This window comes from Cervus elaphus, chromosome 12 (assembly GCF_910594005.1).
Source record: "Cervus elaphus chromosome 12, mCerEla1.1, whole genome shotgun sequence".
Classification (NCBI taxonomy): domain Eukaryota; kingdom Metazoa; phylum Chordata; class Mammalia; order Artiodactyla; family Cervidae; genus Cervus; species Cervus elaphus.
In genome coordinates, this window is record NC_057826.1 from 34,342,911 (window position 1) to 34,487,089 (window position 144,179).

The 144,179-nt window shown below is 37.9% G+C and overlaps 3 protein-coding genes, 1 long non-coding RNA gene and 1 other non-coding gene across 5 annotated transcripts; 1 reads left to right on the forward strand and 4 right to left on the reverse strand.

The window, feature by feature from the left end:
- Positions 1–20,366: 20,366 nt before the first annotated feature.
- Positions 20,367–23,328, reverse strand: LOC122705539. Its single transcript, XR_006344127.1, has 2 exons — positions 21,516–23,328; positions 20,367–20,948 (listed from the first exon to the last, which is right to left on the reverse strand). It is a non-coding gene; the product is annotated as an uncharacterized LOC122705539 (long non-coding RNA).
- A 10,058-nt stretch (positions 23,329–33,386) lies between these two features.
- On the reverse strand, positions 33,387–43,335 carry MAPK1IP1L (mitogen-activated protein kinase 1 interacting protein 1 like). The gene is made up of 4 exons (XM_043919648.1): positions 43,178–43,335; positions 37,027–37,048; positions 35,668–36,360; positions 33,387–34,682 (listed from the first exon to the last, which is right to left on the reverse strand). Exons 2-4 carry the CDS (start codon positions 37,042–37,044, stop codon positions 34,671–34,673), a joined length of 723 nt encoding a protein of 240 aa, XP_043775583.1. The 5' UTR covers positions 37,045–37,048; positions 43,178–43,335; the 3' UTR covers positions 33,387–34,670.
- A 1,971-nt stretch (positions 43,336–45,306) lies between these two features.
- Positions 45,307–62,405, reverse strand: SOCS4 (suppressor of cytokine signaling 4). The gene is made up of 2 exons (XM_043919496.1): positions 62,124–62,405; positions 45,307–51,516 (listed from the first exon to the last, which is right to left on the reverse strand). Exon 2 carries the CDS (start codon positions 51,422–51,424, stop codon positions 50,102–50,104), a length of 1,323 nt encoding a protein of 440 aa, XP_043775431.1. The 5' UTR covers positions 51,425–51,516; positions 62,124–62,405; the 3' UTR covers positions 45,307–50,101.
- Positions 62,406–62,455: 50 nt separating this feature from the next.
- Positions 62,456–115,228, forward strand: WDHD1 (WD repeat and HMG-box DNA binding protein 1). Its single transcript, XM_043919495.1, has 26 exons — positions 62,456–62,579; positions 62,810–62,902; positions 70,478–70,589; positions 75,276–75,427; positions 76,435–76,546; positions 76,720–76,770; positions 77,786–77,881; positions 80,994–81,086; positions 81,889–81,995; positions 82,213–82,354; positions 85,261–85,471; positions 90,654–90,838; positions 92,171–92,355; positions 95,195–95,436; positions 96,976–97,113; positions 98,701–98,857; positions 102,611–102,725; positions 103,621–103,752; positions 105,833–106,056; positions 106,150–106,268; positions 106,452–106,508; positions 108,459–108,502; positions 108,936–109,106; positions 109,947–110,077; positions 112,392–112,530; positions 114,436–115,228. Exons 2-26 carry the CDS (start codon positions 62,826–62,828, stop codon positions 114,631–114,633), a joined length of 3,390 nt encoding a protein of 1,129 aa, XP_043775430.1. The 5' UTR covers positions 62,456–62,579; positions 62,810–62,825; the 3' UTR covers positions 114,634–115,228.
- Positions 101,386–101,492, reverse strand: LOC122705932. The gene has a single exon (XR_006344203.1). It is a non-coding gene; the product is annotated as a U6 spliceosomal RNA (small nuclear RNA).
- Positions 115,229–144,179: the final 28,951 nt, after the last annotated feature.

Consider the following 144,179-nt stretch of genomic DNA (forward strand, 5'->3'; position numbering starts at 1 on the left):
TTAATATTATTTATTCTAATGTGAGATTATATCAGATTGGGCCAATGGGAGCCCCATTCAGTTGCCTTCTGAGTCCTTTCAACATGATTCTTTGAGTATTTCTTTACTTTTTGGCTCAGTTCCAGGTTCATCCTTTACTTTTCCTGTCCTCAACCCTGGAGTAAGTCATTCTCAAGGATCCCTGGTTCCTTCATTGGGGAATGGTATTTAGAAATCAAAATCTGGGGGTTAAATTACTTGTTCCTACTGTATCATTTCTTTTAGTCCCTTTTAGCAGACAGAAATAGATTTTATTACCTATATATACACACATAGAGGCATAGATATATATTAGAAATATAGTGTGTGTATATATATGTATATACAGAGAGATATTAGACATAGATATATAGTTATACTGATATCTCCAATTCCAATGCAAAAAATGCCTTTTCTGTATCTGTAATTTCTTTCCCCAAAAGCTGGAAGTCTGTCTCCCATTTACCTCATGCCCAAGAATATACAGGTTGTAGTTTTAGAATTGCTAATTCCTAGCACTGCTAGAAGTAAACCTAATTAGGGTTTGATTTGTTTACAATTTTTTAGGTAAAAGTTACATACACTGAAATGAACAAATCCTAAGTATGCAGTTCAACAGCTTTTGACAAATAAGTATGCCCATGGAACCCACACTTCTTTCAATAATGGTACATTCATCTCTGTATGTTCTCAGAAAGTTCCGTCGAATTTCTTCCCAATTAGTCCTCCCACCACCTGAGGCAACAAGTGTTCCTGTATTTTGCTTAGTCTGAAGACATCAGCTTCTTGGTTTTGAGCCCCTGTCTTCATCTTGTGCTCTTCTCCCCTCTGAGTCTCATGCCACCTCAGTGCCTGGACTGAGAGTTTCTCATATCTGCTCTTCCTTAGCAATCCCAGATTTGATTTCCGGTTCCTCCTCTAGTCTTTTTCAATTTCTTGGTGCCAGTGAATATGCCCCTTCTGTGGAGTAGATGCTGATTTGGTTCCTGCACTAATTTATATTCCTCATTCCTTCTGGGTTTTTGACCTAGCTCCAAGGGATGTCTGGCCTGGAATGTGTTTCCAGGACAATACAATTAATGAATGACAGTTTCAGTAAAAGGCTCCACACCTCACACTTGGCAACATCTCCCTGTCTGATCCTGCTCAATGCTTGGATTCTGAGGCACACCTATTCCTCTGTTCCTAAATCTTGCTTCCTTATTCCGGTTGGGTGACAGTCACAGTTCTCCCTTCACAGTGACAGCCAGAGCCAACAGCTGGTGAGGCTTTTCTCACAAGGGTACCTTGTGAGCATGACTGTGATAGACAGAAACCATGTATCTTGTGGGTGTTTAGTAAATGTGAAACCACTCAGCCCACCACTAAGACATGGCAACTGGCCAGAGTCAGGGGCATAGTCAGAGAAGGTGGATGGACCCTGTGCACCCTGTAAATGTGTAATGAATAACTCCCTTTCAGTAGTATTCAGCCTAGCCAGATCTATAGTGTGTAGGGCGGAAACTAAGGTGAGGCCCCAGAACCAGAAAGTCACACTCGTATTAATATTAAGGAAACAGTGAGGCTATAATAGTTCATTTTCCAGGCTCCCTAATGAAAGGAGTTAGTGTGATACAATCATGAGGGCTTCTGAAAAGGCTCTTTCACATGAAGGTACTTAGCTCCACCCTTCATGTTGGCCCTTGATTATATTAGCAGTTTAATAAGCAGTTGCTTGTTTGCACTTTTGTGTGCTTGGATTTCCCCAAGCAAGGCTAGAAACTTCTTGAGGGAGATGACAGTGTTGTGCAGTTTTCTGTTTCCTCTTGCCTCAGCACCAGCTCCTGGTCAGGTGACAGGACGTGTTCAGTAGATACTTCTGTACTGAACTGAGTCTTCTTAGTGTTCTGTCGAAAGTTTTACTTTCATTTTAGGTTTGAAGGATTTGTTAACAAAAGAAACCACTTGTTACACACACAATAAGCAATTTCAATATTTAACAGGGGATTGTTTGACTTAATTTCAGTATACAGTCATTAAAAGAAAATAAATAGAAACAATAGAGAGGCAATAGTGTATACATCACCAGATTGAGCTGACACCTACATCCAGACTTGAGTAGCACTGAGTAACAGCAGTCTGGAGTCCCAGTTGGGAAAGGGTCCCAGGGAGTGTGTCTACCCCATGGGTGAAACTACAGATTGCCACTTTGGGGGCTGCACTTATAATCTCAGGCTGCAAACTGATATCATCATCAGTTTGTGTGCAAAAATGTTAACTGTTACAATGCTATTTATTTAACCTTGTGAATTATAAGACTTCTTAGACCCCAGGGGGCTGGCCAGGCTTCCAGGGGCTTAAGAATTCCAAGACCTACTCCCTTTCTTATCTAAAGTGTCACCTGACTTGTTGGTAACAATTGGTGTGCTTGCAGACAGGCATGTAGTCCAGGCAAGGTCCAGGCAAGGTCAGAAGTTGTTCAGAGGCCTGCTCCTCTACTTCTGAAACCTGAACAAGACTACCTCCATTTTAATTTCCCTAACTCACTTAGTGAGGTCTTCTTTACAATGTATCCCAGTTCCCAGTGTAGTACGAAGCACAGAATAGGAATTCAGATTGGCTGAATAAATCATGAGCTAATTCCATTAAAGTTGTTGCTAAATCAAAGTATCATTCCTTTTAGGAGTCTGCATTTTTTGGAGAGGACAACAGTGAAGGGGCAAATGCTTAATAACTCAAGTGGAAGTAATCTTATAGTGGAATTATAGGCAACAAAGAGCCTGGATAGCATAAAGGGGTCATTATATTCTGCTGATCGACCCCTTTTGCTGCTTATCTTTCTTGAATTTTCTCTCCTATTCAATTTTTATTTGATTCTTTTGGCCCATCAGCAAATTGTCTGTTACAGCTTCTTCTAAGTGGCCCTGTAGACACCAGAATCTCCTAGTGGTAAAACTTCTAAAGCTTTCTGCTTTTATCCCTGCTAGCAGTACGTGGAGGTTGACACCAACAGGCAGGCAGCCAGTGGCTCTGTAGGGCTGTATCCCCTTCTCGTCAGGCGACATACATTCTGGGACTTGGTTCCAACTCTTTTGCTCAGGTGCCTAGCTGTGTAGGGTCTACATCTGCTATGCCTACCAGTGCTGACCTGACCTCATTCAAGTTCTCATGTGTCTTACTGAGATGATCTTAATTCTCTGCTTCCTAATGAGTCTACCTGCTGCTGGTTCTGGTAAGATGGAAAGTGATTTGGCCCTCATCTCAAATTTATGATTAGCCTCTTATTGGGGCCACTACCCAACCTTCTAGTCATTATATGCAGGACAAGGCCAGGGAAACATAGGCCATTCAGAACCCCATGTAGAACTCTAACCAGATGAGCTGGACTGGGCCACAACTGAAGTGGGCAGTTTCATTTTGATCCAAAGTCAATGGTTCTCTGTCAGCCTTGGCTTCAAGTAGAGTCATCTGGGAAAACTTAAAATTCTTATGTCCAGGCCCCATCTCCTGAGCTTCTGATTTAGTTAAATTGGGATATAGCTCAGTTGGTAGAGAATTCCCCTGCAATGCTGGAGACCCCGGTTCAATTCCTGGGTCAAGAAGATCCTCTGGAGAAGGGATAGGCTACCCTCTCCAGTACTCTTGGGCTTCCCTTGTGGCTCAGCTGGTAAAGAATCTGCTTGCAATGTGGGAAACCTGGGTTTGATCCCTGGGTTGGGAAGACCCCCTGGAGAAGGGAAAGGCTACCCACTCCAGTATTCTGGCCTAGGGAATTCCATGGACCTTATAGGCCATGGGGTCACAAAGAGTCCAGAACGACTGAGTGAGTTTCACTCACTCACTCAAAGGCCTGAACATGTTTATTCTTTCTTATGATGAGCTTTTATTTAAGTGCTAAAGTACTTTTGTACCAAAAAAAGCTACAAGGCCATCACTAGTACATTTGAATTTATTATTACAAATTTTTGTTATAAATTTTGATTGTTGTGCAGTGTTCCATGGAGCACACATGTTTTACCAATCACTTGCCATTGTTGACCATTTAGTTTGTTTCCAAGTTTTAACTATTATATAAAGGAAACATGATGAAAGCAATCTTCCTATGCATTTTTCTATTTGAGGCATTTTGTATTTCATTAGAAGAAATCCCAGAAGTTTTATTACTGGAAAAAATAGTGTGAAAATATTTTAGACTCTTGATATTGCCCAATTGCTCTTTGAAAGGCTCTTAACCAATTTGCACTCATTCCAAAATGGATGAAAATTTCCATTTTACCCAGCATGGTCCACTTGCTAATGTAACAAAGCATTTATTCTTTATTTCAATTTGTGTGTCTACATTTGAGGCTTATATTTTAAGAAAACCTCCCCAAGAGAACAGCAGTAGTCTTGACTAAAAGTTGGCCAAGTGCTGAGTCCCTTTTCTTTGGCCCCTGGAGAGCTAGTGCTCTGATGGCAAAGGCCCAGTAAAAGAACCCCGAGGAAATATGCACTAAATAAAAGAGGCCTCTCTGCTAAGGCCTCAGGCCAAATGGGCACTTCCTAGGGAGGGGCCCTTCTCCTCTGGCTGCCTTCGGCTGGAAGTGACCCAAAGAGAACCAAAAGCACATGACTCCAAAGAGAAAAAACAGGAGAAAAATCTGTATGCATATCCAGGAGCTTGGAGTCTCTGCCAAAATTCTGGGTGAATCTACTCCCCAGTCCTTGATCCTGACTCATAGAAGCTGCTGACTGTGCTGACCACGCCCAGCAGATGTGCCTCCTTCATACCCCACCCCTATAGCCTTGGCTTTAGTATTTTTTTAAAATTGATGCTATGTATTTATTTTTTATTTGGCTGCATGGGATCTTAGTTGCAACACACGGAATCTTCGTTGTCATGCAGGATCTTTCTCTTCGGGGCACAGAATCTCTAGATGTGGCACACAGGCTTAGCTGCTCTGTGGCATGTAGGATCTTAGTTTTCTGACCAGGGATCGAACCCATGTGGCCTGCATTGCAAGGCAGATTCTTCACCACTGGACCACCAAGGAAGTCCCCGCCCTGACTTTCTAGATTATTATTATTTTTAATCGCTAAAGAGCTATTGAGTAAGTGAGTGAATGAAGTCGCTCAGTCGTGTCCAACTCTTTGCGACCCCGTGGACTGTAGCCTACCAGGCTCCTCCGTCCATGGGATTCTCCAGGTAAGAATACTGGAGTGGGTTGCCATTTCCTTCTCCAGGGGATCTTCCTGACCCAGGGATTGAACCGGGGTCTCCCACGTTGCAGGCAGATGCTTTGACCTCTGAGCCACCAGGGAAGCACCTAAAGAGCTACTGGTAAGCATAAATAATAAAAACAGAAATGCCAAATTTGGAAAGCTCCCCCTCACCTACTTCAATTCCCTTTCCTAGATGTAACCTGGTAAATGTGCATTCTTCTAGATCATTTACCAATACTAGCATGTGGGAGACTGTGTGGGTGAGCATACAGGATTTTTTAAATATATAAATGGAATCATGCTTTATGTAGTTGTCTCCAGCTTGCCTTTATCATTTAACATTAGAGTGTAGACCATTTTCTGTGTTAGTTAACATAGAGCTGCCTCGTTCTTTTTCATGGCTGCATGATAACCCATTGTATGTAACGATAGCATAATTTAACACATTGTGCCATTGGATGCTTTGCTTGCTTCTCATTTTTCTCTGTGACGACAATGCTGCAGTGAATTCCTTTGGGTCCATGTTGTTGTGCCATGTACTGACTTTGAGTGTTGCCACTGCCAGAAAACTCCTGGCTCCAACTATTCATACCCTAGGGTATCTCTGCTCCTCTGGGACTCATTTAGACCCTGGAGGAGCACCACCAGGCTCAGTCCTGACCTCTGCTCTCACCCTATTGCTTTGCTGTTGTAGTCGCAGGACACCTTCTGACCCAACTTCCAGAGTCCTGACAACCCCACTGCATCAAAGTGAAAGTGTTGGTCGGTCAGTTGTGTCCAACTCTTTGCGACCCCATGAACTATAGCCCACCAGGCTCCTCTGTTCATAGAAGTTGCCAGATAAGAATACTGGAGTGGGTTGCCATTCCCTTCTCCAGGGGATCTCCCCGACCCGGGGATCGAACCTGGGTCTGCCGCATTGCAGGTGGATTCTTTACCATCTTAGCCACCAGGGAAGCCCACCAGGGAAAGGTGCAAAATGTACAGCTAGTGTCCCTCTGACCATTGGGAGGGGAAAAGAAGGCCAGCTTCTCCAAAGGCAATCAAGCTGGAGGAGGTATCAAAGTGGTTTTTAAGATTTCCACTCTTATATCCCGGGATGGAGTGAGAGTCCAGAACAGCAGTAAATCACTGATGTAGGAGACAGAAGCAGCTGAAGTGATATGAGAAGCTCTCCAAAGCAGCAGAGGGAGCCAGGGTGTGTGTGTGTGTGTGTGTGTGTGTTCCTAGACCCAGGGTGTGTGTGTAGCCCTAGACCAAATGTCCTTGGCCCATGGATGAAGGTAGCCAATCCTTGATCTAACATGTTGTTGTACTTTTGTCCTTTAAGATTTTCAAGCCCCCTCATCCTGTTAGAAGCAATAAGGGCTGATGAGAAGCAGGCTATACTCTGGGAAACAGGAAATCTGGTTCCATTTATGACTTCATCAGGCCCTGCCATGGAATTTTGAACAGCTTCAGTTTGCTGCCCTGTGTTTTGTGTTTTGAGACTCTCTTGTCTAGAGGTGCCATCTGCATCTTTGGGATGCAGGGGTTAGATTTCTTGTTTTGTTTTTCCTGCAAGGTAGTGCTAGTGTTAGAAGTAAGACAGGCAGGGAAGCTTTGCCATTTGGAGACGTTTGCTGTGTTTGACTTACTCTGCTTGCGTGTCTCCTTCTTTTTTTACTTTCTGGACACCCAGAATGAACATATGTTTGTAGTAGTGGAGGCTGGGGATGAACTTCCTGTGTGGCAGCCCTCCTGAAATGTATTTTTGCACGCACAAACGCAAAGGCAGATGTTGACCTGCTCTCTCAACTCTTCAAGAACTCTCTGGGGAATGGTGATGTGGTCACTGTTGGAATAGAGCAACAAGCAAGTCTGCTTTAATCAGGGATAAGCCACATTTGAGCAGTAGTAAAGTTGCTCATGGAAAAGTTATTTAACTTTTTATATATAGCTTGGTGAGTTTGTGCAAATTGACACACCTGTCCCACTCAGATAACTACTACCTGGGCCCAGAAGTAGAACATTATCGGCACCCCAGTAGACCCCTGTGTCCCCATCCCAGTTACTAGTAGCGGTATAACCACTAATGTGTCCGACTCTTTGCAACCCCGTGGACTGTAGCCCACCAGGCTCCTCTGTCCATGGAATCAAACCCAGGTCTCCTGCATTGCAGGAAGATTCTTTACCATCTGAGCTAACAGGGAAGCCCCAACCTTTCAATATTTACATCAATTTTGCTGTTTTGAACTTTATATAATTTGTGAAGTTTTTTACATTTTGCATAAATCTCGTTCATATATTCTCATTACCACATGGAATTCACGATAGAAATATACCACAGTCTACTTACCCATTCTGTGTTGGTTGGACTTGGGGTCAGTTTCTCTTGGGGCCAGTTGACGTTATTCTGCGATGAACAGCATTGCACATACTTTCAGTGCCTGTGTGCATGCGTTTCTGCTGTATGCATTCCTACAAGTGGAATTGCTGGGTCATGGGGTTTGCATACATTCAGCTTTTAATAGACCTTGGAAACAGCAGTGCTGAGGGTTAGGAATGTATTTTTGATAGGGGACAGAGCACAGGACCAAGATCAGGCCCCAGGCAGGGGGCCCCTCCCAGGCTTAAATTATAGGGGAGCCAGAGCAAACCATTCACCCTCTGTGTTTCCTCAGCTGTAAAGTGGGAATAATCAGTACCTGCTCTGTTCCTTGCTGTGGGTGGGAAAGCCCTCTCTGCAAAGTCTCAAGTTGCATGGATGGAAGCTGTCATTAACATGGAAGCAGGGGAAGGAGGCTTTTAATTATTAACAAGAAGTAAAGAACAACTATACTTATGTGAATTTCCATTTCCAATTAAAAATCCAGAGATTAGATTAACTGCTCTGCTAGGCCGAGTGGTTTTGCCAGAGGGGCCTGTAGTATTATTCTCTCAAACCCAGACACAGAGAGTAACCTCCCAAGGCTGCCTCCTCTGTATCTTACCAGAAGATTCCTTACCTGCTTGGAGGCCCAATGGTTTAGTTGCTAAGTCGTGTCTAACTCTTTGTGACCCCATGGACTGTAGCCCACCAGGCTCCTCTGTTCATTGAATTCTCCAGGCAAGAATACTGGAGTGGGTTGCTATTTCCTTCTCCAGGGGGTCTTCCCCACCAGGGGATCAAATCGAATCTGGGTCTCCTGCAGGGCAGGTGGATTCTTTACCAACTAAGTCATGGGGTCTTCCCAGTTCTTCCTTTCAGTCCCCAAATGCCTCAGCTTCCTCCTTTTCTCTGCATCAGCCTGGGTTTTCTTGATCTGAAAAAACCGTTTAGTGTGGCTCTGCCTAACTGGACCAGTTCTAAGGCACCAGGGAAGCCAAAGGACATGTGCATTCTACATCCTCTTGCATTATTGAACCTCAAGTTTGAGTGATGACATTGGTCTCACAGTGAAACTTAAAGTTTACAGGCATTTATTCTATCAAGGTTGTCCTACGCTAACTCAGGGACTGTAAAAAATAATAATTAATTGAAAGTCATGTCAAAACCTCTTCCATCCTATTGGTTCCCAAGCAGATAGTCACACAAGTAGGTGGCAGTGCCCTCTTCTGGCCAAAGCCAGACTTGCACGGCTGTGGCTGAGGGGAGACGCTTGTGACTGGGGTGCGGGGGCTGGTCGTCCACTTGGGAGCAGGCACACCTCAGGGTTAGTCTTGTAATAGTGGATCACATTTGGGAATCCACCCTCCCTTTCCTCTTCAAAAAGGAAAGATCACAACTATGAAAGTTGATTTTATGTGTGGTTAACATTGAAATCGGTACTTTTCTACCTTCATAATGCGGGTGGGCCTTTATCCTGAAGAGCAAATACTGAGGTTTCCCAAAGAAATTCTGCTTCATGGCCACAACAGAGAAACTCTGTGTTTCTGGTCTACAGATTTTAAATTCAATACTACAACATCAAAACTTCCCTGAATTTTCAGCCTGCCCTACAAATTCCAGACTTGTCAGAGCCCACAGTCACGTGAGCCAAATCCTTAAAATAAAACTATGTGTGTATATGTGTGTACAGTTGACCCTTGAATAATGTGGAGTTTGCAAAGCGAAAGTGTTAGTTGCTTAGTCGTGTCTGATTCTTTGCAACCTCATGCCTGTACCCTCTAGGCTCCTCCATCCTTGGAATTCTCCAAGCAAAAGTACTGGAGTGGGTTGCCATTTTCTTCTCCAAGGGATCTTCTCCAAGGGTCTCCTACACTGTAGTCAGACTGTTTACTGTCTGAGCCACCAGTGAAGATGAAACCATTATTATGTCACAAAAGTAAGTTCAATAAATCTTGGTAATTATTTGAAACAGCAAAGCTATTCTTTTAAATCTTAACATGAGGCTTCCATAAAGTTTAATCTTCATAATACAACTTATCATCAATTAACAGTTGTGCCTTCTGACAATTTAGAAAAACTTTCACAAGATTATTTAATTGGTCAAAATCTGTTATTTTTTTTTAATAGTGAAAACTTTTATACTTGGAATTAGCCAGCTGGACTCAGTTTAGATGATCCCAGTTTTGCAGGCTACATCCAAAGCATCATAGGAGCCAAACATATGCCTTCTTCTCTCCATTAGGCCTGACCAAGGTGTTAACCTTAGCCATGTCAGTTTCGTAGAGCAACTTCACATCCTGTTTCATGTGGTGCTTGTTGACCTTGACATCCACAGTGAACACCAGTGAGTTGCTGTCTCCTATTTTCTTCACAGTTGATTTGGTGGTGAGGGGGAACTTGATGATGACATAGTGGTCAAGCTTGTTTCTCCTAGGGGTGCTCTTCCAAGGACATTTGGACTCTCTCCTGAGCTTCAGTGTTTTGGGCCTTAGGAAGGTAGATTATGTCCAGATCTTTTTTTTGTGGCTGTGGGCACCTTTCAACACTGCTTTCTTAGCCTTCAAAGTCCTTGCTTTGGCTTAGGCTTTGGAGAAACAGGGGCTTGCTTCCTTGCCCTCAGCGTCATCTTCGAGCAGTCAAAATCTGTTTGGTTTTGTTTTTTAATTGGAGGATAATTGCTTTACAATGTTGTGTTGATTTCTGATATACATCAACATGAATCACCATAGGTATACATATGTCCCTTACCTCTTGAACCTCTCTCCCACCTCCCACCCCCTAAGTTGTCACAGAGCACCAAGTTTGAGCTCACTGCATCATATAGCAAATTCCCACTGGCTACTCTCTCAATTCATCCCACCCTCTACTTCACCCACTGTGTCCACAAGTCTGTTCTCTATGTCTGCGTCTCTATTCAGTTCAGTCAGTCACTCAGTCGTGTCCGACTCTTTGCAACCCCATGGACTGCAGCACGCCAGGCTTCCCTGTCCATCACCAACTCCCAGAGCTTACTCACACTCATGTCCATCGGAGTTGGTGATGCCATCCAACCATCTCATCCTCTGTTGTCCCATTCTCCTGCCTTCAATCTTTCCCAGCATCAGGGTCTTTTCAAATGGGTCAGTTCTGCACATCCAATGGCCAAAGTATTGGAGTTTCAGCTTCAACATCAGTTCTTCCTATGAACACCCAGGACTGATTTCCTTTAGGATGGACCGTTTGGATCTCCTTGCAGTCCAAGGCACTCTCAAGAGTCTTCTCCAATACCACAGTTCAAAAGCATCAATTCTTTGGTGCTCAGCTTTCTTTATAGTCCAACTCTCATATCCATACACGACTACTGGAGAAACCATAGCTTTGACTAGACAGACCTTTGTCGGCAAAGTCATGTCTCTGCTTTTTAATATGCTGTCTAAGTTGGTCATAGCTTTTCTCCCAAGGAGTAGGCATCTTTTAATTTCATGGCTGCAGTCACCATCTGCAGCATCTCTATTGCTGCCCTGCAAAGAGGTTCATCAGTACCATTTTTATAGATTCCATATATATTCATTAATGTATGATACTTGTTTTTCTCTTTCTGATTTACTTCACTCTGTATAACAGGCTGTAATTCATCCACCTCATTAAAACTGACTCAAGGGGAAGATGGCTGAGAGGTGACCAAGTCGGTGCTGTTCGTGTGTCTGGGTAACATCTGTCGATCACCCATCGCAGAAGCGGTTTTCAGGAAACTTGTAACTGATCAAAACATTTCAGATAATTGGAGGATAGACAGTGCAGCGACATCCACGTATAAACTAGGAAACCCTCCTGATTATCGGGGGCAAGCTTGCATGAAGAAGCATGGTATCCGCATGAGTCATGTTGCCCGGCAGGTTACCAAAGAAGACTTTGCCACTTTTGATTATATACTATGTATGGATGAGAGCAATCTGAGAGATTTGAATAGAAAAAGTAATCAAGTTAAAAACTGCAGAGCGAATATAGAACTACTCGGGAGCTATGATCCACAAAAACAACTTATCATTGAAGATCCCTATTATGGCAACGACGCGGACTTTGAGACCGTCTACCAGCAGTGCGTGCGGTGCTGCAGGGCCTTCCTGGAGAAGGTCCGCTGACCAGGCCGTCCCGCTGTGGCCCAGGCTCGTCCCCCCAGGCCATGTGTCAACTGTCAACAGTGTCCCTTCCGAGCCAAGGCCGCAGCCCTCCCTTCAGCTTACTCGCTGTTTCTCACCTGACAAAGTAATTGTAGATGGAAATCAGTCTTTGTGTTTAGCAAAAGAGTAAATAAAAAATCTCTGATTCAGATAGTTTATGGGGTAAGAGTTCCTTAGACTAGCTAAACCTCCCACTTTGCCCCAGTTACAAAATCAGTGGAACAGTGGAAATAGTGGAGCAGCACAGTAGAACATGATGAAGTGAATAAGACGTCCCTCCAGCAACCCGCACTACCTCTCCCTCCGGACGGGCCCCTGCCTGCACTACCTCTCGATGCCAGGGCCTGGCATCCAGCGACGTTGGTCGAGTGTCACGCGCTCACAGTGCCCACGCGTGCATTTTCAAGACAGGAAGGAGGGAGATTTGTGGGATTCACCTTTAGCACGTTCAATCCTTCTTAGTTTGTGTCTGTGTAGCTTATTTCATAAGGAAGTCAGCTTATTTGTTCCCATTTGAACCCCTTTGCCTCTGGAAATGTAATTATATCCAGGAGAAGGACATGTGTGCTGGTTTATCTTATGGTCAGTTTGGGGACTGTGTCTGCTTCTACATGCATATAATTGCCTGAATATCAATTATAGATCACCTTATGTGGGAAAAAGTATTAAGCTGGAAAAAGTCCTTTTATGTTGGAATACTTAAATATTGATATATTAAGTATTCTTTTGTCAGTGCCTGGTTATAGGGAAATACACATAATTTGTGCGCACTTTGAAATAACTGATCTAAAATTCATATGAATGTATGTTCTCATTCATATGAGACAAAATTGTTCTCAAATAAACTGGGGAAATTAGAAAAAATAAATAAATAAATAAAAATAAAATTGACTCAAATGTGTTCCTTTTTATGGCTGAGTAATGTTCCATTGTATATATGTACACAGCTTCTTTATCCATTCATCTGTCGATGGACATCTAAGTTGCCTCCATGTCCTAGCTATTGTAAGTAGTGCTGCCATGAACACTGAGGTACAAGTGTCTTTTCCAGTTATGGTGTTCTCAGGGTTTATGCCCAGTTAGTGGGATTGCTGAGTCATATGGTAGTTTTAACTCTAGTTTTTAAGGAATCACCATACTGTTCTCCACAGTGGCTGTATCAGTTTACATTCCCACAACAGTGCAAGAGGATTCCCTTTTCCCCACACCCTCTCCAAAATTTGTAGATTTTTTGATGATGGCCATTCTGACTGGTAAGACCTGTTTTTTTTTTTTTTATTATTATTTTTTTTTTCCAGTGGGTTTTGTCATACATTGATATGAATCAGCCATGGATTTACATGTATTCCCAATCCCGATCCCCCCTCCCACCTCCCTCCCCACCCGATTCCTCTGGGTCTTCCCAGTGCACCAGGCCCGAGCACTTGTCTCATGCATCCCACCTGGGCTGGTGATCTGTTTCACCATAGATAGTATACATGCTGTTCTTCTGCAATATCCCACCCTCACATTCTCCCACAGAGTTCAAAAGTCTGTTCTGCATTTCTGTGTCTCTTTTTCTGTTTTGCATATAGGGTTATCATTATCACCTTTCTAAATTCCGTATATATGTGTTAGTATGCTGTAATGTTCTTTATCTTTCTGGCTTACTTCACTCTGTATAATGGGCTCCAGCTTCATCCATCTCATTAGGACTGGTTCAAATGAATTCTTTTTAATGGCTGAGTAATATTCCATGGTGTATATGTACCACAGCTTCCTTATCCATTCATCTGCTGATGGGCATCTAGGTTGCTTCCATGTCCTGGCTATTATAAACAGTGCTGCGATGAACATTGGGGTGCACGTGTCTCTTTCAGATCTGGTTTCCTCAGTGTGTATGCCCAGAAGTGGGATTGCTGGGTCATATGGCAGTAAGACCTGTTTTTAAAGTTAGCCCAATGGTTATATTTAGGTGGAGAGATTTTGATTTATATATATATATTGTGTTTCCTTCAGTGATTCATCAGAAGGACCCATGAGACCTAGTAGCAGGTTATACTCACTGAGATTTATGATAGCAAAGGTTCAGAGCAAAAGCAGCAGGAGGAAGATATGCATTAATGGGATCAGGGGAGAGTTAACCCAGGCTTCCAATGTCCTTCCTTGTCTGAGGTCACACAGGAGTGCTCTTTCTCTCACTGTTGACTATGGACTCATCTGTGAACTGTCTTTGACCCTAGAAACCTTGTGAGTCTCAGAGTCCAAAGTTTTTATGGGGAACTGGTCACATATGTATATCCTGTTATGCAACCAACCATGACAAGGCAAACTCAGGACCCTAACAATGAAACCAGGTGCAGACCGTCGATTTTTATGTTTGTGCAAAGCAACCTGACAAGCAGGTAATGATATGGTCCATTGCTCCAGGTGTATATAACACACCCATCAATCACTAACAGAAGGAACACTCTAAGGCTACATTCCCAGTGGTTGGGTAAGGGTTAATCATGGGTCCCTTGAAGACAGGTAGTGAGTAGACAACCAGACCTGCTGAGTTAACTCTTTCCTCGCAGTCTGTATTTGCTTAAATATCTATGATTAACCTCTATTATTTAATCAGAAAAGTGACTATTACTATAAAGGCATCCATAGTTAATGATTTTCCTTTTTAGTCATTTATGGTGCTGCTTTGTGATCTCTGTACGTTTCCCTGTAGTCAGCAGAGCTGCCGAGAGAAGTAAAGTCACCCTACTAGACGCTTCCTGGATGGCCAGCAGAGCCTTCATACTCTGGGAAAACCATAATTACAGGCTGGGGCAGCGCTCGGGAGACCTAGAAGAAACCACAACAATACCTAGTTCAACTTCCCCACTTTAGAGATGAGGCAGTGGGAATACTAAGCAGTGAAAGGATTCGCCCAAGGTTCTAATCTTGGGTCTTTTAATTAAAAACCTATCTTAATAGTCCTGAAATGGGAAAAGGCAATGTTTGATCAGTTGCTTCTGATTAACTTTAACTTGGGCAGAACTGAAGGAGCCCTGCCTGAACTAAGTATGTATGGTCCAATCTCCTTTGGTCTACACAGAGGCTCCCCATCCCTTCCCACCAGCCCCTCCCTTCTCCCGTGGCCCTACAGAAGCACCAGGACTCTGTATCTGGAGCCTTGCCCATGTTATTGGGCCAGTGGTCTGGCTTGGAACCTTGGAAGAGCTTAGTTTCAGCTTTACTAAAATTTCTCTTTCTTTCCCCGTCGGTGACTCTGTTGTAGTTGGGAGATGGTATCTGTGGTGGCATCTTTCTCTCCGTGAGTGCGTGCTTAGTCACTCAGTCGTGTCCAACTCTGACCTCATGGACTGTAGCCTGCCAGGCTCCTCTATCCATGGAATACTCCAGGTAGGAATCTCCTGGAGAAGTTATAAAGTTACTGGGAACTAGTAACTCTTAATTAGTATAATGTTTACCATTCTGAAATGTTCAATGAAAAGTGAAAGTGAAGTCGCTCAGTCATGTCCGACTCTTAGTGACCCCATGGACTATAGCCTACCAGGTTCCTCCATCCATGGGATTTTCCAGGCAAGAATACTGGAGTGGGTTGCCATTTCCTCCTCCAGGGGAATCTTTCCAACCCAGGGATTGAACCTGCGTCTCCTGCATTGGCAGGTGGATTCTTTACCACTGAGCCACCTGGGAAGCCCATCTGCCTCCCACTGGGCTGCAAATTCCTTGAAGGCCTCTTGGAATCATGGTATCCAGAGGGTATGATTATAGGTAAAGTCAAGGGTTTGAGTTCTGGCTTAGCATCTCACTGGTTTATGTAATTTGAGTGAGTTACTTAATGGAAATAATACTGCCTCCCTTATAAAGTTACTGGGAACTGGTAACTCTTAATTAGCATAATGTTTACCATTCTGAAATGTTCAATGAAAAGTGAAAGTGAAGTCGCTCAGTCGTGTCTGACTCTTTGTGACCCCATGGACTATAGCCTACCAGATTCCTCCGTCCATGGGATTTTCCAGGCAAGAATACTGGAGTGGATTGCATTTCCTTCTCCAGGAGATCTTCCCAACCCAAGGATTGAACCCGGATCTCCCACATTGTAGGCAGATGCTTTACCATCTGAGCCACCAGGGAAGTCCAAAATGTTCAATAAATGTTGGCTATTATTTTTTTACTAGGTATTACATTTATTTTGGCAAACTCTATTCCCTGATCTTTTTAAACAGTTTTATTGAAGTAATTGAGAGGTAACATACACTGTATATATTTAAAGTATATAATGTTATAAGTTTTAACCTATGAAACCATAATCAAGTTAATGAATAATACATCCATAATCTCCCAAAGTTTCCTTTTATCTTTTTATAATTTAAAATACTTTATTACTAAGAAATGCTAACTTTCATCTGAGCCTTCAACAAATTGTCATCTTCTTGCTGGTGGAAGGCCTTTCCTTATATCTTTTTGTAATCCATTTATTTGTCCTCAGGCAATCACTGCTCTCTTTCTCTATGGATTAGCTTCCATTCCTTAGAATTGTATATAACTGGAATCATATAGTGTGCACTATTCTTTTGGCTTCTTTCATTCAGCATTATTTTGAGTTTCATCCAGGCTCTTGAGTGTATCAATTGCTCAGTAATTCTCCTCTGTTGAATTTATCAAAGGCTAAGTAGATATACCACAATTTGTTTATGTATTCACCTCCTGATGGACATTTGGGTTGTTTCTGGTTTTGAAATATTAGAAATAAAGCTTCTGTGAACATTTGTTTATCAGTCTTTGTATGGGCACATACTTACATTTCTCCTGGGAGTAGAATGGATAGATCATAAGGTAGGTAAAGATTAATTTTTTTAAAGAAGTTGCCAAATTATTTTCCAAGTGTTTGTATCATTTTGCATTCTCCTCAGTAGCACATATGCTACCTCTCATAAGAGGTCCAGTTGCTCTGCATCATTGACAACAGTTGGTATGATCAGTCTTTTTGATTTTGGATATTCTAATAGTTGTGTAGGGGTATCTCTTTGTGATTTTAATTTTGATTTCCCTAATGACTAATGATATTGTTTTAAAATATGCTCTTTTTTTTTGGCCATCCATGTATGTTTTTGGTGAATTATCTGTTCAAATTATTTGCTCAATTTTAAGAATTTTTTATTTTTTAATTCTCTTTCTTTTTTCTTTTTTAAATCATGAAAGTATGAGAACACATTTACAGGAGACTTGGTATTTGCATGGTTTCAATAGGGTTTTTGTTTTCTTATTTTTGAGTTTTGAGACTTTAAAATTCTTAGTTTAAAGAAATATAATTTATTAGTTTTTTTTTATTTTAGGGATCATGTTTTTGGTATTCTAATCCAAGGTCACAAAGATTTTCTCCTATACTTTCTTCTAGAAGTTTTATAGTTTTAAGTTTTATGTTTAAGCCTGTAAATGTTAAGCTAACTTTTGTATATGGTGTGAGACATAAATCAGAGTAGTTTTTATCCCCCTTGGGTAGCCAATATTTCAGCACTCTTAAGATAGTCCTTTCTCTACTAAATCACTTTACGTGTTTGTTGAAAAATCAATTTACCATATATGTGTAGTCTATTTCCACACTCTATTTTTTCCCCCAGTGATCTATCTTCATGCCAACACTATACTGTCTTGATTACTGTGTCTTTTCCAAAGTCCTTTAGCTATTCTAGGTCTTCTTCATTTTCAAATAAAATTTACAATAAGTTTGTCAATTTTTACACAAAAACCTGCTGGGATTTTGAGTAGACTAGCTTTATATGTAAATTCAAGAAGAACTGGCATCTTAGCAATGCTGTCCTCTGGACTGTAGAGTATCTATGCATTTGCTGAGGTCTCCTTTAATTTTTCTTAGCTATGTTTTGTATTGATCATTTTCTGTGTGCAGGACTTGTACTTCTTCTGTCAGTTTCATTGCTATATATTTGACATTTTTGGAACTAGAGTAAATGGTATGTTTTTTTTTTTTTTTTTTTGCCATGCTGCAGGATCTTAGTTCCCTGACCAGGGATTCAATTCAGGCATATGGCAATGAAAGTGCTGGGTCGTAGCATTGGACTGCCAGAAAAGTTCCAAAATGGTATGTTTTTTATTTCAATTTTCAATTGTTTGCTAATATAATGAAATTGGGTTGATTTTTTTTTTTTCTTTTACAGGGTTGTTGCTGTTGTTTATTTGCTAATTCATGTCCAGTTCTCTTTGAGACCCCATGGATTGGGCCTTCCAGATTCCTTCTGACCAAGGGGTTTCCAAGGCAAGAATACTGGAGTGGGTTGCCATTTCCTTCTCCATGGGTTGATTTTTTTATATATGTAACTTGTATCCAGCAGTCATGCTAACTCAATTATTACTTTAGAAGCTATTTTTGTAGACTCCATAGGATTTTCTTCATTGACAACCACGTCCTCTCTGAACAGACAATTTTACTACTTCCTTTTCAATCTGATTGTGTTTTGTTTCTCTTTCTTGCCTTATTATACTGGGTTGAACCAGAACAGTGTTAAATAGAAGTGATGAAAGCAGACATCCTTCCCTTATTCCTGATTTTAGAGGGAAAACCTTCAGTCTCTTATCATTTAGTTTGATGTTATCTGTAGATGCCCTAAAACAGATTGAGGAAGTTCCCTTCTATTCCTACTCTGCTAGGAGGTTTTTTTTCCTTCTTTTAACCAAGAATTGATGTTGGGTTTTGCCAGGTGATTTTCTGCATCTATTGATACAATTTAGACTTTTTCTTTTATAGTCCTTAATATGGTGAATTATATAGATTGATATATATATATATAATAGCTTTACTAAGATATAATTCATAGAGCATAAAGTTCACCCTTTTAGAAGGTACAATTCTGTGGATTTTACTGTATTTATAGAGTTGTGCATCCATTACCACAATCAAAATTCCACAACATTTTCATTCCCCCAGAGAGAAACTCTGTACCTACTAGGAATCACCCTAATTTTCCCCACTGTCCCCAGGCCCTGGCAATCCCCTGTCTACTTCTATGGTTTTGCTAATTCTGGACATTTTGTATAAATGGAATCATACTCATTGTGGTCTTTTGTGACTTGCTTCTTGATTTAGCATGTTTTCAAGGTTTATCTATGTTATAGCGTATGTCAATATTTCATTCCTTTTTAGGTCTGAATATTTTATGGTATGCATATACCACATTCTGTTTATTTATCAGTTGATGAATTTGGATTGTTTCCACATTTTGGCTATCATGAATAATGCTGCTATGAACATTCGTGTATGAGTGTTTGTATGAACATGTTTTCATTTTTCTTGAGTATATACCTAAGGAATAGGATTACTGGATCATATAGCGACTCTGTGTTTAACCTTTGAAGAAATTGCCAGGCTGTTTTCCAAAGCAGCTGTACCATAATGGAAAGGTTTTACTGTTGTTGTTTTTATATTTCTGGCTGTGCGGGGTCTTTGCTGTGTGCAGGCTTTCTCTAGCCGCTGTGGGTGGGGGGCCACTCTCTAGTTGTGGTGCGTGGGCTCCTCATTGCCGTAGCCTCTGTTGTTCAGCACAGGCCCTAGGTGCATGGGCTTCAGTAGTTGTGACACCATGGGCCTGGTTGCCCCTCGGCATGTGGGATCCTCCCAGACCAGGGATCAAACCCATGTCCCCTGCATTGGCAGGTGGATTCTTAACCCCTGGACCACCAGGGAAATCGCATAATGAGAAGGTTTTAAATTACAACTTCAATTTCCTTAAAAGTTAGTGCTATTTAGATTATTTCTTCTTGAGTGAGGATTGATAGTTTTAAGTTTTCCAAGGAATTTGTCACTTTCATCTAAGTTGTTGAATTTATTGGCATGTGAAAGTGAAAGTCACTCAGTCATGTGTGACTCTTTGTGACCCCAGACTGTGCAATCCATGGAACTCTCCAGGCTAGAATAATGGAGTGGGTGGCCTTTCCCTTCTCTAGGGGTTCCCAACCCAGGGATTGAACCCAGGTCTCCCGCATTGCGAGCGGATTCTTTACCAGCTGAGCCACAAGGGAAGCCCAAGAGTACTGGAGTGGGTAACCTATCCCTTCTCCAGTGGATCTTCCCGACCCAGGAATTGAACCAGGGTCTCCTGCATTGCAGGCAGATTCTTTACCAACTGAGCTATGAGGGAAGTGCTTACTGGCATAAAGTTGTTAATATTTCCTTATTCTTCTTTTAGAATCTGCAGAGTGTGTAGAAATGTCATCTCTCATTCCTGATACTGGTAATTTGTATTTCCTTTCTTCCCCCCTGATCAATCCAGCCTGAAAGTGAAAGTGTTAGTCACTCAGTCGTGTCCAACTTTTTGTGATTTCATGGACGGTAGCCCTCCAGGCTCCTCTGTCCACAGGATTCTCTAGGCAAGAATACTGGAGTGGGTTGCCATTCCCTTCTCCAGGGGATCTTCTCAACCCAGGGATCGAACCTGGGTCTTCTGCATCACAGGTCTTTACTGTCTGAGTCACCAAGGAAGCCCAATCTAGCCTAGGTTTATCAATGTCATTGATTAGATCAGCTAATTTAAAAAATCTGTGTGTGTATGTCACTCTGTTATGTGGAAAATTATCTTCATCTAATAACAGCCTCTAAATACACTACCAGACAAGCTGTCCCAGAATTAATGGAATGTAAAAGATCACACACCAAACTGAAATGCTTGGATTACAAAGTTTATTAAATAGTCAATGTAAAGCATAGTATGAGAAATGGGTTAGAAAGAAATCTATGGCAAGATAGGAAAATTGGGGTTGCTCCCAAGTGAGCTGACCAAATTATGTAATCAAGGATTTCTCTAATTTTTCCTCTGGAATAAACCCAGGGATGGACAGCCCATTCCCCAGTCAGCACAGTGCCGGCAATGATTCTTCCACTAAATGGCTTATCGAGTGTGGCAAAGTCAGGCGCTTTGAAGTATATTAAGATTATAAAAAGAAGACTGCCTCTTACACCAGGCTGGGGAAATATTAGTTTAATGGGACCTCAGAAAACCCAGATCTCTATGAAAAGGATCTCCCTGATATGGTTACCCTGAATGGTCAAGAGAGTCTAAAGAATTGAAACTGAGTTTATTGGAGTCTCTGCATTTGTCAGTGGGAACACAGCTGACTTAATCTAGTAGACAAAACAGGGGGAAGGAAGTAGAGGCAATCACAAGTCTTCCACCATGTTGTGTGTGCTCTGTTTCACATCCTCTACCACATGGGGGCTTGTCTCATAGCTCAGGTGGTAAAGAATCCACCTGCAATGCAGGAAACCCTGGTTCAATTCCTGGGTTCGGAAGATCCCCTGGAGAAGGGAAAGGCTACCCACTCCAGTATTCTGGCCTGGAGAATTCCATGGACTGTATAGTCCATGGGGTCGCAAACAGTTGGACACGACTCAGCAACTTTCACTTTCACCATCCACATGGAGGCAAGTACCCCCACTCCTGGCCCTCCCTTCTGCACACAAGGGTTCCCTACTTGGTCCTCTTACATTGTCTTCCTGTCACCCTTCTCCCAATTTGTCTCGTGCCAAAGTCCTGCTTATCCTTCAGATGGCAGTTCAAATGTTTCCTCTGGCAAGCTTTACTTGACTCCTACATATTAAGTTATACTTTCCTCCCCATCATTTATCACAAGTGTGAAAGTGAAAGTCGCTCAGTTGTGTCTGACTCTTTGTGAACCCATGGACTATACAGTCCATGGAATTCTCCAGGCCAGAATACTGGGGTGGGTAGCCTTTCCCTTCTCCAGGGGGTATTCCCAGCCCAGGGATAGAACCCAGTCTCCCACATTGCAGGTGGATTCTTTACCAGCTGAGCCACAAGGGAAGCCCCTATCACAAGTGTAATTAATATTATTTAGTAGTTGTCTCTTCCACTAACTTGTGAGCTGTGTGAGAGCAGAAACCGACTAGTTCACTGTTGAATTACTAACACTTGGCAGAGTCAGGGGTTAATAAAAATACCAGTTGAATGAAAAAAAATACCAGTTGAATGAAAAACTCTTGGTGCTGATATATTTTTGCTCATTTAAGTTAGGGCTGTTCTGTCTTCCTCCGTCTTAGGTCAAAGTCTTTTCAATTCCCTTTATCCAAGGCTCAGATCCTCTCACACACATTCCAAGAAATGACCCTATTATCTATTCCCTGATCCAAGTAGTAATTGACATCACTGTATATGGGCTAAAATCTCTCATGTAATTTGGTGCAAAGGAGCCTTGGAAAAGCAGGGTTCTCCGTTTAAAAATGAGGTGTTCAGAGTTCCGAGTGGCCCAAGACTCTGTAATGAATAGGTCTTGTGTGCTCTCAAAGCCCAGCGAGAAGGAACGGTGTGGCTGTGGGCAGCCGTGAAGTGAGCTGTGTTCCTGGGTATGCTGCTGCCGTCACTGGGAGTAACGCTGGGAAAGCTGTTCCAGGGTGGGGCTGGCCATTCTCTGGAATGTAGGGAACACAGGCTCCTCAGTGGGAGAATAGCTACACTCAATCTGTTTCAGTCACTTCCTCTCAGAGTACTTGCCTGCCTCTCATCCCACCGGAAACTCACTCGTACACTCCTTAGCCCACCCCAAAGTCAGCTGCTTTAAAACTGAGTGAAGACAGTAAAGAATCTGCTTGCAATGCGGGAGACCTGGGTTCAACCCCTGGGTAGGGAAGATCCCCTGGAGAATGAAATAGCAACTCACTCCAGTATTCTTGCCTGGGAAATCCCATGGACAGAGGAGCCTGGCGGGCTACAGTTCATGGGATTTCAAAGAGTCGGACACAACTGAGCAACGACCACATATTTACAAGGGTGTGATTAGGAAAATGTGGCTGGAACAAAGGAGCTGGAGGTAAGGACTGTCTCCCTCTTGTATTTTTTTTTTTTTTCGCTGCATTGGGTCTTCACTGTGGTGTGTAGGATTTCTCTTGTTGTAGAGAACAGGCTCAGTCAGGTTGCAGGGCGTCGGCCTCTCCAGTTGCCTTGAGATGGCTTATTGCCCCGTGGCATGTGGGATCTAGTTCCCCACCAGGGATGGAACCTGCATCCCCTGCATGGGAAGGCACATTCTCAACTAGCAAGGAATGTGCCGGGCCTTTTCCTGAAGTGCCAGATGCCTCAAACCACTAATGGAGACCTGCATCACAGAGGGTAAAGAATGCAGCCGAGGGCACTCACAGAGCTGAATTTTACCCTGGGACTCAATGGGATAATGCAATTCAAGCCCTTAGGAGACTGTAGGGCTCAAAACGTGGTAGCTGTTTAACTCTTAGGTGCTCCCTGGGTCTTCTCAGAGTCATCTGCACCTCCTGCATCTGGAACATTACACTGGATGAAAATGGCCTGTATACTTTTCTCTTTCCTCTGCTAGACTGTAACACGTAGAAAAAGTGCCTTCCAGGTTCCATGATACGTTCGTATTTGTTGAGTGCCTATGACATCAAGCAGTAACTGTTCTTTACCTAAATTACTTCATTTAATTCTTAAAACCCTGTGGAGGCAGGAATTATTGTTATCATCCAATGTGATATATCTTGTTCTAGTCACTAAATTGTGTCCAACTGTTTTGCAACCCTGTGGACTGTAGCCCCCCAGGCTCCTCTAGACAGCATATTAAAAAGCAGAGACATTATTTTGCCGACAAAGGTCTGTCTGGTCAAAGCTATGGTTTTTCCAGTGGTCATGTATGGATGTGAGAATTGGACTATAAAGCTTGAGTGCTAAAGAATTGATGTTTTTGAACTGTGGTGCTGGAGTAGACTCTAGAGAGTCCCTTGGACTGCAAGGAGAGCAAACTAGTCAATCCTAAAGGAAATCAGTCCTGAATGTTCATTGGAAGGACTGATGCTGAAGCTGAAACTCCAATACTTTGGCCACCTCATGCAAAGAACTGACTCCTTGGAAAAGATCCTGATGCTGGGAAAGATTGAAGGCAGGAGGAGAAGGGGACGACAGGGGGTAAGATGCTTGGATGGCATCACTGACTCGATGGACATGAGTTTGAGTGAGTTCTGGGAGTTGGTGATGGACAAGCCTGGCATGATGCAGTCCAGGGGGCTGCAAAGAGTCAGACACGACTGAACAACTGAACTGAACTGACTGAGGCTTCTCTGTCCGTGGGATTTCCCAGGTAAGAACACTGGAGTGGGTTGCCATTTCCTTCCTCAGGGGATCTTCCTGACCCAAGAATTGAACCTGGGTCTCCTGCATCTCCTGCACTGGCAGGCAGATTCTTTACCACTTTACCACTGAGCCACCAGTAAGTGGTATATATTACTGGTCAGGTTCCAGAACCTGTGCTCTTTACACTGTACGAATACCACCTCATCCTCACTCTAATTATGTTTTCCTCACTTTTCTCCATTTATCCTACCACCACCATGGAACATATCCTCCCAATCATCTCCTCCTGTGTTTGGGGACTGTCTTTATTCTAGGATTCTCTTTGTACTATCCTAACCCAATGCCTTATATAATCAGATGCTTTACAATCACTTCTCCACTTGCCTCACGCTGGGTTTAAGTACCTGTTATACTTTCACTGGACTGGACCACTGGACAGACTCTTTATGCTTTTGCAGGGTTTTTTGCCATACTACAGCATGCAGGATCTTAGTTCTTCGACCAGGGATCGAACCTGTGCCCTCTGCAGTGGAAAAGTATCGACCAACGCCCTGGACCACCAGGGAATTCCTGTGCTTTTGTGTTCTTAATGACAACCATCCGTTTCCTAAAGCAACTGAGATTTTGTTATTAGGAAAAAATAAAACATTGACACTAGGTATGACTGTATGCTACTGTTACATTATCTGAATTCTGGCCTTTCTACCTTTCTCAAAGACAGTCTGTGTGAAACTGGGGTTTCCTTTCAGTATCAGGTGCTCAGGCTCCATATGCTTTAGCATATAAATTGTACATCCCAAAGAGTATTACATATCTTTGGAGCCAAATAAAATAGAATGAATGCTCATGTATAGCCATCACCCCTATCAATAGAACAGTATCAGACTCTATCAAGTCCTTCATGTACACATCTCAATTGCCTCTCCTTCCAACCCTCCCCCTGGTAAATGCTAATATGCTTTTCATTATACAGAGTATGAGTTGCTTGAGAGCAGTAATTTTCTAACCAATAAGTCAGATGTGACCCCCAAGTACTTTTTTTTTTTTTACCCCCAAGTACTTTGTTATGAAAGGTACTAGCAGCAAATGGATATTCAAACTTGAAGTATTTTGAGGTTTCACTTTCTATTCAAACAGATGTTTTCAGTGAGCTGTTTCCAGTTCTAACTTCGCCACCACTGCGGCATAATAATGCACCAAGCACAGATGTGTCAACTAAACTGTGGTCAATGTGAAAAATTTATTTTTGCCTCAGCGGGGGACATGTGCTTTTATGACAATGCTGTCAGAATGCTAAGCGAGGGAGATGCTGCAGGTGGTGAAGATCAGTATTCATACCGCTGGTGTACCAGTACATCACCACCAAGGAGAAATGGTTTCCTCAACTCCAAGAACTTTGCCATGTAACCATGTGAGAAGACTTGAGAACTTGGTTGTGGCAGCAGACATTCTACTAACAGCTTGATGAAGAGAAGCACTGAATCCTTACAGGAGAGCCACCAGTTTTGGTATTCAATGTGCCTCAAATAGCAAAAAATGGAAAACTATTAATCCTGCCAACTGTTACTATTACTTCAGATATTTCTAAAGTGGTCTAACAAGTTTTCATCATTTATTTCCTGCCATTAATGTATCCTATGATAATAATTTCACTGTCCCCTCCCCTCCACTATCATTGTGAATTAGAAGCACTCATATCAGCCCAGGCCTGGAGATGAAATGCAATTCTGCCAGAGATTTGGTGATGTTTGTATGCGGCAAAGAGTCCCCGAAACTGGACATAGTTTTCAGCGTCACCCAGTTTGTGACAGGATTAAGTTAGGAAAGAACTTGGAGCTTTAAGGGAAATTGCTTCCAGAACGGGGCGGCGGGGCGGTGGGGGGAAGACATTTGAGGCTATGAGGCAGAAATCTTTGGACAGATGCCCAGAAAAGTAGGAAGCCTATTCCCATCTCTCCTTCTTAATATCTAGCATCTCTATTTTAAAAAGGCACAGCTTCCTGGTCTAGGATCAGAATGTGCTCTTTTTGTTGGGAATTTTTTGAAGACGATCGTGGCTGCAATTAAGTGACTGAGATATTGTTCCTGATTTTAATAAGATGCAGTGTAAGTGGCACTGTAGATAATATATGTGAAGGAAAGGTTAATTCTATGCTGAAACATGTTTTTTTAAGGATGATTTTTTATCTTAGGAAACAAATATGGAAAATCTCCATTTGCATTCCATTAGTCAAGATAACTATATAATTTATCCTTAAATCCAGACCCTTTTGAGAATGCAAGGAGTGTGCTATTAATAATTACACCTGGGCAACATAAACCAGAGTTGTCTCAGGCAAACTGGCATATATGATCACTTATAATGCATCCTTTGTGTTTAATAAACATACCATCACACTGTGTATATTTTAGCCTTCAAGCTTGACTGATTCTGATTTTACCAAGGTCTTTTAATTTCCCTGACTTCCCTGGTGGCTCAGACGGTAAAGCATCTGCCTACAATGCAGGAGACCTGGGTTCAATCCCTGGGTCGGAAACATCCCCTCAAGAAGGAAATGGCAACCCACTCCAGCATTCTTGCCTCGAAAATCCCATGGACGGAGGAGCCTAGTAGGCTATAGTCTATGGGGTCGCAAAGAGTCAGACATGACTGAGCGACTTTTAATTCTATTTTTTCTTAGTTATGGCATGTGAGACCTAATTCCCTGACCAGGGATCGAACCCAAGCCCTCTGCATGGGAGCAGAGTCTTAGCCATTGAACTACCAGAGAAGTCCTGACAATCTGACCTTTTAAAAAAAGCATTTATACAGATACTATATATTATTAGATGTGTAATCTTTTAGTTATGCTAATACACTAAATAGAATCATTTGGCTAGAGGGAAGAATGTTCCATTTTTCCCTCGTGGTACTTTGGGTACTTTGAGCATTATCATCTGTATTACAGATAAGGTAAATCAGCACAGGAAGCTAATCAATTGCACCAAATCACACTGCCAGGCTGAGCTCAAGGCTAAAAGCTCTGTGCATGAATCCCCAGCAATTGTGCTGCTCACTGAATCATGAACAGCTGCATTCTAGAATTTGATCAGATTTCTATTAGACTCACCAGAGGTGAAGACTTACTACCACCTTTCAGATGAGAAGTTTTGTGAAGTTTGTAAACAGGCTTTTCTTAGTTCAGGTCAATCGTCTTCATTCCCCTTCTATCAACAGCCCAAGATTCAGTCCTGATCGTTAGTCCTGTAGTTTGGTCTTTTTTTGTAAAGATTTCTTTGGGCATTCAAGAAGGGATCCAGGTATCCATTAAGTTTAGCACTTGGGATCTTTCTGTGTTGCAGTAACTAAGCAACAGTTAAGATGTTTTAACTTAGCATGTCCTGTATTGGCAAGTTTAAAAAAAGAACTGTCAGGCCATACTTGGCAGAACCTCCCTTGGACTCTCCCACCCTCCGTACAGTTCCTGTACATCTTGGCTGCTCATCTACTAACAGAGACCTCTTTTGTCTCAGCCGCTCTGACAGCCTTGTCCAAGCCTTTGCTGCGTGGGGGCAGCCGGATAACCAGTGTCTTCAGTAATCGGTAGGGCTGACACTAGTGATTCCATCATCCAAAACCTTTTGTAACAATTCTCACATCCATGTTTAACCTACTTTTAAATGCTACACCTCTAAAGATTGTTTGTTTATGAAAATACAACTCAGTAAGTTAGCAGTTTAAGAACTGTGCTTATTTACCAAACTGCAAGGATATACATTTCAAACACTAGCTTTTTCAAGTGTCTGATGAAACTCAGTGACATAAACTGTGTGAAAGATATGAAAGTGAAAGTTAGTCGCAGTCGTGTCTGACTCTTTGTGACCCCATGGACTGTAGCCTTCCTGGCTTCTCTGGCCATGGAATTCTCCAGACAAGAATACTGGATTGGGTTGCCATTTCCTTCTCCAGGGGATCTTCCCGACCTGGGGATCAAACCCGGGTCTCCTGAATTGCAGGCAGATTCTTTACCAGCTGAGCCCCTTGGGAAGCCTATGTGAAAGGTCTGCTGTGTAACATTCAATGTTATATGGATCTGACTTCCCAGGTATACAATTTTGGAAGCAGTGCTTTAGTAAGGCAACCATGGCAGGCACATGTAAAATGGAGAAGCTGTTCTTAGGAAAGCAGCATTCTGCAGCAAAGTGGAACAGAGTAAAACCTTGCAATCAGTCACACCTAAGATTGTACTCAGCTCCATGACATACCAGGTTAGTTGATCTCTACCTCTTAGCTGTAGTTTCATCATCTATAAAATAGAACTAAAAACTGTAGTTTCATCATCTATAAAATAGAACTAAAAACTGACTTTTAGGTTTGTTGTAACTTAAATTCCAGGTGTTAAGAATTCAGTGGGCCGAAGTATATAAAATGTACATTAGAGCTATCGTTATCAGCTCCCAGGAAATGAAAGTAGGACAATACATGAAGCTTAACTTGGCCTCTTTATCTAAAAAGTTAACCAGTTGAATGTCTTCCTAACCTCCCCATAGCTTTGGAATCTACTCAGTGGTGTCTTAAGGGGACAAGAACAGGTCAGGATGTCCACTGAAAAAGGCAGAGGTCTAGACTGATAATCAAGGAACTGCATATATAAAGGTATCTGGTACTGGGTATCTGAGCAAGGTATAATCTAGTGGACACTCAGTAAGTCTTGATGCCATTCTTATTAATTAGACCTTGGGTTTACTTAACCTCTTGTACAGATATCCTTACCCCTAAAAAAGGCTCTTTTAATCTGTTTTACAAAGCAAAAACTTTTCTTGTGTGACACGACACTTTAAGCATAGCTTAGAAATCTAGATGGATTGAGATTCTACTGTAATCTGATCTCAGGTAATCTCAACTAGGAGATGCGAAGAGTTGACTCACTGGAAAAGACCCTGATGCTGGGAGGGACTGGGGGCAGGAGGAGAAGGGGACGACAGAGATGGCTGGATGGCATCACCGACTCGATGGACAGGAGTTTGAGTAAACTCCGGGAACTGGTGATGGACAGGGAGGCCTGGTGTGCTGCGATTCATGGGGTCGCAGAGTCAGACACGACTGAGCGACTAAACTGAACTGAAAATAGCTTTAAAAATTTAAAAGCAGCCAAACCTTCTGTCCCCTCAAACACCTTATCTGTGTTATGAACCAAATTGTGCCCCCTTCATCCCCCCAATCCGTGTTTAAGTCACAAGCTGCAATGTGATGGTATATGGAGATGGGACCTTTACAGTGGGATGAGTGTCCATTTAAGAGACAACTGAGAGCTTTCTTCTCTATGTGGGAGGAAACAGTGAGGAGCTGTTAGCCAGGAAGAGGCTCCCATCGAGGAACCGAATTAGCTGGCATCTTGATCACGGACTTCCTAATGTCCAGAACCGTAAGAATTTCTCTTGTTTGAGCCATCCAGTCGAGGATCCTTTGTTACAGCAGCCCCACTGGCCCATAGTGGAATTGTGGAACTGCTTCAGGGAAAGCAGAGAGGAACTAAGCTGAACCTGCTGTGTCCTCTTCATTCCTGGAATCCCAGAGAATTAACAGAAAAACCTGCCCCCATGAGAATAATGTTCAGATGCTGTGGGAACAAACTCTAGGAGGAGGACCAAATTCTCTTCCGGTATTAGAATTCTATTGCACTGTATTGTCTAAAGTGTGCTTATATTAATAGTTAGGATTCTACTTTGCTTTAGAGATCTGTTGCAAAGGCACTAGTGCTAAGTTTTAATATGGTGATAAAAAAAAAGAAACTGCTTGTCAGATATTCAGGCAAGAACGTGTTTGCCAAAGGAATGTCATTTCATGATGGGAGAACCTCCCAGCCCTGTTCCAGACTGGTCTTGTATTTCACTACCTATTTCACAGCTCCACTTTAAGTGGGTACTTTTAGGAGAGATACCAGTTAAGACATCAAATGCAAATTTTTTTTCTGGTCCAAAGCAAAAAGCAGAATTCCTTTTCAAAAATAGAATATACCACAAATTATTTTCACTCATTTATAGCCCCACTCATACTGGGTTTCAAGAAATGCTAGCAAACCCCCTGTGGACAGAGAACAGCAACTATAGGCCAAATTTAACAATGTGGCCCTTACTGCAGGCACAGCAGTGTCTTTTGTAGAGGAAAGCAGGGGTGTGTGGCAGCAGGGGCAGAGAGGGAGGGCTCCCTGATTTCACGCGCACAGATATCCCAGTTACAAAGAACAGGCCAGCCTTAAGGGAGGAGAGGAGATCCTCAGAGGGACACCGCGTTGCTGAAAGATGGGTTTGTGGAAGAGGCATTGTTCCCAGGCAGCCTTAGAGAATGCAGGTCACATGTGGGGCGGGGGGGGCGGTCTCTCAGGCTGTTTTTCTTTCTCTCTTTATGACAACAAATTTGCAGTTAATTAGGCTCTGGACTTTTTCTGGGAAGCCCCAGGATTGGGCCTAAAGATTAAAATAAGTGAAAAAACTGTGAAACCATGAAAATACATTAAAAAAAAAAAAGTTTTCAGGTATAATACACAAAAGCAAACAAGTTTATCTTAAAAAATATCAAGTATCACATCCATAGACTATCCCTAATTATAATTACGTCTTAAAGCAACATTTGTCTTTGTTTACAAATACAGCAGCAGGTGATAAAACCTAACATCTCCAACGGATTGCTTACAGTTTATAATACAAACAAATGTATATGTGGCAAATCACATTTTAGGCAGTTTAACTTAAAATGCATAGACAATTACATACATTAAATTTGTCATTATTAAATCAATGAAAAAAATTACAATATCAAGGAAAAAATACAAAACCTTTTTTATAGAGCACACATGAGAAAGTCAAGTTTACTTAATGGCAACAAATCAGGATCTGCTGACCAGTGGCAGGCAGTGAAAGTGCCTTTATCCAGGGGGAAACTGAAGAGGCAAAACATCCCGTTACTTTGTGAGCTTGAATAGTTGCATCAACAAACACTCCAGTCTTGAAAAGCATTTTTACTTGAAAAAAAAAAAGGGTATTCCATACTTTGTTCTTTAAATGCCCAAAGGCTAGTCCAAAACTTCCACCAACAGGAATACTAAAATGTTTATCCAGAGAAACTAATACTGGATGTACTCATCAAATCTGTAATGCCTCCCCCTACCTAGGCTGTAAGCCTCTGAAGGGCATCCTCTTCAACTCTGTATCTCTGGCATCTGACAAAAGCACCTGGATTATGGACATTTAAGTGTCTGCTGAATGAATGCAGTCTTCAGAGGCTTTCTCTTGCCAGAAGCTTGCATGGCCATTTCTTTAATACCAATTATTTTATTGGCAATTTTTGTTTTACTTGGCAGAATTGTGAAATTAAAAAGAACAGTGCCTGTCCTCAACACTAAATATTGCTCTATTAAGATAAAATTATAGTCTTCCCTGAAAGCCACCCACCCCTTTCTATGCATAGTACAGTGGATCAGTGTGATCCATCTGAATTAAGCCTTATGCTTTTCAAAAACTTGAACACTTGAAGGTCTGTGCTTAGGTTTAGTTTCTAAGGTTTTTAAACCAGGCATTTTATAAATCTAGCATTAGATTATTCAGGGTGAGAAAGGAAGACACTGGCATGAATCTCTTACAAGTGTAGGCAACTGACTGACTTGCAAGCTAGGCACAGTATTTTAACTGAAACTCTTTGAGTAGAGCTATGTTGATATACACAAAGTTCCAAAAGTTGTACATCTGAGTACAATAGGTAGCACTAATAACTGTGAGGTAAAAATACCAGGGGCAAAACCGACTTGTTTCCTAGAAAATATTCCAATATCCCATTGTAGCGGTGTGACAGACCACCCCGTGTTCTCTGCCCCTTTATTACCCTCTGTCCACGGAATTCTCCAGGCAGGAATAATGGAATGGGTAGCCATTCCCTTTTCCAGGGGATCTTCCTGACCCAGGGATCGAATCTGCACTGCAGGCAGGTTCTTCACTGTCTGGGCCACCCTTATTCTTCTCTACTGAAAACAGTAAGCAGTAAAACTGACAAAGGAAGGAGGCCCTTTAGTCCTGAATAATCAATATATTACTTTACAGAAAACAGGGCTATGCGGTCAGAGCTGTAAACAGCCATCTTCAAAAGCATTAGGCAGAGTCTAGTAAGACAAGCCAAGGCATTGTGAGCACTCCTTTAAGGAGCCTTGATTTTTGAGGACTGTGTGTATGAGTGAGGACCCAAGGTCTGTATTTGAATTTCTGTCACCTTTAGGCTCAACAATTTCAACACCTAAGATCCTAACTCCAGACATACTATTCCTCAACACATCTCAACTATCTCCATCCAATCTGTCTTAAAATTTCTGCTCTGAAAGTCCGAATGCCAGCGCATTTACTGCATACTCCCTTAAGGCCAGACATACTTTCTAACAAGCAGCCTGTTCCACAAACTCATCTTGGCCTAGCATAATTTGTTTTAAAAGTAACATTATTCCCTAGTAAAGACAAAAAACCTTCTTAGAGGCTTTCTTCCGTTTCGTCCTTGAAACAACTTCTGCTTTTCTTAACTCCACCCAAAACTGAACCCAAAAATACCTGCTGGCCCAGAGTACCCTTAAGAATTGAGATGTCCCTCCCCCAAGTGGAGAAATTCTATTTCCTTCAACTTTGATTCATTAAAAAAAATTTTGCCAAGTATCAGTTGGAAAACCCTTGAAAAACCAATTTTAAAATGGCAGTATCGTCTAGGGCACTCTGGGCAGTGTGGGTCGCAGCAGTTAATGTAAGGGGTAGTAGTTCCAAATCTTATATTCATGGCCCTTCAAATCCTTTAGCATAAGGTTTTCTCTCATAATAATAAACAGATTCCATGATTAGAGTCTCAAACTTGCTACCTCTTCTTCTTGTAGTCAAACATTATCCTCTCTAGTGTTAAATATTTTATCTACAGCCAGAGCTGTCAACTTATCCCAAGGTAGGACAACGAAAATAACCAAAGGAGAGATCTTTGTTGCCATTTCACTTTTCCTATCATCCTTCCAAAATTAGCTAATATTATGATATTAACTGATAATTTAAGCTATGATATCTTCTAAGGCTACTGCCTTACAAATGGAAGGCTAGAACAGACTTCAAGAGTACTGTAGATAGCTGCCACTTGTCCCTGCAAAGAAGTGAAAGAAAAAGATTGTGCCACTATGAAAAAGCTAACATTCCCCAGTCTGAAAATAACCTAAACAAATTAGTTTCAATTCTGAAAGCTTGTCTATCATTTACTTAAGGGAGGCCTAAATACTGACTGTTACTCTAGAAAGTTGACAATCTTGCTTTCTTAAAAGGAGGTAGCTAACAAACCATTAAACTGGCAGCATTTGGCATTCTTGACATTTTAACTGTAAGAGAGATAAAACCACCAAATACTTTCTTTCTAAGCAAAAGAGCTCCTGCATAAATCTCTCATATACTGGTCAAGAAAGTCACAAATACATTTTAGTAACCTAATGGATACATTCAAAATTTCAAAATGTTATTGACAAGTAACATCATCAGTTCTATCCCAAATCTAAAAATATGATTTAAAGATAAGGTGCCAAAAAGCTATTTTTGAAGGTTACAAACAACACTTATTTTTAAGTAACACAGTTACACTACTTCAAACTCAGTTGCAGAGATCTATACTTTATGATTATGCTCAGTGTTAGAGCTAGAGAATAATTTTTGGGTGGCACTCATTCTTCTACCTATTTACCTGTCTTACTGTCAACAAATACAGAACTGAACTGTTAACCATAAGCACTTTACAAACAGATCCAGGAAAACTATGCGAGACACAATGACATAGCTTAACCAGACTCTGAAAGACATTAACATATTTCGATCACACTTCTACAAAGAACAGTCATGTCTGTATGACTGAGGTTCTCTAAACATAACTTCTGTGTTTGTGATAGACCCCTAGAGCAGGCCAGTTTTCAGTATCAGGGAGGAATTATGGGGTGTGCCCCTTCTAAAAAATTGAGGGAAAAGGGACTACAGGAAGGGCCCTGTAGAAGAGTGTTTTGTGGGAATGCAAATTACTTGTTACTATGAAGTAGTCTGCAGGGTCTCCTCCAATTTAAGGTTCCAGATAAAGGAGGGAATTATTTCCTCCTTGAGCTCTTCCCAAAGCAATATGGACAGTTCCATCTATTCTAAAACAATACAAAGAGATCACCAATTTTCTAAGAATATAATTTACATTTACATGCCAGCCTGCATTAAAAAGAAACAAGTGTCCACAAAGGGCATATTTTAGAGCTGTATGACCCCTCTGGCTAAAAATAGTATCAGTGGAACTAAAAACGAAGGGGAAGTTTTTTCTAAAAGCTCAACGATAAAAATGAACTCAGCATCTGACAGTAATCACCAACAGTTTCAAAATGTATACCCAAAATATAACCTCAGAAGGACCAGGTTTATTTATCCTGTAGAGAGAACAGCTCAAGATGTTGAGAAGCATCATTTGTTTAAATTATGACAATGTGATTGTTTTCAAAGTGTGTTTATTTAGGGGAAAAAGTGATTATATAAGTGTTTAGTTTCATAATTTAAACAAATTGAAAAATTTGTTTTAAACAAATTGTAGCAAAGAGCTATTCAATATACGTAATTACTTTAACTTTCCATAAAAACCAAATAAAAATCACATTTGAATGATTTCCGTTTACATTTTTATCTGATTGTATCCATCAGATGTACTATACATCCAAGCACAAGAGGCAGACATCTTCTGAGAGGTGCAAGAGTTGTTCTTTCATGAATGCCCTCTAAGAATAGGGAAACAGCAATTTTTATATATGCATTCATGTGCATATATCTATGTACTTCAAAAAGCAAAGCGTCATCTCTTCATCCATTGTTAACTTAATGGTAAGACTGCAATAGAAAAAAGAAAAAGTAAACTTCTAGATTTTGTAAATGGAGTTTATTAACTCCTTGCTGTGACTTAAACTTATTGCTTAACAAATCCAAACAGCAAATCATCACTTATTCTGGCATTCACTTAACTAAAATATTTAAAACCATATATATGTATCTATATATGGCAAAAAGTTACACTCATGAAAAGAAGTTTCAGGGACACTTTATTAAGATTAATTGGTTGTGATTAATCTGGCTGGAGATCTGATTAGTCCTTTAAGAATAAATAGATTTTGTTTTCCCCTATGGAGACTCTGACTTGGCTCAGTTCATAGGGGAACAAGGTGCTTTCCTACTTGGCCATACGCCCAAGACAGGGTCCTCAACCAGGACGTCAACCCTACTCCAGCCTGGCTGACAGTAGAGCACACAGCATTACATGTAACTGGCAATGCACAAGAGTGGTATAAGCTTGGGCTCAGTACTGTGTAGGATCTAACAAAACCCTGGCTGAGAAACACAACAGCTGCATGAAAGACGGGCAACGTTACACATTCACTGCTCTGGATTCTCTAAAAATCTACCTCTTGTGTCTAGCCAGACTGGCAGAGATGACTTTCATTGAACTTTGTGCTTTGGTTTGATGCTATTAAAACATTACTGAGAGAAGTTAAAAAAAAAAGAAAAAAAAAAGTCCAATGAAACACATCTCTTGAGTTTACTTCAAGGATGCTGTTGAGGATACTGCTTACTACATTACAAATTCTTTGAGGGATATTTGAGGAATTTTTGTGTTTTTAATACAAGGAATACTTGTGCTTTCATCCTTTTAAATGCTTTATCTAAAATTTATCTGAAGCTTGAAATTTACTCTTATTTTATATACATACCCCTTAAAAAAAAAAGGTTTAAAAGCTTTCTAATTGTCCATTCAAAACTGGAGACAGTTTTTCAGCGTATGGGACTATTACTGCATGTTAATAACAAATTAAACACTCACATGGGGGCCACCAGGCATCGGTGGAGCACCAGAAGGTCCTGAAGGCACTTGAAAAGGATTATTGGGAGTGGGATAGAGTCCTGGTGTGGGATACGATCCTGCAGGGGCAGGATATGGCGCTGGTGGTCCCCAGGCTCCTGGTGGCACAGTGCCCCACGGAACAGGTGGGGCCGCCCCTGGTGCCTGGGGAGGAGGAGGAGCGGGGTATGGCCCTGGAGACGGATATGGCATATTGGGGGTGGGATACTGCCCCCCCATTCCTGGTGCCCAGGGTCCAGAAGACATGGATCCCCATGGACCTAAAGGACCAGCTGCAGCTGGATCTGTGGGTGCACCATATGGTCTTGGAAGCTCAGGAAAGGGCATATTTGGTGTAGGATATGGCCCAGTGGGGCCAGGGCCTGGATAAGGACCCCCAGGTGGGGGGCACGAGGGTCCAGAAGGAGGAAAGGGAGCCGGGGGTCCCGGAGGCGGTCCGGTGGGAGGCACGGAGGGGTACATCCCTGTTGGCGTTGGTCCAAAAGGCACGGGGGAGGGTGTTGCACTTGGCGGGAGTCCAGATGGCACAGCAGGTGGAGCACTTGGGTTATTCCAGGGGTTGGAACCTGGCCAGCCTTGAGGAGGTTGGCCGGGTTTTGTATTGCTCACAGCAGAGGTTTTGGCAGGGGAGTTTTCAGGTAGCGCATCTGCCAACTGGAATACAAAACAAGCATGTCTTATTGATCTTATTCAGGGACAAGCAATGCCAAACACGATTATCAACCCATGAAGGATGGTAAGCTATAAGGTCAGGAATTCTTCAAAAGCCAAGCTGTTCCATTTAAAAACCACCTCATTTAATAAAAAATTTAGGAGTTTCCTTGAATATCAGCTTTACAATTCCAATTCCTCAGAGAACCTCAAGTTTTCTAAATACAACTGATCAACACAGTGTGAACTGAATACTGGCTTCACCTCAAACAAGTGATACATCCTCTCTGAGCTTTGGTTTCCTCATTTTCAAAACAACAGTTTAGAGTTAACCTGAGGCCTCAACGAGATAACTCACTCAATGCACTTAACACAGTGCCTGGTATATAATTATCAATAAATGTTGGCTAAAATTAACACTATCAGGTTAAAACAAAACAGAAGCCTTTAAAAAATTATACTTAAAGATTCATAAAGAAAATGCATTTTAGAATATCATAGCTAAATAAAGACAAATCATCCATCAAAATCACATGCTTAAAAAAACACAAAAAATGAAGAATCACAAAAAGCATTTCTTTTAAATTGGAAGACTTAGGGCCCACAGTTAGGACCATGTCTTTTTTCTAAGAGCCGAAAAACTTATGAAGAATAAATGTATCAACTTACCGAAAATTCATCAGACATTTTCCTAAAAACAAAACCAAAACAAAACAAAAAGAAGAAGGAATATTTCAAAACCAGTTTATTATATTTTATATTCTTTAAGGAATTATGCATATATTATTTAAATGGAATCTTAATAATTTATAAAATGACTTTCTTCATGTAGGAAAAATCTCCATAATAGTTCATACACCTTGATAAACTTCATCCCTTTTTATTGGCTGTGCAGCATATAAAAATGATCCAAAACTTAGTTTGTACTCTCAAGTTGGTGGCTGCTCAGGCTGTTGCATTCTGAGTTTTTTAAAACGACAACACTGAACATCTCTAAACACCTATCTTTTTGAGTCTATTACCAGGAAAAAGCACTAGAAGTGAAATACACAGTCAACAGGTAAGGTCATCTAAAATCCATCTCAAACAGCCCGTTCCAATTGACACTACCTTTTTAAAGCTCCTCTTCACCACTGGATGTTATTAAATTTATACATCATTTTCAATGACAGGTTAAAGATTGGCATCTTGTTTTAACTTACATCTGATTATTAATTAAGTGGAAAGTAGAGCATTATTTAAATTTTATACCCCATTTAGACTTCTTTTTCTGTGAATATGCTTGGACCACTTTCCTCAATTTTTATAACTCAAGTATAATTAACTCTCAATGAAATGCACGGATTAGTGCTCAGGTCAACAAGCTCTGAGAGTTGTATATGCCCCTGTAACCATCCAAGATACAGAACATTTCCCTTACACCATAAAATTTACTCACGCTATTTCCCAATCAATTCCTCTGCCACTCAGCAATCACTTTTTTAGTTTTTGCTTGCTCCTTGATTTCATATAAACAGAATACTACAGCATGTACTTTTTTGCCTTTGATTATTTTACTAATTAGTGGTACATCTTTTTTCTTTTTTAATGCTTTATAAGACATTAAGGATATTAGATGAGACAAAATTCATCTACGCTTTCTAAGAGTATTTATACAGTTTAACTGGTTTAATCTGTTTTTCTTTCAAATAATAATTACTGAGTAATCTATCTTTTCTTAACTGACCCAACAAGCTACCTTTACCACATTCTGCGGCTGCTATTAATAACAAACACTGAGAATCCATCTACCATGCTAAGTGCTTTAGGTGCATAATCTCACAGATAGATGCAGATTCTATTAGCACTCCCAGTTTATAGCTGGAGAAAAGGAAGCTTAGCAAGTTAACTTGTTTCAAGTCACAGAGCTAGTGACAAACACCGAGATTCAAACCCAGGTATAGTCTGATTCCAAAACCACCAGGCCACAGAGCCTCCATCATTTCCCAAAGGTACTGTGAACTCTATTCTACTGATCCACAGTATAACATTCCATCTTATTAGGGCAGCTTTATACTTTTAAACAAATTTTATGACCTACTATTACTATTTTTTCAGGTTTTCCTGAATATTGTCATGCCTATTTTTTCTAAGTCACTTTATGAAAGAAACAAAAAATTCCAACAGCACAATGATAAAACCTAATTAAATTTACAGATTTAGAGGACATGTAATATATTTAAGATATAAAAATATTCTCATTTGAGAAACAAGGTATATCATCCTGGTTCCCGTCATTGTCATTTAGTATCACTCAATAGTTTTTAAAAATCAAGACTCCTATACATTTTTTGTGAGTTAGATTTCTAAATGGCAAACTTTTTTTTGTGGTTGTAAATTGGGTGTTCCATTATGTTTTCTAATTGACTGGTTGTTCATATACGGGAAGAGAGTGTATTACTTTTGTAAGCAGTGACATTACTGAATTATTTCTGAAAGTCTCTCAGTTGATTCTCTGGAGTCAGCAGATAAAGAATTATGCCATTAGTGAAAAATAATTTTACCTTCTCTTTGCAATGTTTATACCTTTTTTCTCTTTTGCATAAGCTAGAATTTAAACCACAATGAAATTTTAAATAAGATAGTGAGAGCACAGTAGTCTTCCCAACTCTCCTGGTAATGCTTATAATGTTTAAATATGATCCTTATTTTTAGTTTTGAGATTTTAAAAAATTACAGTAAGGAAGTTTCTATTTATGTTTATTTTTGCTAGATTTGGTCCCCCCCCCTTTTTTTTTGCTAGCTTGAAAAAAAAAACACCACTGTATTTCTTCAGATTTTTTTGACATCTAATGAGTTGATCTCAGTTTTTCTCTCTGCCCCACGAATACACAATATAGTTATATATATGTTGTTTAATACTGAGCCATTTACAGAGTTTTAGTTCATGTGGTATGGTTATTATGAGGAATGATAAAGAAAATGAACAGGAAGCGTGCTGTCACAACAGCTATAACCTTGCTCTTAAATTCATAAGATTAAAAAACACATCATGAATGTAGAGCAAATATATTTATTCATTTGTTTCCATGTTAAGGTTTTATACTAAAAAGTAACATTACACAATAGTAGATTCTTAGGACTAACACCTGAAAGAAAGTTTATCCATGCACAAGTTTAAAGTCTACCTAAAACTAACATTCTTTTCACACAGGGTGAGCTGTTTCGAAACAGAAAGTGGTTCTGTATCAAAGTTCACATTAATTCTGAAGCAAAAAAACCTAACTAAGCACAACCCATTCAATTTCACCTGGTCTTACAGTTCAGGTTTTTAGAATCACTCATTTCCTTCTTACTTTTTGAAAAACTATGGTTAATTAATCACAGCATTACATTAAAATCTAACTCTGGCTTTCAAAAGTTTAAATTCAACATCAAATCCTGGAAGACAGAGGAGATGATAAAGCCTTGACCAAAGGGATTAGAAAGAGGTCACTTCCTGTTTTACAGCATTGCACTGTAAAGCAACCTGTTCTCCATGCCCAAACAGTATTCATATTAATTGGAAATATTCCAATTTACTATTTGGGGAATACTTTCAACCACAAAGTAGTTAAAAAAATAGAGTTGGACATCAATCAGTACTCCAATCTAGAGTACAAATCCACTAGAATGGACATCGAGACTTAAAAAAAAAACAAAAACAAAACCAACAAACCACTGCACTGCCAAGAAATCCCCCCAAACCCTAGATTTTCTGGGGAGGAGGAAAAAAAAAAAACAAACCTCCAAAACATATGGATTATGCTAATTAAGATGAGTCCAATGTGACCTTGAACTACAAAAAAAAAAAAAAGTTTATAATCAAGGAAGACTTTAACTTTTCATTTTGGAAAAATCTAAAGCTATCACTTCCAAAAGTTTCCATTAACACTTTATGGCAACACACATCATGTGTAAAATAATCATTGTATTTTCTGAAGAGCAATTTTAAAACAAGAGTACATAATTTCTTTCAACTAGCATTAGAAACATAAAGCATTTCTGTAACACCTATGGCCTTTAGAATAAAAATAGTAATTCAATCATGGGGAAGTTTTAAAAAGTTGAACCCCATAAATTACTGGTGAGTACTGGACAAGGAATATTTCAAAGGTCATCAAACTGCAGTACGAGTCAAAAACAGTATGGGACTACACAGTTAGGAAACCTGGACACCAAATCTTTTGTCTGAATCTTTTGACAAAGACAGTTTTAAACCAGAGACCATTTTTCTCATTAGCAAAACAGTTACAATTCCTGACTACTTCAAAGATAAGTAAAATATCTAAAAATCTACAGTTATAAACAAGTAAGATATTTATTAATAGTCACTAAGGGAAATCAGGATTTTTCCATTGACTTGTTTAGTATGGGGAAGGGATACTGGTAATATATTGTACTGAAAATATAAATTTTGAATAAGCATTTTTATGTGATAGTTTCTAGTACTGGGGTTTATTAGATACACTCTATTTTACATTTGGACAACTCAAGAAATTGGGGATCTGCATGTTTTTGAACAATTAAAATTACTTAAAAATATGTAATTAAAAAAATAACTTTTCAACAAGCTCCTGTCAATCCTATTTTCTACACTCATACTTATGGGAACGTAAGTGCCAGGTACTGCGTTGGGCCTTGGAGAAATGGATAGTGTTACATGGAATAAACACTTAACTGCCATTCCCAGTCTGGTGGAGAACTACCATTTAAACAGCAGGCTACCTGGGGTAAGTGCAGGGCACTATGGGAGCACCTTGAAGAGCTCCTAAAGGTATCAAGGCAAGGATTATCAAGGGATGAATCCTGAGGAGTCCTGTCTTTGCAGTGTGGGAGAACAAAAAGGTAGGTCCTAGGGAAAGGAGCAGTTAGTGATCTGTGGAACGTATAAGCAGCTCAGATTGGCTGCAATGCAAAAAGTGGAGGAATATGGAAGCTTCAACCAGAGAGTCTCTAGACCAAAGTTTGACCGTCTCAGAGACAGCTCACCTCAATAAATCTGTTACTTCAACTATAATAATGGGCCCTTAAGGTCAGGACTAAATGGGACTGGTAAATCAAGTGCTTATAATAAAAGTGCCTAGAAAATAAATACATCATCTTCTCTCCCTCGGTGTACCGGCATATTGCAAGCCTGGGGAGAGGGGTCGGAGGAAGTTCAAGGAGGGGACATATGTATATACCTATGGTTAATACAGGCTGATGTACGGCAAAAACCAACACAATATTCTAAGGCAATTATCCTTCCATCTAAAAAGCATTTAAAAAATATAGGCGTGCACACCAAAAATATTTCAAACTAGGTAATGCTGCAGTTCACTGGTGGGCTCTGGACAAGCCAAGCTGTGCAAACCTCAGAGGTGAAAGCAGACAGTAGTATCCACCTCACAGATTTGCTGTGAGACTTCACAGTAAACGTCCTGGTCACTGTCTGGCAGGTAGCAAAAACTCCACAGATGTCAGCTTTTACAAATAGCTATGATAGGTTCGTAAATTTTTATCTGCAGTTCTCAATTCAGAAACCTTTAGAAATGAAAGAAGTGTTCCCAAGTTTGACATAAAACTTACTTGGTGGCAAAATCTGACCTGAGGCTATTTACAGTTTTTATTAATTCCTACCTATCGCTGCACAAATATTAATGCTGAATTGGGGACGCTGCCCCGACTCCAATGGTGTGATCTCTCATCTTTGCACCTTATCGTCTCTCTAAAATCTAAAGATAAAATTTCAAGATTTCTGACTTCCAAAACACACTGGTCCCAAGGATTTCAGTTAAGGGGCTGTCTCTGGGTCTCCGTTCCTCGTGGAGAGAGGAAAAGGGACATTCCAGTACACATAACTCAAGTTTCTGAAACAAACTAGCTTTGAATAGAAAGTTCAGACACTAGTATTGAGAAAAATTTCTATTCCTCCTGCCCAAAGAGCACTATTCCTAAACAAAGAACTTCTGAAAGACTTCTGAAGTGTACCTTCGCCTATAATGGAGGGTTCGTTTTCAAAACAAACTCACAGCCACCAAATGTACGAGCGTGTATTCCTTTAGTACCAACCCTACAAAATTTTTTCTTCTGTCAGGTGAGTGTGCTTCCATGCTTCAACATTACAATCCCCATTTATTAAAAACACTACTCTCGGTTTTCAGAAGAAAACGGTCCAAAGCCACCAGGCTCTCCTAAATCCTAAAATAAGGGAGCATTACAGAACTCAACACTCCTCAGTTTGCCATGGATATTCATCTGAGTATCTGCTAGGAACTCCTCTAGAAAATGATGACCAAAAAAAAAAAAGATGAGCAAAACCTCATACTGCGAATAATCTTAAACTAGCACCGAAGACTCCGGCAAGAATCTCTTTCAGCCTTCCTCTCCCTTTCATTAGCAATTAATGAGTGGGGGAGGGAGTCGGGGCCAAGGGGCGCGAGGCGAGCAGCCCTTCCGAGTCCAGCGAACAAAAGGAGTCCGGGATTAACCGGAGCGAACCGGCCTCCGAGCGGGTCGCGCCCGCCCGGGAAAGGGTGGGGGAGGGGCCAGGCTCGCTCCCGGCCCCGCCCCCCGAGCCAGGCCTGACGTCACCCGCCAAGAAACCCATCGGTACGACGTCACCCGCCCCCGACGCCTTCTCCTTGGGGGGCGAGCGGGCTGATTGCCCACAGCCAAAAGGAAAACGACGGGGAGAGACTCTTAGTCCCCGGCCTCCCCAAAGAGGCGTCTGAGGCACCTCCGTTACTGTCCCCGCGTCCCGCTTGGGCGGGCTCCCTCGCTCTCCTCCATGACCCCGCTAGCGCCGAGGCAGCCTCACCCGGCAAGATCCGAACTCGCAGCAAGATCTAGAAGCGGCGATGGGTCGGAGAGAACTGGGCGCTGGAGAACCAAGAGTAGCCCGACCAACGGCAGCGGAGACGGAGACGGGGGCGGCAGCAGCACCAGCAGCGCGCGGCTCCTCCTGGCGCCGGAACAGGAAGCGCCGTGCTCGGAACGCGCTGCCCCCACCCGGCTCCGCCTCCTCTCTGGTCGGCGGGGGCCCGGCCGCGCGCGCCCTCCACAGGGCCCGGGTGGCACTGCGGCCAAGCGGTCCACGGCTGCTCGGCTGTTTTTCTCTTGGTGGGCGGGAGGAAAGCTCCCTGGTTTCCCGGAGTTTTGAGCAGTCTAGAGGAAACGGCAGTGGCGGGTTGCGTTCTGGGCAGCCTGGCGGAAATTGTCTCCTGGAGAGGCTTGAAAGCAAGTTCTGGATTCTCTACACTTGCGGTATTTAGAGTTAGGCCTCGAAGCTGGGTAGGTGTGAATGCCTTTTAACCCGGGGCACGGATCCGTTGGCCAGAATTGTGGAGGGCGAGAAGGCAATGGCACCCCACTCCAGTACTCTTGTCTGGAAAATCCCATGGATGAAGGAGCCTGGTGGGCTGCAGTCCATGGGATCGCTGAGTCAGACACGACTGAGCGACTTCACTTTCACTTTTCACTTTCATGCATTGGAGAAGGAAATGGCAACCCACTCCAGTGTTCTTGCCTGGAGAATCCCAGGGATGGCGGAGCCTGGTGGGCTGCCGTCTATGGGGTCGCACAGAGTCGGACACGACTGAAGCGACTTAGCAGCAGTAGCAGCAAAGCAACAGTGCAGAAAAGTGAATACGTTTGCAAATGGCTAGACAAATTGATATTAACAAAAAGAATGGATATCTTTGCAGGTTTTTTCTGATCAGTATTTTTTTCTTCCCGTAGTTCAGTTTTAAATAAACCTTTACGTATGTCCTCTGTGACAGACCCAAAAGGTGATTGACACATGGCCCCAGCGGTCAGGAAATGTGCTAGCAATGAAGATGTCATAATTACGTGTTGTGCAAAATATACATATATGACACGTACATGTGTTTTAGTGTAAAAATTAAAACGTATGCAGTATTCTTAGATTTTATTTTCACTTGCTGTTAGTGGATTGGTGGGTGGACGTTTTACTATTAGCTTCTTAAAAGACCTGAGTTTATTCCACAGCACACGTAATTCCCATACTGAAAAATGAGCGATAGAGAAACTCCAAATATTAATACCTAAGCCTGTGGAAAGTGAAAGAGGAGAGTGAAAAAGTTGGCCTAAACTTTCTCAACATTCAGAAAACTTAATATCATGGCATCTGGTCCCATCAATTCATGGTGAATAGATGGGGAAACAGTGACAGCGACTTTTTTTTTTTGGCTCCAAAATAACTGCAGATGGTGACTGCAGCCATAAAATTAAAAGACGCTTACTCCTTGGGAGGAAATTATGACCAACCTAGACAGCATGTTAAAAAGCAGAGACATTACTTTGTCAACAAAACTCCCTCTAGTCAAGGCTACGATTTTTCCAGTAGTCATATATGGATGTGAGAGTTGGACTCTAAAGAAAGCTGAGTGCAGAATTGATGCTTTTGAACTGTGGTATTGGAGAAGGCTCTTGAGAGTCTCTTGGACTGTAAGGAGTTCCAACCAGTTCATCCTAAAGGAGATCAGTCCTGGGTGTTCACTGGAAGGACTGATGTTGAAGCTGAAACGTCAATACTTTGGCCACCTAATGTGAATAGCTGACTCATTTGAAAAGATCTGATGCTGGGAGGGATTGGGGGCAGGACGAGAAGGGGACAACAGAGGATGGGATGGTTGGATGTCATCACTGACTCAATGGCCATGAGTTTGGGTAAACTCCGGGAGTTGGTGATGGACAGGGAGGCCTGGCATGCTGCAGTCCATGGGGTCGTAGAGTCGGACACGACTGAGCGACTGAACTGAACTGAAGCCTGGGGAAGACGTGTCTTTGGATAGGGGCAGTGGTCTATGGAAAAGGATACTAGTGTGACCTACTTTATCTTCATAGGAGGCTGTGAATCAGCAGTGCCCTGTGGAGCCATAGGAAGTCAGAAGCAACAGTAGTGTTTTGAAAACAGACTACAAAGCCTTTGGATTTTATATATTAGGTTTTAATTAATAAGAAATGAAAATGTATTCAGATCAATTTATTTGAACTCACATCCAAGAAGAAACATTCAACTTCAGGATTAGAAATAAAAAGGGAAACACTCTACTTCTTTTTAGGTAAGGGATGGATCATACACGCCTGATTGATGAGTACTAATAGCTTTGTGAAGTTACTACTTAAACTCTGTATATTCAAGTATGTATCTAGTTCATACTTGGTTTATACAGAATTTACCCAATTCTAGCAAAGTCAGCATAATTTAAGTAAACCTCCTTGAGTTTTATACTCGTCTGAAAGCTTAAATTTGATTATAACTATGCCAAAAGTGATTATCTTTACTTCCTGCAAATGTAATCAACTTTTAAAATAACTTAGGCAAACATCAATTTTACATAAACCTTATTAAGTGTAGGAGGAAATTGCAACTGTTCATCTAACTGCAGAATCTAAACCATAAATTCAAATTGTACCATTATCTTTATTGTCAAATCAAGTCAAGGCCTTTATAGACTAAAAGAAATGAATGTGAATCTGCAGGGTTCTCTAAGGGGATACTTTGAAAACCTGTCATCACGTTAGTACTTAACAGCTGTACAGAAATATTTTCAAGTATGCTCCAAGGGTCACCTCTTTAACTAAAGAATTAACCTACAGGAAGTCAAGTGACATATATATTATCATCTATATTTTATGTGCTAGGAAATTAAAGATATATTGAGTAATGTATTCAAAATTAAAAAGTAAAAGACTGTCTTTATTTGAAATAGGAGTCATGTGCCTTAAATTCCTTGTCATTGGATTATATCCATTAGTCTACATTTTAATTTAGAAGCCATACAGTTACTTCCCTTTGTCTCCAGTATCTTCATGTGTTAATAGTACAGACTCTTGTAGTGTTGCTCGTTTCTAGTAGACCATTAAAAGAGAAAAACCCCTTGTGCTTTCTGTCCATTCTTTAGAAGTAAAAATTGATGTAAAACTGTTTATGTAAAATGAAGATTGTAAACAATTTTTTTCCAAAGTAGAAACAATAATCTGCTTGACTTAAAATCTTTTATTCATTTGGGCATTAAATTACCTAACACACAATCTTCTTTACATTTAAACACTGTTGCCCTTGTGTTGCCTCAAGGAATGTTATATAATTAAGTCTACTTCCTGTGAGATTTCCTCTGCCAAAATCAATGTATCATCTATCTGACTCTGATTATAGCTAAAAGTGACAAAAAAGATTTTTAATGAAAACTAAGAGTCTAAGAGTTAGGTCTGAAGATTTTCATTTCATAGGAAGGAAGCTCTCTATTACATGGATCTATAAAATGATCCAAATTTCAGAGAGACAGGAAGCTGATAACTTGATTTATCTTCTTAATGGCTTTGACTCATGAATAAATGATAATGGTTTTTCTTATACAAAGAAATGGAATTTGTATAATGAAGAATCCTATTTGCCACATTTGCTCTACTTTTTAAAAAGGATTTCTAATTACTTAGACATTCTTTATATTATTTACAATAAGAAGTCAAAACTTTAACTGAAAGCCATTTTTTGACCACAGTTTGCCATTAGCTGAAATTCAGGAAAGAACACAAGTCTGATCACCAAATCAATAAATCTAGCCACAGGCTGACTAAAAGCTTCCTTTAATCTTCTTCCTATTAGGTCTTCCTTTAAATTAAACCATTCCATGAATTATTTAAGTGAATGGCACGGTTATAGAAAGATCAGATATAATTCTTTGTACAAAAATGCTCAGGTAACCTAAAAAAATCCATTCAGCATGTTTCAGGAAGTACAATATGAATCAAGATGCTATAGCTTAAAAAAAGGGGAGGCGGGCTTGGGGGTACTCTTGAAAGCTTCAGAGAGAATTAGAAAAATCAAGTTTATTTCCTGGTTTAGTGCAGGATGACTCCCAAAGCGCATTTAAGTGTCTGGTCCAGACTAGCTATTAGCGATTAAGTAGTTCCCTTTCACTGTCAAGGCTTTCCCCTGAGGTGATGCCTAAATTCGTAATTTTAATATTTTATCTTGTTTCTTTTAGCCCCATCCTCTCACCAGTAAGCACTACATTTCCACCATGCTGAATGCTTTCTCGACTCTGAAATTTACACACACTTTTCAAATGCTCAGTGTTCAACTTAGCTACAAAATTTATATTTATACATCTCCCCACATTGTTCCTCTCAAAATTTATACTCATTTACTTACGCATAATTCCAGTAAGTATATTTTTAATGAGTTAAGTTTCTGAATGCTGAATACTCTTTCAAATGTGTCCTCAAAAGTCACTGAGAAAGACTTAACCTTTCTAAATTCCAGTCCCTTCATGCTCTAAACAATTCTTACTCTTCTTTTTCCTTCACGGTAATCAATTCCCTTCTCAAATCTTACATTTCTACTTTCCCGATTTCTTTTCACTGTAGCAAATACCAAAGGAAAAAATACAAACCGTTTCAGAGTAAATGAGTCTCTTTCCTGCTCTCATTTATTAGATCATCTACTTCAAGGCTATATAAATGGCAGTATTTTGAAAATGTTAATAGCTATCAATACCTTGAAGTTGAAAAAATAAGAAAGCCAGAGAAAATATATCACAAGCAACCAGTTTGAATATATGAAAGGCTACTTAGATCTTGATTTTCATATAAATACTAATTTTTACCATTATAAAAGACAGCATATTTTCTTCTTTATAAAATTACCTTTAACAGAATATTCATTAGCTAATCATTCCTTAGGTTTTCTGTATTGATAAAAAGTTATCTTTAAAAGAAAAATATTTAAAACAATATTGTTTCATAGAAACAGAAAGTCTCAATATCAAATTCTGATAAAAAACTATAATTATGGGTAGAGTCTAACCATACTGTTAATTTTCTTCACCAAAGATGGATGTTTAGGAAGCGTTATATTGGTAAATAAGATAAGCTTCTCAGTGATCTACAAAAGCGCCACAATAAAGATGAGGTAGTATGAGACTGTCCAACTTTTGTAAAAGGGAAATATCATCTTTAGAAGAGATATTTATCCTGACACTGATGTTGCTATCCTGAGCCTCATCACTGCTGAGAGGTGCTATTTTAGTAGCTAACCCTCACTGGAACCAAGACAATCTTGAGATCACTTGAGAAAAAAAGATGCTAGAAGATAATGGTAACAGAGATTTTCTTGTTCAATTTTGTGATAACTCCTAAAAACTTATTTTAAAACAATTAATTTTAAATGCCATCTTTATGTTAACAGCAGAACTGTAGGAAAGGGAAATGCTACTTCAACATAAAAGCAATACTTAAGAAACATCTATTCTAACTGGGAAATTTGAGTCAAATTTTTTTCAATCCAGGTAGAAACAGCTTCCTACTAGAGCTAAACTAGCATCAAGAGATCAATTTACTATATTAAAAATGCTAATTTGTACAAAGGGGTAGACAACTCACCAGAAAAAATAACTGTCTAGGAAATTTATTATTCATTGATTCTTTAAAAAAGAAAAGTTGAATAGGCTATCATTGCATTTATCTTATTATATTGGGATAATGTTTTCTAAAAAATGCTTCTCTGTTCTTGAGATGCTAAACTTAAAATATTATACCCAGTGCTCAGTATTGTTCAGTATGGCATAAGCAATATAGCTCTCAAAATGTTTTCCTTTTTCTGAAGCCATACTAAAGATATGTTAGTTCTGAAAATAGGAATAGTTACCTGAAATCTGAAGATCAAAACCAGTATTAAGTTCCCTGAATACTGAGCTGCATGTTTACTTCTTGAATCTTTATTCAAGCTCAATTCAAAATAATGGAAAACTACTTAGGTCTCTTTGGTTACCAATGGAAATTTGTGGCTGTTTATAAACTGTGGCATCTCTCCAAAGTAACAGGTTCAGTTTCTAAAAAAGAGCTAAGCAGAAGCAACAGTTCACAAGTAAATACAGAAAAAAACCCCAGTTGCTTTATTATTTAGTAATTACTAGTTACTAATAGTATTATCATTATTTTTAAAGCTTCCAGTGAGAAGGGAAGAATACTTATGTTCTGAAGATGGTAACGCTTCCAAGTCTGAGAGAAAGATCTATTCAAGGAATAATAAATGACCATGCCACATTACAGAAGAATAAATTCACCTCTAAGATATCATGTCCTCATTTGATTCTTACTGACCTGATTAATCAAATTAGTAATTCAGCTTTACAATTAGTATTTAAAATGAAAACACATCAAGTTTGATTTTAAGCCATTTTGTTAACTTTTAACATCCCTATTAGTAAATTACAACACACACAGCTTTACTGAAGGCTTTTAAAACAACGAAAGGATGATGTGGAAACTATATCTTATGTATAGGAATGCCAATGACATAGGTTAACAAAGAGTTTTATACGTTATGTGTAGGAAAAGAAACAATTATTTTTAAAGAAAAGTATGAAATACAGATTATTTAAATGTGTTTGCAATGCCTACAAACTTCAAATATCCCTGGATCATATTTAAGTTACAATTAAGAAAAGAAAAAAATTAAGTATACAATCTACATGGAAAAAAAAAAACCAAACCTGGTCAAAAATATCCATTAACCCCTAGTGTGTAACAATTATTACTGTTCAACAATTACTGTATCCTAAGAAAAATAAACTGATCTGGAAGTAAAATTTAGGGCAGACGTTTATTTTGGACTTCAACTGCCCTTGTAGAAAAATTCAAAGTGGTATAATAAGAAAAATAAAATATTAAATGAAAATACATATATAACCACTCCCTTGTTCCTACCCTTTTTCTAGCATTGCTGTTCTGGTGCATCAATCCTGAGTACTCTAACTTTTGACTTATAGTGATATTCCTTCAGATATAATTTCATGGAAGAAGGAATTGGAAGGGCATCAATGCCATCGTAAGTTGTACAGTTACAAATAACTGTTCTGCATATATGCTGCAGGGAAAAGGGGAAAGTCCGAATTAAAGGAGTGGATAAAAGTGGTTCGAAGAACATACAGGCACTCGGGTCCTTATAATGCTCTAGGAGCCCAGTAATGTCAGGCGAATGGAAGACACAAGGATCATGTGCATCAAAGCTAAAGTTGTGATTCCACTGTTCAATTCTAGCGTGAAGAGAACGACTATAGCGTCTAAAACTAACGGAGAATAAATAGTCTTCCTGTGCTGAATCTCGCAGTAAAAAGGTGCCCTCTGGTTTTCCTTCTAGTAGAGCTTCAGCTGCGTATTTATCCATAACGCCCCAGTAACATGGATTATTATTGATCTGAAGGAGGTCTGGTACAAGACAGTGGACATAATCAATCTGAGTATGGTACTTGGGAGGTGTTTCCAGTTGCAGGATTTCTTCATCAATTTCCCATTTGGGTTTGTTTCTTTTCCGGGAACTTGTGCAAAGTGTTATAATTTCATCATCTGAATCCATATCACTATCTTCTATGCTGTTATTTGAAGCCAGGTTCACTATAGAGTCAGTCCCAGGACCACCTCTACCTGAAGAATTGTTACTGGTTATGACACAGGGCTGAACACTGGTATGTGAGAAGCAGCTGACCTCTTCCATGTTTCTTCGTTGTTTTAGTTGACCATCCCTCAATTCGCTCTGAGACAAGTCTGTGCTTACCCATTCATCTGATTTGGGACTTATAGGAGCAGTGTGTCGTTTAATAAAATGCCACCTAAAGGCTAAATCTGATCGAGGTGGGAAAGGACACTTATCTAACATGAGTTCACTGATATGAATTTTTCTTTTAGATGGAAGCCCTGAAGAGTGCCGACTACTACAATTCTTTATTGGAAAACACTGCCCCACAGCATCTTGCAGTTTCTGTTTCAGAGATCGGCCTAAAAATCTATGCCCACAGGAATGATCTAAATCCAATTCGATAGATGAACAGCTGTGCTTCCTTTCTTGGCTCCTTAAAGGAACTTCACTTTTTTCTATAGCACTCACTGTTTCAGCATCTGAACAACTTTCACTCTTTTTTGACCAAGATAACTTCTTTCCACTCCACACATAACCATCCTTTCTGTCAGCACTTCGACTCCGGCTAGTTTTGGGCCTTACATCTACGTTTTTACTATTACTTTCACTATTTTCTGCCATTTTAACAAATTGTCCACAAATTCCAGTGTTATCAATGATGCTTTTTCTGTTTTTCCAGTAGAATGTTCCTTCTGGGTACTTTCTGGATGTATCTAAGGAAAAAAAAAAGATCATTAATTGTCTGTCATTAACATTGCATAGTTTATATATCAAGTCCCAATTATAGACAAGATGAAAAGATGAAAAGGGATAATACACTTTTTTTTTGTTTTTTTTTAAATTAATTTATTTATTTTAATTGGAGGCTAATTACAATATTGTAGTGGTTTTTGCTATAGGTAATTAATATACTTTTTTAAACAGTACTGAAATGTTGGAAGGCAGTTCCAAGATATTTTGTTCTCATTTAAATAAACTACTTTACCATATACTAATAATTCCATAGTGCCATTGACTCAAGAATCTGAGTTTCTTTCCCACAGCAAGTTGTCAATGTGAATCAAAAAAGCTAAGCATCCTGTCAGCCAAAATAAATGTCTGAAATGTGAACAATTTCTGGTTTATTTTTTAATTTCACAGCAGACCAGGGAATTCTTTGTCAGAGATGAGAAAACTATGAGCTGGTATTTAATGACCACTACCCTCCTTCTGGGTTCTATCCCTGGGTTGGGAAGATCCCTTGGGGAAGGGAAAGGCTACCCACTCCAGTATTCTGGCCTGGAGAATTCCAGGGACTCTACAGTCCATGGGACTGCAAAGAGTCGGACATGACTGAGCAACTTTCACTTTCATCCTCCTCCTTGCAGGCTTCCTCAGTGGCTCAGTGGTAAAGAATCTTTCTGCAATGCAGGAGACATGGGTTCGATCCCTGGGTCAGGAAGATCCCCTGGAGAAGGAAATGGCAACCTGCTTCACTATTCTTGCTGGGAAATCCCACAGACAGAGGAAGCTGGCGGGCTATAGCCCACAGAATCACAAGAGTCAGACATGACTGACCTAGTGACTAAACAACAACCACCTTCCTTCTCTCTCGTTTTTTTTTCTACTGATTGAAAATGTGAACAATTTTAAGTTATAAAAGCTGTTAAGAATTTATTAAATAAATAATCAGCACTGAACAGTAGAAACGTCATGCAAGAATTCCCAACGTAATTTTTGTTATTTTACACACACACACACAAACTTATATTCTTCCTGATAATTTCAAAAAAACAAGCAGATAAAGTAAATGTTGAGAGCTACCAAAATCCATTTTCATAGCAGTAGAGTTTGAAATAAGCATCTGAAGTGGCAAATATGATTGGAATGTGCTTAAAGGTATGAACTAATGATACAGGCTTGCCACATGAAGTTGTTGTTGTTTAGTCGCTAAGTTGTGTCTTACTCTTTGCAACCCCATGGACTGTAGCCTGGCATGGTATTTTCCAGGCGAGAATACTGGAGTGGGTTGCCATTTTCTTCATCAGGGGATCTTCCTGACCCAGGGATTGAACCCACACCTCCTGCATTGGCAGGCAGATTCTTTACCACTGAGTCACCAGGGAAGCCCCTGCCATATAAAATACCTGATTACTAAACAAAGAATAGCATCAGGTGATTATACTTATTATTTTGATTTAGTGAGCTCACTGGTACATAATTATTTAAAATTCACAGAGAAAAAATATTTTAAAATCTAAACTTGAAAGAAACATCATCACTTAGTATACCAAATTATATTTAACAGTATGCTTTGGTTGTTCATTGACTACATTCCACTGAACAAAAATAAAAAGGCAGAAGCTACAGAGTAGGCTGAAGAATATGAAGTCATTGATCAGAAGAGTCTCTTATTACTGGGAGCTTACACTTAACACTTTTCAAGGTTAAAAAAATTAAAATAGGAGCCCCAAGCACGTATTTTTTTGTTAATATTACATACTTTCAACTTTTTTACTTAGTGTGATAATGTGAAAAGTATATTATGTAAGATTTAAAATATCTAGTGTTTTTATTTACTTTAAAAATATCAAAAGAGCAGATTATTAATTCTAAGGTCAACTTTACTCCACTGCATATAAGCATGCTCATCTTCCTTTATTTGTTATCAGAGCTAATTCCACACCTCTGCTCTTGATGAGTCCCACCTTTACCAGGGTCTGCTTCCATCACTCTCTTCAAAAACAACCAAGTCTCCTATAAACTCTTCTAGTGATTCCAACACTTTCTTTAGTTATAATTGCTGCTATCCATATTAAATTTCTTAATGAATAGCTGATTTCCCCTCAAAAAGAAAATAGCTTTGGTTTTTTTCTAATTATAAAACAAATAATGATGCAGTTTAAAAATGGCTAAGTGAAAATCTTTCTGCTTCACCTTTCTCTCAGAAGTCAGTCCAAAACAAGGGAAAATGAGCAATAAAAACACAAATCTCATCTTCAATGAAACTATCACATATCTATAACCTGAGGGACAAAATATAAGGAGTGAAAACCAACAGAAGAGCAATGACTGACTCAGCAGTGCAGAGGTTGGTGACACCAGGCACTGAGGCAATGTTGATGAGAAGACAACAGAGCAGGCAAAGTCCAGGACACTCAGAGGCACCAGATTCTACAGAAAGTATGTATGGCGAACAGGTCAGAAAAATGGGGAAGCATTTTGAAAATCTGTGTTAGGGCAGATAGATCTCTCTGGTTCTTACTCTCATACTTAGAGGAGACAGGATTTTATTATTTGGAGAAATTGAACCAGAAAGGCTCAAAACTTTGGAAACCAGGCATTACTAGGATAGATGGGAGGCCTGGGACTAAAATCAGAAAGTTCCCTGCTCCGTTCTTTCATCCAGCTTCCAGAATTCCAGTGGTCAAACTTATACCTCCCTAACAGGAGATTGGACAATACTAAACTGGAGAAACAGAATAACCAAAGAGAAAAGATCTATAGATTCTGGTAACTGGAAATCCTCCAATAAAAAGCTGGAGGGCCACCCAGGCATTCTGTGAGGCTCATCCATCCATAAGCCATGACTACTTACACATACTTTCAGACAGCATTGTTGTGCTTCATTTACTCTAGATTATGACAGGTCACTAGACTTTTGAGGAAAGCCTTTAAAATAAACAAGTTACTAAAACACAAAGAACTTGGAGGAAAAAATTAACCATGAAAGTAATAAGAAATAAAATAGATTTTGTACTAGTCATATGACCTTAAAACCTCAGTTTATTCATCTGTAAAATGGAGACATTGATGATATATATTTCATTAGGTTGGTAGGAATTAAAAGAAATAAGGTATGTAAAATACATATGTAGCTCAGATTCCAAATGGAGCAAGTATACAATAAAGGTTAACATATTTCTTTAAAAAAAAAAAAAGAAACAGATATTACATATGTTGTTTTATTATAGCATCCAAGACAGTTTTATAGAAATAGTTCATAAGTAAAGAAATCACTGAAATACCTGTCTCTAGCCCAATGCTAACTATAAATTTTATGAGCATATATAACTTTCAGGATGATAGCTAATCTTTCAAAATAAAAAAGGATTAATAAGCTAGACATAGCTAAAACTCAACAGATTATGAAGCTTAGAACAATTTGACATTTTCCACCAGAGAACTGACTTCCAGCCTCACTCAAAACAAGTTTAAATGCTAACATAACAGATTTACTTTGGCAAGGCTTACCAACCTGTACATAATAGGAGTAATCAATCAAGTATCTCTGGATTTTAGGTTAATTGTCCTTACATATACTAATGCTACAGGCATCCAAAAAATAAAGTGAAAAATACCATTGTCCTAGATGAATTTTCCATACACTTACCCGTACTTAAAGAGTTAATGCACAGAAAATCTTCTGACTGGTTATCTTTTGGTATCTAAGCATTATAGTCTTATATAAATTTTACATAGCTATTCTTTTGACAGAAGACTCAGTTCGTGCTTCAGAAGTTCCACTTTTTATAAATTGTTATGGAAAAAGAAATATTTGGTAAAATATACCATATCAATGAGTTTCCCTTGTAGCTCAGCACGTAGAGAATCTGCCTGCAGTGCAGGAGACCCAGGTTCGGCCCTTGGGTGGGGAAGATCCCCTGCAGAAGGAAATGGCAACCTACTCCAGTATCCTTGCCTAGAAAATCTCATGGACACAGGAGCCTAGTGGGCTGCAGTCCATGGGGTCGCAAAGAGTTGGGAACAACTGAGCGACTAACACTTCCTTACTTACTTACTTACCATATCGATATATTGGCCAGAATGTCACTTAATGTTATAGTCTGCAAAGTAGAAAGAAAATTTAACTTCTATTTATACTTGTCTAAAAATTAGAAAACTATTAATATTGAATATATGATTGGCAATGTTCCCATTACTCATTGTGAGATGGTTACTTGTCTGATGAGGTGCCATTCCAGGGGGAGGAGTGGGAGCTCCAAAAAGCTAAGTACTTGATGACAACCCTCTCCATTTCTTTGTGCACTTTTAGTGGATCACAACTGCTTCCACATTATTGGAATACATTTGTGGATTATATCATCTTACATAAGAGACTCTGTACAATACTTTGTGAATAGACATGGCCATGGAAATTCTATAACACAAAGTTTGCTAGTTATCTCAGGGCAAAATTCCATCACTCAGTCGTTTCCAACTCTTTGTGACCCCATGGACTGCAGCATACCAGGCTTCCCTGTCCTTCACCATCTTCCGGAGCTTGCTCAAACGCATGTCCACCAAGTCAGTGATGCCATCCAACCATCGTGTCCTCTGTCGTCCCCTTCTCCTCCTGCCTTCAATCTTTCCCAGCATCAGGGTCTTTTCTAATGAGTTGGCTTTTTCTTGCATCAGGTGGCCAAGTAGTAGAGCTTTAGCTTCAGCATCAGTTCTTCCAATGAATATTCAGGACTGATTTCCTTTAGGAATGACTGGTTTGATCTCCTTGCAGTACAAGAGACTCCCAAGAGTCTTCTCCAACACCACAGTTCAAAAGCATCAATTCATCAGCGTTCAGCCTTCTTTGTGGTCCAACTCTCACATCCATACATGACTACTGGAAAAACCATAGCTTTGGCTATATGCACTTTTGCTGGCAGAGTGATGGCTCTTCTTTTTAATACTCTGTCTAGGTTTGTCATAGTTTTTCTTCCAAGGAGCCTGTCTTTAATTTCATGGCTGCAGTCACCATCCGCAGTGATTTTGGAGCCCAAGAAAATAAAGTCTGTCTCTGTTTGCACTGTTTCCCCATCTATATGCCAGAAGTGATGAGACTGGACGCCATGATATTATTTTTTTGAATACTGAGTTTTAAGCCAGCCTTTTCACTCTCTTCTTTCACCTTCATCAAGAGGCTCTTTAGTTCTAATTCTTTGCTTTCTGCCAGAAGGGTGGTATCATCTGAGTACATCAAATGAAGTAGAAAATGAGATACAAAATGAAGAAAAGAAGTGGCTTTACTACCATTTTTATGTAGTATAGAAATCAAAGATGATATCTTGAAAAATGTTGACAAATCAACAATCTTTGTTAGTTACTGCAAAGAAGCTTTTCTTTTTTTAAGAGAGTGAAAGAATCACTTGGGAGAAGGTTGCTTTGACTCTTGATTCAATAATTAATTTTTTATGAAGGCATCTAAGTTACAATACCTTGGGGACTACACAGTGACATTTTTTAAATTATTATTTCTTAATGAGGAAGTGGCAAGTGTCTAAAGTAAGTTTATATAAAAGCCTTTTTCAAGAAATCAAGTTCCCAGATTCACTAGCCATTTGATCCCAGGTTCCACAATCAACTGCACAGATAGCGATAAAAGACTGAATATCCAAAGTGACCATCCTAGACTAACAACAGATTTAAATGACATTTAGTTAGTTTTCTTGAATAAGGCTGGAAAGATTTTAACTCAAATTTCCATTGAAAACTGTTTTAAAAGTCAGTAAATAAAGGGTTAAACCTCATTTATCTAGAAACTTCATTTGTATTCTCTATGATGTTAGATAACAGAGCATTACTGTATATATTCATTATTCGTTGAACTACTATGTCCATAATGCTGATGTCTACTTAAGACCAGAATTCATGTAAGTATTAAATTTGACCTTATAAAGAATAATTTACTATACTATAAAGAATTCACAGCTAAATTATTATTCTGGTAGTAATTTCCTTATTAAATCTATTATTCCAAAGTTTACCTGCTATTATGTGTCCCAAAACTCCTTGAATGCATTCTGATCATAGTCCATGATATTTAAATTGGATTCTGTGGGTCAGAGTCCTTGATATTTGATCATAGGCTAATATTTGAGTTGGATTCTAAGGAAACACTTAAGAGTCCACAAATGGAATATACTGGATAGTACACAACAGTTAAATTCCTCAGAATGTTAATCAAAAAACATGAAAAATGTTTTTTTCAAATGTTTGTTTGAGAAACATCTCTGAACTATAAAGTGTTTTTTTCTCATTACAAAAGCAATATAGGTTCATTTTCCAGTAAATATTTTAAAGTATCTCTTTTTCAATGCTAACAAGCCATGGCTCAAGGGACTCAACTGATTTGGAAAAAAAAAGAAAACAAAACACAAATAAACACACACACTGACTGGCACCACTATACCCTTTCTTCCCTTCTCCAAATGTTCTTCACTTAATTTCCTACATTTTGCTTATACCAGTGTTCCCCAATCTGAACTTCTATGTACACGTGCTAAAAGGTATTAATAGATGTTCTATAGAATTGGAAGTTTCATTATCAAACAAGTTTGGAAATCACTTCCCCATTGAAAGATTACCAAGCACACTTAGCAAAAGGTTCCAAGAGGTCCTTCAGTTAAGAAACCTGATTAGGCCACAGTTTCCTATATTTAAGTCAAAGAAAACCCTTTTTGTGGAACAAACTGTGGGAGAAACATTAACTTTGGCTAACATTAAAATGAATGTACATTATGGGTATGCAAGTTAAAGAGAAATATCTAGGACCTGTCACTGAAGAGGGTTAATCTAGGGTGAAGAGGGAACAGAAAACTAAGGGCTGGCACTACAACCGTAACAGAATTTTAGAAATCAGAATGTTCAAGATATTTGATTGTGACTCTCAGAGAATAAATTGGATTGTAGACATGTATTTTTTTCCTTTCAATTTATAATTTTTTAATTATAAAAATAATATATGCATATTATAAAATACATGAAACATTCAGAAAAGTTCAAAAGGGAGGTGAAAAGACTGTAATTCAATTACCTAGAAGAAATCAATTTAGACATTTAGCCAATTTCCTTGCAGTCTTTCTTCCTATGAGTGTAATTTGGTCTAAAGAGAAAGTTTTTAAGTTTTAAAGGTCCCTAAAAAATTAACAATATAGTTTTTGACTATATCATATTTTAAAATGAAGCATGGTGCAGATGAAACAGCATGAGTTGCTAAATCATCAAACATGATCTAAAATTCAGACTTTGTCACTTATTAGCTGTCTCTCCTGATTTTTAAAATCTCATTCAGCTTCAGTGTTCACATTATTAAATCTGGATAATGCCAGCTGCCCCATGTTTTTACTGCCAGGGTTAAAATGTATGAAAATAGCATACATTGAGCTTAATGAGAATATGTATTACATTCTGCAATATGTTCTGTTTCCTCAGAACCTTCCATGTAGAATAAGCTAATTTCAAAAAATAAGAGCTAGGAAAGTGGCAATAAGGAAAAAGAATGAAAGGAAACACAGGCTACATAAAAGGCTAGACAATCCACACAAAAACATATCTCAAAAATCTGAGGCTGAGGATGCTTCACTATGTCTGAAACATCATAAAGCTCTATTACTCCTGATATTAAACATGCTCTTTTTAAAGAAGTTCTTAAGTTTCAAATTCTTGAAAAATATTATGGGTATAAATAATGAAACTTAATTATAAAAAATCTGTAGTTTCTTACAAGCTTAGGAAATAAATCAATTTCAACAGAAATAGTAGGCAAAGTTTTTTTTTTAACTGATCATAGATTCTTCTTTTCATGGCTTTATGATAATTATGTATGCTTACATTTAAGCCTAGGTAACAAGTTTTACATACAAACTAGTAAAATGTTATTCTAGACTTAAAATTGCCTTCATATTCTGATAAAACTAAATTCGAAGTTTTATGGCAACAGTTATGACTTGGAGAGGCAGTCTGGCAGACTACTTGGATCAGAAGTAAAAGACCTGGGATCTATTTCTAGTTCTGACACATGGTTAGGTGTGTGACTTTTGACAACTCATCACCTTACTGAGCCTTGATATTTTTTCATTGATAAAACAATGATTATACCTGTTTTGCTGTGGTAAGGATCCACTGTCATTGTAACAACAGAGTAGTCAAAATACTAGCTGTCCTTAGCCAGTGGAATTGGGTAGGTTGAAAGTAGGTCTTTCACTGTATTCCCCTTAGTACCTTGGAAAGTTTATACATATGCAAGTACTATTTACCCCCAAAATAAATTAAATAGGCTGACACTTTCAGAGATATAAACATCTTCAGATTTCTAAACTGCCTTTAATATTTTTTTACTCTGTTCTCAGTTTTGTTATTACTCCCTTCTTCTAACCATCTTTCATAAGATTAATAATGTTTATATTTAACACATATTTTATTAAAAAGAATTTTAAACATTCCTCCCATAAGGCAATATTGATATGCCTCCTGGATAAACTAAGATTATGTGACATTATTACTTATGTAGGTAATACTGCCACAGTAGAATGGTAATATACTCATGTTTTCTTACCCTATTGTCCTTGAGAACAACAGTATTTGTGAGCCTAAGGGTAGTATGAATGGTCACCACAGAGCAAAGTTAACTAACCTTCACTGCAGTTGAAGCTGCGACCTTGGCATCATTTTCAGTGAGTTCATTTAGCTATCCACTCCTATGAGACGTGCACTGCTATGATAAATTCATTTGGAAAACTCTGACAGCCACATCAGTGGCAGACAGCACATTGGTTTCTTTTTAAAAATCTATATTATCTTAAATAACCAGGCAATTTTTACTAAGATTCAAGTTATACACATTTCATTACCACACTATTGTCTTGTATGTATTATCTGAATGTTTGTTTCCCTCAACAAGATCATGAATTAATTGAAGACATTAACATTTTTGTTTTTAAAATTTGACTGAAAAATGGAAATGTGAAAACACTGGCAAAAGCAAGAATACACCTTTTAATGTTCAAAAAAATTTACTGGATAATGATTCAAACAACTCCATTTTGAATGAACCATTAAATGCCCACCCAAAGTACCCCATTAATAACACAAGACAAGTACTTTTATACATTCATGAGTATCTTCTATGTACTATAACAATTCTATGGAAATAGGTGTCATCTTCATTTTAGAGATGAGAAATCTGACATTCAGAAAAAGTAAAGAAGCATACTCAAGGTCACACAACGAGTAACTGTGAGAGTCAAAATTAAAATCTAGGTTTGTTCAGCTTTAAGGCCCAAGCTTATTCCATACATGTTAAATCTGTAAAAAAACAAAACAAAACATATACATATACACATTTTTCTTTAACCTATGAATCAAAGGGCTTGATTGCTAAGGCAGAGTTAAAGAGGAGAAGTGCGAACACCATTCATAGTTTTACAGTCACATGGTGTTACAGATTTTATAGTTAGGGCATTTTATAGCTACAAATCTTGTTCCAAATTTGCAGATTCTTCCGATGCTGAGCTCTGAAAAGTACTACACTGAAATCTCATGACGATATATTCGATATATTATCGGACTTCGTCTAGAACCCCACAGTTTATGCAATGATATTTACTTGGATTTAAAAAAAAAACTTAGAGATCGGTCTATCTAAGCAATGAAACATCTCCGGACAAAATTAAGTCACTCGGAAAGAATCATCTCAGGAATCTTTTGCTCTTGTGTAAAAACAATAGGTTGGTTATTTCCCCACAAATCCCAAGTTCTTTTCAGCCAATCACTCTTCATTCATGAACGAAACCTCAGTGTCTAGCAAGCCTATTTGGAGCCTTAGTACTTAAAGCAACACCTTACACAATGCCAAAACGGTAAGAACAATACCACGGTTTGTCTAAATGTGTTTGCAACTTTCCCCGATGAAACCAGACTGAAAAACAATGGGGAAAACTCTACAAGGGAAAAACGTTTCGCTTATGTCATAAACAAATTCCGACTGAGACTAGAAGGTGGGTACCACAAAAAAATATCAGTTGTGAAGGTTTTCATCAGAGATCGGTCTCCCAACATGGAGAACGTGAAGATCCAACCAAAGCATAAATTTAATGGCCAAGACCTTAGCAAAGATTGCAAGGATCCAATGAAGTATTCAACAATACACTTTAGCTCTTCTTTTAAAAGAAGATATAATATGAACTTCATTGAACTTCAGGTGGAGTCTGAATAGGGAAACACGAATTACTTCAAGGGATGTATGTACAATGTCCTATAGAACAAGCATTAATGTACAAGCCGCACCTCCAGGAATAGTGAACTGAGATTAGGTCTCCTCTCCTTTACCGCTATAGAAATGACAAGATGAAGGCGTCAAGGATGCCAAGATTAAAGGCTTGAGAAGGGTCACGTCTTCCTTTTCTTTAAAGAACAAGCCCAGACATTTCATTCTCTAGCCCGGTCCCAAGGAGGGGCTGGACCCTTCCAGGGACCCGGATATGGCTGCCAGTGAGGAGCGCCAGGAAAGCAGAAGCAGACCCCGCGAGGGCAAGGCCAAGCAGAAACCACCCTTCCTCCCACTCACCTCGCGGAACGCAGTTTAACAGGGGCTATCCTTGTAACTGCCGCCATCACCACCGCCATCACTCTGGGTATTCGCTGAGGTGGAGAAGGGAGGCCCAGCCACTCCGGCACCTCCTGTAAGTCCTACGAGGCGATCGCCGGTCTGCAAGTCCCCATCCTGCGGTGCCGGGTTCTCGTCGCAGACATCGCACTCACCGCCTCCACCTGCTCCGCCGGCGCTGCCACCACTTCCGTGTTCGGCTCCCTCCCTTTCTTCCTCACTCCCCCAGCAACCGGCTTTTTCCCGAGCGGCGGGCGCGCCGCTGACGCCACCGCCCGGCGTCCCAGGTCTGGACCGCGCTGGGAGTGGGCGGACCGGCGCAGGCGCAGTGTGGGACCACGCCGAGCGCGGGAAGCGTCCGGCGCCGGCGCTCGCTCCTCCTTGCCATTCCTCAGCTGTGGAGGTCCGGTCCTCTAGGTGAGTCGCCCCTCTCGCTGGCCTCGTCTGTACTGCCCATCGAAAACAAGCGTGTTGTCTTCCTGCCTGTGTCGGGCGGACCCTTCGTTATATCCTGTTTGCGCCCCTCGGGTGGGGGGAAAGGGGCTGCCGAGGGCGTGTCCCGCAGAAGACTGACCTCCCTTCTTTACGATCAGCCCCCGGCTTTCCTGTCCTTTAAAATAATACTAACGTTTGTAAAACATTTTCAGATAAGTAAAGGAAAAAATGCCTGCCACACAGAAGCCCATGAGATATGGACACACAGAGGGACACACAGATGTCTGTTTTGATGATTCTGGGAGGTAAGTTACTTTGAGAACCAAAAAGAAGGTTTCAGGTGTGAATATTAGTTATTCTTCCATGTCATGTAACTAGTGCTGCGTAAAATGGCTCATCCAGATAGAAATAAGGTTGAAATGCAAAATGGCACATGTGTTGTCCATAGATTTACTGTTTCATTCGGTCCAGCATGGTAGTTTTAGTATATCAAGAAAGCTAAGGAGTGTGAAATCTTACTTCCAGAGGAATTGGAAAGATACGAGCTTTCCTCCTCATTCCCCTTAATGCATCTCACATTATTAGGTATTTTGCCAGAATGCTAGCTGCCTGATTGTCAAATTTAGTGGTTAATTCAAAGTTTTTGGAGGGCCTTTTTTTGATGTTCTTTGCTTTTTAAAATTGTTCAAAACTTTTTGATAGGATTTTTTTCCCCCCTAACTTATTTCCTCTGCTTGATTCCTAAATTGTGATATTTTCTCAGGATTATTCTAGGCCCTTCGAGGGGTATAATCTATATTAACAGTCCACACTCCGAATAGAAGAGTTTTACTTGAGCGGAACTAAAGACTATATAGCCCAGGAGAGGCAGATTAAAGAAGCACTTGAATTGTGTTTTGTTGAGCTACAAAATGAGGGAGACTTACAACAGCACAAATTGCAAAATTGCATGAGAAGTTTGTCAGAATTATGATTGGTGTGGGCAAGAAGTAAGAGTGCTTGTTAAGTAAGGATTAGTTGGAGTCCAGTATGATTGTATATACTAGGTTGCAGTTGGCAGCTGCTAGCTGATGCTGTTTTGAGAACAGCTGGTGGTATCCTTGAATCTGATACAGTTCAGAAAATTCAAATTCTCAGCAATTCAGCAATGTATTTGAAACCATATCCACAATGGCCACCCAGCTCTAATTTGAATGCCTGAGTTACAATTAGTCCATTTTAACTTTTCAACATATTCTTTTCCTAATCGGTTAAAGCAGGTGTACAGTGTATGTTTGACAAGTCATAAGACAGGTTGATATAAGTAGCATAGAGTTTACGTTAAATCATGTATAACCACAGTGATTTCCCCATACCTCACTGTGAATATCTCTTCCAGCTTCCCTTTTAGCTTTCTGAATTCCTATGCGGTACTCTCCAGTTGTGTGGCTTCTGCTGTCACTCCTTTATTGACTGATTCACTGAGAAAATATTGCATGTCTACTCCACTGGGGGCTAGAGATAACAATAGTGCAAACGAAGCACAGTCTTTTCCCTCATTGACCTTAAAGTCTCTGTAGATTGACAGAAACAGAATACAAATTAATCGCAAAAAGTACATTTAGAATTACAGTTAGAGTTATTAAGTGATATGTGCAGTGATAAGCATATAGGAGGGGGAAGTTGGCCTAGTTTCAGAAGGGAGGGATCTCTGAGGAAGTGCTTCTTGGGATGAGATCTGAAGACTGAGTAGGCATTAAGAAGGATAAAGAGGTGAATGATGGTGGCAGTGGGGTGGTGATATTGGCATTCCAGGCAGAGAGAACACTGAAAAGTTCCAATGGGGTTAATTCCAAGGCTTTTTTGAAAGTCAAAGTGAAAGTTGCTCAGTCGTGTCTGACTCTTTGTGACCCCATGGACTATGCAGTCCATGGAATTCTCCAGGCCAGAATACTGTAGTGGGTAGCCTTTCCCTTCTCCAAGGGATCTTCCTAACCCAGGGATCGAACCCAGGTCTTCCGCATTGCAGGCAAATTCTTTATCAGCTGAGCCACAAGGGAAGCCCAAAAATACTAGAGTGGGTAGCCTTTCCCTTTTCCAGCATATCTTCCCAACCCAGGAATTGAACCGGGGTCTCTTGCTTTGCAGGTGGATTCAACTGAGCTAGCAGGGAAGCCCACCACATTTTTCTTAAAGGACTGAAAGAAAGCTAGCCATGCTAAAGTGTAGAGAGTGTTGCAGAGATTGATGAGAGTTGAATTTGTGAGGGTATTGAGTAGGCATCCTGTTCAAGGCCTTCTGGGCGTTATTAAGGAATCTAATTTTTATCCAAAAATCAGTAGGAAGATATTAAATATTTGAAGGAAAGAAATGTGATCTGTCTCATTTTTGAAAAGATATATACAGGATGAAATGGAAAAGGAGCAGGAGTGGATGCAGAGAGACTATTAGGAGATATCTGTATTAGTTCCATTGAGTGTGATGGAAGCTTGGACTAGAGTAGACATGGACATGGAAAAAAGAGAATGCATTCAGGAGATATTTAAAAGGTAAAATCATCAGAATGGATCAGATACTAAGGATGAAGGAGAGGGAAATGTTTGGGATAAACTGCGTTTCTGAATATTTGGGGAAGTAATTGGCTATTTAGAAATACGCAAAACATGTTTGAAATGGAGGTTGTGAAGTGGAGAGTGTGAGTTTGCATTTGAACCTAATTAGTGTAAGATTTCTTTGAGAAATCCAACTGGAGATTTAGTACTTTTGTGCTCAGTCCCTAAGTTGTGTCCAACTCTTTGAGACCCCATGGACTGTAACCTGCCAGGCTCCTCTATCCATGGAATTTTCCCGGTAAGAATATTGGAGTGGGTTGCAGTTTCCTTTTCCAGGGGATCTTCCCGACCCAGGGATCAAGTCTGTGTCTCCTGCATCTCCTGCATTGACAGCTAGATTCTTAACCCCATTGCACCTGGCAGTTAGATAAATGGGTCTAAAGCTCAGAGAAGAAACTTGAGGTTGAGATAGAAATCTGCATCTTTAGGTGATACCTCTTGGAATTCAGAATTGAGGTCCTGGCTAGAAATCTCAGTGTGGGGGTTGTCAATATGTAAATGATATTTAATGCTATGAACTTGGATGAGATCACCTTGGAAGGGAGTCTTTTTTTTTTAATTATGAAAGTATGATAATACGTTTACAGCAGACTTGGAAAATACAGAACAAAATAACATAGTTCCTCTATGTATTACAGTTATTATTTTAGGTTAGATAAATTAAGATTTTTAGTTGGATTTCCAATATCAAACTCTCAAAAATTAATAGGATGAATAGACAGAAAAGTAGAAGTATATAGTAGACCTGAAAAGCGCTTTGAACCAATTCAACATAATTAAGATTTATACAATTTTCACACAACAGCAGGATACAAATTCTATTCAAGTTCACATAGACTGTAAACTGGAGACACTGGAACATATCCAGGGACATAAAACAAGGTACAAAAATTACATGGTCTGAAGGTTTTGAAATCGTAGAGTCTGTTCTCTTATCACTGTGGGATTATGTTAGAAGTCAGTATCAAAAGATATTTGAAAATAACCCACATATTTTCAAGTGCAATGTGGCATTTACCAAGAGAGACCTTTGACTTAAGCCATTGAAAGCCTCAAAAAAGACTGAAAAAAACGCATGAGGGTGATTGCAGAGAAGAAAGCATTGAAATGAGAAATTAATATCAAAGATACTTAAAAAATCCCATGTATTTGGAAATTGTCCACTTTTAAATGATGGGTGTATCTAAGAAGCTATAACAAGGAATATTAGAAAATATTTGTAACAATACAAATGAAAAGAGGATTTATCAGAATTTGTTGCATGTAGCTGAAGCTGCTCAATGCAACTAAATACAATGTAGAATCTTGAATAAGGCATGAAAACAAATAATGGACACTAGCATAAAATTTTGTGAAATTTAAACAAAATTTGTACTTTCTAATACTGTGTCACATGTTATTTAATTTTTTTTACAACATAGTATGTCTTTATATTCTCAGAATTGGATTAGAAGTTTCAAGCCTCATTCAAATGTTTTTTTTTAATCACAGATAATAAGCTTTCTAGACTTTTAGCACTAATACTGGATGCTAGAGTAAATGGAACTATATCAAAGTTTTGAGTGAATATAAATTAGAAATCTACCATTCTATACATAGTCAAACAAATGGAATCAAAATATCATAAATTTTTTAGTTAGGCAAAAATTCATAAGTTTTCTAATATATATATTATACATATATATATACATTATAACATACATATATATAGGTATACAAATACTACATTTGATAAAGGTTTGAGAAAGAACAACAAAAAGAGAAATTAGAAATCATATATTAACTGAAATGGGAGTACTGAATATGAATTAGAAAAAGTGAAGGATTGAGGTCCTGGCTGGAAATCTCAATGTGGGAGTTGACAATATGTAAATGAGATTTAATGCTGTGAACTTGGATGAAATTATCTAGGGAGGGAGTGAATGTATTTTTTTTTTTTTTAAGAGGTTGTAGGTCTAAGGCCTGGGCACTCCAGAATATTAGGATATCAAGTAGGAGAAGGAGTTATAGCTAAAGAGAATAAGAAGGGATTGCAAGGAAAGTAGAAAATCAAGAGACAAGAATGGTATCAGTAAGCCAAATAAATATTTTAAGACGGAGGAAATACACTATGGCAAATTCTACTGGTGGGTCAAGTTGAGGGTATTTTTATTTGTTTTGTTTTTTAATGGAGTGGTAAGAATAAAAGCTTTGTTACAATGGATTTAGGAAAATAGAAAAGGATTGGAGTTTATGAGGATGACACTCAAAGAATGAGAGTAGTGGAATAGGAATGTGAAGTCAGGAAAGGTAATCTTTAAGGTGAGAAAGATTATAGCATATGTTTCAGTGGAGAGGAACCAAAAGAGGGTTAAGCCAATATTAGAATAAAAAGAGGGAGAATTGCTATAGTGATGTCTTTGAGTGGATGAGAGGAGCTGTGGTATAGTAAAAAGCAGGAGAGATTGGCCAAAGATAGGCGCATGGTCAGTTTTATAGAGGAAAGGAGCACCTAGAATCAATGTGGAGAATGTGTGGATAATTTCTGTAGACTGTTTCTGTTTTCTCAGTGAGATAGGAGATAAAGTCATCAGTTGAGAATGGACAGGAGGTAGAGCTTTGAAGAAAGAGGAGTAGATATGAGATAGATGGTTAGTAGAGAGGGTAGGTTGAATGAACTAGGGAAATGTAATTGGATTACAGGGCTGCACTAAAGGCCTAATTCAAATTAATAGTTACGAATTTAAATTGGGATGAAATAATCTGGTTCTGTGTTTTCTCCAGTTCTGTTTAGCTCTGTAAGTGCAAATTTGTTAATAAGCAGTGAGTTGGATGTTTAACCACGGTTGGGTTTTTTTGGGTAAATAGACAAAGTGAAAGTCAAAGGATTTATTTGAGTGTAACGCAAAGAATTCATTTTAGTGACAGTATGGATCTAAACCAGATTAGGAGGTATGTGAGAATTTGAGGGAATGAGAAACAGTGTAAAGGTACTTTCAGTAGATTGTAGATAGAATTGTAATAGAATTTTAAAATTATTGGAGTTAGGATATTAAGGGTATAAGGTGAAACAATAAGTGATTAAGATGCTTGAAACAGATTATGAACCAATTGCAGTGTTGATAAAGACAAGATCTAGACTGTGACCATTTGAGTCTGAGATAGGATGGAGGACAAGATCAAGTATCAGAAGGTTTCATCTACATGGATATTGAAAATACAGAATTGCAATAGGAATAGTGTTAGAGAATAACAAGGAGCCTTCTGCTAAAAATCGTTAGGGAACAAGGGATTTCTCTTGAAGAATTTGTAGGTGGTCTGATGACAGTTTCAGGCTTTTTTTTTTTTTTCTTGAGAGAGTAGGGTGTGGCAATAGAATGGACGGGGTAATAACATAGGGTCCCAGAGGGATGTAGAAAAGAAGTCAGCCACCACTTAAGAGGGCTGAAGAGGAAGCAGTGTTCTCAGAGGAGTGTTCAGAAAAAAGCTGATTTTGCTGGTTCCTGACCGTGAATCTCATGAGGCCCGCTGGAAGGGTTAGGAAGGGGTGGTTAGATTAGGGAAAGAGCCTTACTGTGGGAGAGAGGATAAAGGCGTGATAGAATTAGTCCTTTGCTTAAAAACTTACAGGGGATTTCTTCATTTATCATCTACCTAGGACACCTTTGAGAATGGGGAGAAGGGTTTCAAAGTAAAGTACAGTTTTTTAAATTAGTAATTGGCAGATTATTCTTTTTAATAGATCTGTAACATATTACTATTCAAAAACTATTTCAAGACAATTTTTTTGTAAAAAAATTTGTGACAAAACATAAAAAATTTTTTATCAGTTAACACCTATTGTCTTTGAAAAGAGGTGTTATGTTACATCAAGAAAGTGTTGGAAAGGGAGAGATGGATTATCAGTGGTTGTCTTGCAGATTTACCTACATGTTGAGGTTAGAACTCTATTCTTGGCACTTGTTACACCACGCACAAGATCATGGCAGAAACTGAAGGGGAAAAGAAGTCTGTCAAATTCACCAATTTTGACATAACTAGTACTAATGTGTTTTAAAGTGAAAAATTAGGACAAATTTTAATGCAACTAATATATTTTAAAGCAAAAAATTAGGATAAATGCCAAATCATCTGGGTGCATAAATCAAGAACGTCCAGGGCAAACTGAGACTTAGAGTCCTCTTATTTATTTCTTATAGAACCGAATCCAAACTCCTTACTCTCGCCTTAAAGTCAGTCTACTTTTTTCCCCCTCAATTTCCTGGCTGCCTGCTCCATGTAAACTCCCCTATGCTTTACTAGCTTCTTATTTTGATTCGTGTAGTAGTGTCTGTTTGAAACTGTCCTTTTTACCAATCTCAGCATATCCAGTCCTACCTGTCCTTCTCTTATGAACCCTTCTGACTTTCCAAGTGGAAATTAATTTTTTTCTTCTGAGCATCCATAGTTTTGTTTTTATTTTTGGCTGTGCTGGGTCTTCATTGCTGTGTGGGCTTTTCTCTGGTTGTTACTAGTAGGGGCCACTCTCTAGTTGTGCACAGACTTCTCCTTGTGGAGCCCTCTTGTTGAGGAGCATGGGCCTCAGTAGTTGCAGCATATGAACTCAGTAGTTGCTGTTCTGGGTTCTGGAGCACAGGCTTAGTAGTTGTAGCGTGTGGGCTTAGTTGCTCTGCTGCATGTGGGTTCTTCCTAGATCAGGGATCAAACCTGTGTCTCCCGCATTGGCAGGTGGCTTCTTTACCACTGAGCCACCAGGGAAGCCCCCATCCATAGTTTTTTATATGGCTACTCTTTGTAATTTACCGTTTTATTTTTGTATTTTATTTATTGTTGTGTCTAGAGAAGACAAAACAAATGAATAACAGCACTCAGAAAACAAGATTTGAGAGACGACAGATAGCCACTTGAATAATCAGCTTTGGATAATTGAGCTCTTGCATTCATCCATTTATTCATTCAACATTTATCAAAGCTTCTGTCAGAGACTGCTTTGTGCTGTAGGCACAATGGTAATCAAAGTAGACCTGGCCCCTGTTGTTACAGAGAGATTACACATTTCACTTTTCATACATTATTGCAAATATCTAAAGAATTTTATGCCAAGGAGAAACTGTAGAGAACATAAACTTAACATTTTATTTTACAGAATGAGAGGTTAACAGTCCTTGTTATCGAGGTTAATATATGTAAAATAAGGAAACATGTTGGCTAATACCTTGATTTTATTAAAAAAGAGATAAAGTAGCATTCCAAAAAAATTAATAAACCTAAAACTGGGTGACTTTTTTAATGAGTGTGTTTCCTTCACAGCTGTATTGTAACTTGTGGAAGTGATGGTGATGTGAGGATTTGGGAAGACTTGGATGATGATGACCCAAAGTCCATTAATGTTGGAGAAAAAGCATATTCATGTGCTTTAAAGGTATTAAAAAAAAACTACAGCTATTGATATGAAATGACACTGCCATGTGATGTTTGGATGAAAAATGTTTTTATAGAAGTTCTGAATGCAGATGTATTTTTTATTTCTCTTATGAAATAATATTTTAAAATGTGTAATAATGCCATAATTTGCCTAAAATTTTTACAGGTAAAACCTGAGTGTTCTATAAAAAGTGATTAATGGATAGTGACAGTGAGCCAGTTAAAATATATGCAAGAAATTATACCTTATCTTTAGAGTTTTAAATGTTCCTTTTTTCCTTTGAAAATTAACAATATATTTTCAAAATTTTAGCTTACTAATTCACATAACTTGAGGAATTGTACTGGAAAAAAGGACTGTTTCATTAACTTTTTCAAGATATATACTTATGTCATATTTCTAATGTTTTATTTAAAGTAAATATGGGAATGAGATATAGGTGCCTTGGAGAATGGAGCTATGTTTTCAGAAGGACATTGCAAACTAAGTATCTGAGTTTTTATTTTTGATAAATTTTGAGTTAAGTGTATTGTATTTGGATAGAAAAAAATTTTTCTATAGAATTCATGTATTTTTCAAACCTAGACTCATTAAGGTAGATGAGATGGTCTTAAATACTTTAGATATTCTTTTTTAAATAGTCATATAGGATAGAAAATGTCTTCCCAGGAGAAAAATATAAATGACTGTTGTACAATAAATATGAGCTAAATCATAGCAAGGTTATGCTCAAAATCCTTCAAGCTAGGCTTCAGTATATGAACCGAGACCTTCCAGATGTATATAAGCTGGGTTTCAAAGAGGCAGAGGAGCCAGAGATCAAATTGCCAGCACTTGTTGGATCATGGAGAAAACAAGGGAGTTCAGAAAGACATCTGCTTCTGCTTCATTGACTATGCTAAAGCCTTTGATTGTGGATAACAGCAATCTGGAAAATTCTTAAAGAGGTGGGAATACCAGACCACCTTACCTGTCTACTCAGGAACCTGTACGCAAGTCAAGAAGCAACAGTTAGAGCCAGACATGGAACGACTGACTGGTTCAAATTAGGAAAGGAGAATGACAAGCCTGTGTATTGTCACCCTGCTTAAACTTCCATGAAGAGTATATCATGCGAAATGCTGGGCTGGATGAATCCCAAGCTGGAATCAAGATTGCTGGAAGAAATATCAGCAGCTTCAGATATGCAGATCATACAACTCTAATGGCAGAAAGTGAAGAGAAACTAAAGAGCTGCTTGATGAGCGTGATAGAGGAGATGGAAAAAACTGGCTTGAAACTAAACACTAGAAAACTTAAGATCATGGCATCTGGTCCCATCACTTCATGAGAAATGGAAGTGGAAAAAGTGAAAGCAGTGACAGATTTTCTTTTCTTGGGCTCCAAAATCACTGCAATGGTGACTGCAGCCTTGAAATTAAAAGATGCTTTTGCTTGTGGAAGGAAAACTATGATAAACCTAAAGAGCATATTCAAAAGCAGAGGCATATAGTCAAAGGTCCATAGAGTCAAAGCTATGATTTTTCCAGTAGCCATGTACTGATGTGAGAGTTGGACCATAAAGAAGACTGAACACAGAAGAACTGATGCTTCAAAATTATGGTCTGCAGAAGACTTGAGGGTCCCTTGGACTGCAAAGAGATCAAATCAGTCAATCCTAAAGGAAATCAATCCTGAATAGTCATTGGAAGAACTGATGCTGAAGCTAAAACTCCTATACTTTGGCCACCTGATGCAAAGAGTGGACTCATTGGAAGAGACCCTGATGCTGGGCAAGATTAACGACGAAAGGAGAAGGGGATGGCAGAGGATGAGATGGTTAAATAGCATCACGAAATCAGTGGACGTGAATTTGAGCAGTGCAAACTCTGGGAGATAGTGGAGGACAGAGAAGCCTGGCGTGCTGCAATCCATGGGGTCGCAAAGAATCGGACACAACTTAGGGATTGAGCATCAACATCATTCAGCCCATTAGAAGTCCCATGTTAAGTGCTAAAATGTTTGGCTTTAGGAATGGAATTTATAGTATAGGGTTAGCTGTATAGGGTTGACCTCAAAGTTCATTCTGGTTTTCCATAGTGAGACGAAACCAGTCCTGATGTGGTGAAGCCACAGAGTGCAGGCCATTTTCTACCCAGCTCATGGCTCTTGTGGGGAGAAGAATTCCCTCATGGAAATAACAGAAATCACTCAAGGCTTGTGGCAAAGAGAGTTTATTGAAAAGGAGCAGAGAAAGTTTCTGACACAGACATCAGAAGAGGATAGAGAAAACACCCCTGTCATCAGTTTGAGCAGAGCGTTATATACTTTTAATTAGTCACTAACAATAGATCAAAAGACTGCTTCAAGGTTGTAAACGCTCTATTGGAGCTTTTTTCCCGCATAACATACATCCTGAGATAACACCAGCACAGGATTAGCTAGGGGGAATGTATTCCTACAACATGTCCTTGGGCGAGATATATTGTCACTGTGTAAGTCTTGAGGGAAAAACAGGTTCTCAGACATGATATGCGGTTACCATTATAATTAATAACGTGGAGTTAAAAAAAAGAAGAAAAAAAATACTCATGAGCAAAATGTATTGTTTGTGGAGTCTGCATGACTAGATGGTTTAAGGCAGAAGAATATATAAAGAATGTTGGTCTCCTCCTCCTCCTTGAGGGTCCTTGGACTCCCTATCAACCTGCCTAAGCTTTAGCAGTCTCAATAACAACATAAATAAAAGCCTGAATGAACTTTTTGGCCAATCCAATACTTCAATGAAAAGTTGTTTCCAAATAGCCATGCAAAGTTGGCAATTTTACAATGTATTTCGTTTAAAGCATAATTGGTTATAAGGAAAATGTAATTAGGTGCTTTAATTGAGAACAAAGCAGGAAAAAAGTATCACCCTCCAAAATAGTAAAAGTGGGATGTATCAGTGTATCTGTGAGTAGTTAACTATTGTTAATACTTGCGTAGTATTTTACATTGTCTTTTTTTTTCTGGGAAAATCAAAGCTCAAAGGAAGGTCAAATGGCTAGTAAGGAACACAGTGGGCCCAAGTCATCCTTTACTGGGATTAGTTCCTCCCTAATGTGCCTAGGAAAAGAATAGTCTTGACCTGATCCAGAACACAGCTCTGATCCTTTGCATGGTTCCTTTTTTTTCTTTCATTTTTACTAGTTGACATTATATACTGGTAGTGAGTTGATTTCCTAGTAGATTTGTTTGAAAATGACTTCAAAGCAAGGCCTTTATTCCAGGCTTGCAAGGGAGTTAGTGTAGTTATGTATTTTAACATTTTCACATGAATAGAGGGCTAGTTAAACTTGTGTTCAACAGCTTCCAAGATTCTTTACTGGAGATAACTGAGGATGCTTAGTATTCTACTAAGAAATCTTTCTGCAAAGTAAAGAATAACCAGGTTGCAGAATTTCTGTCCATGCACGTAAATAAATAGTTGGTGTTTTAACAGTTTGGCCAAAGAACACTTAGCACCACCAGTGTTGTGTTGAGTTGGTTATAGTTTTTTGTTAATTCTCTTATTGTTTTCACATTTAAATTATTGTTAGCTTATCTTCAACATTATCAGTTTAGTTTTTTATGGGTTTTTAATTATGTACAGTAGTTGCAAACAGGCATAAACAGTATTTTTCACCAGTATTCCAGTAATTGAACTCAGAGGTGTTTATCACAGTTCAAATTTGAAGTGTCTGTACTGTTGTTTGAACAGATGGATACATCTCCCCAAATACTGCTGTGTGGTAACTTGCCATTGTATTACCAGGTTCTTCTCCCATTAGAATGGGAGCAGTTGCTGCAGATAAGCTGAGAGGTCCTAAGTGGTGCAAATATGGCTAAGACCTATTGCTATAGAGTAACGTATGTTCATTAACAAACTTGAGTAGTTTGTGTCTTTGGCAGTTGTTATTTAATATAAATTAATAAATTGACCATATGATATTTTAAATTGTATGTGGGGTTGGTAGACTGTGTCTCGCCCATCAGGACTTAATTCTTCCTGGATAAGTAGTAAAAATTAAGGTGGTAGGGCAGATCCTTAACCTTTTATGATTCTTAGCTAAAAGCTCTGCAGAACAACAGTGTTTGCTGATCATATTCGGATCCTAAAATTTTCTTATTTATTCAAGTGTTTTTATAATGTTAAATGAACACTGCACTTCCATTACAGGGGACCTGGGTTCAATGCCTGATTAGGGAACTAAGATCCCACTACTATGTGGCATGCTTAAAAAAAATGGAGCAATGAATTCTGCATTTAGACTTTACCCTGTTCCAAAAAGACATCTGATGTTTGTTTTCTGGAAACATAGGGCAATACTGATAGTGTGTCCATTGTGCTGTTCCCTCATTGAGACTAGCTATGTTTTCTTGTCAGAGTCTCTTTTTTTGTGACATTTGGGAATCCATAAAACACTAATTATTTTTCTTGGCAGAAGTACAAGAAAAATCAGAGGCTAAAAGTTGGGCTGATGAAGGGGAATTAAATTTTCTAAAGACAGCATATAAGTTTCTCTTGCTAATAGCTATTTCAGAAAAGTTGTACATTGAGTGATTATTTTTCTTTTAACATGGATTACATTTGTAAATTTTTTGTTGTTTTTTACAGGATTTTTAACTATTGAGGGACTCCCAGTTAATTCATTTTTACCAGTGTTTCTTTTATTTTTCTTCTAGAATGGAAAATTGGTCACTGCAGTGTCTAACAATACTATTCAAGTGCACACGTTTCCTGAAGGAGTTCCGGATGGAATATTGACTCGCTTCACCACAAATGCAAACCATGTGGTCTTTAATGGGGATGGTACAAAAATTGCTGCTGGATCTAGGTAAGGCTCTTTGGTATCAGAAAATGAAATGATATTAGGACAAAATGGCCTGCTTGATTGGATTCAGGCTAGCATTTTCAGGACTCTAGTCCTTCTTTGTTGTTTTTATTTAATTATTATATTTTAGTCTTTTTTTCCAATAAAGGTTTTTGATGATAAACTTGTGCTTCTTTGTGAATTGAGATATATTGCTTTGTTGACAGCCTGCTAAGTAAGTATTGGAAAAGACTGAGTAAACATGATAGTCGGATACAAAATTTTAAAAATTATTTTAGATAGAACCTAGACTGTACAGTTAGGATTTTTGTTTCTCTTGATGCTTATTTGTTATAAGAAGAAAGTGTAATTGGTGAATTGCTGAGTTGGAGTAAAAGGCCTAGTGCTTTTTTTTTTTTTTTTAAAGATTTACTTATTTATTTTTTGGCTATGGTGTCTTTGTTGCAGAACACTGGCTTTCTCTGGTTGTGGCAAGCGGGGGCAACTATTGGGATGTGCGTACTTCTTGTTGTGGTGGTTTCTCTTGTCTCAGAGCATGGGCTCTAGGGCGAGTGGGCTTTAGTATTTTCGGCGTAGGTAGTTGCGGCTTGAGGGCTTAGTTGCTGCACAGCATTTGGGGTCTTTCCAGACCAGGGGTCAGACCAGTGTCCGTTGCATTGCAAGGCAGATTCTTAACCACTGGACCACCAGGGAGGGGCTGGCATAGTGCTTTTAAAAATGATTATTACTGTAATTAGATTAGCAAATAATAGAAGCTTAAGATTTAACTAAGGAAGCCACTTACTAAAAGTGTTTGTATTTAACACATAGGAAACCTTGAGTTACGTTTTTATAGCATCTTTATAGAGTAAAACTAAAAGGTAAGTTATTAGATATCGGTGCCAGATTTCACATGTTGCTACAAAGAAATGACGGCATTTACTCTTGTGTTTTTGAAATATTTGGGTCATAGCTTTTGAGAGCCTTTTGCATGGACATTTATTGATATACATTACTCTTTTTGTTCTTAGTGACTTTCTAGTCAAAATTGTGGATGTGATGGATTGCAGCCAACAGAAAACATTTCGAGGACATGATGCCCCTGTTTTAAGTCTTTCCTTTGACCCTAAGGACATCTTTCTGGTGATCATTTTTTTCCCCTCTTTTTGCATTTTTTGGTAAATTTATGTTTAAAGCTGTAAGAAGATTAGCATAAAATTTCATGCAATTGATAAAAGCCTGTTTATCAGTTGAACCAGTTTCCGTATAGTATTATGGCTCTAACTATAGAGAGATCTATTGTTTTATTCCTACAGGCATCAGCTAGTTGTGACGGATCTGTCAAAGTGTGGCAAATTTCAGATCAGGTAAACTCATCAATTTGAATTTAAAACTGTTTGCCTATTTGGTTATATATTGGGTGTTACATAATGTATTATTGGGCCAAATTAGTAATTCTTTTCCTTCTTAGTTCATGTCTTTTCAGTAGCATAAAATACTGGCTTTGTGATTGAATTCCACAGTAATCTATTCAAAAGTATATGCTGAAGACTAATTGATTTTGTACCCAATCACAATGAAATTGTAGATTTATATTTCATTTTTAGGTTTGGTAAGTCAGTAGGGGAAATTTGATCATTATATATTTACAAACTAATTGCCATATTTTGGTCCCTAGATGTTGGGGATTTGAAAATAAGGCATGGGCCACACTTGATTTCGAGAGTCACACAATTTATTCTAACCCAGCCTGGTAGTAGTTTTAAAAGAGGTATGAAGAAAGTGCTTTCTGGATTGGCAAAAGGAACAATTAATTCTTCCTGAGGCAATCAGAGAAGGCTTGGCATTTGTGGGGATGATGTGGCTGATGAGAAAAACATCCCCCACAGATATGCTTCAGCTCATAGCCACAGTCTCTTCCCTCATGTTTGAACTGTTTAAAAGAATTGACTTTGACAGCTTGACATTTTACAGTAGATCTCTCAAGTTTCTTTTCATAGTTACTTTAAGATTTTAATGTACTGGGGGTTTCTGTTTGTGTTTATTCAGTGAGTATATTGTTTGCTTATTCTACATAGGAAATACTCTTACTGAGTTAGTTATTTAAGACTTGTGCTCTTTATAATTCTGAAAAACTTAAAGGAACTTAGGTAAATTGAATACTGTATTATAATTAGGTTAAAGTGAATTAAGTTGCTTTTTTCTGAGCAATATATCAGTTTGAAGAAACCACTTATTAAATGTATTTAGTGCTGCTTATCTTTTTGGGAGAATTTTCATAAAGGGAAATAAATTTTTATTTTTCATTTTTATTTATTTAAAAATGATTATTTTTCAGTCAGAAGACTTGGGTTTTCCTGTTTTGTTTTTTTTTTAAATCAGACATGTCCTATTAGTTGGCCAGTGCTACAAAAATGCAGTGATGTGGTAAATGCAAAATCAATCTGCAGACTTGCTTGGCAGCCAAAAAGTGGGAAGGTGAGTGACTCTTATTTTTCAACCTTTGTTTTACTTGTATGTTTCAGTCCTTGTAGTCTTTGAGTGTAAGAATAGTTTTTTTAATTGTAACTATTTCATTTATTCTGTAAATTTTAGATCTCAAAGCCAATTAATTATTATTGAAAAGTTTAAGAAACATTTCAACTTTTGTCTTTTTTTCTATTTTTTTTCCCTTTATTTTTCTAAATGAAACTGTGGAAACAGTCTTGTTATGTCAACTTTTACTACTAGTGTTTAACATTTTGGGGGTACTTGCTGATACAGTTAGACAGTGGAAGGATATAAGACATTTGAAAGAAGAGAAGGAGAATGTTTGTATACAAGAAAATGCTTGTATCCCAAGGAAATCAACTGAGGGAAAAATATTACTGATATGAAAATTCAATCAGGTAATTTGAAGCAAAATTAATATATGAAACCAGTAACAGTCCTGTATACAAACAGCAGCCATTTAGAAAATATGGCGGGAAAAGATAAAATAACTTGGAGTAAACTCCAAAAAATGTGTAAGAGCCAAATAAAGAGAAACATGCTACCCAGAAGAGTAAAAGAAAACTTTAGAAAAAAATTTATCCCATTCTTTTTTCTAAGTTACTTATTTATTGAGGAATAGGTGATTTACAATGTTATGTTAGTGTCAGATGTACAACATAATGATTCAGAATTTTTGTAGATTGTATTCCATTTAAAGTTACATAAAATATTAGCTGCATCCCCTGTGCAAGATATCCTTTTAGCTTATTTATTTTATACAATATAGTTTGTGCTTCTTAATCTCTAGCCCCTCTTTTGCACTTTGCCTCTCTTCTCAGTGGTAACCACTAATTTGTTCTTTTTATCTGTGAGTCTTTTTCTGTTTTATTTATTCATTTTATTAAGTCATTTTATTTTTTAGATTCCAACTGTAAGTAATAACATACAGTATTTGCCTTTCTCTGACTTATTTCACTAAGCATAATACCTCCAGGTTTATCCATGTTGTTGCAAATGAAAATATTTAGAAAAGTACATTAAAAAATATATCCCATTATTTGAAATGAATTTTTGATATTATGATATCAGTTATTACCTAAATTATTTATAGTCTTGAAAACATTCAATATAAAATATCAGTAAGATGTTTAGGGGGATCAAAGAACTTATTCTAAAGCCATATGGACAACTAAAAGTTTTGAAAAAGAGAAGTGGTGAAATCTAGTTAAATCAAATATACAGTGTGCTATGGAAATTAAAAGTTTGCTGCTTACTCATGAATAGATAGGTATCTATTAAACAGAGGTAGATCAAGCATATGTGGGAATGTAGTATATTATAAAGGTGAAGAAAAGGAGATTTAATAAAGGTACAGGCAAAAGGCATAAATACCAGGAGGTGAGAACTTCTGAGAACCATCTTGGGGCCTTCCTATCACATGGTGAGTCTCATTATATAGATATTTGCTGTATTGTTTTTCAAATTCTCTGTGTATGTGAAAATTTTGAGAAAAAATTTATAAGTTCGGTAATATAAAAAAATATTTCAGTGGCAAAGGACAAATGTAAACTGAGAGCTTGAAATGATATGATAGAGTTAATTTCTTTGATAGTCAAGAGTTCTTATAAATCAGTAAGATCCCAATAAAAAAATGAACAATAAAAAAATGAACAAGGACATTAGCAGACAGTGTATAGAAAAAGATACACAAATGGCTTTTACATATGAAAATACATGCAGCCTTTCATACTAAGGACTTCCCTAGTAGCTCAGACGGTAAAGAATGTATCTGCAATGCAGGAGACCTGGGTTTAATCCCTGGGTTGGAAGATCTCCTGGAGAAGGGAATGGCAACCCACCCCAATTCTTGCCTGGAAAATTCTACAGACAGAGGAGCCTGGTGGGCTACAGTTCACGGGGTTCCAAAGAGTTGGACAGGATTGAGCAACTAACACTTGCTTTCATACTGAAAGAAATACAAATTGAAACATGATCATATGTTTTTCATTTGTCTGATGCTCAAACCTCAAAGGGTTGATATAAACTGTGTGGAAGAGGATGTGGCAGTTTTTATTGGAATGCATGACCAACAGAACTAGTTCTAGGCATATATTCTATAGATATATTTGCACATATGCACTATGTATCACATATGGCAAAAATGTCTTATCATTATTTGTAGTAGCAAAAGATTGTAAACATCCTAATTGTTGTTTAATAGAGAACTAGTTAAATTGTGGTATTTATTCCTGGGAGTGGAATACCCTGCAACTGTTAGAATGAGGCATATCTGTGTCTTCACAAGGAATAATCAATCTTTAGAAATACTAAAACATCAGGCTATCGCGCTGTAGATATAGATAGTAGTAGAATGCTACTGTTTATTGTTTCTATTTGCATATATGTACATAATGCATTCATGTATAGCCTGTGCTTAAGTTCTTTGCTTTTGGGAAGTAGAAATAGGATTAGGGATTAGAGAGACTTTTCAGTGTATACCGTTTTGTGTCATGTAAACTTTTATGAGTACATTCAGCATTAAAGTGATAGTTGAGAAATCTGGTATGTATTTTTCTTTGCTTATGAAACATTAAAATTTTAAAAACAAATCATTTTTTTGGTAAGTGTGAAAAGAATATGTCATTTTCTACTAATCTGTTTCTTTGGAAGAATATGTAGGAAGATAAGTTTCCTTTTTCTAAGATACACAAAAGTATTGTGGCTCCCTTCTCTCCTTCCAGCAAGTGAGATGAATTTTTAAAAAATTTTTTGTTTGGCCACATGTTGCAACCAAGTGTTAAACTTGAGCCCCCTGCAGTGGGAGCACACAGTCTTAACCACTGGACCACCAGGAAAGTCCAAGATGAATTTCTAGATCCAAAGTGCTTATATGCCTTAAGAAATGGTGTTAAAAATACGAGTATTATAAATGCTTTGTTTTTCAGTACAAGCAGTTGAATCACCCATTCTTTGCTTATTAGGATTTTAAGTAACCTTCTGAGTTTGGTTACTTGCCAATTAAAATATAGCTTTGCTCTTATTTGGATGAATTTTCTGCTTTTTTTCCTGTTTAAACCTAATGTAAACTTTTACTTAAATCATTTATCTTTCCTAATAGTTACTGGCGGTTCCTGTGGACAAATCTGTTAAGTTATACAGAAGAGAAACTTGGAGTAACCAGTTTGATCTTTCAGATAATTTCATCTCTCAGGTAGGTTTTGTAAGTGATACTTTCAAGAGGCTAATGGGAATATTTATTGCATACTTTGCTTTAATACAATTACAGTTAAATATTGTTGGACATGGAGAATAATTCCATCTTCCGCCCCTCAGCCTTTCTTCAGTTAGCCAATAATTGGACAGTAGATAAGTCTTTGTTAGGTCCTATTTGACCATTCTCCCTTGTGAATTTTGATAAGAAAATCTTTTAATTTGTAAGAAGTCAAACGCCTAGCATAGTATTAGAATAGGTAACTCTCACATTATTAGTAGTAAGCATTTATTGTTAAGTGAATTTCATTGAGACTTGTTTATTAGACCCTGGAATTTTAGAACAGGAAAGGTTGTTAAGTCTATGTCTCTCTCTCTCTCTCACCCCCTCACCCCTTTTTTTCTCATTCTACCCATTTTGAAGTTAGGAAATAGAGGCCCAGTAGGTCAGCAATTAGGCTGCTTAGTATAACTCATTTCACTTCCTGGTTCTTCATCTTGATGACTGCTAAGAGGATAACTTGTGTTGTCTCTCCAGGATAAAAGGATTTCTTAGACTCTGTTTTTAAAATTGTACTAGTGTAATTTTCTGATGATAAACAAACTAGTAGATGCTATTACTTTGTTAAATATTGCAGGAAAAGAACATTAAAAAATAAGTAAACTTTGTTTTGCCATTTGTATATCAGATTTAAATAAAAATTGGATATAATAAGGATTGTAAAATTTTGAATTTGGTAATAAAAGTTTTTTAGTTTCAAATTATATAAAATGGTTATTTATTAATTGTTTTTCTTTACTAGACACTGAATATAGTAACCTGGTCTCCTTGTGGACAGTATTTAGCTGCAGGGAGTATTAATGGTTTAATTATAATTTGGAATGTGGAAACCAAAAATTGCATCGAAAGGTATGATTAAGTAAATATTTTGTCTCTTTTTTGCTTATTTTTATTAGATTTTTGTTTGTTTTATTATTAAACATTTCAAATTTGTGATCATTAGATTGTTAAAATGCACACTAATAGATACGTTTATCAAAACTTTGCTAAATAAAATTTACCTGCAGAAATGGATAGCTTATGTTTTTCTTGACAAGGTTTTAAGAGCTTATGTTTTAATTTTTAGGGTGAAACATGAGAAAGGTTATGCAATTTGTGGCCTGTCATGGCATCCTACTTGTGGCCAAATAGCTTATACTGATGCAGAAGGAAATCTGGGGCTCCTGGAGAATGTTTGTGACCCCAGTGGAAAGATGTCAAACAGTAAGGTAATAAGTAATAGGGTCAAACAGTTTTTCTTCAGTCTTTCTGTGGTCATATGAATTTGGGAAACACTGCAAAGTGTTACTTTCTTTGAAAATTATAATTTATGTTGTTAGAAGTTCAGTAATGCTCTATCACAGAACTGTTTAAACTTGTTTTATCCTAATGTTTCACAAATATATTTTCCTAAGGAACTTTTTTCCCTCCATACAATGTCCATTAATATTCCATGGCTCTCCAAGAAATGCCTTTGTGAAATACTGCTTTAGTATTCTTGTGTTCTAAGAATTTTTAGTTAAATGTTTTATAGATGAAAATTAGAGTTAATAGCTGTAATTTAGTTTAACCTAAAGTTTTTCTGTCCTGAATTAGCCTCAACTCTCAGAGCTTGTTTTATGTATGCTCGAATACCTGATACCTGAAAGCCCTACTAAAACTACTGAGTTTTATTTTCTTAGATTGATTTATTGATCTTTGGCTATGCTGGGTCATTTCTGCTTTCTCTAGTTGCAGCGAGTGGGGCCTGCCCTCCGGCTGTGGTGCCTGGACTCTCGTGGTGGCGGCTTCTGCTGCAGAGCGCAGGCTCTAGGAGCACAGGCTCAGTCGTTAGGGATTTCTGGCTTAGTTGCCCCGTGGCACGTGGGATCTTCCCAGACAGGAATCGAACCCAACCCAGCCCAATTGCACCCAGTCAAACCCAATCCAATTCTTAACCACTGGACCACCAGGGAAATCCTGACAATTTTTTTAAGTGCACGATCTCATAAAGGAGATAGTTGAAATGATGATAGTAAAAAACTAAAAAATCTGGAAGTTGGAAAATAGAAGGACAAGTAGAAACTAGATTGAACTTCTCCAAAAGCTGAGTCCTAAGACTGCAATGGGGGTCAGCTGAGGTGCCATTTAGCTTGCTTGGCTTAGTCCCCAAAATTTGGAATTTGGTAGCCCTAGGTATGTAAAAGTGGAGCTGAAAACAGGAGGGTTGATTTAATAAGCAAGTAGATCCCTTCAGTCTCAGCAGCAGTGAGCACAGCTAGGTAATTGTCCTCCCTCACCCCTGTGTACATTCTGGCAGAAAGCTGATTTGTTCTCTAAGTAAGGTTACACTGGGTGCAATTGAGTGGTGTTGGGTGAAGGGGAAATACTGTACTGAAAAAGAATAAATGAAAGTGTATATACTTGAACATTCAAATTTCCAGCTCACTTTTCATACTTGGCTCCCAGAGCATTGTCAGCCAGTCTTACGCTTTTCAAGCAAGAGATTGGAAGATCTTTGGGGGAATCTGTGTAGGGAAAAAGACCAAAACAGAAGAATTTTTTCTGAAGTATAGTTGACGTACAGTATTATATAAGTTACAGGTATATAATATAGTGATTCCCAATTTTTAAAGGATGTATTCCATTTATGGTTTTTATAAAATATTGGCTATGTTCCCTGTGTTGTACAGCATATCCTTGTAGCTTATTTTTTCTTAGATAGCTTTACTGAAGTACAGTTGATACAAAGTAAACTGCACATACTTGAAATGTAAATGTTACTAGGTAAATGTTGAAGCCATAACTATAATCAAGATAGTGAACAAATCCATCTGTTTTTATGTTAAACCTGCAACACTGACTATATGTATAACATTGATAAAAACAAAAAGTAAATTGAGAAATAATTTTTAGTTCAACAAGGTCCTATTGTGTAGCACAGGAAACCTGTGATAAACCTTAATGGAAAAGAATATGAAAAAGGATACACATACGTATAACTGAATCAGCTGAAATTAACACTGTAAATCAACTGTACTCCAATAAAATTTTAAACAATTTGAAAAAAATTACAAAAATTTAGTTTGTCACCGCTTATAAAACCTTAGCCCTTCTATCTAGAGTTGTCGTCTCTCTCCTTTTTGCTTTTATTCCTCACAGTACATATTTCTGTTACAACACCTCTAGCGCTGAGTTGGCCCTCTCTGTAAGGAAAAGATTAAAATCCTCATTTTTGATAACAAAGTTAAAAGCAAATTTTTTTGCCAACTAGAGTATGTAAACATTTAGGACTATGGATAAAATAGTTACTAGTTATTTAATTATTCAGTCATATGAACTTAGAAATATTTTTCTTGTTCTCTCATTTTTTAAATGTCAACTTTCCAGAACACATTTATATGCATTTCCACCTAACAGATTTGTGATATAGTCCCTTTTAAATCCATTAATGGTGTTCTTACTAGACTTTTATTCCCAGCTATGTTTTTCCTTTGACTTAACATTGTATGGTTTTTATTCATTCTATATTAACAATTGTGATATTTACAACATAACTGCTTACTGCTCACTTTTTAAAGTGATTTCAAAAATTTTTTACAGTGACATTCAGTACTTGCAATGTATTCATATTCCTAGGAATCAATGATTAATGTTGAATTTAATTGCCACTTTTGTTTTTCTGTTGGTTCTGTTTACTGCTATAAGCATCAAAAAATTTCCAAAAATATCCCCAGAACAAGCTTTAACTGAGGTCATTTAAACATCTTACCTAAGCAGTATCTTGTTCAAAAAGAAAATAAATGAGAGAATATCTTATAGTGAGAGACTTTGTAAGGACTCATAGGTGACTTCTTTTCTGGGTAATGATTGTGAGGAATAAAATCTTGCTTTATATTTGGATGTACACATGTATTTCTTTACGTTCTGTCTTATACTTCCACCTTATCTATAGACTATAAGGCATTTAAAGTAAGGACTAGGTTTTTCATAATGTAAATAACAGTCCTCATAAATATATTTGCTAATTATTTTTACCAAGGCATTTGCTTACCCAGTAGAGTTTATAGGTACATGTTAAAAGGTTGCCTTTTGAGTAACTGTGTTTATCTAAATAGTTCACTAATACTTTCTTATTTGTATTAATTTGTTCAAGGTGTCTAGCAGAGTAGAAAAGGATTATAATGATCTTTTTGATGGAGATGATACAAGTAATGTCGGTGACTGTCTAAATGACAATGCAGTCAAAACCCACTCTTTTTCAAAAGGAATTGTAAATGATGAGGAAGATGATGATGACGTTATGCTGGCTTCAGGTCGTCCTAGACAGCGAAGTCACATCCTTGAAGATGATGAAAACTCAGTTGGTATGAGTTGACTTTGTGAATGTGATAATCCATCCTGTTGATCAATATTTTCCATTTTTTATTAAAACTCTTATTCAGAGTCAGTATTGAGTTGGTAAGTAAGGAGTACATCAAAGGCTGTATATTGTCACCCTGTTTATTTAACTTATATGCAGAGTGCATAATGAAAAATGCTGGACTGGATGAAGCACAAACTGGAATCAAGATTGCCATGAAAAATATCAATAACCTCAGATATGCAGATGACACAACCCTTATGGCAGAAAGCGAAGAAGAACTAAAGAGCTTCTTGATGAAAGTGAAAGAAGAGAGTGAAAAAGTTGGCTTAAAGCTCAACATTCAGAAAACTAAGATCATGGCATCTGGTCCCATCATTCCATGGCAAATAGATGGGGAAACAATGGAAACAGTGAGAGACTTTTTTTGGGAGGGCTCCAAAATCACTGCAGATGGTGACTGCAGCCATGAAATTAAAAGATGCTTGCTCCTTGGAAGAAAGGTTATGAACAACCTAGACAGCATATTAAAAAGCAGAGATATTACTTTGCCAGCAAAGGTCTGTCTAGTCAAAGCTATGGTTTTTCCAGTAGTCATGTATGGAAGCAAGAGTTGGACTATAAAGAAAGCTGAGTGCCAAAGAATTGATGCTTTTGAACTATAGTGTTGGTGAAGACTCTTGAGAGTCCCTTGGACTGCAGGGAGATCCAACCAGTCCATCCTAAAGGAAATTAGTCCTGAATATTCATTGGAAGGACTGATGCTGAAGCTGAAACTCCAATACCTTGGCCACTTGATGCAAAGAACTGACTTATTTGAAAAGACCCTGATGCTGGAAAAGATTGAAGGCAGGAGGAGAAGGGGACGACAGAGGATGAGATGGTTGGATGGCATCACCGACGCAATGGACATGAGTTTGAATAAATTCTGGGAGTTGGTGATGGACAGGGAGGGGTCCTGGCATGCTGCGGTACATGGGGTCACAGAGTCGGATACGACTGAGCAACTGAACTGAACTGATGATTGAGTTGGTAAAATGTTGTTATACTATTTTTTTGTTGTTGTTGTTATACTATTAAATCCATATGTTGAAAAAGATTTCATCCTAAAAAAAAAAGGATCTAAAGCTTCTGCTTTAGCAATCTAGAAAAAGAGGAAATTAAATCCTAAGCAAGCAGAAGGAAGGAAATAATAAAGAGCAGGCTACAACATGGATAAACCTTGAAAACATTATACTAAGTGAAAGAAGCCAGTCACAAAGCTATAAATGACATCATTCCATTCGTGTAAAGTGTTCAGAACAGAGAAATCTGTGGAGACAGAAAGTGGTTGCATAAGGATGAATAGAGAAATAGGATAGCTGAGAGGTACAGGGTTTCATTTTGAGGTGATGAAAACATTTTAAAATTTGCTGATGGTTGCACATTTCTGTGAATATACCAAAAACCATGAAATTACACACTTTAAATGGATCAATTATACAGTATGTCAGTTATATCTCAATAAAGCTGTTAAATTTTTTTTTAAAGAGTAGAAGTCAATGAAGTTGACAACCAACAGATATTTGTTGTTGTTCAGGCACTAAGTTGTGCCCAACTCTTTGTGACCTCATGGACTGCAGCATGCCAGGCTTGCTTGCCCTTCACTATCTCTTGGAGTTTGCTCAAACTCGAACATTGAGTCGATGATGCCATCTAACCATCTCATCCTCTGTTGCCCTCTTCTCCTGCCCTCAATCTTTCCCAGCATCATGATCTTTTCCAATGAGTTGGCTGTTCACATCAGGTGGCCAAGGTATTGGAGCTTCAGCTTCAGCAATAGTCCTTCCAATAAATAGTCAGTGTTGACTTCCTTGCTCTCCAAGGGACTGTCATGAAGTCTTCTCTAGCACCAAAAATTTGGAAGCATCAGTTCTTCGGCACTTAGCTTTCTTTATAGTCCACCTCACACATCTTTACGTGACTACTGGAAAAACCATAGCTTTGACTATACGCACCTTTGTCAGCAAAGTAATGTCTCTGCTTTTTAATATGCTGTCTAGGTTTGTTATAGCTTTTCTTCCAAGAAGCGAGCCTCTTTTCATTTTGTGGCTGTAGTCACTGTCCGCAGTGATTTTAGGGCCCAAGAAAATAAAATCTACCACTGTTCCTCCACTTTTTGCCCTTCTAGTAGCCATGAAGTAATGGGACCAGATGCCATGATCTTAAGTTTTTTGAATGTTGAGTTTTAAGCCAATTTTTTCATTCTCTTCAGGAGGCTCTTTAGTTCCACTTCACTTGCTGCCTTAAGGGTGATGTCATCTGTATATCTGATATTATTGATATTTCTCCCAGCCATCTTGATTCCAGCTTGTGCTTCTTCCAGTCCAGCGTTTCGCATGATATACTCTGCATATAAGTTAAATAAGCAGAGTAACAAAATACAGCCTTGACATACTCCTTTCCCAATTTGGAACCAGTCCATTGTTCTGTGTCTGGTTCTAACTGTTGCTTCTTGACCCACATGTATGTTTCTCAGGAGAGAGTTAAGGTGGTCTGGTATTCCCATCTCTTAAGAATTTTCCACAGTTAGTTGTGATCCTCACAGTCAAAGGCTTTAGCATACTCAATGAAGCAGACGTAGATTTTTTGGAATTCTCTTGCTTTTTGTATGATCCAGCTGATGTTGGCAATTTGATCTCTGGTTCCTTTGACTTTTCTAAATCCAGTTTGCACATCTGCAGGTTCTCAGTTCACGTACTGTTCAAGTCTAGCTTGAAGGATTTTGAGCTTTACTTTGCTAGCATTAAACCAAAAGCTAATTTTTTGAAAAGGTCAATAAAACTGATAAATCTCTATCCTGATTGATCAAGAAAGAAAGACTCAAATGAGTGATAGAAGTAATGAAGGGGTATCATCATCATGTATCCCATAGACCTTCACTACCCAATATGATGGCCATTAGCCCCTTGTGGCTATCAAGCACTGAAAATGTGACTAGTTCAAATTGAGATATGTTATGATTATTAAATGTGACAAGATTTTGAAGACAGTACAAAAAAGAGAATGTGAAATATCTGGCCATTTTTTACATTGAGTACTTGTTGAAATTATATTTTAAGTACAGTATGTTATCAAAATTAATTACCTGTATCTTTTTACTATTTAAAATATGGCTGCTAGAAAATCTTAAATTACATTTGTAGCTCACGTTATATTTCTCTAAGATAGCACTGCTATTAATAACAAATGTTTAGTAACTGAATATTATGAACAACTTATAAATTCAACATCTTAGATGAAATGGACAGATTCTTTTTTTTTTGTACCTGTTTTTGGCTATGCTGAGTCTTGTTGCTGAGAGGGCTTTTCTTTAGTTGTGGTGAGTGGGGGCTATTCTCTAGTTGCAGTCAGGGCTTCTCATTGTAGTGGCTTCTCTTGTTGCGGAGCATGGGCTATAGGGCATGCGGGCTTCGGTAGTTGAGGCCTGTGGGCTCAGTAGCTGCAGTTCCTGGGCTCTAGAGCACAGGCTCAATGGTTGTGGTGCATAGGCTTAGTTGCCCTGCAGCATGTGGGATCTTGCCAGATCAGGGATTGAACCTGTTTCTCCTGCATCAGCAAGCAAATTCTTTACCACTGGTCCACCAGGGAAGCCAGAAATGGACACTTCTTTGACAGGCACAAACTACCAAGCTAACTCAAGAAATAGGTGACCTGAATAGTTTGGTATCTGTTTAAGATATTGAGATTATAATTAAGAACCTTTAAATAAATGAGTATTACAACTTATATGCTAAAATGAACACATTTGAACATCACCAAGTAAAATGCCAATGTTCATGGTAAATTGTGCTACATTTAAAGCATGTAGGATTTATAGTATAGCACTCCTCAGATGTTTGGTCTCAGGAACTCATTACATTCTTAAACTTTTTGAGGATCCCAAAGAAAATCATTTGCCGAGTTACGTTTACTGTTATTTGCTGTGTTAGAAATTAAAACTGAGAAATTTTTAAAATATTCACTTTAACAACAAACTCATTATATGTAAACATAAATAATACTTTTTATGAAAATAAAACAACTAGTTAGAAAAGTGGTGTTACTTTACCCTTTTGCAAATCTTATCATAGAAGACAGCTGAATTCCCTCACATGCCTCAAGACTCAGTCTACTGCCATACATTAGTTTTGTTTGAAGTATGTGAAGAAAATTTAGCCTCACACAATATATTATTTGAAAAGGGAGAAGTATTTTTAATAGTCTGTTGAAATAGCTACAGAGATTCCTCTTTGATGCTTTACCAAAACGCAGCAATTGATAGTTTCTTAAAGATTACTTGCAATGTGGAATCGGAAAACTTTCTGGTGAACTTTTCAGCTCTCTTATTATGTTAAAATCTATTGGTCTAACTTGAGCTCTGAATGGATCTTTTAACCATGTTTGATCCTGTCACAATGCATTGGTAGTTTGGAAAATGCTGGTTTATTGAGCTTTGCAGACCTTCTTATTACTGGCACGTTATCCAGAATATTTGTTAGTATCATCACCAATCTCATCAGAAGTTTTTAAATATTACAGAGCAGTCAAGTTCATGGTGGCAAATACAGGTTTTTCATTATTCTGATTTTCACTTGAAAGCTCAAAGTTTATCGTTAACAACAAATTCTGTCAGTTATTTTTCTTAATGACCAGCTCACTTCATTTTTAAGAAGACGTTTACCACATTCCTGAGTTGGTATAACTAGTTTATCTGGCATTCTTTCAGGTAAAAATGCTGTTACATGAAAAAATTGGTTCAGCTTACAGCTCAACAAATGCTTTTTTTTTTTTTTTAAGACAGTCATCCCAATTCTGTATACACATTTCCAATTTTAACACAGAGAACATTTTTTAAAAGTCTATGCAAAACTCAAAATTTAATAAAATTAATATTTTTACTATTTTTACTGCAATTGGTTAACAGTAATACAGATCAGTGTACTAACTGCTAATACAGATCGGTGCCACCAACTTATTTCATGCTAAGGTACCAACAGTTTAACCCTCTGAAGTTTGAACTGTTACCACAGATATTAACACAGTGAAAGAGGCAAATAGCATGTTAGTATTATTAAATATGGTTGGACAAGGTTAGTAGATTTCATAATACTTTTCCAAGATAGCTGGTATTTATGATTCTCTAATTATAATCCTTTGTTTTCTAGATGTTACAATGCTAAAAATTGGTTCTAGTCTTTTCAAAGAAGAGGAAGATGATCAGGGAGGCGGCATGCACAGTCTACCAGTTGTAACATCCCAGAGGCCATTTTATGATGGTCCTATGCCAACTCCCCAGCAAAAGCCATTCCAGTCAGGTTCTACACCCTTGCATCTCACTCACAGATTCATGGTAAGCCGCAGGTCTACATGTAACTTTAAAGTAGTTTTATCTCACTTTAACATTTTATCTCATTATGGTTAATTTTGTTTGGTCAAAAATATTTTTTAAAAACCTTCATTAATTGACCTGGAGTACTTTGGTTGCTTATAATTTTGTGGTTGGTTTATTTATGGTTAACAAACAGTTTTACTCTTATTTCAACCTAATTTTTGAAAATTGAGTTAAAATTCTGCTTCACAAAATGACATATAATGAACATAAGTAAATGTGACTGTATATCTTGCAGTATCTCTTGACTATGCTTCCAACTTTTACTTCTCATGTTAGTTTTATATAGAAGATTGTACTGATTCTAAAAGACTACTTAGAAGGTGTTTTTTAGAAAGTAAAATATAGTATCAGCAGGTGATAAGTACTGTAAAAAAATTGTCTGCCCCTTTTACCCATGCCACCAGAATTTTTGCTCCACAAGTATAGAGATTTTTCTGTTTTGTTTATTGATAGCACTTTTTTCTAAGTATAGCACAGTAGGCATTCAATATATATTTATGGATAAACAACTATATTAACTTTTTGTCTTAAGTTTAAGAGCTAAAAAAGTTTAATATGTTTATTTGTTGACTGCTTGAGTTTTTCCACTGAGGACTTTGACAGTTGTCCTTTTTGAATGGTATGGTCCTGGCATAAATTTATAGATAAATATTGAAGGTGATGTTTTATTTAAAAAGAAAAACTTTTTATTGTCTCATCAGTAATCATCATCAAGTGATAGATCTTAATTTTTCTAGTATTGTCAAGTACTTTATATTAATAGTTATATTTGTGGTAGAATAAAGGAAACACTAGGGCTTAGGGGAAGCCAGTAGTGTACATGAATGGAATACAGGTTTTCAAATGGTATCAATTTATGCTGCCTTATAATGTATATATTTATGCCATGACTACAAACCAGTTGGTTGGACCAAAAAAGTATGTGGTCATTTATAAGCATATTTGTAAATAAATAAACTTTTGAAATGTTTCTTTTGAGAAATTTAATGGTTCAACTATTCAAAGGCCAATTGTAAAATATTTTCTTATGAAAGTAATATACTTTAAAAAATATTAAGTAAAATACTACATTTTCTAATAAGTAAGTATGTATGTACCTTCTCATGAGGAAAATAATAGTTAGTAATTGTTGCTCTAATGCTCAAGTAACTACTGTTACCTGAAAGTGGCTGCTTCCATAACTTAATCCCTCATACAGACTACATTATTTGTTAATTTGTAGTATTTTAGCCTGCTGATTCTAAGAACTTTATTCTCTCTCATTTGTATTTAACCTTAACATGTTTGTAGGTGTGGAACTCTATTGGAATTATTCGCTGCTATAATGATGAGCAAGACAATGCCATAGATGTGGAATTCCATGATACCTCTATACACCATGCAACACACTTATCAAACACTTTGAATTACACAGTAGCAGATCTTTCCCATGAAGCTGTTTTGTTGGCATGTGAAAGCACTGATGAACTAGCAAGGTAAATTCAAGATTTTTAGGAGAACTTCATTACTGTTGAACTGTTAGATTCAAATATTGAAATTTAGTACATAAAGTTGTAAGACAAAAAACAAAATTATAAATCTTTTGTAGTATGGAATTTCAGAAAGAAGAGTTTAGTGCAAATACAGTACACCTATACTACCTCAGAACATATGTGTGATTTTGCCTGATTGTCACCTTCTTTCATAAGAGTAATATACATATTAATTGTAAACAAGCAAGTTTTAAGTTGTACAGAATTTTTAGAAAATGAAAATTGCCTGAAGAATTCTTCTCTCAAATATAATTACTTTTAACAATTAACAGTTAATCTAATTCCAGCCTTGGACAATTGCTGATCTGGGTTTTGTCACTGTAGATTAGATTTGCGACTTCTCTTTTAAGAAAGGGAGGAGGGAACACACTGAAAAATTTTGTAAGTACTATTTGTCATTTTGACTTTTTGACTTAATATACTTCAGACTTCTTAGATATGTTAGTAGGTAGGTAGGTAGGTAGGGTAGGTAGGTAGATAGAGACAAGAAAATTAAGTTGGAAAAGCAATGGATGCAGAATCTGTATTTTTTTAAAAGAAGAAAGCATTTTATTCAGCTTTGTTATTTCAGCCAGCTTGCCCTCTCCTGTTAATTTTTTCAGCTGATCATGGTGCTTATTATACATTTGATCATAGATTTTAGTAACTCCCAGGTGATTTGAAATTAAAATCCTTCTGACTGATACACTAGCTCCTTGCTGCTCAATGTATGGTCCACCAACTATGGGCATGGTCACCTGGAAGCATGTTGAAAACACAGAATCACAGACCCAACTCCATACCTTCTGAGTTAGAATCTGCATTTTAACAAGATCCTCAGGTGGAAGACTATGCATTAAAGCCTGAGAAATACTAGATTGGGTCATTTTAATATTTTAATTGCTTTCCTAATTTATGCAATGTAAAATCAACTCAGTACTTTATTTTTGAATTAAATCAGTTTACTAAAATAAATCACTGTTGACTCAGTGTCTAACTCAGAATATCTTACATAATTAAAACATTTATTTCCATGTGCAGTTTTTTTTAATTGAAATATAGTTGTTTTACAGTATTGTGTTTCTGCTGTATAGCAAAGTGATTCAGTTATATATGCATTCTTTTTTATATTCTTTCCATTATGGTTTATCATAGAATATTGAATATAGTTCCCTGTGCTATTCATTTGGACCTCATTGTTCATCCAGTCCTATATATATACTAGTTTGCAACTGCTAACCCCAGACTCAAAATCCATCCCCTCCCTGCTCCCCCTGCAGTTCTTCCTTCCCCCTTGGCCCCATGTGCAATTTTGATTTCAGATTGTTAGGATTGTTATGATTTCCTGATTGATGATTGTTCTTCTTCTTGTTTTCCTAGATATATTATTTCACAGTCTTAGACAATATTATCCTTTTGTTTTTAATTTTTTAGTATTTTATTGAAGCATAGTTGATTACAGTGCTGCATTAATTTCTGCTGCATAGCAGTGATTCAGTTGTACATACATATTCTTTTCCATTATAGTTTATCACTGGATATTGAATATAGTGCCCTCTGCTATACGGTAGGAACTTGGTTACCCACCCTATATATACATTAGTTTGCATCTGCTAATTCTGAACTCCCAATCCTTTACCCCCTCCCCACTTGGCAACTACAAGTCTGTTCTCTATGTCTGTGAGTCTGTTTCTGTTTTGTAGATATGTTCATTTTTATCGGGGCTTCCCACTCCGGTATTCTTGCCTGGAGAATTCCATGGACAGAGGAACCTGTTGGGCTGCAGTCCATGGAGTCACAGAGTCGGACACGGCTAAGTGACTGACCCCTCACCTCATTTCTGTCATATTTTAGATTCCACATATAAGTGATATTATATGGTATTTTGTCTTTTTCTGATTTACTTAGGTTAATTTTTTTGGCTATGCGTGTGTGGCGTGTGGCATCTTAGTTCCTTGATCTGGGATTGAACCCACACCTTTGGCAGTGAAAGCAAGGGGTCCTAACCACTGGTCTGCCAGGGAATAATGCTCATCCCCCTTTATTTTAAATTTGAATTTAAAATTACTATTCAGGAAATCAGTATTGCCTCTGATTCTAAATACTGTGACATCTACATTCTGTTTAAGTTTCATAACAACTTACATGTATATATAGATGCAAAACTAAAAAGACTGGAAGCACAAATCAAATTGTTAGCAGTGGTTGGTAATCTCGCTGGTGTGATAATATTTAAGTTTTTTTTTTCTTTTTCTCTTTATTCTCCTATATTAAAGGTTTTGTTTTTGTCTTTGGCAGTGAGAGGATTCTTGCCAATCATTTTGATGCTTCTTTTCTTTTTAAAAATATAGTCATGATTTTTGTGTGTGTGTGTAACCTTGGATCATGTTCTGCTGATTTTATCCTGGGTTTTTTTCCATTCAACATGTTGTGAGCATTTTCCTGTATCTTTAAATATTCTTTAATAACATGACTGTTAATAGTTTTAGCATAGTACATTTTAAGGATATTTCATAATTACTTTCTTAAAGCCATTTTATTTATAAACGGCCTTTTTTTTGTGTTTATTATATGGCATATAAAGATGCCGTTATTTGTGTATAATAGAAAAATAAACTATTTTATTTTGTTATTGTTAGCTTATCAAAAATAAACTATTTGATTTTGTTATATTTGTTATACTAGAAAAATAAACTATTTGACTTTGTTTTGTTACTTGATTTTGTTTGAGTATCATCAGTTTTATATATATATAATACCAAATGTGAAAGTTTGATTGTTTTTGTCTTGTTTTAATTTTTAGCAAGCTTCACTGCCTGCATCTTAGTTCTTGGGATTCAAGCAAAGAGTGGATAGTAGACATGCCTCCAAATGAAGATATTGAAGCCATCTGTCTTGGTCAGGGATGGGCTGCTGCTGCCACTAGCTCCTTGCTTCTTCGCTTGTTTACCATTGGAGGTGTTCAAAAAGAGGTCTTCAGTCTCCCTGGGCCTATTGTGTCAATGGCTGGACATGGAGAACAGCTTGTCATTATTTATCACAGAGGTAGATTTTTTTCTAGTATTTTATATTCTTTTGTATTCTTCATAATCTGTCTTCAGTACCCATCATTGTGCTAAGACTGGTTTTAATAGGTTACTGATCTGGATTGATTTTATGACTCACAAGTCAAAAAATACAGTTTGAGAAACTACCCTGGGTTCTCTCATTAAGACCCATGGCTTTAGTACATCTATGTGTTCATGACTTGTAAGTTAGTATCATCAACCCTACTCCCTTCTTATATCTCTAGACTTACATATACAATTGTCGACTTGAAATCTCTTTGTAGAGTTTTGATATATACCTCAAACGTAACTTGGTCACAGTAAAGCTTCTGGGCTTTTTTTTTCCCCTCCGAACTTGCTTCTTTGTTTTTTGATCTTGATAAATGGCGTACTACCAATCTAGCTACTCAAGGCAGAAATGTAAGAGTTATCTCTGATTATTCTCTTCCCTCACACCCCTAGCATCACTTGTGTCAGCAAAGTCGTATCATGTCAGTGCATACAAGACATTCCACATCTCCTAAACCTAAACTAAGACCTAAACTAAACTAAACTAAAACCTAAACTAAAACCTCAGTCCAAGTGAGACATCGTCTCTTAGGTGTTACAGTAACCTTCTAACTAGCTTCTCATCTTTAATTCTTACTGGTAATTTTTTAAAAACATGAATCCAGTCACTTCCCTCCTCTGCACAGATTCCTCTGATGATTTTCTGTTGCTTTAGAATAAAACTTGTCACAAGTGGCAAAGTCCTACATGATCTGACCTTTGCCTGCCTCTTCAGCCTCATTTCTTCCTACGTTTTCTCTTGTCAGTGATTCTGGCCCTACTGACTTCTTTGTGTTCTTCAGAATCACCATATTTGTTCCATTAGGCCCTTTTCATGAACTGTCCCCTATCTACTATAGTGCTCCTTCTCTTACCATTTGGATGGCCAGCTCCAACTTGCAAATCATATCTTAGTTTAAATTTCACTTTTTCCAAAGGCCACCTTTGTCCAATTTAAAGTAGCCATTCGGTCTGACCCTCTGTATCACACTAGTATTTTAATCCTCAATGATGACACTTAGTATTTTCTTTCTTTTTTAAATTAGTTTTTCCTCTCCTACCTGAATATGAATTTCATGAGAACACTGACTTTGTCTTGTTTACATTGTAGCCTCAGTACCTGGTACAAAGAAAGCTCTCTGTAAATACTTTTTGAGTATTACAGTTATATTCTTGAGAATTACCACCTTTTGAATATTTACAGTTATATTCTTGAGAATTACCACTTATAAATCTCAATTCTTGAGTATTACCACATACATTACCACTTTATATAAAGTTCTAGTTTATGTAACATACTGGTCTCATCCCTGATTGGTGCCTCAGATAAATAGATTATCTATAAAAAGTACTGCTAATTAATCTAGGAATTTATCACAAAATAACCTAAATTCACAGAAAATAATTTAGATTAATTATTTTAACTATAATTTAGCATTATAGCTAAATAACCTTTGATACCTGACTTATATTTACATTTTCTCACTAGGTACAGGATTTGATGGGGATCAGTGCCTTGGAGTTCAACTGCTGGAGCTAGGGAAGAAGAAAAAACAAATTTTGCATGGTGATCCTCTTCCTCTTACAAGGAAATCCTACCTTGTATGGGTTGGATTTTCAGCTGAAGGCAAGATAAATTTATTTGTATTAAAGATATTTTTCAAGAAGAAAATTGTTTCATTATTTTATTCCTAATTAATTTGTTTAAAGAGAACTTGTCTGTATTTTATGTTTAAATTTCTTTATTTTAATATGTTAACAGAACTAAAAACTAGGATTTCCAGGCAAGGTAGCCACTGTTTTATGTACAAGATGTCTTCTGATTAGAAAATTTAACTTAAGAGGGAAATAAATTTTCCTGAAAGTTTATTAGCTGGCAAAGAGGAGATACAAGTACCTGTTCAAGTTTTGGCTTTTCTAGCAGAGTCTATGTGAAAATCAGGAATTCTCTATTGCTGCATTGTTCACTACAGTAACCACCAGCCAAATGTGGCTGCTGAGCACTTGAAAAGTGTCTAATCTGAGTTGAGATGTGCTACAACTATAAAATACTTCCCAAATTTGGAAGACTTAGTATGGAAAAAAGGATGTAAAAAATTTCAGTAATTCTTTTACGTTGATTACATGTTAAAATTATAGTATTGGTTATTAGATTTAATAACATATATTATTAAAATTACCTTCACTTTGTCTACCTTTTCTCATGTGGCACTAAGAAATTAAAAATTATATTTGTGGCTCACATATTTCTACTGAACAGTGTCCTGTTGCAGACTCAGTAGTGGGTTATGACAGATGTTTAAAGGACACTAAGGTATGCCTTATTTTAAGGCACCTGTTAACCCTGTCTTCTGGCTTAAATATTTCTATTCTTGGTGATTCATCATTGGAAACTCCAGTTTGTTTTTAAAAATCCAACCATTTCTGAATGTGTTTTCTGTTGAGATATTAGTCACTTATGCTTTAATAATGTCACTTATGCTTTAATAATGTGACCATTAATAACTTCCATTCTTATCAGTTTGTTTTTTTTTCTTCCATTACCTATCAGATCTAGATCCTGAGGAAACTGCTAGTAAGAGGGGTGTGAAGTCTCAGATTAAAAGAAAGGATAATTGGGAAATTTACCGTGCATTGCCTGAAATGGGGGCAGAGTAGAGTAGGTGGGGAAACAGGGATGCTTACTTGTTCCCTAGGTAAGTTTAGGAACAGAGCAGTGGGGAGCTGTTGGGAACAGAACAGTGAGGAGACCAGGAGAGAGGGGGAGGAAGAATACTAAAGACACATTTCTGTATATCATCACCTTGCATCAGGTTTTGCTCATTTTTCCAAGTCTCTCTTGACTAAGGAATCATCAGATTCAAGTTGTAACTTCTTTCCTGAAATTGACTTTTAAAAAAAACTGCTGTATTCCAGCAGGTGGCGTAGTTTTCACTGAATTCATCAGGGTTTTTTTTTTTCCCCCTCTAAATTTTAGTCATATCACTTGCAGATTTTTTTTCCTTTTGTGTTCAGTTAAGTCTTACTCTGTGGTTAATGAAATGTTATGGGAAATAATCTTGGATTATTTTCCCTTTTGGTTTTTTTGGAGGGGGTGTTTGTTTTTGTTTTGAATTGAAGGTTTAAGTGATTGGTGTGTGTTTTTGAGAAAAAGATTTATTTAACAAATACATAGATATGATTTCAGGTGATTTGTTTTTCTGTTGATATATAGGTACCCCATGTTATGTGGATTCAGAAGGCATTGTTCGAATGCTTAACAGAGGACTTGGTAATACATGGACTCCTGTATGTAACACAAGAGAACACTGTAAAGGAAAATCTGATCACTACTGGGTGGTTGGTATCCATGAAAATCCCCAGCAACTGAGGTGGGCTATTAGAAAATGCTTAGTTGACTCTTTTTAAAAGTACTTTGAAATTCTTTGTATTGTGCCTATCCTGTCAACTTAGTTCATTTATTTGTTTTCCCTAGTCACTAAATTAAGAATTTCTTTATATTCACTATGAAGTTTTCAACCAGTTGCTTGACTTAGAGCTTATTGAACAAAATAGAAACGAAGGGACTTCCCTGGTGGTCAGTGGTTAAGACTCTGAGCTCCCAGTGCAGGGGACACAGGTTCAACCTTAGGTCAGGGAGCTAAGATCCTGCAAGCCAAGCCATATCACTTAGCCAAAAAAAAAAAAGAGAGAGAAACTAAGTTTATTAGCATGACTAGCGTCATTTCCCCCAGAGAGGGGATTTCTGGGTAAATGTGGCATTTCATGTTTTCTTACAGCCTTTTATTTTAAACCTTGATTTAGAATTGAGTATGTAATTTAGTTACTTTTGAGGTTTTTGACTTAATTATTGTTATAAGGGATTCCCAGGAGGCTCAGTGATAAAGAATCTGCATGTAATGCAGGAGACTCGGGTTTGATCCCTGTGTTGGGAAGATCCGCTAGAGAAGGAAATGGCAACTTATTCCAGTATTCTTGCCTGGGAAATCCCATGGACAGAGGAGCCTGGTGAGCCACAGTCAATGGGATTGAAAAAGAGGAGACTTGGGTTTGATCCCTGGGTTGGGAAGATCCACTAGAGAAGGAAATGGCAACTTATTCCAGTATTCTTGCCTGGGAAATCCCATGGACAGAGGAGCCTGGTGGAACAACAACATTGTTACAGGGTGTGGGCTAGTAGAAATTTAGTCCTTGACTGCAAGTGTTGAATTTTCAGTACATATTATCTCTATTCAGTATTGTGTTGAGTATTTACCTCTTTTTAATGCACTTGGACATAAAACTTTTTTCTGCAAGTTGTGTTCATTTAACAAACATATGTTAAAAGTACTGACTGTAAAAAAAAAAAAAAGTACTGACTGTATGTTCTGTGCCCCATGAAGATAAATATGCCAGCTCCCTTGAAGGGTTGGCCGGTAAAATCATTATCTTCTCCTGAGTCTATGTTCTAAATGAGTTAAATCGCCTCCAAAGCGAAGAGTCCCTTACAACACAGAAGACAAGCGAACTCACTGACTTTTGGAAACTTAGTCTGGACATCGCCCCCAGTTTTCTCCAGGTTGATGTTTTTCAACTGTTTAATATAAGAGAACAAAGTTTTGACTTATTTGAAAAGAAATTGAAATAATTTTGTTCCTTGGTAAGCTGTGGTTTATTTTTTTGTATTTTATTCTTATTGAGTTAGCCACAGTTTCTAGGAAACTCATTCATTGTAGGCAGAACCCATCAAGGCAGCAGTTAGTTGAGTTTGTTTTTTCCTTTTCTTCCATGAAAGAGATATCTAACAGAGAAAAGATCTTTTTACTTCAAGTCTTTAAAGTTAAGAAAAGGATAAGAAATGTGAATTGGTGCTCTACTTTAATGTAAATGTGGTTTTAAAGAAACTATTAGTAAAATCCTAATCAGTTTTTCTTTATGATAATTGCTTACTATGACTAAATCAATAAAGTATTAAAGTTGTAAAGTGTTTTTAAACAAGAGAGTCTGTCACTTTGTAGAGAAAAGAGTGTTAAGGCAATTAAGATTATTCCCCATGTTCCTCCTAATTTTGTTAATGTACATTATATATTTATGTAGTTGGACTTGTTCTTTCTCAATGCAAATATTCTGTCTTCCATTTTGCACGACTAAAATGGTTTTGTGTATGGGTGCATAATAGAATTGCTACAAGAGATTTTCAGACCCTAAGTATTCACATTGCCACCCGATACATTTCACCTGTGTGGTGAAAACCACTGATTTATATGAAATTATGAAAGAGGAGGAAAAATAAAGAAAATGAGATTTATGATAAAAAATATTGGAACTCTAAAAACATTTGTTTTAATTGTGTAGTCACAAAAAGAAGAAAAAGGAGTATTTAAATCTTACGGGGAGGGGGGGACTATGTAGTTTGAAAAATATTCCTGGGTATTGCTACTTATTGATTTTTTAACTACTCTACTGGATATTTGATAATATTAGAAGATATTTATGAAAAAAATTTAAACCCAAAGCCCTAATTTTTACTTAGTATTTCCCTTCAAGAAAGTCATGACTTAAAGCCCTGATTAAAAGGCTGTATTTTAAATAAATGGGATGGCTTTTTGTAAGTATAGAACAAGGTACTAGTTTTTTAAATAACTTCATGAGCATTATAAAATTTGTGTATGGTACTTAGAGTGTGCAGTTATGTTTTTCCATTTATTTTTATTAGTTGGAGGCTAATTACTTTACAATATTGTAGTGGTTTTTGTTATACAAAAACCACTTGACTTGAATTTTTTGACTTGAATTAGCCATGGATTTACATGTATTCCCCATCCCGATTCCCCCTCCCACCTCCCTCTCCACCCGCTCCCTCTGGGTCTTCCCAGGCAGGCCCGAGCACTTGTCTCATGCATCCAACCTGGGCTGGTGAAAAAATATGGAACGCTTCACGAATTTGCGTGTCATCCTTGCTCAGGGGCCATGCTAATCTTCTCTGTATCGTTCCAATTTTAGTATATGTGCTGCCGAAGCGAGCACTATGTTTTTCTTATAATTTGGAGTGCACACATTACAAGAATATTCTACATATATAAATCACTATGATGAATGAATATTTTTTAATTCATAAATTATGTAAGAACTCATCCTGATGGGCATATATGAGTGCCTTACATATCTAGTCAGAAGAGTCCTTGCCAGCTGAACTGTTAACACATAAGGCGTAGCAGAGCAGATAGATAGACACTGTGGCTGTTTGGTAATGCTTGTGCATCTCCTGCTTCACTGTCACTCATCTCTAATAATAGACACTTAACCTGTACTGGACATTTCATCATCTTTTTCTCTTATATGACACTTTCTACCCATAGTACCAAGTATTTTCAAACTGAAGAATGAAAGTGAATATGCTTTATCACCTTTTTATCTTAGAGTAATCTGTTTTATAATATGGATCCTGTGACAAGTATTTATGCCACAGTTTCTATATTTTGAAAGTGGGCATTTTGCTAAGGAAAATCTGAAAGGAGCTGATTTCTTTCACTTAGTGATTGTTCATTTAGTAAAGCTGATGTGGGGAGGGATTTTTGCAGCAATTGAAATATGTAGAGTGATAGTTTTTTAGTTAATCAGGCCTGAAGTATTTTTTTGTTTATTATAATATTTATTTCGTGATGTCAACTCTTAATTATGGCACATGTGATCTTCAGACTTCTTTGCATTATGCAGGATTAGTGGCAGCATGTGGGGTCTAATTCCCTGACCAGGGATTGAATCCATGCATTGGGAGCACAGAGTTTTAGCCACTGGACCACCAGTTGTTGTTCAGTCCCTCAGTTGTGTCTGACTCTTTGCAACCCCCTGCAGGACACCAGCCTTTCCTGTCCTTCACCATCTCCTGGAGCTTGCTCAAGCTCATGTCCATTGGAGTCAGTGATGCCATCTGACCGTTTCATCCTGTTGTCCCCTTCTCCTCCTGCCTTCAATCTTTCCCAGCATCAGGGTCTTTTCCAGTGAAGTTCCCTAAAGTAGTTTTTTAAAAGAGAAATTTGGAATAATGTTATTCCAAGTTACTAACTTTTGGAATATTTATAATGTAGCAGTTCTTATGATATTTTTGAAAAGTTTTTATGGGGAGACTCTTTCTTTTCTGACAGGTGTATTCCTTGCAAAGGTTCTCGATTTCCTCCCACCCTTCCACGCCCTGCTGTAGCTGTTTTGTCCTTTAAGCTTCCTTACTGTCAGACTGCCACAGAGAAAGGACAGATGGAGGTACGTATGCACAAATCTTACCTTGACACTCAATTTGATGCTACCTGCCTATAACACAGGCATTTAAACTTATTCTGATGACTTTTGTTCTGTATTTCTTACTTTATAATTAAATAATAGCAGTAGCTGGGAGGGAGGAGGTCTTATGAACCCCAGGGTACCCAGTTGCCATCCCTGCTTCCAGGGACTTTGTCTAAGAGGTAAATGGCTATGACCATTAGGGCCTCACTAGGTAAGGCACTCACTCTCAGGCTTGGACAAGTTGTTGAGAGGATGTGCCTCCTTGAATTTTGTACCCTAGGCACCAGGCTTGCCTCATTTTAGTCCTAGCCCTGTGTCATTGATATCTTGCAATTAGTTATTCTAAACAAGAAACAAATCATCTTATACAAATCTAGTTTACCAAGTTCTCTGAGCATTAACTGTGATAACTAAGAATCTTTAAAATGCTTTGCAGTTGACCCTTGAAGAACATGGGCTTGAACTGTGGGGGTCCATTTGTACATGGGTTTTTTCAATAGTAAATACTGCAGTACTACATGATCCAAGGTTGGTTGAATCTGAGGATATTGAACCTCCGATTATGGAGCAACAGCATATAAGGAGGGCTGACTATAAATTACATGCAGATTTTCAACTCCACAGAGGGTAGGTGCTTTTGCCTGCTACATTGTTCAAGAGTCACTGTATTCCACCCCGTGTTTTTTTTTTTTTTAAGTATAGAAGATAAAGTCAAACCATAGTATTACATAATAATTTGAATTGCAAAATAAACTGTAGAAAGGAATGTTTCAGAAAATATTTTATTCAGAAACTGCTATCATACAGTAAATATTTAACTCTTGCCTGATAGTCAGCTGATAGTTGACTCTAAGCAGTTGTTCCACTTTTGCAGGAACAGTATTGGCGTTCAGTTATATTTCACAACCACCTTGATTATTTAGCAAAAAATGGTTATGAATATGAAGAGAGCACTAAAAATCAAGCAACAAAAGAACAACAGGAACTTTTAATGAAAATGCTTGCGGTGAGTAAAATAAACAGTGGGGAAAATTTTTTTCTCTAGGTTGAATTTCTTAATGATATGTGAATTAGCAGGTTCCACAACCTAGAATGCTTAAGCTGTATCTGGTGGTACTGGTATTTTTCTCCCTTAAAAAATACCAGTTTCCCAGTTGATGTTGCAGTTAGAATATTTAAGATATTACCTTGTATCTCAGAACACAGGAAGAAATAAACTGTTTTGTTGCTGCCTCCCTTTTTATTTTTGCCCACTGATCTGTATTGTAACAGGCCCTGTAGGTAATTTGGATGCTTGTTCATAAAGTTTGAGAACTGGCTCAGCTCCTGCTCTTAATCATATGCAACAGATAAAGTTTGAGTGTAGACTTTTAGATCTCCAAGGCTGAATGAGCAGTCTAAAGAACTTTGATCAGGCTTTTAGAATGCCTGTCTTTTGTTATCCTCTTAGGCAACTGTGTGTGGTAAAAGTTTGTAGCCAGTGATCGCGTTTTGTATCCTGGATATTTAAGTACATTTATCTTTAAAGCTAAAATAACTTTTTGAAAGATAAAGTTCTTTAGTTTGTGTTCTCGTTCCAGGTTGGTTTATGAAGAGGAATATAATGTAATTTCTTCTCTGCTCTTCTTGCACTAGACTGTAAGCCCCTTGAGGGCCGTGACCATGTCTCGTTCTCTGCCATTTACCGGGCACTGATAGTGTCTAATACACAGGAGACCTCAGTATTTCCTCAGAGCGTCAACGGCCCAGACTTTTTGTTTCATTTTAAAGTTGAGAAAAAAAGAGCTCTGAGGGAAAAGTGATATCTAAGTCCATAGAACTGTTTGTAACTTCATTCTCCAAAAGGTGGTATTCACTACTGTCACTCTATGCAACACTGCCTTGAGTTTAGTATTAAAGAAATTTAATCAGTTTACTGTAGAGAAAGTTTTGTTCCATTTACAAAGTCCCATTTGTATACCACCATGAACTAGTAACCTTTTTTTGTCCTACAACACAGGTAAGGAAACCTGTTTGAGTTATTCATGCTTTAGTCCTAGAGGAGCTTTTACCCTGGAGTACAGTGTTCCTCAGCAGGGTGGTCATAGCACTCTGTCAGTTCTTTAGTATTCCTGTCCCCTGGCACATACCCATAGTTCCACCTAGTTACTAGGAAACTATACTACTTTCATTTCCAAATGCCTCCTGAGGCAGCGTACCACCCAGACTGAGAGGTACTATTTATAGATAAGTGATTCTGGAAAACTTGAGAAGGATGTGCAAGTAAATATCTAAAGCGTCTATGCTGATGAATCAGATTTGACATGTCTAAGTAACAAAATAATACTTCCATGAGTTGTGAGACTTTTAGTTGTCTTCAAAGTATTCATTTTCCTCATGTTGTAAATACTTCAGTTGCCTCACCTTGAGTTGTCAAAATTTATACCAGAAGAAAGTCCATGTTCTGTGAGAGATGATAAATAAGTGTTCCATTTTATATTGCGAGTATAAAAAATATAGCAAGAAAAAGGAAGTTATTTGCTAATTTAGAAATTGTATAACTGTTTCTAATAGTTAGAGATCATAGACAATCATACTTAGAAAGCTAATGGGTAAATCTACTTGTCCACCCAGATTCGCTTAGTAGCTTTTGTGTGCCACTTCTGGACAAAGTAATAACAAATCATTTACAATCTATTCTTTCTTTTAATTTGCTACCCTGTTTGGTGACTTTAAGTGGTGGAATGGGCGGGAAAACAAATTTAGGAAAACCATTTTTAAATTTTAAATAAATCTCTTACTCTTCTTGCAATTTATAACTTGAAATGTTATGTCATATTTCATTATTGATTGTAAAAGTCACTTAGGAAAAAATGCTGCCAATTAAACTGACTCACCATCAATTGTAAGATGCTTCCAACTTCAAGAGATATTAAAATGTGTAAAAATGTGCATCTTAAAATCAGAGATACAGTCTCAAGAAAACTGTTATCTCTGTTCTACCAGTAGTATCTTTCTTTTATTTTTCAAAAAGTTTTACTTAACATAATTTGATTTCCACCATCACCGCCCCCCCCCCCCCCCCCGCCCGCCCTTTTTTCCTTTAGCTTTCCTGTAAACTGGAGCGGGAATTTCGTTGTGTGGAACTCGCTGGTCTAATGACTCAAAATGCTGTGAATTTAGCCATTAAGTATGCTTCCCGTTCTCGGAGATTAATATTGGCCCAAAGACTTAGTGACGTGGCTGTAGAGAAGGCAGCAGAATTGGCAGCCACCCAAGCTGAGGAAGAGGAAGAGGAAGAAGAGGATTTCAGGAAAAAGTTGAATGCTGGGTAAGAACTATTCAGTTGTTTGAGTTTTACCATCCTGAAATATTGACTTGGTCTTTTCATTGCTCTTTACTGAATAATATTACTGCTTTTTAGTTATAGTAATACTTCTACAGAGTGGAGTCAGCCAAGGCTCAGAAATCAAGTTGAAGAAGATACGGAGGATAATGGAGAAGCTGATGATACAGAAGAAAGACCAAAAATACACAAACATGGTAAAATAAATGTTTAAGGCAGTTTAAAGATGATAAGTGTCATGTGTGTGACTTCCCTCATTTTACTTGGCTGAGGGAAATTGAATACCCATACGTTTTCAAGGTGTCTTTTTGTCTGATTGTTGATTACAGAGGATTCCTTTATATTCCCATTTACACTGTATTGTTTTAATTATGCTATAGGAGAAAACCCATTTTTCAAAAGTACAGATTCCTCTGATATGCCAGCTCTTAAGTCAGGTAAGACATTTTTGATTTTGTTAATATCAAGGAAATTTTGAAGTAGTCCTTAAAGTGGTACATCTACTCAAATATCCCTTACTCTTCAGGACCTATTTTGTTGTAGTTGTTATTTTCAATCAGAAATGTTAGTGAAACTGTGTTCATTTAACAGATACTTACTAAATGCCTGTTGTGTGTCAGATATTTGACTAGAGGGAAGATACAGAAGTCAAGTGGATATGCATATTTGATCCCTGCATAAACCTTATACCAGTTGGCTTTTAAAAGTATATACATATATTATTCTGATTTTGAAAATATGCTTTTGCATGTGTACAGATTATTAAAAGAGCATATAACAGATGACTGTCATCTAGTCAGTGGTAGGGGATAGTTGGGACCCCAAGGAAGGCCTCATGGAATGTTTAAAGCAGAGATCTAAAGAGGAATGAGGCAGTCAGGCCAAGGTAGATGGGAGCAGAAGAGAATCATGTGGGCTTAAGGAACAGCATGTATGAAGAGTGATTCATGTAAGACAGGGGGCAAAGAGAAATTGGTGCTGGATGGTTTTGGAGCAGTGAACAGGAACCAAACCATGCAGATCCACGTAGGCCATGGTAAGGATTTTGATCTTTATTTTGAGGGTGCCAGGAGGCTGTTGCAGGTTTTAATCAGGAGCATGGTATGGCACATGTGCAGAGGAGGGTTGTGTATAAGGAGACTACTGGTGTGGTCCCAAGTGAGACTGAATAGTGACCTAGACTGGGGTGGTGGTGACTGATGAAGAAAGGGAGGAATTGAAGAGACATTTCTGAAGATAATGTAGAGGGTATGGAAGTTCAGGGTGTGGAGAATGGCTATCAGTTTCTGACTTGAGTACTTGAGTGAGTGATGGTGCCATTTACTGAGTCAGGAGTAGGGAAATGTATCTTTAGATAGGAGGAGAATGAAATTACTGTGGGCTGTTTGGGTCAAGAGTTCGGGAAAGTAGTATCTCTGGGATGCAGATATAGAAGTTAAGATTGTTGACATGAGTATAGCAATTTAAACCATAGGTATGTGTAAGTGAGCACTGGGGAGGATCAAAGTGAGGAGAAAAATGAGCTTAGGCTTAGGGAAGCCCCAACATTTAAACCTCAGGTAGAGGAAGAGGAGGAGGAGGAATCATCAAAAGAAAATGAGAACAGAGAGGAAGGAGGTAAGCCAGAGAATGCATTATCTCAGAAGTCAATGGGGAGATACTCTCAAAAAGAAAGGAACCCTCAGCTGTGTGGAATGCTGTTGAGAGGTCAAATAAGGTGTTGGCTGAAAAAGATCCACCAGTTTGGGCTACATAGAGTTTATTGAGTTCTTAGCAAGAATAGATCCTGCAGGATGGTAGGGCTAGAAGCCATGTTGTGGTTGGAGGAGCATACGAATAGTGAGGGAATGGGAATAGCTGTGTAGACAACTCTTGAGAAATTTGACTGTTTAGGGGATGTCAGAGAAAATTATATGAGGGGTGAGGGGTGTGTGTGGCAGAGAATGTGTTCGTTTTCTGTTTGTTTCTTTAAGTTAGGAAACTTAAGGAGCCAATAAAGAAGGAAAAGTCAGAGATGATGCATTTAGCCATTGATCCAGTTTCTTGAAAAGCAGGAGGGGTGGAATCTAGAGCACTCGTAGAGGAATTATTAACTAGCTAAAATAAGGCACCATTCTTCCCTGGTAATGTGAGAAAAGAGTAGATCTCTACATACTGTGTTTGTGTTAATATATTGCTTAGTGGCAACTTGGGATAGCTCGCATCATCTAATAGCTTTTATTTCATCTTAACAGTAGGAAGGAGGTCACACATAGTTATTAATAGTTTAAAAGTTGCAAAGTACAGTGTTTTCATATAATACAGATTAAAATATTCATTATTATTGTAGAAGTCAAAAGTCTTCTGAGTTTTACGACTATTAAGTGAGGGTTTCTTTCTTATGAAAGGTGCAGTTACCTCTAGCAGCCAAGGACGAATAAACCCCTTCAAGGTAAACTCTTTCCAGTGATGGTTTCTATTACTTAGATACATTTCCATGTAGAGAGATATTTCCAAACTACCAGATGACCCTTCCCAGACTTAGAGGCATTAAAGACTGCAACAGATTAAATTTTAAAATATTTAAGTAAGTAAATATTTTAAAAGGAAAATGAAAGAAGCACTGTTCATACTTGGACTAAGAATTTTATTTTCTACATATCTCCTAAGAACCTACAGTTTTGAAAGGTACTCCCTATTTTTCTTGGGGATGTGGTATTTGGGAATATGTGCATCAGTCTTAATTTGGATTATACCAAATGTATTCCGTTCCAAAGGTTAGACTACAATGCAAACTTAATAGAAATTTAAAGGAAAAACAAATCTCTTGGGATTTTTTTTCTTCTTTAAGCTTTATGAAATGCTAATACTGGTTTGCTCTTTAGGTATCAGGCAATTTCAAAGAGCCAGCCATTTCAGTGAATTCAGGACGTTCAACTAATATTTTAGACAGTATGAACAAATCATCCAAGAAATCTACTGCACTTAATCGAGCTACAGATAATGAAAAGTCTCCAGTTATAAAGCCCTTGATTCCAAAGCCAAAATCTAAGCAGGTATGATTTCAACTGCCCCCATCTACAGTAAACAGCTCGTGGTCTGTTTGTCTTACTTTAGTTTTGTTCACTTTGTCAGGTATGAGACAGGAGGCTCCGGTTGTTATAACTGTATAGTGTAGTGAGAGCAGTGGTTCTCAATTCTAGTTTTGCTTTGGAATCACTTTTTTAAAGTATTAATACTTTAAATCATATTATACAGCTGCCAGATATGTAAGAAAGTATTAAAAATGCTCCCAGTTAAGCCAGTGATTTTTGAAAGCCATGTGTATTAGCATTTGTTTAGAAGAGACTCAGAGAGCCCCAATCATTCCTGCCTCCTGGTCCTCATGACCTTGTGTAGCCGCTCCCCTCATGTGTGATGGGATTACCCAGTAACTATGACAATGTGACAATATGACAATGTGATGAGATGTCACTTCCATGATTGTATTACTATTAATATATAGACCCAGGACAAGGACTCAGGCATCTGTCTATATTCTTTTCATTTCCCAGATGGTTCTGATGCCTGTCCCTGTTTAATGATAGCTAGCTTAGTAGCTGGCCCTAATCTTTCGTGTTGTTTTCTGAGTTTTCCTCCCAGATTTTGTCCTAGTTTTGGTAATTTCATCCCAGGTTTGTCATCAGTAAAGTAGGTAAGCTAATTTGAGGTATAGTTTTTTGGAAGTTTTGTATGCATGTGTATAAATATTTACTTTCAACAGAAAACCTTAAGACTTAACATGTTAGTGTAAGAATTCTAAGTAATAGATATTTTTCCACATTTTTCCAAATTTGCTCATGGTGTATAGAATCATGCTAGATTTTGTTGCAGTATTCATGTGTTTGTTTTCACAGGCATCTGCAGCATCCTTTTTCCAGAAAAGAACTTCCCAAGCTGATAGGACTGAGGAAGTAAAAGAAGAAAATCCTAAAAATTCATCATCTGAAACCCCAGCTGTGTGTCCTCAAAACACTGAAAACCAAAGGTCAGTACATAGAGAAATTTAGTATTCTCAAGATGCAGTATTCCAATAAAAGGCAGGTAGAAGTAGCAATACAAAATTATGTGGCCCTGTTATTCATTAATATAAATAATACATTGGCACAGGTAGTGGGCATTCTGAAATCATGTAATTTTAGGGAAGCCACATATATTGATTAGTATCTATTTACATTATTTACTAAAGTATGCTTTGATAAACTATCTGTGTTTTAAATTGTGGACACATTTTACTGGGGTACTATATTTTTTAATTAGTTCATTTTTCATTTGTTTTTAAATAATATAGTTACATGGGAGAAACACAGTCAAAAGATACAAAAAGATATGTGATGAAGAGTAAATCTGTTTCCTATCCATTCAGTTCTCTGTGCACAAATACTCACTGCACAGATTTCTTCTGTAGCCTTCTAGAATTATTCTATGCATTTTTTTTAGTTTACAGAAATGATAGTATGCACATTGTTCTGTGCCTTATATTTTTCACTTAAGAACAGGTTTTGCAGATCATTTCTTATTACTACATGAAGAGTTTCTTTAATCTTTTTACATGCATTGAATGGCTGTACCATAATTTGTTTAGTTTTCTGAAAGTGGACAAAAAGTCTTTGCTGGTCTTTTGCTGGTACAAATAGTAGTACAATTAATAACTTTATATGAATATTATATACATATAGCTGTAAGATGGATTTCTGTATGGTTCAAGCTAATATACACTTATAATTTCGAAAGATACTGCAAAATTGCTCTGCGTGGATGTTTGTATCATTTTATACAACCCCAGAAATACGAGAGTCCCTGTTTGTCCACCAACTCATTATGTTACCAAATTTCTTGATCTCTTGTATGCTAGATTTATTTGAAATACATCAGCTATATTGAAAAAGTCACCATTTCATTCTTTAAAATTTATTTATTTTTGGCTGCAGTGGGTCTTTGTTGTGGTGCATGGGCTTCTTGTGGCAGTAGGCTCTAGAGCATGTGGGCTTTAGCGGTTGCAGTGCATGGGTGGGCTCAGTAATTGCAGTTGTCCGGCAGCATGTGGAATCTTCCCCGAGCAGGGATTGAATCTGAATCCCCTGTATTGATAGGAGGATTCTTAACCACTGGACCACCAGAAAAGTCCCACCATTTCATTCTTAACTTTATGTTATCTCATGTAACTGGTATCTCACGTTCAGTTCAGTTGCTCAGTCTTGTCCGACTCTTTGCAACCCCATGGACTGCAGCAAGCCAGGCCTCCCTCTCCATCGCCAACTCCCAGAGTTTACTCAAACTCATGTCCATTGAGTTGGTGATGCCATCAACCATCTCCTCCTCTGTCGTCCCCTTCTGCCTTCAATCTTTCTCAGCATCAGGGTCTTTTCAAATGAGTCAGTTCTTTGCACCAGGTGGCCAAAGTATTGGAGCTTCAGCTTCAGCATCAGTCCTTCCAATGAATATTCAGGGCCAATTTCCTTTAGGATTGACTGGTTGGATCTCCTGGTAGTCCAAGGGACTCTCAAGAGTCTTCTCCAAAAGCATCAATTCTTCAGCGCTCAGCTTTCTTTATAGTCCAACTCTCACATCTCATATTAACAAATTTAATTTGAGGGGGTAGCTGTAGTTTTAATTTTTTTTATTTTGTCCTGAATTTAATTTAGCTATTAAACAGTGAAATTTTTATTTAAGAAGATTCAATTTTTTATACTTTCAACAGCCTATACAGAAGAAAAATGATCAGTAAATGTTAAATATTTGCATTAAATCTTTAGGTGTGACCTAAAAAACAGTTTGTGTCAGAACTAAAATCTAGTAACATTGACATGTGTGCTGTGTCGATGCTTTACTTAATGGTACAAGAACTGACCCAGGCTCCAAGGTCAGCTGTGCTAGCAGGAGAAAGGAGCTTGAGAGAAATCATGAAGATTTCAAATAGCTGGCTTAGGGAATGGAGAAAGGCTACCAAGAATTCATGGAAGGGTTTTATTGGACTAGAGGGTCTAAGGAAGATTGGAGACCTTGAGCCTGTCAATATTCATTAAAGAGATCACAGGTTTCTGTGCTTGGAAAATACAAATGTGAATAATCCCTTTGAATTGATCTTACAAAGGATTTCTTTCAACTCATTATTCCTGCAGTCTCTAGGCAGTTTTAAGTAATGTGTAATTATGAATATTAACAAGTGTAATTAATTGTGTCTGTCTTACATTATATATAGGTATGCAAAGACTAATGGTTAATTACTAACCTGAAGAATAATAAAGCACTCCAGAACTGTCTTAAGTATAAAAATTTTTTTTGCATAATTGCTATTTTAGGCCTAAGACCGGGTTCCAGATGTGGCTGGAAGAAAACAGAAGTAATATTTTGTCTGACAATCCTGACTTTTCAGATGAAGCAGACATAATAAAAGAAGGAATGGTTCGATTTAAAGTACTGTCAGCTGAAGAAAGGAAGGTGAGAATAATTGTGCTGAGATTGAGACTTTAGTGAATTCCTGGCTTTTAAATTTCTTATAGAAAATGCTTTTTTTCTGTGTTTAAAATTAAATACACTCAAACTCTTGGTGGAGAGGAGATGCAACAAACGAAATGTCAGTTTTGACATCTAGATCTATATAATAATTATTTAGTGTTGATGGTTAATTTTTTGGCAGATATAATACCTACATCTGTATAAGTTTCTGCATATTGTAAGTTAGGGGAATAGCTCAAGAAAAAGCACATTACTTTTAAGTTAGAATCAAATAAAATTAGTAAGTAAAACAAATTAATTCACATTTCTGGATAACTGTTTTAGAGTCCTTGTAAGCAGAATTTCTTAAAATACTATTTACTTACACATTGAATACTAAATGAGAATACTGCTTTGGGAGGAAACAATCAGTGTTCTGTTCTAGCCTTTCATGTGGAAATTAGGACAGGTGACTTGTACCTATCGCTTCTTAGGTCATTTTTCTGCTATGTAGAAAAAGTCTAGGAGCAGCTTTCTTTTACAAGGGGAAGGAATGTGTGTGTTGTATCAAATCTCAGACTTACCTTCCCCAGGGATGACAAGCGTGCAGCAGTGGGTGCCTTGTGACATAGATACTTACCTTGATAAACTGGTTTTACAAATAAAGGTATTGCAAAATGAGGAAACTAGAAACTAGTCTAACCACCTCTAACCTTCTTTAGAATCTCATTAGCATCTTTGTGTTTCTCATTTTTTTGTGAGCATTTATAAAAGGATAAAAATTCTAAAGTATTAGATAAAATGGCATCTGAATGAATAAGACCATAAGCTGAAACTGTCAGCTTATGCAGGAAAAGAGGAAGAGACATGGCAAAACTTGTGGTCATGTTTTTGAATACTTAAAATGTAATCAGGGAGAAGGAAATGGCAACCCACTCCAGTATTCTTGCCTGGAAAAGTCCATGGACAGAGGAGCCTGGTGGGCTGCAGTCCATGGGGTTACATGACTGAGCATGTGTGCATGAGGGTGGAGGGAGATGGGTTGGTAGCAATAAAGTGGGAGAACTAAAAAAAAAAAAAAATGTAATCAGTATTTTTAGTGTAAACCTTAAACGTTTCTTAAATCCAGTCTGTTAATGTGAAAGATTCTACAGCTCACATGTACCCTTTTCAACAGTAATGACTGGGAAGGAAAATAAAGTAGGAGGAGGAGGAACTGTTAAAGATTAAAAGAGGCTATTTCTGATGTGACAGAGTGATGGGGGTGAAGATCAGAGTACTGATTGCCAGGGGTTGGGGCGTGGGAGAGGAATAGGGCAGGGCAACATGAGGGGTACTCGGGCTTGTGGAAATGTTCTATATCCTGAATGTGGTGGTAAATACACAGCCTACAGTAGAATTACACACATACACACACAAATGAGTTGAAATAAAAAGGGGGTTTTATCTATGTCAGTATCCTAGCTGTAATAGTACACTATAGTTTTGCGAGATGCAGCCATTGAGGGAAGCTGAGTAAAGGGGACAGGGGGCCTTTCTGTATTATTTCCTACAACTGCATGAAATCTCTGGTACGACTGAATCTCTAATAATCTCAAAATAAAAGGTTTCTTTTTTAAACAGTACCTGCAGTTATAGTGTTTTGCTCTTAATATGGTTAAATACAAGCAGAGTTTAGATTGAAATATTACAGAGTTAGAATGTAAGTTTTTTAATGTGCCCTGCAATTAAATAATAAACAATTTATTTTTTAAAAAAATGAGAACCCTAATGATTAGCTTCATAATTCAAGTGCTAATTATGCTGCTTTACTTAAAGAAATGCTTCCTGAAAAGGTAAAGAAATCATTTCCTTCCTATTTATTTGTTATTTCCTAAAAATCTTTTCTCTTCAAATATTTTTACAAAGGCATGGGCTGCCAAGGCCAAAGGAGGAACTGCAAGTGATGGAGCTGAAGAAAAGAAGCGAAAACGTGTGGTTGATGAAAGTCAGGAAACTGAAAACCAGGAAGAAAAAATGAAGAATTTGAATTTACCTAAAAAGCAAAAACCTTTAGATCTTTCTACGAATCAGAAACTGTCAGCTTTTGCGTTTAAGCAGGAATAGAGTAAGGAGGTAAATTTAGAACTTAGGAAAGTAATGGATTTTTGATGAATCTAGACCTTTAAAAAAATCTGTAGGAAACTCTTTAAGTATTTTTGAAAGAGTTTAAAGATTGCTGTTTGTCTTTATAAGATAATTCAGTAATTATATTGGTATAGGTAGCAGGGCATCTGTAAAAACTATCATCTCTGCAGATTGCTCTGCCCCCAAATGGAGGGCTGTTCAGAAGCATGACCATGGCCACTGACTGGCGGCCACTGTCATGTCCCTTTGCAAGCTGGATTGATCTTGTTTCTTACCTTCAAAATAATCAAAGCCAAGGTCTTAAAACCTCTGAGCATTGAAGCACCTTCTAGAGTGTTCCTTGATTGGTAAATATCATATATTGGCAAGTACCACAGAAGTCCTCTTCCAAAATGTGTTACTATAGACTGCTCTTATGTCTATACTGGACCCAGGGGACCATATTTTTTTTCATATGGACCCTAAACATGTAAATAATTTTGTAGATGAAACCTTTGTTTTGGAAATTTCTTGATATATTACTTTTATCTGTTTGTATTGCCTGTTTTTTAAAAATAAAACTTTTACATTTTTATATTTAGCTTAATATGGCCTTCACATTGTATTTCCATGAAATGGAAGTGTTCCTAGAAAATATATTTTATGTTTATTACCATCATTTTCACTACCCCCTTCTTGTTTTTGTTGTTCAGTCATTAAGTCACGTCCAACTCTGTGACCCCAAGGACTGCAGCACACCAATCTCCCTTGTCCTCCACTATCTCCCAAAGTTTGCTCAAATTCATGTCCAGAGGATGAGATGCTGTCTAACCATCTCATCATCTGTCATCCCCTTCTCCTCCTGCCTTCAATCTTTCCCAACATCAGGGTCTTTTCCAGTGAGTTGGCTCTTCGCATCAGGTGGCCAAAGTATTGGAGCTTCAGCTTCAGCAGCACTCCTCCCAATGAATATTCAGGGTTGATTTCTTTTAGGCTTGACTGGTTTGATCTCATTGTAGTCCAAGGGATTCCCAGGAGTCTTCTCCAGCACCATAGTTTGAAAGCGTCAACTCTTTGGTGCTCAGCCTTCCGTATGGTGCAGCTTTCACCTCCATACATGACTACTGGAAAAACCATAGCTTTGACTATACCAACCTTTGTCAGCAAAGTGATGTCTCTGCTTTTTAATATGTTGTCTAGGTTTGTCATAGCTTTTCTTTCAAGGAGCAAGCGTCTTTTAATTTCTTGGTTGCACCCATGGTTCGGAGTGATTTTTGAGCCCAAAAAAAAAAATCTGTCACTGCTTCCACTTTTCCCCTTTGTATTTGCTATGAAGTGATGGGACCAGATGCTATGATCTTAGTTTTTTGAATATTGAGTTTTAAGCCAGCTTTTTCACTCTCCTCTTTCACCCTCATCTAGAGACTCTTTAGTTCCTCTTCACTTTCTGTCGTTAGAGTGGTATCATTGGCAAATCTGAGGTTGTTGATATTTCTCCTGGCAAGCTTGATTTCAGTTGGTGATTCATTCAGTCTGACATTTTGCATGATGTACTCTGCATAGAAGTTAAATAAGCAGCATGACAACATACAGCTTTGTTGTACTCATCTCCCAATTTTGAACCAGTCAGTTGTTCCACATAAGGTTCTAACTGTTGCTTCTTGACCCACATACTGGCTTCTCAGGAGACAGGTAAGGTGGTCTGGTACTCCCTCTCTTTAAGAATTTTTCCACAGTTGGTTGTGGTCCACATAGTCAAGGCTTTAATGTAGTCAATAAGGCAGAAGTAGATGTTTTTATGGAACTCCCCAGCTTTCTCTGTGATATAACGAATGTTGGCAAGCAATTTGATCTTTGGTTCCTCTGCCTTTCCTGAACCTAGCTTATACATCTAGAAGTTCTCAGTTCACATACTGCTGAAACCCATCTTGAAGGATTTTGAGCATAACTGTGCTAGTGTGTGAAATCAGTGCAATTTGGTCGGTATTGCCTTTCTTTGGGATTGAAATGAAAACTGACCTTTTCCAGTTCTGTGGCCACTGCTGGGTTTTCACTATTTGTGGACATTGAGTGCAGCCCTTGTAGGATTTTAAATAGCTCAGCTGGAATTCCATCACCTCCACACTAGCTTTGTTCATAGTAATGTTTCTTAAGGCTCACTTGACTTCACACTCTAGGATATCCCACTATAGGTGAGTGACCACACCATTGTGGTTATCTTTTTGGCACAGTTCTTCTGTGTATTCTTGCCACCTCTGGATCTCTTCTGCTTCTGTAAGGTTCTTCCCGTTTCTGTCCTTTATGGTGTCCATCCTTGCATGAAATGTTCCCTTGTTATCTCCAGTTTTCTTGAAGAGATCTCTAGTCTTTCCCATTCTATTGTTTTCCTGTATTTTTTTTGCATTGTTCATTTAAGAATGCCTTCTTATCTCTCCTTGCTATTCTCTGGAAGGTATATCGTCCCTTTCTCTCTCGCCTTTGGCGTCTCTTCTTTGCTCGGCTATTTGTAAATCCTCTTCAGACAACCACTTTGCTTTCTTGCATTTCTTTTTCTTTGGGATGGTTTTGGTCACTGCCTCCTGTATGGTGTTACAAAGTGAAGAGAAAGTGAAGTCGCTCAGTCGTGTCCAACTCTTTGCAACCCCCTGCACTGTAGCCTACCAGGTTCCTCCATCCATGGGATTTTCCAGGCAAGAATACTGGAGTGGGTTGCCATTTCCTTCTCCAGGAGATCTTCCCAACCCAGGGATTGAACCCGGGTCTCCCGCATTGTAGGCAGATGCTTTACTGTCTGAGCCACCAGGGAAGCTCATTTCTAAGTGTTACAAACCTCCATCCATAGTACTTCAGGCACTCTGTTTACCAAATCAAATCCCTTGAATCTGTCCATCACCTCCACTGTATAAATCATAAAGGATTTGATTTAGGTCATACCTGAATGGCTAGTGGGTTTCCCTACTTTCTTCAATTTGAGCCTGAATTTTGCAGTGAGGTGCTCAGGATCTGAGCCATAGTCAGCTCCAGGTCTTGTTTTTGCTGTGTAGAGCTTCTCCATCTTTGGCTGCAAAGAATATGAAAGAAAGTGAAAGTATTAGTCTCTCAGTCATGTCTGACTTTTTGCGACCCTGTGGACTGTATTAGCCCACCAAGCTTCTCTGTCCATGGAATTCTCCAGGCTGGAGTGGGTTGCCATTTCCTTCTCCAGGGGATCTTGCCAACCCAGGGAATCTAGCCCAGGTCTCCCACATTGCAGACAGCTTCTTTACCATCTGAGCCACCTAATTTCAGTATTGACCATCTGGTGATATCTGTGTAGAGTCGTCTCTTGGGTTATTGGAAAAGAGTGCTATGACCAGCATGTTCTCTTGACAAAACTCTGTTAGCCTTTGCTGTGCTTCATTTTGTACTCCAACGCCAAACTTGCCTGTTATTCTGGGTATCTCTTGATTTCCTGCTTTTGCATCCCTATCCCCTATAATGAAAATAACATATTTTTTTGGTGTTAGTTCTAGAAGGTCTTGTAGGTTTTCATACAACTGGTCAACTTCAGCTCCTTTGGACACCTTCTGACCTGGGGGGCTTATCTTCTGGTGTCACATCTTTTTGCCTTTTCATACTGTCCATGAGGTTCTTGTGGCAAGAATACTGGAGTGGGTTGCCATTTCCTCCTCCTGGAGACCATGTTTTGTCAGAACTTTTCACTGTGACCTGTCTGTCTTGGGTAGCCCTGTACAACATGGCTCATAGCTTCATTGAATTACGCCAGCCCCTTCACCCTCATCCTGTTACACATTAAACACACAGAGGTATTGAAGATACTATTTGATAATATTGAAGCCCAGCATATGCTCCTGGTAAATTACTCTGGTTATCAGCATCAGCAGTGCTTTATTGAGCAAATCTTTGAAGCCTTGATAAGAAAGTAATTGAAGAATGAGGAAGTGTTTAACTCCTCTTTTGTTTTGAACAAGATTTAATTAAGTAGTTCATACATTTTTTTTGGTTAGTATTCTAAGCAGGGCTTAATACAAATGAGCCACTTTATGAGGGACAGTACAGGGGAACTCTGGGGTAGGAGGATAGTAATAAAACCAAGTGATTGAAAATTGAGGGTATTTATAGGTTGGAAGGGACAAACTTATGTTGAAATTTTAGATGTATAGTAGCCACAGGATGGTCCTTGTCTCATGACTAAGGTTGGGACAGAACATTTCTGATTTCTTTATTTAGGAGCTGGTATTGAGAGGCATTGCAACACAGAGGTTAGGAGCACAGATTTCAAAGCCAAACAGAATACCTGAGTTCAAAGGCTCACTGTAATTCCTACCAGCTAAAAAACCTTGGGCAAGTCGTAGCCTTTGTCCATTCGTCTGTAAAATGGGTATATTAATAATACATAATTTAAAGGTTGTTAAGAGAATTAAACGAGGTAAAAGCACTTACCTGGTACATTGTAGTGTTTTATATACTTATCAGCTATTGTTACTATGTTGTTGGCTAGTTAATCTTGCTTTGTCATTAAGTTTGATTCTGAGTTAATTATGTATGAATTAATGTTGGTTTCAAGATGCTGAAGTAAAAATTTTTTATATTACTTTGGAAAGCATGCTTATAGATAGGTATTGTGTTTTTACTTCTCCAACTTGCTTATTATCACAGTGTGTAATACTTAAGGATATAATCCTTGAGTGTTATATTTCAAATCCATACGAACCTGATGATATCAAGAATTCACAAAAAGATTTTTTCTTTTTTTGTTGTTTTTTGGGCAATACCGCATGGCATGCAGGATCTTAGTTCCCCAACCAGGGTTTGAACTTGTGCCCCCTGCAGTGAAAGTGTTGAGACTTAACCACTGGACAGCCAGGGAAGTCCCTGTAAAAAGTTGATCTGCATTTGTTTGGTTGAAGGAAAGTTTTGTATTGACCTAGTTTAACTTACAAATCCTGAATATTCATTGGAAGGACTGATGCTGAAGCTGAAGCTCCAATACTTTGGCCACCTGATGCGAAGAACTGACTTGTTGGAAAAGACCCTGATGTTGGGAAAGATTGAAGGCAGGAGAAGATGATGACAGGATGAGATGGTTGGATGGTATCACCGACTCCATGGACATGAGTTTGAGCAGTCTTCGGGAGTTGGTGATGGACAGGGAAGCTTGGCTTGCCGCAGTCCATGTGGTCTCAAAGAGTCAGACATGACTGAGAGACTGAACTGAACTGAACTTAAAAATCAGAACTCATAAACAAAGAAATATCATCCCTATTTCTTTTCTATATAATATTAAACTTCTTTTAAGGAAAAAGTCTTTTCAGAGAATTGGAACTTAATGGTAGGAAAATGCAAATGGAAATAAATATATTAGCCATCATCATGATATCAGTACTGTTGCCTATTTTGAGCTTATGTGCTACAGAAAGTGGTCGTATGCTCAATTTCATTCTTCAGTAGAAAAAACTTCTCAAAGAGCTTATTTTACAACTTTATATTTAAAAGTTCATCTTCTAATTATCCCAGAGAGCAAGCGAGTGAGTGCTGGGTTATGCCTGCCAACTGTGGGGACAGTGGTAATCTACAACCACTCTAAATGCAGCAGCCTGAGGTACGCCTCTGTCACTGCCATGGAACAGATTCCTTTAGACAAAAGGATGAGACCCATCTGTGTAGAAAGCATCTTACTCAGTGACTGGTTGTCTTATAGGCCTTTTTTATTTTCTAGCTATTTTGTAATGGAAGTATGTAATTTTTCCCCAGGTGTTTATTTTTAAATTTTTTAAACCTACAGAAAATTTCAAAGAGTACAGCAAACATACATATACCCTTTATCTAGATTGACTTATTGTTGCTATTTTGCCATAAGTGGCTTGTAAAACAGGGTTTTTCCTGAACCATTTGAAATATGCAACATGACACTTCACCCCTTGGTAGTTCAATATGTATCCCCTAAGTAATAAAGACATTCTACATAAGCACAATATCATTATTATAACAAAGAAATTTAACAGAAGAATATTATTGCCTAACAGGTATTTCATACTAAAATTTCACCCAAAGTGCCCATTAGGCTTTCCCCCCTCAGATGTAGGATCAATCAAAGGTATTGCATTGTATTTAGTTATTAGCAGTACATACTTTCTAATAAAGAATGAGGAAGAACATCACTCCCAATCCTAATACCCACAGATGACCACTGGTAAAATGTGTATGTCATTAGACTTTTTTTTCTGTATATATATTCTTTTTTTTATTGTTTTCACATAGGTGTGCAGTCCAAATTCATGCTCACAGGGCGTTAAAGGAAAAATACAACAGCCCGAGCCTACAGTTTAAAGTGCAGCCTTTTGCTGGTGGTATTCCTGTAGTTGAAATCAGTTTCTACCTACTCAGGAACTGTCATAAAGAGCAAAAAGTGATGGAGTAGAAAGTTAACATAGTGGAGTCAGAAAGCCAAAAGTTGGTTCTTTGAAAGATTGATACATTAGAAAAAAATCAGACAAGATAAGTCATTATACAAAGAGAAAAACATAAATAAGTAATATTAGAATTGAAAAGGAAATTATAAACTACAAAAACTACAGATTTGTCTAAAGAAGCTTGGGGACTTACCTGGTAGTGCAGTGGATTAAGAATCCACCTGCCAGGATATAAAATTAACACACAGAAATCCCTTGCATTCCTATACGCTATCAATGAGAAAACAGAAATTAAGGAAACAATTCCATTCACTATTGCAATGAAAAGGATAAAATACTTAGGGATAAATCTACCTAAAGAAATAAGACCTATATATAGAAAACTATGAAACACTGATGAAAGAAATCAAAGATGGCACAAATAGATGGAGAAATATACCATGTTCATGGATTGGAAGAATCAATGGCCAAAGAACTAAACAGACATTTCTCCAAAGAAGACATACAGATGGCTAACAAACACATGAAAAGATGCTCAACATCACTCATTATCAGAGAAATGCAAATCAAAACCACAGTGAGGTACAGTCTCACGCCAGTCTAAATGGCTGCTATCAAAAAGTCTACAAGCAGTAAATGCCGGAGAGGGTGTGGAGAAAAGGGAACCCTCCTACACTGTTAGTGGGAATGCAAACTAGTACAGCCACTATGGAGAACAGTGTGGAGATTCCTTAAACAACTGGAAATAGAACTGCCATGTGACCCAGCCATCCCACTGCTGGGCATACACAGAAACCAAAATTGAATGTTCATCGCAGCACTGTTTACAATAGCCAGGACATGGAAGCAACCTAGATGTCCATTGGCAGATGAATGGATAAGAAAGCTGTGGTACACATACACAATGGAATATTACTCAGCCATTGAAAAGAATGCATTTGAATCAGTTCTAATGATGTGGATGAAACTGGAGCCTATTATACAGAGAAAAGTAAGTCAGAAAGAAAAACACCAGTACAGTATATTAACACATATATATGGAATTTAGAAAGATGGTAACGATGACCCTACATGCGAGACAGCAAAAGAGACACAGATGTATAGAACAGTGTTTTGGACTCTGTGGGAGAGGGCAAGGGGGAGATGATTTGAGAGAATGGCATTGAACCATGTATATTATCATATGTGAAACAGATCTCCAGTCCAGGTTTGATGCATGGGACAGGGTGCTCAGGGCTGGTGCACTGGGACGACCCTGAGGGATGGGATGGGGAGGGAGATGGGAGGGGGGTTCAGGATGGGGGACACGTGTACACCCATGACTGATGCATGTCAATGTATGGCAGAAACCACTACAATATTGTAAAGTAATTAGCCTCAAATTAAAAAATTTAAAAAAAGAATCCACCTGCCAATGCAGGGGACACCAGTTCGATACCTGGTTTGGGAAGATTCCACAGGCCAGCCGTAGAGCAACTAAGTCCATAGGCCACTGAGCACATGCTCTGGAGCCTGAGAGCCACAACTACTGAGGCTGCATTCTGCAGTTACTGAAGCCTGTGCTCCACAAGAGAGGCCACTGCAATGGAAAGCCTGTGCACCACAACGAAAAGTAGCCCCTGCTCACTGCAACTAGGGAAAACCTACGGAAGGCAAAGAAGACCCATCACAGCCAAAAATAAGTAAAAATAAGAGGCTTATGATGGTGAGTTTTATGTGTTAACTGACTAGGCTACCATTGTTATTTAATCAAATACTAACCTATGTGTTGCTATGAAGGTATTTTTATAGAGTGTTCTAAAGTTCATGACCAGTTGACTTTAATAGATTATCCTAGATAGTCTGTGTGGGCCAGATTCAATAAGTTGAAAGCCCTTAAGAGCAGAACTGAGGCTTCCCTGAGGAAGAAGAAGAAACCACACCTGTAGAAAGCAACTTCCGCTCATGCCTGAGTTTTTCAGGCTGCTTTTCCTTAAGGTCTACCCTATGATTTAGGGTTTTAGTCCTGTCTTCCAGCCTTCACAATCATCTAAATCAATTCTTGCAATAAATTTCAATATATGTCTCCTACTGGTTCTGTTTCTCTGGTTGAATACTAATTCAAGACTTGTAAATAACTTTATGACTATAAAGTGGAAAATTCTGATGAACAAGTTTCTATAAAAAAGACCAAAATACTTAGGCATAAACTTAACATATGTGAATTATGTCTGCAAAGTTGTTATTAAAAAATTTGAATCAAGTTACAAACTTTCAATTGCAAAATAAATGAGTGGTGGGTATGAAATGTGAATATAGTCAATAACTATGTAACATCTTTGGTGACAGATTGTAACTAAACGTGATCATTTGGAAATTTATAGAAATATCAAATCAGTACATTGTGTTAACAGGAGCTAACAGTATTACGAGTCAGTTGTACTTCAAAACAAACTTATAGAAAAAGAGATCAGATTTGTGGTTTCCAGAGGCAGGGGTAGAGGGGAGGGGAATTGGATGAAGATAGTCAACAGGTATTAATACAAATTTCCAGCCCTTGGATAAGTACTAGGGATGCGTCTCAAAGTGTCGGACATGACTCAGCAACTGAACAACAGCAACAGTGCACAATATGGTATAATTAACACTGTTGTATGTGACATATGAAAGTTAAGACAGTAAATCCGAGTTCTCATCACAAGAAAAATATTTAATTTCTTTTATTTTGTATCTATATAAGATGATGGATATTCACTGAACTTATTGTGATAATTACTCCATGCTGTATGTGAGTCAAATCATTATGTTTTACACCTTAAATTTACACAGTACTGTTCATCAGTTATATCTCAGTAAAACTGGAAGAAAAAAAAACTGACTCAAAGAAATAGAAAATCTAAATCATCTATAACCAATTTAAAAAGTTAGTCTATATTTTAAATACTTCTCTGAAAGAAAGCACCCGACTGGGTGAATTTAAAAGTCAAGCTCTATCACAATCAAGTAAAAGTTACAACCATGTATTATTGATATAGCAGCTGTCATTAACCTTGATATCAAAAGCTGACAAGATTAGTTTTAAAAAGGAAAATTGTAAACAAATCTCATTCATGAACATAGAAGAAAAATCCTAAGTAAAAATTTTAGTCGGCCAGATCCAACTTTGTGGTTATAAAGATACTATTTAGTTATCCCATTGACTTGATTGCAAGAGTACAACATTGGTCTAGCATTAGAAAGTTAGTTAATGTTGATTAAAGGACAAAATTAAAGTGTCTTGCATAAAAGCATGTATGTTGTTTAACTGTGTTTGTGCCATTCTGGTTTTTTCTGACACTTTTTGGAATTAACTTTGTATTTTACTGAACTGTTTCACTCAAGGGCTTGTAAACACACTAATGTATTCTTATAATGAGGGTAATAATATAAGCATAAATTTAAACTAATGCCAACAAAAATTTAAATTAATGCCAAACTTTTTAAAAAGAGAAGAATGCTGTTATTCTTTTAAATGTAAATTGTATTTCATTTACTAGAACTCTCTCTTCGGTTTTGCCCAGGTATATTTTTCTGTCAGATTGTATGTGTATTGTAATTGTATTGTAGATACTTGTTGATCTCTCCAAGAGACCCAGGTTTTCAAGGGAAGGACCCATGTTGGTGGGGTGATTGGCATAGTCGATACCGTATAATCTTTGGAACTTGGTAGGCTTAGGATTTATATATTGTCTCCACCACTGCAGCTATGTGAGTCCGGGAACCACTTAACCTCTGCGATTCTGTTCCCTGTGGTGGTTGTAATAGAAATGACAGCGATTTTCTGCTCAGACCTCCTCAGAGAACCTCACAGGCCACATTCCCAGAAGGATAGCCACTTATCACTTGCTATCACGTCTCCAGGCCACACCGCACCAGAGATACAAAACTGACCCCAGTATTCAGTGATCCCATCTCTCTTCCTGAAATTTGGAGTGTGGACACCAATGCAGAATCAGTTAATCTGAGGAACCGAGCTTCACAGGTATGTAAAAGCATGTGCGGTAGCCATAGCAGGGGAAAGCTAAAGTTGTGGGGAAGCAGAAAAACAAATGAGCAGAGGAAAACCCTTTTGCTTCTCTAGTGAAAACAGACAAGTGGGGCAAAAATGAAAAACAAACAGATGTTGTCAGGTCATCATTATCTCAGATGCTTTTGTGACCCTGATAACAGAAACCCTAGAGAAAGAATGCTGAAGAGTAGCACTCTAATTCTTAAAGAATGCTGTAGAGCAGATTAATGGCAAATAAAGTATTCAATGAAAGTTGGAACCTGCCTCCCACAGAGTGCTGTTCCTCTCTGAAGACAGATGGTTTGGAATTGATATAGTTGGTTTTTCTAAAGAGGGAGGAGTATTAATGTGGTTCAATGAGATAGAGACTCTTCATGACATCATTTCACCCTCAAATGTTATAGCAGCTGATTAAAAATAGTAGCTTGGCATATCTAGAATATATAAGGAACTCGCAAACTCAGCATTAAAGACAAATGTAATCCAATTAGAAATGAACAGAAGACATAAACACACATTTCCCTAAGAAATGTTTTTCCTAACAGGATATACAGAAGGCAAACACATGAAAGGAATTGCAAGAGCATTAGCTATTAGAGAAATACAAATTGAAACTATAGTGAGATTTCACTGCACACCTATCAGAACAGCAAAGTGAAATATAATGATAACACCAAATGCAAGTAAGGATGCAGAGAAACTGGGATCAATCGTATTGCTGGGGGGAATGGAAAATTATACACTCACTCGAGAAAATAGTTTGATAGTTCCTTTCAAAACTAAAAGGAGCTTAACTACATGACCTGAATGGCCCTTTTAAGCACTTATCCCAGAGAAATGAAGACTTATTTTTGCATGGGAAATAACTTGTACATGACTGTCATAACAGCTTTATTTTTAATAGCACCAAACTGGCAACTACCCACATGTCCCTCAGTGACTAAATAATCTCTAGCACTTTCATACCATGCATGGCATACTATCCAGCAATAAAAAGGAACAAATTACTGATACAAGCAACAATTAGGATTAACTTCAAGAAATTTGAGCTGACTGAAACAAAGCCAATCTCAAAAGGATATTTTGATGCCATTCCACTTCATGATTCCATTTATACAACATACATGAAATAATACAGAGACAGAAAATGTATTAGTGGTTGCCAGGGTTAAAGATGGGGAGGGGGGGATGTGGCTGTATAGGAGTGAAAAGAGCAAGTCTTAAGGTGATGGTACAATTAAGTATCTTGATTACAGTGGTGGTTTCACAAGGATTTACTTGTGATAAGATTGCATAGAGGTACACACACACACAAATAAGTCTGTGCTGGTGAAATCTGAATAAGTGTTATAGATTATTTCAGTGTCAATTTCTTGGTTTTGATATTCTATTAATATCACTTTGTAAGATAGTACAACTGGGAGGGGGTATATCTGAGGATGTCCTACAACTAGAAAAACTTTAATGAGGCATCTGTACCTAATGGAAGAGACTTCGTATCCCTGACCCCCAACAGGAATATAAGCTCTTTAGGAGCAGACACAGGTTTTTGTATATTGTCAAAGCCTGACACAGTGCCTCTCCTAAACAAGATAATCAATATGTTTTTCTTGTCAACACTAATGAAGGATTCTGAGCTCACAGTTGAGAAACCTGAATGTTTATTTGTATGTTGCTGCTGCTGCTAAGTCACTTGAGTTGTGTCTGACCCTGTGTGACTCCATACAGCAGTCCACCAGGTTCCTCTGTCCCTGGGATTCTCCAGGCAAGAACACTGGAGTGGGTTGCCATTTCCTTCTCCAATGCATGAGAGTGAAAAGTGAAAGTGAAGTCACTCAGTCATGTCCGACTCTTCATGACCCCATGAACTGTAGCCTACCAGGCTCCTCCATCTGTGGTTCCAGGCAAGAGTACTGGAGTGGGTTGCCATTTCCTTCTCCAGTTTATTTGTATAGTTATCAGTAAACCAAGAAAAGTGCTCATTAGCGTTTTGAAGTCATTTTATGATTAATTTGCAGAATAAAGTGGTAATAAGAAAAAAAAAACTTTATTTGAAATGTTCACAAGAATTTGAACATGTCTTCAACTCACTGACACACAAACAATAAAGAAGATTAAAGAGTATCATCATACATCATTTTGGCAAAACAAGATGGTCCAAGTTCTTGTCCCAAAATATTGCATAGTGACATGTTTCCTGTCAAATGACTAACTGGATGAAAATACCACATTTCTTTTGTGTCCTTGGGAATATGTAGGTCACTTATCAATTCTTGAGTTTTGAGAAGATTCATCTACAGTAAATTCATCTAAAAGCTCATAACCTGACCAATTTTGCCATCATTAACAAGAGTCTAAGAGTGCTGCTACCTGCCTCTTTGCATTTATCTTCTGATTCATCTAATAACTTTGAAACATCTTCCTCTATCAATTTCCTTTTATTTGCCACTATGAATGGAAAATGAAAAATTCTGAATTCTCAACTTGTTCTATGAAATCTTGAAGCAAACCATAAAGATAGTCCCTCCAAGTCTTCTTTTATTCCTTCTTGAAAATGAAGGCAATACTTTGGGCACTATGATAAGAAAACTGCAGGATAATATATTTTTTAAAGACAGTGCATTATCTTTTAAGTGATGGCATCATTTTCCATTTTTTGTATAACTTTTTTTTTTTCATTTTTTGTATAACTTAATTCTTTTAAAAATATAGCTAGGATAAATTGGTGTATGATGAGTTCCCTAAGTGATGAAGTGGCAAAATATGAAATAAGAAAAATAAGATCAGTAAAATCCCATAATGTATCTTAGATTTATAAAAGTGTCAGTGGCCCATATGGTAATAAATTTTATTTTTAAAAATTCTATATTCCCTTCATTTTTTGGGAAGACCTCTAAGAAGGAAAAAGTCATAAAATAGTACTCCATACAGAGAGTTAGAACTGCCCCAAAAGAAAATTTAAAAACTAGTTTCAGGTCCAGCAGAGCCTGATGTTATTCCATGGGTTAATGATGAGTTATTGCTAACTCGCTTTGGATAATGAGGTTACAGGGACAGACACTGTTGGTTGCCCACCGAAAGGCCTTCCTCTCTTTTTACTTAGTTTAATGGAACCCTCATTTTGCTTTGTAACAGCAACAATGGATGTAAGCCATTCTTCTTTGCCAGCAGTTGGTCTTTGGGTGGCTGTGTTTTAGCCAATGAAATAAGAGAAATCTCCTGGGGTGGAGGTAGGCGAGCTTCTTAGAAAGTCTTCCTCGCTGACAAAGAGGAGGAGGTGGTTTTGGCTTCACCTTCCCTGCTGTGTTTGAACACTTTATGCTCAGAGCGACAGCAGCCATCTGTGTCTGGGAGGGCTGAGCATGACTAACGAGAGAGTCGGGAAGAGCCTGAGCCCTTGATGACATTACAGAGTCCCTGAGCCATCCCTACCATGTCATCTCCCGACTCTGGTTAAGTGAAACAGTAAGCGTCTGCATTGTTTAAGCAGGTGGTTCTCATCCTTGGCTGCATTTGAAAATGATTCCTCTCAATGCCCATGTCCATACCCCAGACCATTGAAATCAGATTTCACCAGGTGAGGAGTCAGGTTTCCTAGGTGATTCTAATATGCAGCCGTTTTGAGAACCACCGGTTCAGGCCACTTTTAGTTGGGTATTCCATTTCTGGCAGGAAAAGAAATCCTACATGATGCAGTTTCTCATTGAAAACATTTATTTCAGTCAGATAAAACTCAGATTCTCCAAATGGTGAAAAGATCAGAACCAGTTTGTTTTCTCATCAGTTTTAGTTCATCCATCTGTGAAACATTCACAACATTGCAGTTAATTTCCACAAATACTTGGATGACTGGCTGGGACAATGTACAGTAGCAGTCGTGATGCTAAAAATAAAAATACTCTCAGGACAACAAAGAAACGTGGCTTTATACAATTCTGTTAAGCTGTTTCATTCTCTTTGTCTTTACTGTAATTTCCAATTTGCTTTTTTAATGCTGGTATTTTCTGGCAGAATGGCGGCGTGATAAGTCTGCCTGGAAGACAGGTGTGTCTTACAGACAGCAATGTCTCTGAGTTTCTTAGGTGTAAAGTCATCAACTGAAACCAAGTCCCCCTAAGACCGAATTCCTCTGAGGAGTTTATGGTTAACATCTCTATCCTAAACTTTATTCCCTGTCTTGTCCCCTCTGACCTCAATCTCATGCTGACGAAGTTTATAATCAAACCAGAGTCAAGGGACTAAAACTGCTGCTGTTGATAACATTGTTAATATGCTAAAATGGCTATTGTCAACTTATCACTGACATACAGACTCAGATTTTCTCTAAGGCAGGATGAGCTAGCAGAACCCCCCGCCCCCCGGTCATGGACCACCAGACCAGAGACTCAAAACTGTAGGCATCCTGACTCTCAAAACTATGATTAAGAAATATCACACACACACAAAAAAGAAATATCACAAAAGAAAGACAAATATTATATGGTATCATTTATATGTGGAGTCCTAAAACATGATACAAATGAACTTATTTACAAAACAAATATAGACTCGCAGACATAAAACAATAATCTCTGGTTACTGAAGGGGATGGAAGGGTGATAGATAAATTGGGAGTTTAAGATTAACATATACACGTTACTGTATATAAAACGAATAAACAACAGGACCTACTGTATAGCACAGGAAACTATAATTGCTAACTTGTAATAACCTACAATGGAAAAGAATCTGAAAAATAATATGTATGTATAACTGAATCACTTTGCTGTACACTTGAAACTGACATAACATTGTAAGTTAACTATACTTCAATTTTTTTAAAAAATGGAGAGAAATGTCACAAGATGACACTTAGCCCCAGCTTCTTTGTTCTTCCCATTAAACCACCCCCCTAACTCAAAGAGCAAGTGACAGTGGATTTGAGGCTTGTCTCCACTCACTTGTCTGGCGCCCTACAATAAACCCTTACCTGTTGCAAACACCTGCTATCTATTTGGTTTTCTGCGCTGCAGGCAAACAATCCCTTGCTCAGTTATGCAACCAAGGAGCATCAGGAGACTCCCATGTAAGGAGCTGCCCTATCAAAGCCGTAACCATCCATCATCCCCTCTCACATCTGTGTACTTACAGAGAGAACAGCTGTAAAACACAACCAAGCAAACAAAACAAAAGGAGGGCATGGTAACATTTTCTAATACTCTAGTGTTTTAAGACCTGTGTCTGAAAACTGTCAAATCGCTTGCTGAATTACTGACCACCCATTTTTTTTTTCCTTTGCCTCTAGAGATCCCGTTAAATAATGGAGAAGGAGTGAAAATAAAAAATAAACAGACCCAAACAATTGAGGATGAACTGAAAGGAATAAGGGACATCCATGCATCAGAGGATTCAGTACGTTTAGGAGGACAGGAAAAAGAGAATGCCGCCCAACGAACAAGGCAAGGAAACTATAGTCCAGGCCCGCTCTTTTCCTCATTGGCACACTATAGGATATATCATTAAACTGCAGATTAGGGCTCAGATCTAGGGTGGGGTGAGAGGTTTTGTGTCTCTGAAAAACTCCTAGGTGATGTTACTGAGGCTGTTCTGGCCTGTGGACCACCTGTTGAGTAAATAACAGGGGAGAAGATATAAGGAGGGGCTACATAGCCTAGAAGAGGCACAGTCTGCACTGGGGAAGCTGAGTGGGATTTTGGATTGGGGCAGGAGTGAGATGTGGGGCTGGAGCCAAGGAGACCAAGTGTAAGTAAGTATGTATTGAAAATCCATTACCACTGGGTTCAGACAGGTAACAGGAAGAAAGCTAGTATGGTGACACCCTAGCCCATGGCTGCAGAATTCAAACCCGGAGTTACCCAGTCTTATACTTTTCAATAGAAGACAGAAATCTAGAATTTGTGCAAAATCTGAATTTGTTTCATCCTTGGCAAGTAATTAAATTGGAAGGTTGTTCTAAGGAAAGTGAGCAGATTTCCTAGGGCAAACCAAAGCAGTGAGTTCTGGTACTGGGGGTAGGGGTGAAGGGGGTTAAGGGGAGTGGGAGGGTAGGGGTGGTGTTCCTACATGTTCACAGAGACTGAGAAGGAAAGAGTAAGCCAGAGACAAAACACAGATGCCAGGACAATGGCTGATCAGGTAGCAGCCAGGAGTTGGGAAATCACAAAGATACAACTCAGGGATTTGGTGGAGGTAAAAGGTGGAATCCCCCTTGGTTTGACACGGGAATCTTCTCCACTGAGAGACAGGTGGTCATGATCTGGCCTTGTGGAGAAGGACTCTTGAGTGTGCTTCCTGGTCATGGAAACATCAATTCTTGTCAGTTTCCCACCTTGTACGATGAACTCATAGACAAATTATGGACATTTGAATGGTGCTTCTAGAACAGAATGAAAATGTTGGAAATCACCAATGTAAAAGTAAAGGTAAAGTGTTTAGGTGAAGGGAAGAGGGTAAGGAATTAGTTCACTTAATATCCTCTGCTTACCAAGCTGGGGGTCAGTTGGCATTCTTTGGTGGCTGGAGCCAAAGTTGAGACTTAAGTATGTTGTTGAAGATACAGAGGTGACTAGTATAAGAATTAAGAATAATATTACCAAGAGAAAGAAGGAGTAAATGAGTTAAATTCTTTTCTTTTGTGGTACGAAGTTAAAACTAAATGTCTGAGTTGACTAGTGTGAAATAGCAGTAGAAGTATATTGTTTTGAGATGTGTGGGTTTGGAAAAACCCAAAGCAAAAAGGATTTCTTAAAAGATACTGCCTCTGACAAGCAGAGCTGAGGGTGGACCTGTAGCTTTCCACATCATTTCTATTTGGTTTTTGGACTATACGTGTGCATCACTTTGATTAGTTATATAAATATCTATCTATATTATAGAGATATATTTTGAAAACATACACTGAGTAGTAAATTAAGGACAAATAGCATAGAGAACATCTCAGTTCACATGAAGGAAGTGGCTGTAAAGACAACGTGTTGAACTTATACACAGTATTGAGTGACTCAAAGCTAAGAGAAGGAGTAAGCATGGTAAAATGTTCGCAATTAGGGGATCTTGCAGGAGGCACATGGGAAATTTTATGCTATTTTTTTAAAATTTTCTTTAAATCTAAAATGATATTTAAATGTTTTAAGAAACACTGAAAATCAGGTAGTTTTTCTTCCTCTTTCTAATATAAGGCATTTCAGAATCTTTGAAAAATAGCTTACAGGAAATTCCAAATGTGAGTTCCAAATTATGAAATTGTGTTTGGAATAACATCCAGACAGTTGAAGGCTAATGTAAAACAACAGGTTCTGTACTTTGCAGGAAAGCATCCTGTGTTATCTGGTGGAGCTTCAAGATTTGCTTGGCAGCTGAGAGGAGCAGGGCGGGTAGGCTTAGCTGGAGGCACCAGCTGACCAGAGTAGGGACCTGCGGTGACGCTGCGCTGTGGTCTGTGGCTCTGCTGGAGACAGAGCTGCCAGCTCAACACTGCTGGATCAGGAGATAACATAATCCATTGATTGTACTACTTACATTTCTTCAGCTGCCCCTTACACACTGGGCAAGATCATAACCTAATTTGACCTCTGTTAGTAGAAGTCCAACTGCTCCTTTTCCGTTTTTTTTGACTGGAAATGAATCTTGTTTAAAGTATACATTTATCAACAGCATTTATTGATTGCTTAGCATATGAGAGCCCTGATCTCATAGCTTCTTGAACTGGCTCTCTAATGATCCCCATTTTATGGATAAAGAGGCTAAGTTTAGAAGTTAAATAATTTACATAAGATCACATTGCTTGTATTGGGTTGACTAAAAAGTTTTATATTTTTCCATAACATCTAATGGAATACTTTAGATTTTTATGTATAAGTACAGAATAAGAAAAACTACTTTACTAGCAAATAGTAATTTATTTATCTATACATGGTACAAATTGAAGACCCTGGCAAATATTTTTAAATGATTGTCTGTGAATGATAGTCAGTGACAAAGTAGGAGAAAGAGGAGATTTCATCAAATTAACTGGGTAGTAAGCCAGTTTTTTTAAATAGCTATGAAAATGCTGTAACATGAAAAAGAAAAAAGCAGGTTGCCAATGGAATATAACAGTGTAAAATAAAACAACCATTTGTACAAAAGAAAACTATTAAAAAGAAATATAGCAAATTGATAACATTGTAGTGAAATTAGGGAATATTTTAATTCTATCAAAAATAATTGTCATTATTTTTCAAATAAAAAACCTATACATCATTATTAAAAATATGTTTGCTGAGCAATCACAAAAATCTACTTAGTGAATATCAAAGTAAATGTCTTGCCTGCAGAGATTCAAAAAACATAATTTTTTTTTTTTAAATCAGACTTGGAAAGATAAAGGGAATTTAAAGTGAATAATATTTACACTTAAAACATGGAAACTTCATATACTGTTTGCTAAATGGTTTAGCAATAACTTGACTTTTGTTTTGCTTTAAATGTACTTGCCAGCCTGCTCCCAGTGGAAAAAGAGAGAAAATGTCAGGGTAGACCTTGTACAGGAAAATCAGATTATTTTTTTGGGCCGCTCCTGATCCTCAACAATAATTGTTGAAGATTCACTGAGGGAATACTCCTTTCTTTCTGGTCAGAAAACCCTAGGAATAAATCTCTTCTGCTCTGTTTGCTGGGCACAAAAATACCCACCCAACCGCTTTCAAAGAGACTTTAGTGGCCTCAGCTGATGGTTCTTTGCTCAATGTAAAATCCCAAGAGAAAGATGGTGTATAAACATAACCTTTGCTCATTTCCCTCTAGCCAACATAGTTCTAATATTTATAGAAGGTTTCAAGGAGCCACTTGATGCAAGAGCCAGGTGACCATAATGACAGAGGAAATTCACCTGAATTGGTTCAAGATGTGTGTTGCTGGGAAACTATGTCCAGGGGCAAATAATCATATTGATTCCCAGGAAATGATGACACTAAGTGAGTTAATAGACAGATGCAGGCACACAAACACCATTTAGGCTCTTTTTTTTCCTTAGAAAGATAAAAGGTTTGATCTTATTTTGTGTTAAAGCTGATGGAAGATTTTGAGGACAAAGAGGAATAAGGAATGATTATTTACTATAATTACCATATTAATAATAATGGTTACTTAGGGTACTTTTGCAAGGTCGTTTGCATACATTATTTCTAATTCTCAAAATGACTTTCCCCTTTTTGCAAACGAGGAGATTGCAGCCCAGAAAGATTATGTCCCCAAGGTCACACAGGAAAGGGTAGAATTCAGATTTGGAATCCAGGTCTGTCAGACTTCATCCCTGACTATTTTTACCATACCTGCCAAATGATTATTTCTTTGTGGTCAGAGAAAAATATTAAAATAAACATCAATAAACTACTTTGAGGACCCAAAAGAATGTTGAACATAGTTTTAAATTTTGCTTATGGAAATTGAATTGGATGTATGTTTGCCAGTGAAGGTTTTTTCCTGATGTTTCCCTGATAATAGGAAGGGAAAATATTTTGGGTCCCAATTAGATTTCATGTGTGTAGAGGGTAGGATCACATCTCTCTTGTGTCCTTGATGACCATCGCAAAATGGGAGCAGATGGGAATCGCCCAGCTTCCAAAGTTGAAGTCAGCTAGGTGTCACTTGGAGTCCCTTAGGCCATCTGAGTTTCATCTACATATAAGGAAAACAGTCCCCCTGTTGCCGAAGTGTGTAAGGGATTTGAATTTTCCTTCACAATACTGAAGGCAGAAATCACATTGTTTTCTAAATCAGATTTAATCTGACTTCAACTCCTACTTGTCAAGGTGGGGCCCTCTTCTCTTGGAGGACCACACCAGAATAGAGGGTTGGGGGGTGGTGTTTGATCGGATGTGGAAAATAGAGCTAGGTCTTTGTTACTCAGTCCACCTGATTGCCACTGAGATGCTTGTTGTTGAAGCTGTCTGGGTCACCCTTAGGGAGGCCGCTTCATGCCTCCTCCACCGGTCAGAGTGGTAATCTGACTCTGCTCCCTCCAGGACTGCAGCTCTTGGTGGCCAGATTTTGGGTGGCTGGAAATAGCACTGTTGAGGATGCGCCTACCATTCAGAGAAATCCCTCCCTAAACTCCTCTTACCCAGTCCAGGCAGAGTTTCCCAATGCAATTGGGTCCGTTACTACTGCATCACATGATTTCAGAGGTGCACTGAGACACAGACATTTTGTTTTTTAAGGGTTATATATTTACTTAATGTTTATTAACAATTTGAGCTAATATATCAGGCCCATGATATGTATCTCCCTTTACACATAACTTTAAATAACAATGTGAGTTAATATAAAGTGCATAATAATAACACCACCAGAAAGAGCAGATATTGCAAAAATCTTGCAGGGCTCTGGGGATGCCTGAGGTATGGAAAACATTTGTCTTGGCACAGAGCTGTTCAATAGAAATATCACATGAGCCACAGATTCAAGCCCCCTATATAATTTAAATTTTTCTAGTAGCCACATTAAAAAAGAAACAAGTTCCATTAATTTTAATAATATATTTCATTCAACCCAATATATGATCATTTCAACATGTAATCAATATAAAAATGATTGATGAAGGGACTTTGCTGTGGTCCAGTAGTTAAGAATTCTTGCTTCCATCGTAGGGGGCACAGGTTCAATCCCTGGTCGGGGAACTAAGATCTTACATGCTGTGTGGCTTGACCAAAAAGTAATAAAATAAAATAAATTACTGATGACATAGTTTACATTTTTAATACTAAATTTTGAAACCCAGTGTGTATTTTGTACTTAATAGCATTTGTTTCTAAATACGGTTTTTCAGACTAGCCATAGTTCAGGTGCTCAAGAAGCACATTGGTTAGTAGCTACTGCCCAGCACAGGTTGAGGGGAGGTGAGGTTATATTCTGCCACTTAAGCTTCCAAATTCTACAGAGGTTATTACCAAATATTTTTGCTCTAGTACCTCCAAAAGAATTTCAGAAATCTATCTGTCCCTCTACCTTTTGCCTTGGATCATTGTTTTTCCTTTTCCGTTGGAAACTTCTACCGTTTTACCTTTGGATCATCAAAAATGCAAGAGTTCCAGAAAAACATCTCTTTCTGCTTTATTGTCTACGCCAAAGATTTTGACTATGTGGATCACACCAGACTGTGTAAAATTCTTAAAGAGATGGGAATACCAGACCACCTTACCTGCCTCTTGAGAAATCTGTATGCAGATCAAGAAGCAACAGTTAGAACTGGACATGGAACAACAGATTGGTTCCAAATTGAGAAAGGAGTATGTCAAGGCTATATATTGTCACCCTGCTTATTTAACTTATATCCAGAGTACATCATGAGAAATGCTGGGCTAGATGAAGCACAAGCTGGAATCAAGATTGCCAGAAGAAATACCAATAACCTCAGATATGGAGATGACGCCACCCTTAAGGCAAAAAATGAAAAGGAACTAAAAAGCTTCTTGATGAAAGTGAAAGAAGAGAGGGGAAAAGCTTGCTTAAAACTCAACATTCAAAAAATGAAGATCATGGCATCCTGTCCCATCACTTCATAGCAAATAGATGGGGAAACAATGGAAACAGTGACAGACTTCATTTTCTTGGACTCCAAAATCAGTGCAGATGGTGACTGCAGCCATGAAATTAAAAGACGCTTGATCCCTTGGAAGAAAAGTTATGACCAACCTAGGCAGCATATTAAGAAGCAGAGACATTGCCAACAAAGCTCTGTATAGTCAAAGCTATGGTTTTTCCAGTAGTCATGTATGGACATGAGAGCTGGACTATAAAGAAAGCTGAGCACTGAAGAATTGATGCTTTTGAACTGTAGTATTGGAGAAGACTCTTGAGAGTCCTTTGGACTGCAAGGAGAGCCAACAAGTCTGTACTAAAGGAAATCAATCCTGAATATTCATTGGAAGGATTGATGCTGAAGCACTGAAACTCCAATGCTTTGGCCACCTGATGAGAAGAACTGACTCCTTGGAAAAGACCCTGATGCTGGGAAAGACTGAAGGCAGTAGGAGAAGGGGATGACAGAGGATGAGATGGTTGGATGGCATCACCAACTCGATGGACATGAGTTTGAGCAAGCTCTGGGAGATGGTGAAGGACAGGGAAGCCTGGAGTACTGCAGTCCATGGAGTTGCAAAGAGTTGGACATGACTGAACGATTGAACTGACTCACCTTTTCCCTGCCTCACACACACATTGTTAGACTGATTACTAAAGGTTTTATAAGCATAAATAGTTGTAAAGGATATATTTGCAGTGTATTTTAAACATGAACTTTAAAATATAACCACAGCAGCATTTTGAGAGTAATCAATGGAATATAAAAATTAAGTACATTGCTACCACCATTCAGTAATACAAATATTGAATAAGCTCTCCCTTTTCTTCATCTTTTTCTTAAACTTTTATTTCCATTTCTCTTCCTTCTACTGAACTTTATTCAGCATTCATATTTGAAAGTCTCTTGTTTGCCCCTGCCAAGCCTCTGTACAAAAAGAATTTAAGTATAAATTTAAATTAACAAAATATTTCCTATGACCATAAGCCTCCAAATGTTTTTCAAGTTATTCTGGATTGAATTATCTCTCCATGAAGTAATGTATCACAACAAAATAAAAAATGTGGTAAGTGTTAATAGTATAATTTTTTTGAAATCTATTTCTTAATGACAGAGTTGTTCCCCCACCTTCTCATAGTTCATGTAGCCATGGATGAATATTATTTATTGCTAAATGAAACAAGATTCAGAATCCATTCCATTCCAATTTTTATCTTTATAAGCACTGAAGAGGGGAGTAGCAAGAGTTGTTTTAAGAACACTAGATTATTTACTTTGCCTCCAAGTTATATATGAAAAATCACATAATGAACTATCACAAATTAAGTGATATATTAACTGACCCTCTTTTTGTTTTTTTTCCTTTCATTTTTGATGAAAACAAATAATTGAAAGCACTTTACTTGCAAAAATTATTAGTTATTCATTGTCTCCACACAGATGTCAACACTCTGGACTGCCCTTTTACAGAGTACCTGGGGCCATGTATCAGGGGCACGTATGGGGACACCAATACAACTTACTTTCTTTTGGTCACATCAGAGCAGGACAGTTGCAGAAGGGGAGGTGGGCAAGGAGACCTGCCATTAGATCACTATTTACAAAAGTACTGTTGGGCATTGATGATAGGGAAATGGGCGTGCATTCTACTGGAATTTGGTTTGCTGAGATCTTGGGGCAAGGTGGCAGGTAGTAGGCAAACGGTGTGTGAATGAAAGTGTGAAAGTCAAGGTGAGCATCTAGGCTCATGGTTGTCAATCCTCAGTCTTACAGACAACTGAAGTCAGAAAAGAGAAGTTGCTAACTTGATCCTCTACTTTTCCATGGTGGCTCAAATGATGGTTTGGTCCGGTTGGGGCTTCTGGTACTCACCTAACAAATGTCAGAACAAAAACCAGCTTCTTCCTCTCTAAAATGAGAATAACAATCCTTACCTCTTAAAGGTTCAGGGAAGCTTCCATGACATTGTGTACATAAAGTGCTGTTCCCCACTAAATTTCTCTGGTTCCTTTCCCCAGTGACCACCCCTTTTTATTTATTTAAACTTGACATCTTATGTCAGCTGATAACAGAGATCACATCCTACTTTTTCATTGGCTAAACCCAATGAAGCTAATTTTCAGACATTATTTAAACATGCATTTTCCTGTGAGCATACCTGCTCTTTGCTTTCGAAGCAGACATCATCTCTGCATTCCAGAATCACTTGCTATTACAAACATCCTTTGAAAGAGTGTAGGACAAAGGCCATTAGTGCTTCTGGTAGTGAAATGGGCAGAAATCTGAGCAATGTAGGGGGAGAATGGTATCCCAACACTTACATGAAATTCTGCAGGAGGCAAGACATTTATGGTAGAAAAAATTAAAACAGTGTTTTCCTTCGTTGTGTGTTTAAGGGGGCGGACAGGCAGGTTCAGGGCAGGGAACTTTCTGAGGTAGTGGTAATGCCCTATATTTTGATAGGATTTTTAGTTACATGGGTGCCTGCCCTTGTCAAAACTCAGTGAAAGTACATTTAAGATTTGTGCATTTCATTGTAGATAAATTTTATAACAAAAGAAAAAAGTATAAAATATTGAATTCTATTAATGATATGCATGCTGAAGTACTTAGAAGGGATGTATACTGTCTGCACCTTGCTTTGAAAAGTACCCACAGTAAGCTGGATTAATGGATTGATGAGGGCATGCTAAATAGATGGATAGCTATGTATGAAGCAAGTATAGGAAAATATTAATGGTAGAATCTAACTGGTATGTATACAGGTGTTGGCTGTAAAATTCTTTCAGCTTTACTGTTTGATACTGCTGAAACTTTTTATAATTTAAATATTGAAGAAAAAATAAAGACATGTTTTGCTACTTCATAACTGTCTCTTTTTTATTGCCAACAATTAGATGTTTTAGTTTAATTTTGGCACATCAAAATGCATAATCTGGGAAACTTGAATGGATGGAGAGCAATTAGGAGTCAAGAATAAGTATATTTCAGGTTATTATTCCATATCCCATTTTATTGACTTCTCCAACTGCTGACATGCAAATAAATGCAGACTCAAATCAATAAAATCCTGTACCTAAACTGATAGGAAAATTGGGACAGTGAAAGAAAATTAAGAAAATAAAAACTTTATCATCATCACCCTGCTATGAGCATTGGGGTGCATGAATCTTTATGAATTAGTGTTTTTATTTTCTTTGGATATATACCCAGGCATGGAATGTCTGGACCATATGGTAGTTCTATTTTTAGTTTTTTAAGGAACCTCCATATTGTTTTTCATAGTGGCTGCTCCAATTTACATTCCCACCAACAGTGTACAAGGGCTCCCTTTTCTCTACATTTTTGCCAATATTTGTTATTTGTGTTCTTTTGATGGTAGCTGTTCTGATGTGTGCGAAATAATATCTCATGTGGTTTCGATTTGCATTTTCTTGATGACTAGTGGTGTTGAGTATCTTTTCACATGCCTGTTAGCCATATGTATGTTTTCTTTGGAAAAAAAGTCTATTTAGGTCTTCCAACCATTTTTTAATTAGGTTGTTTGGGTTTTTTTTTTTTATATTGAGTTGTATGAGTTGTTTATATAGTTTGGATATTAACCCCTTACTGATCATATCATTTGCAAATATTTTCTCCCATTTGGGAGGTTGTCTTTACGTTTTGTTGATGGTTACCTTTACTGTGCAAAAGCTTTTAGGTTTGATTAGTTCCCATTTGTTTATTTTTACTTTTGTTTCCTTTACTTTAGGCGACAGAACCCCCCAAATATTACTGTGATTTATGTCATAAATTGTATTCTGTGTTTTCTTCCAGGAGTTTTATGGTTTCTGGTCTTCCATTTAGGTCTTCAATCCATTTTGAGTTTATTTTTTGTATATGGTATTAGAGAATGTTCTAATTTCGTTCTTCTACTATAGCTGTCCGGTTTTCCCACCACTGCTTATTAAAGATTATCTTTTCTCCATTGTATGTTCTTGCCTCTTTTGTCATAGATTTATTGGCCAACATGTGTGAGTTTAATTCTGTTCCATTGATCTGTGTCTATTTCTGTGTCAGTACAATACTGTTTCGATTATTGTATCTTTGTTATATTCCTTAATTTTAGGGAGCATGAAGCATCCAGCTCTGTTCCTCTTTCTCAAGATAGCTTTGGTGAGTGAAAGTATTTTAATATTAAAGGTAAGCTGGTGCAAAACTAGAATTTGATTTTCTTTTTGTTAAGAGGAACAGAGTTTTCTTAGAATATTGATCTACTTTTGATAACAGATTGTAAATTTTTTTTTATCTTTTAAATAATCTGCTTTCTGTATTTGCCTTTGAAGATTTTTAATTGTCACTTTGATTACACAAATAAACATTGTTTCACAGTGACCTATGATCCTATTTGACCAAGTGTTTAAAAAAATTTTATATCTTTGACAAACTTTCTGCAATTAAACTCTATATTGAAGTCCTTTTGACCTCTAGCTAACTTTGAGATGTTTCAGAGGGCCCTGAAATATCTCAAAGAGCAATATTAAACTAACTAGTCTTGTTTATTAATAGTATGTTAAATTACATGGGAAGAGTTGTAAAAGGATGTTCATAAAACTTCTTATATCATGTGGATAAATGTTTTTAATATAAATATTCTAGAAACTACATGAAATTTGTAAAATTTAGATAAGTGAAGTGACAGTTGCTCAGTTGTGTCCGACTCTTTGCGACCCCATGGACTGTAGTCCATGGAATTTTCCAGTCCAGAATACTGGAGTGGGTAACCTTTCCCTTCTCCAGGGCATCTTCCCAACCCAGGGATCGAACCCAGGTCTCCCGCATTGTAGGCAGATTCTTTACTAGCTGAGCCACCACAGAAGCCCCAAATTTAGATATGTCCTGATATAATATTGTCAGTCACAATTCTAGTTATTAACTTAAAATGTCACAGAAATAACAAAATTTCTTTGTCAGTTGCATTGTGATCAGATCTTTAACCATGCCATTTTAAGTCTTTTGTCATTTATAAATGGTTATTGTTTCACTCTGATGCTTTTGCAAAAATGCTTTATCTTCAAGAAGGTTCACAGAAGGGACTTTTTGACACTTATATTTTTCTGATAACTTTCAGATCATACCAATGAATTAGGCAAGGAATTACAGAACTCTAATGAAAAACTTGATGGTTCCATAAAACTACTAAAAGAAGATCAAGATTAAACAATAAGAATTAATCACATGGGACTAAATAAACTGATAAATGTGATTATAATGTGTATGACTTTTTGTCTGAAATGGTACTGTTTTAAAAATTTTTTGTTTTCCAGATATAAGGAAACATTTCCTCTTACACTATGATTTATACCAATTTATTAAATTATATTTGTAAGCAAAATTGAAACATTTATCATTTTCCTCCCTACCTGATCCCTCCAAATTTGGAAACTCTTAGTAAATATTCTTATCCTCAGGGCAATATAGTTATTAATATAAGTTCAGTAAAAATCTGTCTTCTTTATTATAAGAAGACACAATTGAAAACATTGGCTATAAACATTACCATGGTTTTGACTGAAATGTCAATCAAATATGACAAGACAGTTTTAAGGAATGAAGGGTGACTTTATGGAGCCATAAATCCCCTTGAAAAAAGAGCCTGGTACCTTGCTTACAGGAATCCCAGCAGCCTTACCAGATAGATGAATAAAGGATGCTAGTTCCTGGCAGATGCAGGTACTTCGGGATATTTGGAGGACCTCAAGAAGAGAGGAATTCATCCAAACCTATAAGTGGTACAGACAAGTCTTATTGCATGTTCTTGGCATGGCCTCCTGGTCTCAAGAACCATTTAAAAGTTCAACTTAGAGATTCCTTATGAAATGTACTGGCAAAGCAGATTCAAAGGAACCTCTATGGTCAAGTGCTATTCTTGCTAAACGTATATAAATAAGCAGGCCAAGTTTAATGAGACTAAACTTATTTTGCAAATAAGTCTTAATTTGGCTATCTTTGGTAGAACTCAGGGTGATCTGAAGGAGAAAAAGTGTGTTTCAGCAGGAACTATACTAGACACTTGTGGATATTAGATTCTAGTTGCCAATCGACTTTAAAGTTTTCTTTTTCTATAAACTGTACTGCATCCTAAATTCTTCTGGATTCCTCAAAAATTTGACTACAACACTCTAAAGTAACATTTCCAATTTTCCTCCCACTTTTGACTCAGAATCGTTAAGAACTAAAGCTGCCCATTTCCGAAGCCCTTTGAAGCTGAATAACTTGATATAAACTTGATAGAGATCACCACAACAGCACATGCTTATGCAATCTTCATGCTTGATGCTGTGTAAGCCACTCAGAAGGTTTACCTGAACACCTGATGACATCATCAGAGACATTTTAACCTGCAGAAGATGCTTCAGCTTTGACATCCAGAAAGTTTCTCAACTGACAGTCCCAGGTTCAGAAACTGGTTTATAATTTGCTCCAGTCATTGACCTTTGTTTTTCTTTTGTCTCCATGGAAATCCCTCTTATTAAATATCTGACCATTTGTACTTTATTGGCCTAACTTTGAGAGCCCACCTATGTCACTGCCTCCTGCAGTGAATTTAACTAGACTCCCCTAGCTACCGGACTAAGAGACCAGTTTAATGAGATGCAACAATCCATCAATTTAGCTTTTGGATCGTGAAACTTCCTAAAAGAACTTTTCCCTCCCTAAAATGTCTCTTTGACATGTGGGTTATTCTGAGCTGAAAACCATCAAGGCCCATAAGACTGGAAGAAACTGTGACCTTCCCCCTAACTGTGTGAAGAATTTATTTATTTATTTTTTGACACAAAATATCTTATTTATTGTCAACTTCTGCAAAGACACATTTAAGCAACAAAATATACATTTGTCAACCTTTTAGAATTCGTTTTATACATTAACAAATACAATGTGCTACCATAGCAATAAATTAAGTGTACACTATTTACATTACATAGGCAGTTGGGGGTGGGGGTGGGGGTCTACAAATCACCTCCTCTGAAAGAGGAAAGACAGAAAAGTCATCATCACATGGATCATCATCTCCAAGCTACACTTTGCAGGTTCTAGCACACAGAGGAATCTCTCTGTGTGAAGAATTTAGATGGAAGGCCTGTCACAGGAATAGAGCTCTCGTCAGAGAATATCTGCAATGAATCTGAGCTAAGAGTGCTGGGGAAATTCTTAGAGATCAGAGCCCACTCTGTGTCCTGTTGTCTCTGCAGGCCCAGCAAACATTTGTTTACCAAACAATTGCTTTTCTACCTCCATGTGAATTGCCTTTGAAATCCCAAACCACCACTCCCAACATCCTGTATTTAAGATGAGGGTTTCAGCCATTTTGATAACTTACTCAGATTTTCTGGGTCTCTCTCATATATGCATGTTATTAAAATTTTGTTTAATTTTCTCCTATTTACCTATCTTATGTCAATTTATTTCTTAGACTAGCCAGAAGAACCTAGAAGGCCAGAGGAAAATTTCTTCCTCCTCAACAATGCCAAACTGCATTCTTTCTCTACATTATTGTTAAGCA

Excerpts from the sequence above, each read along its gene's own strand:
- SOCS4 (XM_043919496.1), bottom strand. The coding sequence starts at position 51,424 with ATGGCAGAAAATAGTGAAAGTAATAGTAAAAACGTAGATGTAAGGCCC.
- WDHD1 (XM_043919495.1), top strand. The coding sequence starts at position 62,826 with ATGCCTGCCACACAGAAGCCCATGAGATATGGACACACAGAGGGACAC. Across the intron at positions 76,547-76,719 it reads ACCCTAAGGACATCTTTCTG|GCATCAGCTAGTTGTGACGG; the intron begins GTGATCATTTTT and ends TTATTCCTACAG. Across the intron at positions 103,753-105,832 it reads TTTTAATGAAAATGCTTGCG|CTTTCCTGTAAACTGGAGCG; the intron begins GTGAGTAAAATA and ends TTTTTCCTTTAG.